Source organism: Mytilus trossulus, chromosome 11, assembly GCF_036588685.1.
Source record: "Mytilus trossulus isolate FHL-02 chromosome 11, PNRI_Mtr1.1.1.hap1, whole genome shotgun sequence".
Lineage (NCBI taxonomy): Eukaryota > Metazoa > Mollusca > Bivalvia > Mytilida > Mytilidae > Mytilus > Mytilus trossulus.
Genome location: NC_086383.1, coordinates 19,988,827 through 20,120,953, shown reverse-complemented (window position 1 = coordinate 20,120,953; position 132,127 = coordinate 19,988,827). Strand labels below are relative to the sequence as shown.

The 132,127-nt window shown below is 32.5% G+C and overlaps 4 protein-coding genes across 8 annotated transcripts; 1 reads left to right on the top strand and 3 right to left on the bottom strand.

Annotated features, from left to right (window-relative positions):
• Nucleotides 1-29,581: 29,581 nt before the first annotated feature.
• On the bottom strand, nt 29,582-36,333 carry LOC134689815 (leucine-rich repeat-containing protein 4C-like). Its single transcript, XM_063549781.1, has 5 exons — nt 36,161-36,333; nt 35,261-35,332; nt 34,662-34,733; nt 31,539-31,610; nt 29,582-29,657 (listed from the first exon to the last, which is right to left on the bottom strand). The coding sequence occupies exons 1-5, from the start codon at nt 36,331-36,333 to the stop codon at nt 29,582-29,584; spliced, it is 465 nt and encodes a 154-aa protein (XP_063405851.1).
• A 21,772-nt stretch (nt 36,334-58,105) lies between these two features.
• Nucleotides 58,106-74,411, bottom strand: LOC134690830 (dynein regulatory complex protein 1-like). Its single transcript, XM_063550933.1, has 19 exons — nt 74,202-74,411; nt 72,308-72,508; nt 71,615-71,666; nt 70,843-70,899; nt 70,347-70,421; nt 69,604-69,741; nt 68,723-68,932; nt 67,996-68,195; nt 66,609-66,683; nt 65,936-66,082; nt 64,338-64,435; nt 63,409-63,551; nt 62,811-62,900; nt 61,830-61,919; nt 61,073-61,117; nt 60,544-60,692; nt 59,863-60,015; nt 58,812-58,914; nt 58,106-58,290 (listed from the first exon to the last, which is right to left on the bottom strand). The coding sequence occupies exons 1-19, from the start codon at nt 74,315-74,317 to the stop codon at nt 58,225-58,227; spliced, it is 2,208 nt and encodes a 735-aa protein (XP_063407003.1). The 5' UTR covers nt 74,318-74,411; the 3' UTR covers nt 58,106-58,224.
• Nucleotides 74,412-74,523: 112 nt separating this feature from the next.
• Nucleotides 74,524-86,957, top strand: LOC134690831 (large ribosomal subunit protein uL5-like). Of its 3 annotated transcripts, none has more exons than XM_063550935.1 (6): nt 74,524-74,572; nt 75,933-76,080; nt 77,477-77,583; nt 81,300-81,447; nt 84,630-84,724; nt 86,873-86,957. In XM_063550935.1, exons 1-6 carry the CDS (start codon nt 74,567-74,569, stop codon nt 86,900-86,902), a joined length of 534 nt encoding a protein of 177 aa, XP_063407005.1. In that variant the 5' UTR covers nt 74,524-74,566; the 3' UTR covers nt 86,903-86,957. The 3 variants fall into 3 exon arrangements, with proteins under 3 accessions (XP_063407005.1, XP_063407004.1, XP_063407006.1); XM_063550934.1 differs by having other exon boundaries at nt 74,567-74,593; XM_063550936.1 differs by lacking the exon at nt 74,524-74,572 and adding an exon at nt 74,738-74,759.
• Nucleotides 86,958-94,281: 7,324 nt separating this feature from the next.
• On the bottom strand, nt 94,282-123,229 carry LOC134690829 (contactin-5-like). Of its 3 annotated transcripts, none has more exons than XM_063550931.1 (4): nt 122,692-123,229; nt 104,497-104,664; nt 98,079-98,288; nt 94,282-95,697 (listed from the first exon to the last, which is right to left on the bottom strand). In XM_063550931.1, exons 1-4 carry the CDS (start codon nt 122,810-122,812, stop codon nt 94,853-94,855), a joined length of 1,344 nt encoding a protein of 447 aa, XP_063407001.1. In that variant the 5' UTR covers nt 122,813-123,229; the 3' UTR covers nt 94,282-94,852. The 3 variants fall into 3 exon arrangements, with proteins under 3 accessions (XP_063407001.1, XP_063407000.1, XP_063407002.1); XM_063550930.1 differs by having other exon boundaries at nt 104,383-104,664; nt 122,692-123,221; XM_063550932.1 differs by lacking the exon at nt 94,282-95,697 and adding an exon at nt 97,360-97,476 and having other exon boundaries at nt 104,383-104,664; nt 122,692-123,210.
• Between the last annotated feature and the right edge of the window lie 8,898 nt (nt 123,230-132,127).

The window sequence follows — 132,127 nt, the reverse complement described above, 5'->3', positions numbered from 1 at the left end:
TCCATGGTCATTTAATAAACAACATTAAAATAAATTTGGAAAACAACTATACAATTTGTTTACATTTTTTGTTATCGTTTTAATGAATTACTAAAAGCCCTTGACCTTGACCTTACTGTTTGGTTGGTTTGGTAAATATTGTCATATACTGAATTTCACATATAACGCACCACTTTTACCAATCAACGTAACAATATACTAATATTTATAATTTCTCTTTTTTGTTTAAAAAATACAATTATACATATATTTATCATAGCCTTGAATTCAAAATGGGGTGTTGTCTTCCTGCTGACAGCGTTCCAGTGTACGAGCACTATACAGTCCTGCAACTACAGTAGGCTAGCACAAAGCAGTCAAAATTTACATACACCCATATACACAAATTTAGGCTTATTTCGGGTTATACAAAATATTTGGCATATAAATTCACATACACAATTTGGCATATCAAAATTATCGGCTCTTTACTTGGCTGCATTACAGTCATCAATATGACAGGAACTATATTTAAAGACAACCAAAATACGAGCGACCGAACAGATTATTTTTGTTTTAAATAAAAATATTTCTTTTTTTTTCTCTAAGATCCTTTTATCTTCTCTTCGTCTTGTATGATATAAGAATTAACACCTTAACTGCACGTTTGAAAATTTACAATGTCTATCCAAAAACAAGTGTGGCGTAAACGTCAATAAGCCGCAACCTAGCGATACCAATAATGAAAAGACATGTGCAAGTTCGACGTTAAAAAGAGATGTGAGTTTCCCTCAATGAGACAGTATCCCAGCGACAAAATATATATAAAAATGAACTATTCACTTGACTCAAGCTATCAAATATTTATGTTTTTCTCGATTTTTTTGGTATTTTCCGATTATAAAAATTACTGTTTGTATGCAATAAACACTGAAAATCTATAAATCCATCATTATTTTTTTCAGACGTGTTCAACAACGATCATTGGTTTTTTAAACAAGAATCTATTTACATGAATCGTTATTTCACTAGAGCAATGTTTTGCATCACAAACTTGTTTGCTATAATTTTTGCATTATGACCGTAAAAGCTGCCGCTGGTATTGAAGCAGTTTCAGAAACATTTAATGATTTCTTCGATACCTCTTTTAGAAGATACTTTTGATATCGGAATATGATGAAAATGCCGATCAACTTTGTTAAAAGAAAAAAGAAAACAGGACTTTAAAAAGAGGTTTAAAACCGATTTTTAAGGTCCTTGTGTCCATCACAGTTTATGTGGGGTGACCTTTTGTTTATTAGTCTATATAATAAACTTTTTACTGTCTAAGTAAACTCGTCTTGCAACTTTCGGTCGACACCATTAGATACAGAACTTTTATTTTCAAAATGAAAGGGTGTTTTAAATGTCAAAGAATTTCACAAATTCCGTGAATGTATCGTGCAGTCTCTATTTTAATGCATCATTCTGTAGTTAAGAAGACATTTCTTTGTGAAGCACAACTGTTTTACACTAACTGTTTCTGTAAAGTTCCTATGTGCAAAAGTGACCAAAAATTAGCCTTAGAGTTGAACTGAAACTGAAGTTTTCTTGTTTCAGCTCTGGATTTCCCAGTGAAGACATATTTGTTTGGCTTCACATCTTTGAGGTATACAGTTACTACATGAAGAAAAGGTTTAAATTCTCTAGAACTTCTTGACATATACTCGATTGTTATAATATTTGAACTGCCTGGACATTTAAATGGAGTCAGTAGACAAATTCGAAAATTCACATCTATAAACCTGCACTTTTTCTATTTCATTTGTTAAATAGACAGATTTGTCATCCATACAAATATGACACTTAAATCCACAATGCCTCTGAAGAAAATATAATGTTAAAAAAAGACGATAATCTTCCCTGTTAAAGAAATAGCATAACTAATGATTTTAAGCTATTGATGTTCCCCTAAAAAGACACAGTACTTATAGTTTACAGTCATCAAAAATGACAGGAACTATATTTATAGACAACCGAAATACGAGCGACCGAACAGGTCATTTTTGTTTTAAATAAAATTATTTTTTCTTTTTTTCTCTAAGGTCCTTTTATCCTCTCTTCATCTTGTATGATATATGAATTAACACCTTAACTACATGATTGAAAATGTACAACAGAAATTACAACAACAACCAATCATAAAACAAGTGTTGCGTAAACGTCAATAAGCCGCAACCTAGCAATACCAATAACCAAAAGGCATGTGCAAGTTTGACGTTAAAAAGAGATGTGAGTTTTCCTCAAGTAAAAGGTTGAAATTCTGTAGAACATCTTGACATATACTCGATTGTTAAAATATTTTAACTGCTTGGATAGTTAAATGGAGTCAATAGACACATTGGATAAGTCGCTTCTTTTAACCTTCAATTTTCTATTTCATTTGTTTAATATACAGATTGCTGCTTGCATCGGTTGACACTCTACCATATCAAAAATTTCTGGTGAGTAAATGAGTTTTTATTTATGTGAAAGTTAGAAGAAAAAGTTTTTTGGACGAACCGACATGCCTACATGCTGCATACCTGAGTGATAATTAAAATATGGTACAACTTTTAATAAATAGAGGGGCAGCTGTTGATACAGTTGTAAACTTTAATGTAAAAAAAAGACGCATGTGGAGCAGGATCTGCTTACCCTTCCGGAGCAGCTGAGATTACCCCTAGTTTTTGGTGGGGTTCGTGTTTTTTATTCTTTAGTTTTCTATGTTGTGTCATGTGTACTATTGTTTTTCTGTTTGTCTTTTTCATTTTTAGCCATGGCGTTGTCAGTTTGATTTAGATTTACGAGTTTGACTGTCCCCTTGGTATCTTTCGTCCCTCTTTTATTACCACTGGGTCGATGTCTCTGCTGGTGGACAATTTGTCCCAGAGGACATCATCCGCCCAGTGGCAAAACTACAATTGCATGAACTTACGAAGAACTAACAGGAAACTGGCTCGGACGTCGCCCAGTATAAAAAGGTCCGAGACAGACGTCACCATGGACACGGTGTCGTCTGATACGGCAGGTGTCCCCTCATCACCAGACATGACAAATATCCCAAACACGACTCATTCAGATCAACGTCCTAGTGACAATAGCAATATTACACATATACAGCCATGTTCAGTTCTCCTTAAAAACATTTTGGGTTTTGATGACACAGTACAACACTGTCGCATTTCAAAATGTGAGACCAAAGGCTGCAAAACTTGTGCTATTTTAATTACAGGTTCTGGATTCACGAGCAATTTGACCAAGAATTCATATTCTACCAGAAGTTACGATGATCTGAATTGTAAATCGATAAATGTCGTTTACGGATTAGAGTGCAACCTTTGCGGATTGGTATACGTCGGTGAAACGAAAGGAAGGCTAAACAAACGTATGTGCGGTCATAGATCAGACATTAACCTCAGTGCTAACGACATTCTATACCACCTTTTCAATCAGCCCGATCATTCCATCGTTTCTATGACAGTTCGCATTATCGAAAAGATATACCATAGCTCTAACAATCCTAATCTTTCAACGACTCTCCGTAGACAAAAAGAAGACTACTGGATTAGACAATTGGGAACTGCAACACCGTATGGCTGCAATGACAAAATTGATGGTATAGGTATTATATCTAGTCCTTCGTGTAACTCGGTGAATGTGATGAATATTTTTAACTCGACTCCTCGACGTAGACGTAGTCATGGTCATCGTCATTACACATCACCCTCTTTGATGTCTTTATAAATGACTTGCTGCCATTCATACAAAAAACGTTGGTTATTCATCACATTCGCACGAAACTTTATTCATTACACCTTTCTAAACTTCATTCTCTGTTCAATTTATGTTTAGAATCCACTGTAACAAACCCTCATTTAAACCAATACAAAATTCAAGCTATAATTTTGGATTTTGCAAGTCACAGACTTTTCACGCCAGTTCGCGTTGGAAAAGATGAACAAGAGAAAAGATCTTTTCTTAATCTTTCCTTTGCCAACAAAGGTCTCGATGGCATCAACCTAGGCAATATCCTTCATCATAAATTAGTTCAATCGAAAATACCTCCTTATTTCAAAGACCAGTCTGTACCAATAATTTCTTATACCTATACCAAACCTATTGTAACAAAAATTTTCAATAACAAACGCGTTTTGCAGGATCTCGATATTGACGACTTCAAGTCTAAACCTCCTGATTGCACTTGTGCTAGTTCCCAATTCACATATAATCCTGCTGGCCACGTTATTACCGGTGACCTTAACATTGTTAATAACACTTCTCTACGAAATGTGTTATCGAAAGGTCCGAAATATCGTGAGCCTAAATCCATCAATTGGAAATACAACTTTAAACTTTTGATGGATTCAGTCGAGGATTATGCCAGGCAATGAACTAAGCGCGAGAAGGAAGACGTAGACACTCTATCCGAATGGATTAAGGCAGTGAGGTCGTTAATACAAATCAGAATTAAAAAACTGAATGGGTCCATCAATGCCCATGCCACGTCAATCTTCAAAGACCCAAATGTTGCTAAACACCTATCCGACCTCCATGATAAATATGTTGTTGTCCCCGCAGATAAAGCCCAAAATAATATCGTTTTTGTCTGTAAAAGTCATTACATTAATTGCTTGATAAACGAATTAGGTATAGACAATTCACTTAAAAACTCAACATATACCCTCACGACACTTACCAAAGAGAAAATCCTGGATAATCATAGGTCTGTTCTTTGTTCCTTTGGTATTTCAACCAAAGATGAAGAACTGGATCTTCCATCACTGTATAGGATACATAAACTACCTAAGAGTCCTTACAAACAATGGTATATTGCTGGGTCTTCAAAGTGCTCCACAAAACCCCTTTCTAAATTATTAACATCTGTTTTATCAGCAATCAAAGACGGGCTTCAAAGTTATTATGAAACTGCCTATTTTAGAGGTGGCGTGAATCAGATGTGGATACTTAAAAATTCCAAAGATCTGTTAGAGTACATACAATCTAACTCTCTTTCATCTTGTAACAGTATTAAAACATTTGACTTTTCTACTCTCTACCCAAGTATTCCACATTCCAAACTAAAAGACAAATTAAAAGAGTTGGTATTACTTTGCTTTATAAAAAAGAATGGCCAACGTAGATACAAGTATCTTGTCTTAGGGAGGGATACATCCTACTTTGTAAAGAATCAGTCTGATTCAAACAAAAAATTCTCTGAAACCGATATTATCAAGATGCTTGATTTCTTGATTGACAACATATTTGTTACGTTCAGAGGACGTGTTTTTCAACAGACTGTCAGCATCCCAATGGGAACAAACTGTGCCCCTCTACTTGCTGACTTGTTTCTTTATTATTATGAGGCTGACTTCATACAGGAACTTCTTAGGAAGAAAGATAAGAAGTTAGCAATATCCTTTAATTCTACTTTCCGCTATATAGATGACGTTCTTTCACTAAACAATTCAAAATTTGGTGACTATGTGGAACGCATCTATCCCATCGAATTGGAGATATTTCAGATACAGTTAAGTCGGCATCATATCTTGACTTACATCTAGAAATTGACAATGAGGGTCAGTTGAAGACAAAACTTTACGACAAAAGAGATGATTTCAGCTTTCCAATTGTGAACTTTCCATTTATAAGTAGCAACATTCCAGCAGCACCTGCATACGGGGTATATATATCCCATTGATACGATATTCCCGTGCTTGCATTTCCTATCATGATTTTCTTGATAGAGGGTTACTGCTCACAAGGAAGCTATTAAACCGAGAGTTCCAAATGGTGAAGTTGAAATCATCCCTTCGTAAATTTTACGGACGCCATCACGAGTTGGTTGACCGTTATGGAATAACCATTTCACAAAAGATATCGGATATGTTCCTTACGTCGTTACTGCATTCCCTCCCTTTCATGAATTTGACCTACCGAATTAGACTATTTACTTGATTTGTAATCACATAAGCAACACGACGGGTGCCGCATGTGGAGCAGGATCTGCTTACCCTTCCGGAGCACCTGAGATCACCCCTAGTTTTTGGTGGGGTTCGTGTTGTTTATTCTTTAGTTTTCTATGTTGTGTCATGTGTACTATTGTTTTTCTGTTTGTATTTTTTTCATTTTTATCCATGGCGTTGTCAGTTTGTTTTAGATTTATGAGTTTGACTGTCCCCTTGGTATCTTTCGTCCCTCTTTTTTTAAATCAACTTTGTTTCGTAAAAAGTGTAGAGAGGGAAACTATAATCTTGTTGAAATACTTAATTAAAGAATCAAGTTTAAGGCAAAGCATAACAAACAAGATGTATGTGGAATTAACGGCAACAGTTCACTTTGAATGACGAGGTCTACCATGATAACAGAATGCCGACATGATTGATTTAACTGACAAATCTGTGCAGCATTGGTAGCAATGGATGCTCAAGTTCCTCCAGGTTAAATCCTAACGAGAACGAGGGCCATGATCCCAAAATACGTTGGGTCTTATTCGCATCACCTCCTTGTTTCAGGGGAGTAAAGATTAACAATTTAACAATTTCTAGATCATAAAACAGTAAAGCTCAAACTGGTACCAATTCAGAACCGGCCACTCAGGGTAGACATGAGATGGTCTCAACAGAACTTTCTGCGGTAATGCAGGAAAATAAAAAAACTAATATGATCCGACGTACAATACAGGAACGGATCATGACCCCTTAATCTTGCCAGACCCCGCCAAGCAACCTTTTACTGTGACAAAATATTTCATTACCATATAATGAACAATTATACTATTATTGGAGATATAAAATCTGAAAGTTCATAACAAAAATTTAAAGTTCTATATGTGTTCCAGGTGGATAGACTTAAATCAAACTGATTGTTCCAATCGCATTGCAGGTGGCTGATTGTCCTGGTAAAACTGTATAACACTCACTCGAATATTTAGAATACGATAGATCTTGAAAGTTTGTTCAGCAAGCAATTCCATCGGCTTAGTCTAGTCATCTTTATTTTGTCCAACAACGTATTAAGTATCAGGCTTCTCTCTGAACAGCCTGAAAAATGAATAAAACAGCAACAGACACAAGTAATTGTTGGTAGAGTGTGAGGGGAGATGGGTGGGTTTTGAAACTTCACTTATCCAGAGCGGCTAGTTCAACTGTGAGGCTGAAGTCACGTGATGTTTATGAGCCGGAAGCGAGATGCGGATCCGAATGATAAAATATGTCATTCAAGGAAGATAAATATATTATTCAAATCTCTTTCATTAAATTGGTTCATCTTATAAGTGATAAACTTTATTAATTAAAGAATCAAGTTTAAGGCAAAGCATAGCAAACAAGCAATTTATGTGGAATTAACGGCCACAGTTCACTTTGAATGACGAGGTCTGACATGATAACAGAATGCCGACATGATTGATTTAACTGACAAATCTGTGCACCATTGGTAGCAATGGATGCTCAAGTTCCTCCAGTTTAAATCCTAAAGAGAACGAGGGCCATGATCCTCAAATACGTCGGGTCTTATTCGCATCACCCCTGGTTTCTCTTGCGTATTTCGCCATGCTACGGGTAAGTGAGTTGCCTATAAACAGTCGTACTGAAGAAAGCGGACATGCATTGAAATGTGAAGATATCGCTTTTGATAAGAGTAAGGGTCAAACCGAATTACATGTAAAAATATGCAGCTCAAAAACCGATCAAGCATACATCAATAACCCTGATAATTCAAAGCCATGCAGATTTGAATTTCTGTCCAATTACGCTATTACAATCTTACTTGCAGGTTCGCTACTCCGGCGTAAATGGATATAAATGATAAAATATGTCATTTAAGGAAAATAAATATATTAATCAAATCTCTTTCATTAAATTGGTTTATCTTATAAGTGATAAACCTTATTCTTGGTAACGGGGTTGATAAAAATGCCTCAGATATGTATGGCACAACACCTCTAATATTGTGTACATTACAAAATAGTGAGGAAAATGCATTTGTTAATCACCTTATATATGGTAAAGTATGGGATACTGATTATTTTATGCTTAGGCAGTATTTTTATGACTTACACACTTTTTACGTTTATGATTGGGATAAATATAAACCAGCATATTTTGATTAAACATATCACTTTCTTGCCGAAAATCACTATATAGTGATTTAACAGCTTGTTAAAAAAAGGGCCGATATTGAAAAAGTTGACAAGCAAGGCAGAACACCACTTTCATTAGCTAAAGAGATAGGGGATATGAAATTAGCTAAAATATTGTCATATAATATACATAAAAAATAAAACCACAAAAAAATACTGAACTCCGTGGAAAAAGTGTGCTTTACCTATTAATGAAGAACCTTTACAGAACCAGTATTCTTGAAAAAGAAGGGGTGTTATTAAAAAAAAAGTGAACATTGAAAAAATTATATAAAAGCTTTTTGCACGATTCTTTGTTAAAAAAAAAATATGTTAAATTTTAAAATCTAACTATGCGTTCGGCCGTTACATTGAGTTTCCACTGATATATAATGATCACTAACATATTTTTTCTCATAAAAGGACGTCATTTTCGTGAATCAAGAATAAAGAAATATATAGAGGCTTGATTTCATATACACAAAACCAACATTAATTTACTTCCAGTCTAGTGTTTTAAGTGGCAGTGTAACATGCAAGTCAGAATCCTAAATTATAGTCTTTTCAAAAGAATGTTTCTTATCATTTAAGATGGTCTCCAAGTACATGTTTACGGTTGAAATATCATGTGTATGTTGTTGTATCTGGTGCATTAGAAGTCAGGGGTTCACAATGTTCGAATACCAACACTATTCGTACATTAATTTCTATTAAAATCCAATAAATCATCTTTATTATTTTTACTTTGGGTAAATAAGTGAAAAGATATGTTCTGTATTACTGAACAATACTATGCATTCGAAATAACATTCATAAACTTAACATTTGATTTGTTTTTATTGTACTTGTAAAAATCAATGAATTTGTGGAAGATATTTATCCATATAATTTTATCTTAAGGATTGCATATAGATAAAATGATCTACTTAATTTTGTAAAAATATCTGCATTCATTTTTCTACAATCCTTTTAAGAGTATGTTACTTTTTATTAAACTCGTTCGCAAAATTAAATAAGGAAACTCTTGTAAAAAAGAAATTAATGCTATTAGCATATTTGTATACTTATCATTTAAGATACCAGCCTAGCAATATAATACGTCAGATGCAATATTCGTCAGAGTTGTGTTCTTATTAAGAAAATGATTGAACGTAGGTTGTAGCAAAATATATATTTTGCTTAAGTTATACCTCATACTCAAAAAAAGAAAACATGATATATAAAAATGAGACTACAGTGTAATTTGCTTTTAGTGTTGTTTTATTCCTTTTGTATTTACCTTAACCTTTGATGTCAATTGATATTAAATATATAACATATAGTGTTTTAAGATTAGTAATAAACAAATAACAATCACCTCGCCATTGCACTTACCCCGAATATCGACAACAAATGTTCGATTACACACGCATATGTTAAGGGGTAAAATGTTTCTCCCTTCATAAAGTACTTTAAACTAGTTTTGAAACTTTAGCATTCTATTATAGCGAGACATCAATCTTCTTCATCTTCGTATTTTATTTGACCTTTTAATTTCGATCTTCATCAGTTAGTTTCTTGTAGAAAAAAAATGCGTACAAACTTTAATATATAGGTAGGATTGTCAATGAGAGAACAAGAGACCACAAGACACGGAAAATTCAACAAATGAAGGCCACTGTGATCCCCTCAACAATGTGAGAAGTCCATATCGCAGAGTCAGCTACAAATGGCCCCGAAATGACAAAAGTTAAATTATGCAAACGAAAAAACTAACGGCCTAATTAATGTACCAAAAATTCGAAACCTGTCTTCTTTTTTTTGTATTGTGTATTTTTGTATTTTTTCTTTAAATATTGTGCCTCCCTATAATTCAATAATTCTACACACATCATTAGATAATCATTTATAATTATAAATGTATTGATGATGTTTATCTGATATATTTTTTTAAATACAAGTACTCTTTACCTGCTAATGTCGGTTTTTGGTTAGTCGTACAAAGGTTTGAGACATCTGAATTTCCTTATTTCTTAAATTAGCTCAAACAGTATTAATTGCATTGGACATAAAATATAACTTTTATTTTTCATTTCGAATGAATGCTTCATATTTTTATTGCCTTGATACTGTCTAATGTGTAGTCATATTTTACTTACATAGTTAATTCTATAGTTGCTTCGAAGGGCTCTCTATGTGTACAAAATTGTATTCAATCTAACTCGGTGCTTATATTTTTAAGCTGTACATGATTTCGGATTAAATATTCAGTGTATATCTCACCGTATTTATTATTCTTATCTTAAAATAGATGTGAATAACTGCATTAAAATTTGGTCAAGAAGTTTCATTTGCGGAGATTATTGGAAAACACCCGAATCCTATTCATCGGCAAGCACCAGAAAAAAACAAAAGATATACCTCAATGCTATATGGTGTTCAGAAAGCATCTGTAAGGGCCCGATGCTAAGATGTAAAGCCAGAAGAGCTATTTTGTGTCATGCGGTATCTTAGGGGGACGAAAGACCACAGACAAAGTCAAACTGATAGATAGAAAATAAAGTGACAACACCCTGGCTAAAAAGAACAGACAAATCATAGTACACAACATACATCATAGAAAACTTAAGACTAGGCAACACGAACCAAACCAAAAACTGGAGGAGATTTCAGGTGCACGCAAAGGGTAAGCAGATCCTATTCTAAATATGGCACCCGTCGTGTTGCTCATATTATTACAAACCCGGTAAATAGTCTTATTTGGTAAGTCAATTCGTGAAAAGGGAAGGGGAGTGTAGTTACGACATAAGGGAAATATCCGATATCAATTGAGCAACGGTATGATTTCAACTTCACCATTTGAACTCTTGGTTAAATAGCTTACTTGTGAGCAGCAACCCTCTTTCAATGAAATCATGATGGGAAATAGGGCCCGGGAATATCATATCAATTTGGAAATATATACTCCGTATGAAGGCGCTGCTGGAATGTTGCTACATAGAAATAGAAAGTTCCCAATTGAGAAGCTGACATCTCTTTGTGTTGTAAAGTTTTGTTTTCTATCGAACCTCATCGTCAATTTCTAGATTTAAGTCAAGATATGAGGCAGACTGAACTGTATCTAATGTATCGTATATATCTAGTTTGATGGGATAGATGCGTTTAACATAGTCACCAAATTTTGAAAAATTTAGCGAGAGAACATCATCTTTATAGCAGAGATTACAGTAAAATAATATTGTTTACTTCTAAACTTTCATCCTACAAAGTTGCTGTATGAAATCAGTCTCATAATAATAAGGAGAAAAGTTCACAATAACATGAATAAGAAGAGCACAATCAATTCCAATTGGAATGTCGACAGTCTGTTGAAAAGCACGTCCTCAAAACGTAACAACTATTGTGTCCATCTAGCATCTTGATAATGTTAGTTTCAGGCTCAGTATCTGGACATGAAATTTTGTTTTAAATATTTCATTTCCTGGTTTACATCTATTTTAAAAAACGTTTTATTGGTCTCGTGTCCATTTAGAGTGTGTTAGTCATAGGCATGATCAAAGACAGGGTCATTCAAAATACTTAAACTCAGTATTTCTGCCTCTTATCACTTGAAAATAAAGAGTAAAGTCTAGTAGGGTCAGAGTCAGTATACATTAATGTTTCCGGCTGAGATATGACTTAATATTCGTATCGCATTTTCAAATTTCATCCTGAATATGCATTAAACTTGGCGTCGGACATTTTAAAAAGGCTATTCATCGTTCTGTCAAAATACTACATGCACAGTACACAGATGGATTTGATAATTCGTTTTAAGTCCCTTTGAGTCATATTGCTCTTTGCATCTTCAATACCTGTGACATAGTATTTTAGCGATATTGTTTAGAGTCGTGTCCGTACGTTAACTCACAAACCGTTCAACCAAAGCTTTTCACATTTTTAACATAGTAAACATCTGGACATGAAATTTTATTGCATTGATTAAGTTAGAAAATATAGTAAAAGTAGCTTCAGTTACCTCAGGTAAGGTTAGACTTTGGTAAATTTTGATAGAATTGAAAATGTTAAATGTGCCAAAGAGACAACAACCCAAACATATAACAGACAATAGCAGAAGGTCACAAACAGGTCTCCTATACAGCGCGAAATTCTCCCACAACCGAAAACTTCAGCTGGCCCCAAATAAATATATATACTAGTTCAGTGATATTGAACGTCATACTAAACTCCCAATTATACACAAGAAACGAAAGTTAAAGATAATACAAGACTAACAAAGGCCAGAGGCTCCTGACTTGGGACAAGCGCAGATATGTGACGGGGTTAAACATGTTGTTGAGATCTGAACCCTCCCCTTTACCTCTAGCCAATATTGAAAAGTAAAAGCATAACAATGTATTGCTATGTTTACGGTTCATGTTAGCTCTGCCCTTGTTTCAGTAGTTATACAGACTTGGCTTTGACATTTTTAGCTTTGAAATTTCTTAATAAAGGCGAAACCAGAAATAAATGATTTTATTTTCAAATCGTTTTGATATAATACTACCTTGCAGTTGTAGATATACATGCATTTAAAAAAAACCATAATGACTGCTTCAAAAAAGGGACAAAAGATACCAAAGAGACAGTCAAACTAATCAATCAAAAAAAAGAAGAAAAGACAAACAGAAAAATAATAGTACAAGACACAACAAAGAATACTAGAGACTAAGCAACATGCACCCCACTATAAACTGGGGTTAATCTCAGGTGCTCCAGAAGGGTTCTCAGATCCTGCTCCACATGTGACACCCGACATGTTGCTCATGTTATTACAAATCCAGTATATAGTCTGATTCTGTAAATCACATTCATCACGTCACTTTCTTTGTACTTCAAAGCATTCGAATCAATATTTTTATTGAAGAATGAAAATTCGGTTTAATTCGAGCGCCACTGCAGAGTTGTTTGTAAACGAATGTTCAAGATGTTAACAGTTTAAAGCACAATGATGACTTCTTGAAGAGAAATCATCGTTAAAGGGTCAAGATTATTCATAAATGAAAAAAAAAACACCTCATAGCTATTGGATGATTTACACCACTAACACAGCAATTGAGAATATGAGGAAGAGCATTCTCGGTACAAAAACAGCTTGGAAATAATACAAGGTACAATCAACAAGAAACAAAGCATGCACATGTAGAAATCATGGCGATTGTTTGTTAACAAAAATAATGAAATGATTATCAAATAGTGTTAAATCAAAATAAAAAAAAACCAACATAAAATAAAACACTCTGATTTTTAACTGTAGTCGAACATTCCATAAACTCATCATACATACATGTATCAGGATTAAATGTTGTCTTTACGCCAGAGTGCGTTTCGTCTACAATCAACAACAAACAAGGCATGCACATGTAGAAATCATGCCGATTGTTTGTTTACGAAAATAATGAAATGATTATCAAATGGTGTTAAATCAAAATTAAAAAAAAACAACATAAAATAAAACACTCCGATTTTTCAACTGTAGTCGAACATTCCATAAACTCATACATATCAGGATTAAATGTTGTCTTTACGCCAGAGTGCATTTCGTCTTCAAAAGACTCATCAGTGATTCTCGAATCCCAAAAAGTTAAAAAAAAAAAGCATAATACAGCTAAGGTAAACGATTCCTGAGATAGAGAACTTACTATTTAAAGAAATGAAACGTTTTCTAAATAGTTAATTTGAAAATAAGACCATATCAATGATAATTCATGTTAGCACAGAAGTCCAGACTACTTGGCGTGTGATACTCTCGGTGAATTAAACAAACAAGTCATGCACATTGGTTGTAAAAAAATCACATCAAAGATACCAGGATAAAATTTTGTATTTACGACAGATGCCCATTTTGTCTACAAAAGACTCATCAGTGAGCTCGAATCAATTTAACATCACTAGTAAATGGAAAGATGTGGTAATTTTGCCCATGAGACAACTGTCTACCAGGAACAAATGTCGCGGGAGTAAGTAACTATCAAGTGTATCGAATTCATTTCACCTGTGTTATGTTTGAAAATAAAATGTAACAGATATATCGTAGCAAGGTACATTCTTCCATTGACAATGATAAGCACAGATGTGGACAATATATGGTTGTCTGTCGTTGAGGTCGGTAGGCGAGCGGGTAGGTATCTAGTAAAGTTACGCTGTTTGATTGCTGTCTCTTTGTCCTTTTAAAGACACATTGAAGTTTTTATATTTGCAATACGTTGTCTCAGTTGGTTTGTATACACCAGAAACTTGTTGATTTCTGTATACCAGAAACGATAAAGCCTCATAAAAAAAAACCGCCAAGGATGTACGCATATTTTATTTCAATTTATGCAAAAGAATGAAAAAATCCAGAAGAGAAGTCTTCAAAAACCCTACATAGATAATTATTGACTAAGCAAAAAAAAAACCACCAAAACACGAATAGACCTCAGGTGTCCTAAAAGGATAACCTTCTCCTGTTCAACGTATCGCACACGTGGTCCGGTTCATGATATAACAAACCTGGTGATAAGTCTTACTTAGGTCTGTAGCATGTATTACATTCGAGGCAAACTATAAAAGGCCCTGACATGACACAACTTTTCTGAAATAGTGAAAGGAAGCAAAGGAAAAAAGATCACGTGAATTTTTTATCGTATTCTATCTATTTATCCTGAACAAATTTCTTGCAAGTTTAATAAAATTACCATGTAGACTTAACAACGTTATTCTCATCTTTAAAATGTGCTATAACCCCAAACTGAATGTGGCCGACGTCGACAGCGACAAAAAATCAGATCATCGTATGTCTTTCTTCCAAACCAAAATATTGCAGATTGGACGATCAAATTTCATTGAAAAAGTTATCAATCTTGTCTCCATTTCAGAAAAAAATGCCAATTTAAACTGTAACGGTACCATTTTTACAGAAATATCGCACTCGGGAAATTTTCGCTATACACAAATAAAAATATACTCAAACATAAAATATCTAGCTTTTGTATGCACTAAATCGTTTATGTCAGGTATAGGGATAAATTCAGTACAAAATCTCCAATTTCCTTTAATGTAAATCAATGTCTTGAATTCAATCTATACCCGATTTACATTATTTACCTTTAGAAATCAGAAGATTTATAATTTATACATAAATGTGGCAGTCGTTTACAATTACTGTTCTTATACAAAATGCCGTCCCATTTGATGATTGGTATTTAGCTGATACAACAGAGTCAATCCTTCTTTTTTTATCTATGAAAGCGAGAAAGGAAAAATAGCATTGATCATTTTCAATTCAACATTTGAGGAAAGCATGGTGCTAGCCTTGCAAAGTCTTACATAGCTTTGCATTTGAAATCAATAGCTTGCTATACAAATTTTTGAGTCATTTTTATTTCGTTTTTTAAAAACAAAACATGTTTCGCCTTTTCGGTAAATCTATTTAGAGTTTATCTACATACGTTTGCGATCACCAAATATATCATGTTACGTGAATCTGCATAATATATTAAAAACATGTTTGTTTTAAATCAATAGAAATATGTAAGCAACATATGCAATCAACACGGAAAAGTACATGTATGTAAAAAAGTACTTTCAGTTACAATAAATTAAACAAATCAACATGTCGAGTAACATTGATCAATCTTGTACAATTAGTCAGTTGAAAATTGTATTCGTGATTGTATTGTGTAATGAAAGAATAAAGTTTCAAACAAATACAACTAAACAGTTATCTAGAACATTGCAACATGTGAATTACCAACCGGTAAAATTATAGGTTACTTTATACCGTTATAAAAAATAAGTAAACATACTATGACGTAAAGCTTCTGATTACTGTTATGTAGAAGAAACGCGCGTCTGTCTTACCAAGTTATAAGTATACAATTTTTATATTTTCTTCACTAACATGTAAACAGTTACATAAATGTCAAAGTTAAACTGACAACTTTTACTTTATTAATCCAAAGATACAAATATTTAGGAAGTAAATCGGCTGTACCTGTAGAAAACTTATTACAAACGGTATTTCACATTCTTTATTTCAGGGTAATACTGTACTAAAGCGCGGAAACCACTGTGTGATCCGTGTAAGTTCACTCATCAAACCTTTAAACAAACTTTTAAATAAAGGTGATCTTGCCAATGTTGTTATTACATCTTTGACCATAACTAACATTGGCACTCTCACGATTAAAGGTTACCTTACCAATGTTGTAATTACATCTTTGACTATAACTAACATTAGCACTGTTACAATTTAGTTATCAGCAAATTAAAACATAACTAAGTTTTTATTTTTTTTTAAAGGGGGTGTAAAAAGACACACCCACGTTTACATGCTATATAATTGGCCTTTTATAGCTAACTATGCGATATGGGCTTTGCTCATTGTTAAAGGCCGTACGGTGACCTATAGCTCTTAATGTTTGTGTCATTTTGGTCTTTTGTGGATAGTTGTCTCATTGGCAATCATACCAAATCTTCTTTTTTTATATTGGAGGAAGTAAATTGGCTGTATTTGATTCACTGCTAGTACAAAAATAACTTTTAAAGTTTCAAAACATTTTTTACTTTGAAAATAAAAGACTAAATAAAATTCAAAACAAATTTTAATGGTTTCACATACGTACGTTTATTACATTCAATAATAAAAATAACTAGATATCATTGAGATGTAAGCCATCTCTGTGGGCCCTGCTGTCAATAACGTGGGGTAAATAAGTGTGTAAATGAGTGTAAATACTCATGTGTGATTTCAATCTAAGATTTTTAGTTAAAACTGATAATTATTCTCATCTTACTTTCATAGTATAATAGTGATATGACTGCATGATGTGAACTAATTGTTGACTTCTCTAAAAGAGGGACGAAAGACACCAAAGGGACAGTCAAACTCGTAAATCTAAAACAAACTGACAACGCCATGGCTAAAAATGAAAAAGAAAAACAGAAAAACAATAGTACACATGACACAACATAGAAAACTAAAGAATAAACAATAAGGTGACTTCTGGATATATGGATTGATGTCTGAACAATATGTTTAAAGGTGCTGCCCAATTGATATTTGTCACATATTTTTAGAATTATGCCTTCAATATATTATGACCCACCAAGTATAAAGTATGAAATATTAACGGTTCTCGAGAGGTAGAGCGGACACAATTTGTTAAGAACAACGAACGGATGGACAGACAGACAGACTGACCTTAGACCTAGGATGCATACATTATGACACATTCTCTGGTGTTGGTTTATATATATGTTAAGTTGAAAATGTTTGTCAGGTATAAAGTATGACATAATAACAGCTGTCCTCTCAAAATATAGTGTGGATCAAATTTGTTAGCGATGGACAGACCAACAGACAGACAGACCTTTGACCTAAGAAGTGGTACATACATCATGACACACCCTCTGGTGTTGGTTAAAATGGATGTCAAGTATAATATTTGAAATCATAATGGTTCTCAAGAAATAGAGCAGACACAATCTTCACCACAGGACACAGGATTGTCAACTGAAACCAAAGTTTTTTTGACAATGACCTTTGACCTAAGAAGTTGTACATACATCATGACACGCCCTCTGGTGGTGGTTAAAATGGATGTCAAGTATAAACTTTGAAATCATAACGGTTATCTAGATATGGAGCGGACACAATCCCACAGGTTACGGGGTTGTCAACTCTAAACCAAAGTTTTTGACCTTGACCTTTGACCTAGGAAGTTGTACATACATCATGACACGCCCGCTGGTGGTTGTTAAAATGGATGTCAAGTATAAACTTTGAAATCATAATGGTTATCTAGATATGGAGCGGACACGATCTTCACCACAGGACACGGGGTTGTCAACTAAAACCAAAGTTTTTGACCTTGACCTTTGACCTAGAAAGTTGTACATACAACATGACACACCCTCTGGTGTTGGTTGATAATCATATTAAGTATTAAGTATGAAATCATAATGGTTCTCTAGATATGGAGCGGACACGAAAGTGTTACGGACGGACGGACGGACAGACGGACAGACGGACGGACGGACGGACAGACTGATCACTATAGGGCGACCCGACTTTTAGTCGGCGCCCTAATAAAAGGATTCTACTTAACTAATAACCTATTCGTAAATAAAATAATAATCAAAAACAATTAAAAATATTACTTAAAAAATTGTAAGTACTAAATTTCTAAAATGTATAAGACAACTACAACACAACAGATGTATTGGTAAAAATATATGTAATTTTTATTATTAAATGTAAAAATCTACCAAATATGTCGAAAAATGTCCCTTTTCAGATGGTTTTTGTTAAAAATAAAATTGGCCGCATCCATGTTCATCGTCAACCTTTATATATGTTATGCATTATCATCAAATACAATTTACATTCCAATATTAAGAATAAACATGAATGCGGCCATTTTCGTTTCACACGAAAACCGTCATAATTTAACTAAAATGTTACAATTGTGAAGATTTCGGTAATTTAGCATGACTTAATGGTGCTAGTACCAGAGATATGTGCAAGTATTGTCAAAAACAGCCCATAATTATGTAGCAGAATCATTCTACTGTCCAATGAAAAACTAAAAGTTTACATTTTAATAATTTTGTAAAACTGCTATATGTTGGGGCCAAAAGGGTTCTTATTGGATTTACTCCTTTCAAATAGGACGCACTTTTCATATCCAACAGTCCTTGTAAACGACTGGCACAATTTGAATATTTCAACCTGAAGAATTCATTTAATGGTATAAAGTACGGAATTTTATAATAAAGCTTAATTTTTCAAATACATTTTACATAAACCACTGTTTTGCAACTTAATAGATAAATGCAATAGTGATATTTGAATGTACTAGGGGTAAATTCCGTTTATAAATGTACGAAATCAGAAAGCGCACATATTTAGGGCTTTCTGTATAAAAGGAAGTCTGAACTCTTCTGGTAGATTGTTATACATATTTTTGAAAGGTTGATAAAAACAAGAGTTATAAAAAATGAATATTGAATGCACTTAAAAAAAAGATAAAAAGTAATGGGTTTCAGTAAAAGAATAAAGTGTTTTTATGTTTTAGTATATTTTCCTTCGTGCATAACCAATAGTGAAACGTTTCAGAGTGCGATATTACTGTCAAAATACGGCTAAGCATACAAAGTTAACGTCAACAAGACAAATGTTTTAACGAATCATCGAAAATTGACTTAATACATTGTACTGTTGCAAAACTATTCATGATTTTTAAGCTTGAGACTATTGGCTTTTGCTTATAATTACACCTTATATAAGAATGCCAGCTTTTGATTGGCTGATAGCCAGTGCATTTTTTGCATATTCTATAATTGTTTCCTCATTTCAAACGAATCTGACTGTTTTTCACCACTGCCGGTGAATATGCCTCAAATACCATGGTATTTGCCATTTTGGATATTCCTTTTTTACCCTCGCGAGCATCTTCCCGCCATTTTTTTTCGGATATGACGTTACATAAAGACAGCACGAACGCGTATAAGTACATGTATAGTTCCTGCGGTATATTTTATGATAGTACTTGTCCTCAAATAAATATTTCCTTTACCTAGTACAGAGAGTTTAAATTAAAATTTATTCGGTGTAATTAAACAGATATATCATGTTATGGAGGGGTATTTGTCCAGCTAGCGGCTCGGAAAATTTAAGTTCCCCGACTTATATTTTTGGCAAATACCCCTTTATAACATGATATATCTGTTCAATATTATTTAAAAAAGGTTTGCTTGGAGTTGCATATTAGTTTTTAGTGTCCAGAAAAAATATCTGCCAAGCTTGCACATAGGCAAATATTACATTGGTCACGATAGAATCGCACAGAGTGCCTTCTGGATTGAGTATAAAAAATAAATGATAATGAACAAAAAAAGGGGACAGTAATAATTTGATGTTAAAGGGGCACTAGCTGTCAAATTCATGGTCACCGATTTGACTCAAATTCTCATATTTGATTTTAACAATGTAAAACATTTATCCAAACTACCAAAAGTCCAAAAGAAACAGTTTATAGCGATTGGGGTTGATAATATGAAGGTTCGTTTCGTGTGAATTTTAGTACAGACGCCATCTAATTAACTATCGATTTGACCTCAGATGACCATTTAAGCGATGTAAACATAATTAAAGATATGAATAGATTAAACCAACACGTGCAATTGGAATTTTATAGGTCTGTTTGATTTTATTTTATACATTCAACATATATGTTTCACATTGTTTTCAACCGTATAAGAATGATTTCATATGGATTGAATAAGTGATCAAATGGTTTACCGTGGTTTCACTTTAATTGTTGACATTCTTTTTCTTTAAAAATAACCAGTACACGTACAATGCATGCGTTGTCAATCTCTAGCTAGAGGTTAAACTGAAGTTCACATGATTACGGATTTAATGAGGTCGACTGGTTCACTGGCAAGTGAATTAGTAAATATCAATGTTTCTTTGCTTAATTTGCCAAAATTGAACTATTTTGGCTGCTGAAAGCAAACTATTATTTTACTATTTCACTTTCATTATTGATTTAACAAAAAAAAATCTTACTTTATAATTTTATATATCTCGTAGCTAGTACCCCTTTAAGATAGAGAAGATAAAATTAAAAAAACAAAACACTACATGATAAATTAAGGAAACTGTCTGCATCTGTTAAGAATAAACAGATAGTATTATGACAAAAATGTACGATTTCATTTTTTCATTACTGCACTGTTTCAGAATTTTTTTGTAATATCAGGACCTTTTATAGTTTGCTTCGAATAAAACATATACAATAGAGCTAGATGATAGTTAGCAAAGTTACCAGGATTATGATTTGCATTTCGGTCTTGATATGAATATAAACAATGATGTCATTTTTATAAATTTCCGCTTTACAAAACTTTAGATTTTTCGAAAAACCAAGGATTTTTTTTATCCCAGGCATATGTTACATTAGCCGTATTTGGTACAACGTTTTGGAATTTTGAGTCCTCAATGCTTTTCAACTTTGTATGTGTTTGACTTTATAAATATGTTGATACGAGCGTCACTGATGAGTCTTATGTAGACGAAACGCGCGTCTTGCGTACTAAACTATAACCCAGTAACCAACACTTCGTTTAAACGTTCAGTTACTAATAATCAGGAGGTAAAAATTTGATCTGTACTTCAATTCTATCAACCCAAATGAGGCCTTTTCTGTTCTTTTAGTCAAATCTGGGTAAACCAGACCCTATATAAACCGGCTTCCGTCCATTCTGACTGGCAATTAAAGTTCATTTTTTTCATTTCGAAGTCATTTTAAGAGCCGGACACTGTGTATTCCAAATTGCGGTATCATTATGACGTGCCATTGCTCTTAGCAACAATCATTTAAAAAAAAACAAGTTTTACATTGCAAAACAGTAATCAGTTATATGACTCGAAATAAAATATGTATACATCATTGGCGTTGTGTAATGAGGAATCATCGTTTTTGGTGTACACAATCCAACATAAACACTTTCGACGTATGGCAAATATAAAAACTACAATGTGTCGATACAAGGACAAGGAGACAGCAACCAAACAACAAAAATTTCAAAGATACCTTCATGTTTGAATGCCAACTACAACGACAGACAACCATATATTGCATACATCTGTATGTATCATTGTCAATGGAAGAATTATCTACAATATATCTGTTAAATTTCTTAAATACACTTGATAGTAACTTACTCCCACGACATTTGTCCTCTGGTAGACAGTTGTCTCATAGGCAAGAATACCACATCTTTCCATTTACTAGTGATGTTAAATTGATTCGAGCTCTCTGATGCATCTTTTGTAGACGTCATGGCTTATATGATGAGTTTATTTACAACTACTGGGTCGATGTCAATGCTGGTGTAGTTTTAATTCCCCGAGGGTATCACCAGCCAAGTAGCCCGCACTTCTATGCTAACATGAATTATCATTGATAGTGTTTTATTTTTAAGTTAACGTTTTACAAAACTTTTGAATTTTTCAAATAGTAAGATTTTCTACCTCAGGATTCGTCTACCTTAGTTGTATTTGAGAAAAACATTTAGAAATTTTTGTCGTCAGTTACCTTCAACTTCGTACCTTATTTGGCCTTTTTGACTTTTTGGGTTTCGAGCGTCACTGATGAGTCTTTTGAAGACGAACGCGTATCTGGCGTAAATACAACATTTAATCCTTGTATATATGATAAGTTTTTTGAATGTTGGACAACAGTTAAAAATCGGAGTGTTTTATATTACATGTATTATGTTGTGCTTTTTTTCTCATGTAACACCATTTGATACTCATTTCATTATTTTTATTAACAAACTATCTCCTTGATTTCTACATGTAATTGCCTTGTTTGATGTTGATTGTACTTTGTATTATGTTCAAGTTGTTTTTGCACCGAAAATGTTCTTCTTCCTATTCTAATACACTGTGTCAGGGGTGTCAATCATCCTATATCTGTTAAAGTTTTGTCATTTAGGGAAAAAAGCCTGTCCAATACTGATGATTTCTCCTTAAGGAATTACACCACTAATTCATGGTCCCATTGCTTTCTATGTTAAATTCCCCCGTTTCAAGAAGGAACACCTCTTTTGTTCTAAGTTCATTGCATTTCAAAGCAACACTTTATGGTGTCTTCTACTGAAAAAATCAACATACCTTACATGGCATATAAGAAAGAACTAGTTCCCGCAACTTCGGATGTACCAAAACAGGTACTTCAAATCTGACAAACAGACAAAATGAACCCTCTTTTTAAAATTTGATGCAGTTTTTTTAATATTCATAATTAAAAGTCTAAAAGATTTCTACAATGATCACCAGTCCTTCAGTTTTCATTTCATACCAAAAATACCTAAATATTCTACATATTTTGGAAGTTACACTCATGCGTAGGAACTATTTTGTGTTAAATATGTACTACTTTCTGGTATGTGCTTTCTGGCCGGGCCTTAATTAGTGGTGTTAAACCTTAAGAGTCATTATTATATTATGCTTTAAACTGTTGACATCTTGTACTTTTGTTTACAAACAATTCGTCGCTCGCGTTGTAATAAAACCAAATTATCATTCTTCATTAATGATATTAATTCGACAGCTTTGAAGTACAAAGAATCTGACATGATGAATGTGACCTACAGAATCCGACTATTTAACGGGTTTGTAATAACATGAGCAACACGACGGGTGCCACATTTGAAGCAGGATTCGATAACCATTTCAGGATCACCTGATATCACCTCAAGTTTATGGTCGGGTTCCTGTTACGTAGTATCTAGTATTCTATGTTGTGTCTTGTGTACTATCATTTGTCTGTTTGTCTTTTTTATTTTAACTATGAACGTCAGTTTATTTTCGATCTATAAATTTGACTGTCTCTTTGGTATATTTTGACCCTCTTTTGAAGCAGTCATTATGTTTTTCATACATGCATTTATATCTACAACTGCAAGGCAGAATTATATAAAAATGATTTGAAAATTAAAACAAAACAATTATGGGTTCGCCTTGATTTGGAAATTTCAAAGCTAAAAAGTCAAAGCCAAGTCTGTATAAATACTGACACAAGGGAAGAGCTTACATGAACCGTAAACATAGCAAAATTTATCAAAGGTTAACATTACCTGAGTTAACTGAAACCTTTATTTCACTAAATTTTCAAATTTAATCAATGGTAATCAAAGACCTCTATTAGCCATGTCAATACGGAAGCACGGACTACTGTGCATTCTATATCCCGATGGGGGAAACTTCCGACAAAAGCCGTATTAAACCAGTGTTGGCAAAAACAAATGGCATTTTTATTAATAATTGCGTTCAAAGCTCGTATCATGATTGACCTTCTGAAGGGACACTCAAAAGTCAAAGATCTATTGGTGTGTGAATGAAAAAATAAAACGTTATTATGATACCCACATTTATTGACAGATAAAACCCATATAACAGTTGAAGTATAATATTCCAAAATACATTCATTCATACAGATTGCTTAAAGTTTTAATTAGGGAAATTATAAATTAGTAGTATTTGGCATCCAAATTATCCTTCCCTATGATGAAGACCTACTGAGATACATTGTTAAAACAATGTTTGATAAAGAAAGAAAAGATAACTCATAGGAAATGATTGGCCATGACAGACAAAAAAAAGATTTTTTTTGTTAAATTCCTCTTAAATTATTCGAGAAATAATTCCATTGGCTTGCATCATCCTGAGTTACAACACAAACATATTGTACATGTTAGATGTTGTTTTTGTATCTTCTGCTATTCAGTCTTCTTCCATGATATCTTCTGCTATTCAGTCTTCTTCCGTGATATCTTCTGCTATTCAGTCTCCTTCCATGATATCTTTTCCATTTCCTTGATTCTATACGATAAAAAGAAAAAAAAATATCATTCAAACATTTTTAACTATTAATTTTCAAAAATAGAACAAAATATGCTTTGGGTAATAACCAGACATTTTATATCCATAGTTTCAATATACTAATAAAGTAATGAACCTTTCAAAACCTTTCTTCTATCCTTCCTGTTAAACAAGGGTGTTCATACATTTGAGGTGATCAATCAATTACTAATATGCTAATTACACGAGATAATATGGTTCACCTTATAGCTTAGAAAGTAAAATCATGAAAATACTGAACTGTGAGGAAACCTGAAAACTGAAAGTCCTAATCGAATGGCAAAATTAAAAGCTAAAACACATCAAACAGAACTGTTACTGTATTTTACCATAACAACTAACTATCTAAATCAAGCTGCCAAAGAGATCTGAGATTAAAAACATGAATGCAACACTTACTTAAGGACAAAAAATCAAGCTGCCAAAGAGATCGGAGATTAATAACATGGATGCAACACTCACTTTAGGACAAGAAATCAAGCTGCCAAAGAGAGCGGAGATTAATAACATGGATGCAACACTTACTTTAGGACAACAAATCAAGCTGCCAAAGAGATCGGAGATTAATAACATGGATGCAACAACACTTACTTAAGGACAACAGATGTAAATCAATTCTAAAATCTTACCAACCTTGATGAAAAAGGAACGCAAGACACCAGAAACTCACAAAATGAAAACAAACCGACAAGACCATGGCCAAAAACGAAAAAGACAAACAGAAGATCAATGGCAATACGACACAACATAGAAAACTAAAGAATAAGCAACACAAACCCTACCAAAAAACAGGGGTGATCTCAAGCTAAGCTATCACAGATACTGTACAAGAACCAATACAACCTTGTCCATTGTTAGAAGCTGGTGGGCCGTCACAACATTTCTGTCTATATGTTATACCATTACCACATGTGACAGAATATGTTTACTAACCTGGACATATTTCTAAGGTGCAGATCACGTAGACTGTACAAGAACCAATACAACCTTGTCCATTGGTAGAGGCTGGTGGGCTGTCACAACTTCTTTTTCTATATCTTATTCCATTACCACATGTGACAGAGCATGGTCCAGTCGACCAGGAACCCCACTGACCATCAACTTTAAATAGATGAAACTTTATTTCAATTTTTTTTCAAATCGTATCTACATATTCGATATTTGACAGCATTGTTGTTTCAATACTTTTATATTCTTAGTATTACACAATGTCGATTAATGAGAAAAAAGGTAAATACGATTTAATGTTGAACAAACTTTTTTACACAGATGTGGGTTTTATTTTGAAACCCGTACAAGCAATTACCTGGGCAATCTATTACACTGCAATCCGATGTATCTACACTCGACCCATTACAAGTTTGGCCACCCAAAGAAGGAACTGGACTGTCACAAGATCGATTTCTGGATTGAATACCGTTTCCACATGTGACGGAACAAGTTTGGTCCGACCAGGAGCCCCATCCGCCGTCGACTATAAAAATATATATATATTATCAAAGTATCTCTTAATTTTATTATGAATTACAAATGTATGTTTCTTTAAAATCTTTTAGTTGATTTTGTTCACATTTTACAGGGAACTTATCTTACAAAAAAATGTCTTTAATGTCTTAAATGGTATGTTTTTAATGTCTATGCTTGTAATCTATGAACACTTTGTAACTCGCATGAATCCTCCCATGAATCCACAGTGTTATGCTTGTTATGGTTTTACATAATGATATCACCTATATAATAAATTTCAACATATAATATATGTTGTAGTAGCATAGAGATTTAGGTGATATACCACCTTTAAATTGTGATATAACCAATTAATTTGATTCATGAATTTGTAAAACAGACATGGATTTCATTTTGAAACCCGTACACACAAATACCTGGACAATCTCTTGAGCTGCAATCCGATGTTTCTACACTCGACCCATTACATGTTTCGCCACCCGCAGAAGGAACTGGACTGTCACAAGATCGGTTTCTGGATTGAATACCGTTTCCACATGTTACGGAACATGTTGGGTTCGACCATGAACCCCATCCGCCATCAACTTCCAAAAATAAATAATTTCTTAATTTTATAATGAATAACAAATAAATGTTTCTTTACAATGTTTTAGTTGATTATTTCCACATTTTACAGGGAACTTATCTTACAAAGAAATGTCCTAAATGTCTTGAATGGTTTGTTTTTAATGTCTATGCTTGTTATCTATAAATACTTCGTAACTCACATGAATCAACAGTGTTATGTTTGGTATGGAAAAACAAACCTAAGTTTCATTTTAAACCCCGTACAAACAATTACCTGGACAATCTATTAAGCTGCAATCCGATGTATCTTCACTCGACCCATTACAAGTTTGGCCACCCAAAGAAGGAACTGGACTGTCACAAGATCGATTTCTGGATTGAATACCGTTTCCACATGTAACAGAACATATTGGATTCGACCAGGAGCCCCATCCGCCGTCAACTTTAAAAAAAACAAGTTTCTTCTAATCGATCTCTTGATGTTATCATAAATATAAAGAATATAATGCTTTACAATTGATACGGTGAATATCTTTATGTTTCACACTGAACAATCTGTTAAAAAATTATGTCATAAATATCATGTCTTAATTGGCAGTGCTTGTAATTTATGAATTGTTTTTAACTCACATGACGATTATATTTTATGATGGTATTCTATACCTGAACTATTGTATAAGATAAAAAAAAAAATGATAGCGCTACATGTGGAGCAGGATCTGCTTACCCTTCCGGAGAACCTGAGATCACCCCTAGTTTTTGGTGGGGCTCGTTTTGTTTATTCTTTAGTTTTCTTTGTTGTGTCACATGTTTTATCGTTTGTCTTATTGTCCTTTTCATTTTTAGCCATGGCCTTGTCAGTTTATTTTCAATTTATGAGTTTGACTTGTCCCTCTTTTTTTAAACCACTAAGTATCTTTTTTACCGTTATAGACACTTTTATCTACAACATTATGAAAAAAATGTAACCAATTTTTCGTTGTATGATACTGCATTCACCGCACTAGACAATTAGCCAATTCAGAATCTTATGCACCCTGGGTAATATTTTTAAACCTGTACACCAAAACGCCGTGATTGGTTAAAAATGTCATAAACAATGGAAATTCGACCACTGACGTTACGTTATTTTCATTTTTGGGGTACGAACAATGAAATTACCCATGATTCCATAGATTGTGAAAAGGCGAATTTTAGACGAAGTTTTGCGTTTGATTTCTGTACTTTCATATATAACGTATGAATATCATATATTTCGTTATATCGAAAATCTTGATATTTAAGAATTCAATGATATTTTTTTTTTATTAATTCATACGAAATCAAAGCAAGGGACCATCATATCTTTAGCAGTAAGCATTTTTGCGATGTAGAATAAGAGAATCCCTGCTTTTCATTAGTATAAACATGAAGAAATACAAATAACAATTCAATTTTAATGAAAAATTAGCTCCTTTTTTATTGTTTTATTTCATCATGCAAGTTTTTACATTTCTTCTAGGTTCTTTCTTGGTTTACTCTTTCAAATAAGCTATAACATACTAACCTGGGCACTTTGATAAATCAATTTCATCTAAATCAGTACTTGTTTGAAAATCAGTGCAATCGCCTTCAAAGCGCCTAAGCTTGGTTTGATTAGACGACCAGTCAATCAAATCAGCCATCTTACAGCATACCAATGGGTTATAATTAAGATATCTTGAACATAAAAAAAATACCATTTATTCAAATATTCGATAAGTATATTTTTGTTCTTCACCTTAACATATACTTCCTTTTGAATGATTTTTTTTTAAAATGCAACGTCTTATTGCTAAAGAAATGAAACACTTCTTCATAATCGTTTGTTGTTTACCTGTTAATTTAAAATTTTGTTAGTTCAATCGTTCTATTGAATAAATATATTGTTCTCTGTAAAGTTTATTCACTGAGACCTTTACATTTCTCCTAGGAGAAATCCATCAATCATAGATTAATTAATTCGAAGAGAATAATTATTCTCTAAGTAAATGATAATACATGTATCAACTCACAGAAACTGTATGTGATGTTGTATTTATACAATATCAATCATATATTTTCAATCTCTTCGATATTCACACTGATTTAAACATAAAACATTTGATTTTTGACAAAAATTTAGCATCGTCCTATTTATATTTTTTTTGTGTGTGTTTCACAAATAAAAACTGTAAAACGACAATGTTTAAATTAAGGCCTCCCTAAAAATATTCAATGAGTAGACAAACACACACAAAAGAACGCAAATTTATCTGTATTGTAGGTTATTGTTTTTTTTCTGGTAAGTAAATCAATGAGTGATGAAAAAACCTATCAATCAGAACCATACATATTGTATTTTTCAATGGGACAGTACATTGTTCAAAAATTTAAATTGGCTCAGTTAATGCTACTCAAAGTGGGGACGTGTTTTATTTCCTTCGCTAACCAACAAAATATAACAAGAATGTGTCCACAGTACACGGATGCCTCATCCGCACTATCATTTTCAATGTTCAGTGAACCCTGAAAATGTTGGAAAATCTCTTATTTGGCATGGAAATTAGAAAGTTCACATCATAGACAACAAGTATACTAATTTCAAAGTTGATTTGACTTCAATTTCATCAAAATCTACCTCGACCAAAAACTTTAACATAAAGCGGGACGAACGGACGAACGGACGGACGGACACACAGACCAGAAAACATAATGCCAATAAATGGAGCATAAAAACCTGCTTGATAGGAGAAAGATAGAATTATTTACCAGTTAGGGTTGAATGAAAAGAAACTAAAATTGATTTGAAATACTAAAAGATCATTGTAATTCATTTAAAAGATACATATATTTTGACAAATATGTTGACTACTAAAAGTAAAATGCTTTCAACGAAGAATGATAATTTGCGTTCCAATTATGCAATAATGCATAATGAGTTCTAAGAATATATGAAATACAAAAAATAGCGTTTTAAGATATACCAATAGTACTCACAATTCTTCTATATCTGTTAATTCTGCAAATATACTAGCTGATACCGTTGTCAATTCGTTGTATTCTAAATTTCTGAAATACAAAATATTGCCAGCATCAAAAAACGAAATAAGAAAAAACAACAAAGGAGAATAATATAACATCCAATGCCATTTTAATCAGATGCCGTTTTCAGATAGTCGGTGACATACATCAGGGCGAACAAGTCAATAGATATTTTTAATTCCTCTGTCTCCATATAACTTTCTAGTACACTTTATAATCATATTCGCTGTTTTTATCTAAACACAAAATGGAAGTAATTAGATTAATTTAATAGTTCTGAGCGGCACACATCTATTGTCAAATTAAACTTAGTTGAACACAGTATGGGTATTGATGTTGGCAAGCTTTTCATGCAAGGACTGTATATATGTCGGTGCTGACTATATGCCTTTTGGCTATAGTAGCAACAATTAACATGTGGATAAAGACAGCTTAAAAGTTATGTACTTTAGATTTACAACATGGGTTTATGCAAATCACACAGCCAAAAGGTCTCTATTGAAAACAGCAACTAAAATGTTCCATTATAGAACAAAACTGATACAGCAGGTTTTTGTTGTAAGGTAAGATTGGAATAAAAGCCCGGCATATAGGCTCCATATGAGGATTTTTTTTAAACATTGCAAATAGCAGTACAAGGAATATATAAAAAAAGAAGATGTGGTATGATTGCCAATGAGACAAATGACCAAAATGAAACAGACATTAACAACTATAGGTCACCGTACGGCCTTCAACAATGAGCAATGCTCATACCGCATAGTCAGCTATAAAAGGCCCCGATAAGACAATAGTTATTCATGCCCCATTTTGTGTATCGTTGACAACTTCTGTCATGGTGGTGTACTCTCCTATCTTAGATACTTGGAGATAACGTCTATACCTTTAGATTTGAAAGCAGCAACAAGGGTGAATTATCATTACCATTAAAGCGGGAGGTTTGGCATGCCACAAAACCAAGTTCATCCCACCATTTTTTTCTTAAAATGCCCTGTACCAAGTCAAGAAAATGGCCATTGTTATATTATAGTTCAGTTTTTTGTGTGTTACATTCAATATTGTGATTCTGTTGTGTTGTAGTTATCTTAAACTTGATACGTTTCCCTCAGTTTTAGTTTGCAACCTGGATTTATGAGTTTCGAACAGCGGTATACTACTGTTGCCTTTATGTAAGATACAGTGATACAGAAAAAACGAAATAATAAATGCATTTCACAATGACGCGCCCGTGTTTTTATCTAACACAAAACACATTTACCACAACAAAGTACAAATCGGTGTTATGTTATAATGACCTCCTTTGAATGGGCTCGTGGGTCTAAATCTTTTTTTTTTTATTCAAGATAGGATTTTTCTATATTTTTCTATAAATGAACTTTATCTGATACTTAATAGAAAAATGAAATAAAAAAATGGGGTCTCAGTTCATTTATGTTCACCATCTGCCTTCGAAAGAAGCAAACATGTTTGTTACTGCCCTTTTTTCTGTTGAACTAATACGAGAAATAGCGGTAATATCGAAACAAAAAAAGAACTAAATTACAGAAATCGCTTAAATTTTAAAATTATTTAGTTTATGTACAGCTTATTCGAAAACAACAATAAAAATATAGTTTACCGATGAGTTAAAAAAGATATATCAATTTCAATGCCAAAAAAACTGGCATTTTTGCACCAAAGGAAGATAATTTATAGCTTTTTCAATGATATCTACATTTAAAAGTCACCTAGGGCCAACAGGAATTGATTTTTGGGAATAATTTGTGTACCATATGATAAAGTAACAACTACTAAAGGTAATAAATAAAAATTGTAATGAAAAATTAATGTTTATTTTTTTTCTGAAAATCTTATACCTGCGAGCTTCCTTTAATAAGTGAATGGTTTAAGTTAAAATGAAATACTTACAATTCTACCAATGATCCAAGACTTTTAAATATATCGGGTTCTATGCTGGTTAGTTTATTATCGTATATATATCTGAAAAGTATTAGAAGATCAATTCATCTACATAAAAAAAAATAAAAAAGCATGCGATGACTTGTAGTGGGTTCTAGTTCTCAGGAGAGCTTGGTTGCTTCATTTTTCTCATTATGAACTTTATTTGTAATTTCTGTCATATAACTCCTAGTGTATTCATTGATAAATATATATACTTAACTTATATACCTATATGGAGTCATTTTCTTTTTAGAACTATCGGTCTATTGCTTGACGGAACAACCCGGACATACCAAGTTTCAATGAAAAATGGATCAAGTCATAATATAATATACCGTACAATTTCCTTTGCCATTAAAAGTTTCAAGCAGAAACAATCATTTCTTTTGTTTATTAGACTCCAATGCTAAAAACGTCGTTAATGCAGAATTTAATTTTCGGATTTTCTTTTAAATTTATCACTACAATAAAGAGACAATAAGTGAGATTATTTTATAACACGAAACTTTTCAAAACCCTTTTAAAACAAGCCAAATGTTATCACATTAATGTTAAGGATTATAAAAATAATCAATCAAGACAATAAGGTTGAATCAAATCGTATTGGCAATCGAAATCTGACCACTATGACTTTCTGATATCCGTATTCCGTGTTACATGTTCATTGTGATTTGAGCTTAACTTTCTTTGTGTCAGTTCTGGATTTTTTCTCCCCTTCTATACATTCATTTTCTTTAACACTATCAAATTAAAAAATATTTACATTTTCTATACTTGAACAGACACGTAATTAAATGGGGCGTTTGGGGTCTCTCATGAAGAAGAAAAAAAACTGCATTACATGAAACAGGAGAAATAAAATTAATCCCCTGTTATAAAATTAATATGAGCTATACCTAAGGTAGCAATACACAGTTTGGAAAAAAACTTAAAATTTACATTCATAATTTTTGAAGACCCTCTTTCCCCTCCTGTATAACAAAGAAGGCTTTATATGTGTTTTATGCAAAAATATAGCAAAAAAGGGGGAGAACATGTACAGTGATACCTTTCCTATGGATTCAGGAAAGGTATCACTGTACATGCTGTAATTGATTGACATTTACCTTTAGACCAAATTTTGGAGACTTTTGTGACATGTTCTCCCCCTTTTTTGCTATATTTTGTATCTAAGAATTGCAGATTGTTGCCATGGTTAAACCAAAAGGGATTATATTTCACCCTTATGACCATTAGAAATCAAATCTATGGAGGATTCTCTTTCTAAAAGTATATACATGCATAAAACACATATAAAGCCTTCTTTATCATACAGGAAGGGAAAGAGGGTCTTCAAAAATTGGTAAAAAAAAATCATATGCATTTCTGCTCGTTTTTACATAAAATTGAATTGAAAAGATCGAACGCAAAATCTTTGTTTATAATTTATGGACCTATGGACGGTACGGATAGGAAAACACGGACTGTCAATCATATAAATGGCCTATAAAACATGTTAAAAATAATCTAAATGTTCATATAAATCCACTAAGAAGGCTATAGTATTCTTCAATTATCTAAAAATCAATTTTATTGTAACAAAAACTTTCATATTAAAAAAATTCACAGGGTCCATAATGCGAAACTAAACTTCTAACTGTGTATTGCTACCTAAGCTAGATTAGACAAAACCGTTCGGAATTTCGGGTCATCAACACTCTTCAACATCGTATTTGTTAGTCTTTATTGATACTTTATTTGTATTATTCGGGCGTTGTGTTTTTTCCTCGAAACGCACGTCTTGCGTACACAATTTAATATATGATGGTAGGGGAAGGGGTATGTGTAATAAAAAATGCCAGCATGTCATTCGAAATGGTTAAATATTGGAAATAAAGGTTATCCGAATATCACATCTTATTTGGTACTTTTGAACATTACACGAGGACAACCGATTCTAAAGGAGAAAGGTGACAGATCTGATTATAATCATATTGTAATATGTTTGCAACAATTTGAATGAAATATGTTCAAAAACAAGAACCCGTTCAGTGTGATAGTATTCTATTATATGCCATTATGATATATTTCTATTATGAATTAGAAAACACGTTGAACCACGTACGTCAAATTATTTAATCGCGTTGTGGAATGAACGATTTGTGGATTCTTATAAATTCTATATAACTTTTGGACTATTTTAAATAACGGTCTATTTCTGAAATTACTTCTTACATTTTTAAAACCCTTTATGCCAATATTGCTTATGTGAAATTTTTAAATTGTTTGTTTATACATTGAACGACAAGTATATGTGACGTATAACATTTTATGACGTCAGACACGCGAATCAATGAATGTGTTTGTAGATAGATGTTTGTGTGTTTTCTGTTAAATTGTTAATTTTAAAATCATTTCACGATGATAACTGATGTACCCATATTTTGACTATTTGATTTATTATGCCTGTTTAGTTCACGCATCATTGTAAATATAACGGAATTTGATAAGACTGTCATAAATTGGGAGGTTTAGCGCTATAAAAAGGTTTAATCCACCATTTTCTACATTTGAACATGCCTGTTCCAAGTCAGGAATGTGACTTTATGTGTTTTGTCATTTGATTTTGCCTTGTGATTATGGACTTCCCGATCGGATTTTCCTCTAAGTTCAGTATTTTTGTGGTTTAACTTTTTTCATGTACGTACAATCTTAACTATTTAGAATGTTAGATTCCTCCCTTAAATCTATGTTGTCAATCAGAAAAGTTCGCATTTTGATTATTTTTACTTCGATGTTTGCATGTTGGGATAAAAAGTAAAATTACAAAAATACTGAACTCCGAGGAAAATAAAATCGGAAAGTTTTTAATTACATGGCAAAATCACACGACAAAACACATCAAAAACATAGGGACAATTGTCGTATTCCTGACTAGGTACAGGCTTTTTCAAATGTAGAAAATGGTGGTTTTTAACCTGGTTTTATAGCGATAAACCTCTAACTTTGTACGACAGTCTCATCAAACTCCGTTACATTTACGCCATGCGTGAACAAATAGACATACTAAATAACATAGTCAAAATATAGGTACATCAGTAAAATACTCACAAAACTTTCAAAGACCTCAGACTAGAGAACGCACCATCTTCTATACTCGAAATTTCGTTGTATTCCATCCATCTGCAAGAATATTTTAATATCATTTCATACAGTTATAACATCAAACATGATGTAAATGTCTTTTGTTTTTTAATCTTTGTTTATTTCTTGGTTTTGATTTTTATTGTCTTATAGTTTCATGTTGCGTCAAACAAGAGAAGTAGTAAACTTACGTTCCAATGTAATGATGGCAAACAAGTACAAAATATAATTTACAATTTTAAATCAATCCAACTTAAAATAATACTACAGTAGTTTGTATCAAATAATCTTTTAAAAAAAACTAGATTGTTTTGGGTATCATAATTTATTTGTGGTTATACGTAAATAGTTTACTGATTTTTCAAATCTACGTTAAAGAGCATAATGTATTTATTGAGATATGTAAACGTCACACAAAATTACAGATGGTATGTAGAAAAGGTACAAAACAGCACCAATATTAAAACAGGAAACCGAAATAAGTATATATCGTTAATCCCATGTATTATAAATTCGTGTTCACATTCGAAAAATCAAAATGCGATTTCGTGTACCATTGTACTTACAAGTACTCAAGCGATGTTAATCCAGATAATGATGTGGCATCTATCGACTGAATTTTATTTTGATTTAGCCCTCTGGAAAAAAAGAAGTACAATTTTAAGAGTAGCCTGTTTAATCATTAAAAAGCGATTATTTTGAAATTGTTAACTACCAAGGTAACAAATATATACTGTAAATTCAGAAATTATTGTGAAGTTTTTATTTATGCGAATAATGCGACTTCTTAAGTATCGCAATAATAAGAATTCGCATTCTGATGTCAAAAATATATATCTGTTTTTTTATCTCAGTCAGATTTTTTTCGCGCGCACGTTTTATTCCGGTTTTTTTTTCTTTCGATGCTGGTGATCAAATACTTTTTTTCAATATTTAACACTAAAATGTATGGGGTAAATTTTGATTCAGAATCATTTATTTTTATCATCTGTATGACCAGATTTTTTGTATCCTATTGGGGATCGGAATATTTTCATCCCCCGTTTTGAAGTCAAATGGTCGTTCCTTACTGCTAGAATATGTGTCCGAAAGGTTGTCATTCGGTTCTACGTAATGAACATTCGAATGACATTATAGTTTACAAGTGTGAACAAATCTTATGTACAGGTTATTAAACTAGGTGTATAAATGTGAACAAATTTTAATGTGAAACCAGTGTCCATTACATTAAACTAATTGCTAACATGTTTACTGTACACGGCGTTTGGTGTGTACACAGCATTAGGCAATCGTTGATCAGACCATGAAAATAATATCGAGAAGAATAACAACGATTAGTTACATGGAGAGCTCTGTATTGCAGCATAAGATTTAACCAATTATTGTCTCGGCGAAAAAATCCCTTTGATTTATATCATTAAATGACGATTAAAATTGAAATGTGTAATTACACGTCAAATACTTACAAGCGTGTTGTATCTGTAGGAATACTACTTGGAATTTGTACTAAATTATTGGATCTACAGGCAACTACAGTTCCACTACAATCGCACATTGATAATGATGGTACGGTACATGGCACAGCAAAAGCTTCTTTCAAAAGGCTGAGGGTCAAAACTACTATTGATTCTAACAACATAGTTCCAATGTTCAAGTCGGTGCTCACTTGAATGTTACTTTATGAGAAGAAAAAAAACTTTATGAGACATGTGAAAATAGAGTTTTCTCAAATTTTCTAGAGAAATGTCAAAAATAACGAGACATAGCTGGCAATAGTTATTAGTACGATTAAATATTGCGATGAATAATTCCTTAAATACTTGAAGACCTATATGACCAAACGGGACCTTTAGAAATATCAAAATCATCCTCACTTCAATTTTGCATGCGAGGATATGAACCATAGTTTCTTAATAATTTCTTAATTTATCAACATGTAAATTCAGAAAAGTTTGTTATAAATCATGACGATGATGAAGCACTGAATACTGTTCTGGTAAATGAGAGACGAACGATAAACTAACAACACCATGGCTATAATAGAAAAAGACAAACAGACAAACAATAGTACTTATGACTTAACATAGAGAACTAAAGACAGGGCAATACGAACCCCACCAAAAACTGGGGGTGATCCTAGGTACTCCGGAAGGGTAAGTAGATCCTGACCTACGTGTGGCACCCGTCGTGTTGCTAGTGTTAGTACACACCCGGTAATTAATCTAATTCGGTAGGTCACAATCGGGGAGAATGGGACGGGATTGTTGTTACAAAATTTGAACATATCCTTTATCATCTGTGAAACGGATATTTCATAACGCTCAACCAACTCGTGATGGCGTCCGTAAAATTTACCAAGGGATGATTTCAACTTCACCACTTGGGACTCTTTGTTCCATAGCTTTCTTGTGAACAGCAACTCTTTATCAAGGAAATCATAAAAGTAAAATAGAAGCCCTACAATATCGTATCATCGCTCTTGCACTAGCAGTTCATCAACAGCGGTATCTATCCAGTGTTACACTATAAACATACTACGTGAGTTCGAAGCATACTTTTTTGGATTTATAATAATTTGAAATGCTCAAATCGGAAAGTATACTATCTGCATTATATCACTTAACTATATATAAAAAAAGAAGATGTGGTATGATTGTCATGTCGGTCTTCAACAATGAGCAAAGCCCATACCGCATAGTCAGCTATAACAGGCCCCGAAATGACAATGTTAAACAATTCAAACGAGAAAAACTAACGGCCTTATTTATATAAAAAAAGGAAAGAAAAACAAATATGTAACACATAAACAAACGACAACAACTGAATTACAGGCTCCTGACTAGGAACAGTCACATACATACATAATGGGGCGGGGTTAAACATGCTAGTCTTTGTTTTAACAAAGCATGACAGATGTGAAACAAATAGAAATGACTGATGAATGTGATAAAATTGAGAAAGGAAATGGTGAATGTGTCAAAGCGACAACAACCCAACCATAGAGTAGACAACAGCCGAAGGCCACCAATGGTTCTTCGATGTAGCGCGAATTCCTTTAGCTGGCCCCTAACAAATAAGTATACCTGTACAGTGATAATGGACGTCATACTTAACTCCGAATTATACACAAGAAACTAAAATTAAAAATCATACAAGACTAACAAAGGACAGAGGCTCCTGACTCGGGACAAGCGCAAATGTGAACTTATCACATCAAAACCCTATGTTCGGACAAAGCACAAATCAGTTATTGTAAAAGAGGAACAAAGGATACAAGAGGGAGACTCAAACACATAGATAGAAAATAAACTGACACCACCATAGCTAAAAATAAAACAAACAGACAAAAAATAATACAGAAGAAACAACATCGAAAACTAAAGTCTAAGCAACACGAACCCCACTACCACAAACTTGGTGTGATCTCAGGTGCTCCAGAAGGGTGGAGTAAGTTGGGCATAAGCTAGTCATCATGCTTTTGAAAAATGTATCCACTATAGATAAAAATGCAATAAAATAAACGAATATTCTAATATTTAATAAAGTCTTGTATTTGAACTAAAATTGTGGACATATAGATGATGCTAACACAGGTATGAAGCATTGCAGAATAATTTGAAGAAAGAAATATATCTTTTGTTACTTATAGCCATTGCTTTGATTTGTTGTGGACTGGGTCAATCTCATCGCATACCCTGTCGACGAAGCCAATCTCGGTTTCTTTTGGAGTTCATTGTTTACAATTGATTTGAAGCTTGTATATGAAAGATGTCACATAATTCCCCAAAATTTGCCTAAAAGCAAAATCTCAATCGCTTGAAGTAATACCTTTTCTGAAGCTGTGTACATATATCATTCAGCAAATCCAATGAAAATCATATGTCTTTCATCTTATTTTTTTGTAAAATTGCGTCAAAAACTTCATGTGTTTGTAAACATTACATTAATTTCTGGACCGATGGCCGGTCTAGCTATAAAAATACGGATTGTCAAACAGAAAACAGCACATAAAACACGTAAAAAATATTTTTTATGCTCTTATAAACCATCTTTGAAAGCTAAACTAGCACTCATCTGTCTAAAAATGAATTTTATTACACAATAACTTTCCTATTTGAAAACTTCACAGGGCCCAAAATGCGAAACTAAACTCCTAACTGTGTATTGCTACCTTAATAGTGAATATTTTTTTCAAATTCTCCCTTGAAACTTATTTTCTGAGTTCTTATAGCTAAGACGAGTAAAATGGCCTTTTATTTTTGAAAATTGGTTTAGTAATTAATATTTTATGAAGGTTAGCAGTTGACACTGAAACGCGTCAAAAACTGATTTTTAAGAAAGGTGCCAAGTCAAAGTGTAAAATCTTGTCTCTACCTCAATTTTAAGCCAAAACTTAAAAAATGTACCTCTTTTGTTTTGTTTTTTTTAATGTTGAATATCTTAATAAGATCTCTGATGATGCAACATTGTATGAAATTTAGCAATTTCAAGCCTAAAAATGTTAATCTTTATGCTTATTGCAAACCAAAGACTTGATTAAAAAACTTGTTGATAGGGAATCAATTTCTTACATCTGATTGAACTATACATTTAATATATGCCAAAATGTAATATGAAATCTTGATAAAAACAATAATTTGATATATTCGCAAGAAAAAAAACAACGCGTTTAATACTTAGGCTCCTACATGCAGCCCAATCCATCAGAAGCCAGAGTTAGGCCGATAGAGTACAAATATAAGCATTGTGTCAAAATGTCTACTTTTGGTTGCTAAGGACTGTAAACAATAGAATTGACATATATTGTCATTCTTAAACACTTGATTTACTCAGAAGTTGATTTAGAATTTAAATATCAATAGATTTGTGGCATGAAAAGTCTTAAATTATACAATTCTGAGCTTGGTAAGTATGCCATAAGGTAGCAATAAACAGTTAGGAAAAAGTACTAAAATTTGCCCTTATGAATTTTACCATCCCCTTTTCATTGCTTTCTTGTAATATCAAGCTTACTGTTTGTGTCATATATGGGCATATGTATGTAATCAGAATTTTCCATACATTTTATATCTAGTATATAAAATGGTAAAATATAATTTCTTTTTGGTGTATCCATGGCTACAATCTGCCTTTATGTGTTATTAAATATTGCAAAAAGGGGGGAAAGATGTCACATATTTCCCCAAAATTTGGCTAAAAGCAAACTTTCAATCGCTTGAAGTAATACCTTTTCTAAAGCTGTGTACATATATCATTCAGCAAATCCAATAAAAATCATATGTCTTTCATCTTTTGTTTTGTAATATTGCGTAAAAAAAATCGAGCAAGTGGTTGTAAATAAACTCATCATAGATACCAGAATTGAAATTTTATATTTAATAAAACAATGCCGAGAGGCGGGCATGTGAAAGCTATCTTGGAACTCATAAATAAAAAAATCAACCTGACAACGCCATGGCAATGAAAAAAACCGAATAACGACAAACAGACAAACAACAGTCTACCAATAGTCTAGCAGATAGGTGCAATATATGAAGGAATTGTGCACTTCGTGTTAAAAGCACCAAATTTGGCTGAAATATACTTTAATATATACTCTTCAATTTTAGATATGGAGGCAAGGTGGAAAAATTATCTCAATTTTAGATATGGAGGCAAGGTGGAAAAATTATCCACTTCCGGTAAAATCCAATATGGCGGATGCATGTTCTAGATTTCGATTTTTTCACTTTCTTTCAGAAAATTAAGTTTAACCTACAAGAACCTGTTGTTAAATTCAATAAGAATCAAATAAGATGGTTTTCAGTGTTATTGTATAGTGTTGTATGCATTATGTGGTCAAGTTTAGACCACTTCCGGTCCAAATTTTGTGTGAAAATTCAAGAAAAAAGTAGATTTTTAATGTAATACAATTGGGAAGAAGGATGTTATAGATTAATTCATGTACTGTTTTGGTTCAGTACCAAGTAGACCAAGTGGTCTCTTTCTACTCATTTCACTCCCCAGTCTCATCAATCCCTTTATTATTGTCAAAACTGAAACATGTTGGTTTTTTTCCTACTTGGAGTTTTATCCACCACCAGAGTAAGTTTACCTTTTTATTTATGTGCTTATTTTTATATCGCTGTTTAAATTGTTTAATTATACATTTCATGCACCTTCATATTTGATAGTTGGTGTTCATTTACACCAGACATGATTAATTGTTGCAGCTGTGTGTAAACCGTATGTTTTTGTATTTTTTATGTATGGATTTCCCCCTTTGAAGTCTATTCATTATTTGTCATTCCCACTTGTTAGGATTAATGTGTGTATTTCATTGATGTAGACAAGGGTCACGCTCAATTTTTCTAGAAATACGGTACCGCACAGTCTCAACGTGCGTACAATGTATATCGTGCGTGTTATGATAATTTAAATACATAGGATGAATAATGTTGTTTCATTATTATTTTAGAACGAAGATAAACCTATAGCAGTTAATTAATCAACAGTCAAAGATGACATCTAAAAGATTTAAACTTATTGATACAACAGATGATCAAAGACCGGGAACATCTTCCTCGAATGTTGAAGAAGTTGACTGGACTAAATGTATTATTTGTCAAAATATAACAGACGAATTGCTGCAATGTCCCACATCAGCAAAGCGTATTAATATTGGTGCTGGATACGTGACTTTGGCAGAAAATCTCGTGAAATTCAAAGATCTACAAAGTCTACCTTCTTCAATAAATCTGAGTGCATTAGATGATGGTAGTGGTCTTCAAAATACGATGTACAAAAACAATGCTAAATGGCATAAGACCTGCTATTTAAAGTATAATTCAACAGAACTGAAAAGAGCACAAAAAAGACACCAAGTGGATACGGATGATATGTCAGAAAACACAACTAGTCGTAGCAAGAAATGCACCCGTACCAGCTTGCCATGCAAAATAGAAATGAAAGAATATGTATGTTTATTTTGTGGTTCGAATGAACCAGATGAAAAAATCCATGAAGTAACAACAAGCAATGTTGATATCCGTGTTCGACAATGTGCACTCAAGCTTCAGGACACAGCTTTATTAGCAAAACTCAGTGCTGGAGACCTTGTTGCACAAGAAGCGAAATACCATGTTCGATGCATAGCTAATCTTTATCGTAAAGCATCCAGAGTGTCTAGTGAAGACGAGTCTGAAAAAGGAAGAGACACTAGAATAAGCCATGGAATAGCATTGGCTGAATTAATCAGTTACATTGAAGATTCTACAACGGAGGAAGAATTAGCACCAGTATTTAAGATGTCAGATCTTACAAAGGTTTATTCTGGGCGAATAAGAAATCTAGGTGTTGACATTGAAGGCAGAGTTCACAGTACACGATTAAAAAATAGACTGCTTGCATATTTCCCAGATATTCAAGAATTCAAACAAGGGAGAGAGAGTTTACTTGCCTTTAAAGATGATGTAGGACCCGCTCTTCAGAAAGCATGTGATGATGACTTTGATACCAACTACATGCAGATATATAAAGCAGTAAAAATAATTCGAAGTGACATGTTTAAGGTAACAGCTGGGTTTGACGGTACTTTTCCAGCGAACTGTCAGGAGAATTCAGTCCCAAGATCTCTCTTAGCTCTTGTTAGTATGTTGCTGTATGGACCAGATATAACAACCGACTCGTATTCCCAGGAGACACTATCAATTGCTCAAATGCTAATTTTCAACAGCTACAAACGGATCCGTTACTCTCCAACGACCCGTCATCATGCATCTAGAGAAACACCATTACATATGTACCTAGGGATAATGGTTCACTGTCAGACAAGAAAACGAGGAATAGTGGATAAACTTTTCCATTTAGGATTGTCGGTGTCATATGATAGAGTGCTCTCAGTTTCCGCTAATATTACTAATGTGCTTTGCAAACAATATCAAGAAGATGGGTTTGTGTGTCCACCGTCACTGAAGAAAGGTTTATTCACAACCGCTGCCGTAGATAACATTGACCACAATCCGAGTGCCATTACAGCCAAAGATTCATTTCACGGTACTGGGATATCATTATTTCAGCATGTGACAAGTGAAGAGCAAGGTGAACAAAGAATGAAATTGCATCTACAACACACACAGAGTACAAAAGTGACTGAAACGTTACCAGAATCGTTTGCAAGTGTAAGGCCTGCTGTCTTGAAGACCAAAATTCCTGAGATACCGCTGAAGGAAGGACCATACACTGGATGTACTCAAGATATACAAGATGCTGTTCGGGAGGAATATAGGTAAGTAATATATAATGATAAGAAGAACACCTAATAATGTAATAAATAAACGCATAATAGATACCAGGACCGAATTTAGTATATACGCCAGTCGCGCGCTTCGTCTGCAAAAGACTCATCAGTGAAGCTTGAATCCAAAAAAGTTAACAAGGCCAAATAAAGTACGAAGTTGAGGAGCATTAAGGACCAAAACTCCTAATTTAGATTTGAAATTGATTTACCAATTATACCAAGATAGATACTCTTTACAATTGTTATCAACAATATATATACAAATTTATAGTTATATGTATAACCTAATTTTAATGTTTATTAAGGTTCCAATTCATTCCATTGCAGATGGCTGGAAAGGGTAGCAGATACACAAGAAGATCAAGTTGATGAGATGTCAGTTGTGTCTTGGGGAGCCTTCCACGCTAAACAGGAACCAATGAAGGATATTGAACCTTCAATAAGCGCTCTATTACCACTATTTGAAGAAGAAGCGAAATCAGTAGCTATGATAAAACACTCCTTTGATGTTGTCAATACAATTGTTCAAGTATTGAATCCAGGACAAACACCAGTGATAGCTTTTGACCAGCCTCTATACGCACTTGCTAAACAAATCCAATGGAATTGGCCAGAACAGTATGGTGAAGATCGTTTTTTAATCATGTTTGGTGGACTTCATATAGAGATGGCCTTATTTAAAACAATCGGCGATTGGCTTGAGTGTTCTGGGTGGACAAGTGTAATTACGCAAGCACAAGTTGCTTCTTCTGGTAAAGCAGATGCGTTTCTTAAAGCAAGCCATGTTACCAGAACACGACGTGCACATCAAGTGACAGCTTGTAGTTTGTTTATTCTTCTGAAGGCTGCTTACAATGAATATCTTGAAAAGGAAAACCTAGATGAACCAAGAGGTTTTGAGGAATGGTGTATTCAAATGTCGTTTGATAAACCACATTTTCATTACTGGTATTTAACCATGAAACTAGAACTGGACGCATTAATTTTCATAAGAGCAATCAGAGAGGGAAATTTCAAGCTGTACATAGATACTTTGAGTAAAATAATTCCTTGGTTTTTTGCGCTTGACCATATTCATTATTCCAGATGGTTACCAGTTCATGTGCGTGACATGGCTACTCTTGTGCACACGATTCCGGACACTTACACAGCATTTTCTGAAGGAAAGTTTGTAGTTCATAAGTCAAAAAAAATGTTTTCAGCAATAGCTATTGACCATGCGCATGAACAAAACAATGCTGTTGTTAAGTCAGATGGAGGCGCAGTTGGATTAACAGAAAACCCATCAGCCCTCCGAAGATGGATGATTGCTGGACCAGAAATGGCAAGACTTGCTAAAGAATTTGAGAGCTGCATAGACCGATTTGTTGATGAAGAAGACATAAATCACCATGAGCAAAAGCAAAGTTTTCAAAAGTCGTGTATACACGATGTAACCTCTTTGGTGGAAGTAATAGAAGAGTTAGGAAATCCATTTATCGAAGACAGCAACGATCTGCTTGTTTTAGATACTAAAGATATAGCTCCCTCAGCAGTTATTGACACTATTCGTCGAATAGAAAAGGTTGGACAAGATCAGTATGAAAAGTTTATAGAAGATCGATTTATCAACAGATCAGTGTCTGTCTTTGAACCTATTAAGAAAAAAGGACTGCCATTATTTCGAACTCCTCCAGAAAAAACGCTTTCAACCACGAAAGGGAAAATTGCTGTTTTGAAAAGTGATGTTTCGTTGTTTTCAAGGCTATATATATCATGTCAAACAAGAGGAGGAAACTTAGACCAGTTCTTCGAACATGAAAATCACATCCATCCACCAGCATTGAGTCTGAACGGAAACATTCGTCAGGGAATCAAAGCAGACCTGCTTACGAAGTGTTTGGAACCACTGACAACATCTACTGGAGATGTACCCAATGTAGAGACTATAGTGATTGATGGTGCAGCTGTTGTAAATATGTTACAACCAGGAGCCTCTCGAACTTTTGATGATTATTCAGGGACAATATTTTGTCCATACATTAGGAAACAGCTTGATAGTGTACAGAGAGTTGATGTGGTATGGGATACCTATATAGATAACAGTTTAAAGAATGCTACGAGAAGCAAGCGAGGAACAGGAATAAGGAGACGTGTTCAAGGGCAAACATGCGTACCAAGAAACTGGCAGAGCTTCTTACGTGTTGATAAAAACAAAACAGAGCTCTTTCATTTTCTGTCACATAAACTGATGGATGAGAACATTTTTGGAAAGACAATAATTGCTACAGATGGACAGCATGTTTTATGTAATCCACCCCGTGGTGACAGGTTAGGCCTTGCACCTTGCAATCAGGAAGAAGCTGATACCAGAATCATGGTGCATATTGCAGATGCGATTAAAGAAGGACATACTAGAGTGATGATTCGGACAGTGGATACCGATGTAGTAGTAATTGTTGTGTCTTGCTTTCATGCGATAAATGCAGCTGAAATATGGGTTGCCTTTGGAACTGGAATACACTTCAGATACATTTCTATTCATGAGCTAACTAACACTTTAGGACTAGAAAAAGCATATGCATTGCCTGTCTTTCATGCCTTCACTGGATGCGATACCGTCTCATCGTTCGCGGGTAAAGGGAAAAAAACAGCATGGGATACATGGATGGCATTTAATGATGTCACAAGATCATTCATAGTAATGAGAGACCAACCAAGGAATGTGAATGTTGAAACCACTATAATGCCATTAATTGAACGGTTTGTAATACTGATGTATGATCGAACAAATATATCAGAGAAGGTGAATGAGGCACGTAAACATCTTTTCGCTCAAAAAGGCAGGTCCATTGAAGGTATTCCACCAACGCAATCAGCTCTTTTTCAGCACACCAAACGTTCCATTTACCAAGGTGGGATTGTTTGGGGTGAATGTCTCAAATTGGAACCACAATTGCCTAGCCCAAATGCATTTGGTTGGATAAAAGACAAAAGCGATCAATGGCAACCATTTTGGAGCGATATGTCAGAGGCATCTTCGTCATGTCAAGAGTTAATTCACTGTGGATGCAAACGGGGATGTCGTGGTCGATGCAAATGTGGACAGTCTGCCCTCCCATGCACTGCCTTGTGTGCATGTGGTGGCGAATGTGAATGACAAGTCTCTCAATATGTGAAATTGACAACAATCCCATAGTGTTATTAGATCATAAAGTATGTTTTATTGGACAACATTGGTTATTTTCATTAAAACATATGTATTTTGCCCCTGTATTTTTGTGATATTTTGTATCGGAAGTGAAAAAATCTGAGTGTAATATCCCTAGATCTTCACCAATATCTTACTATATGTTAATCCATGAATACACAGTAATATTACCGTTTATCTAGCAAGTTTTAACTATGAGTTGTGAGAAATAAATAACCATATCCAGTTATTAAATGCTTGTCCGCCATTTTGATGATAAAACCGGAAGTTGGAAAAATTAAGCTTGCCTCCATAGCTAAATTTGTTAAGAATGGTCCAAATGAGGTTCCTGCCAAATTTCATGCTTTTAACACAAAGTGCACAATTATTCACCTATCCGCTGGACTACAAACCCAAAATAGAATTATAAAAATTGAGGAACACGTACATCATAACAAAAAAAGGTGATGTCTGGTTTTCTGTAAGATAACTTCATTGCAAAATTATTTTCGACTTAACTGCTTTGCATAATTTGTGTAATCAAGCTAAACAGCTTATCATTAATGCAACTGATGAAACTAAATGTTGAAAACCAATTCAAAGGAAATGCCTGTTTAATAATATTTCAATTAAATAATACCAGCTAATTCAACATGTCGTTACTTGTTAGCACTAACATACAAGAGAAGGCTCTTCAGTTTTTAAAACTGGTTTGCCTTAACAACTTTTTTAGACATTCATAGACCTCTTTGTAAATATATTTCATCTGTATTCAACTGTCACAATTTTGATGTTACGGTGAGTCAAAATAATCGGAAGAACTTAAAGGATTGAAAGTTGATCGTATCCTTTGTAATACTAAGAAATATCTATTGACGTTAGTAATAATCAATTTAAGAAAAGTGTTGACAATAAAGGGCATGATTTAAACATAAGCACATGGTGCATTTGAGAAACCAATATAATGTTCACGTTCATAGTCTGATGTTCAAATATTGGCTGGGATGAATGCAATCTATCTCTTTGCATTTCATAGATGATTTTTTTTTTTTGCTGTAATAACAAAATTATCTGACAAGCAAGTGCAAACATTTCAAGAACAATATAAAACACCTTTGACGCACGAAAGAAGCAAACTTTTCATTACAGACAAGGCACAACTATTCGGCATGTTCAGAGTTACAGAAATGAAAATAATAACAAAACAGTTATTATGTGACCTGACAAATAAGAATTTACCAAGCAATTACAAATTGAGTTCTTATAGAATTTATCATAAAAAAAGCATTGTCTTTACTTACCTTCAAATCGGTTCCCAACGATTTGATCTGGTTCACATAGATGCAGATGCTTGTAATGCTATACTTGTATACATATATACCCTAACAATAATGTGGGTTTTTTTGTCAAATATGCGTATGAGGAAGAAGGAAGCTCATGGCAATTTAATTTCATTGGTTTGCTAAGAAACTTTTTTTTCAATCAAGGATGAACGTTTAACAAACAACAAGATAAAAACAATTCGAAATACTTTGGCAACAGATGGTAAATTTCAATAATCAAGAGAAAAATGGTGTATGTACTATTGTAAGTTAATAAATGATAGAAATAATTAATTATTCGCAAAACTGGGATTGCTGCTATCCCATTTATTTTAATTGTGCAGTTATATCAACTCTTTTGATATGTTAGGCTTTACCCTTCTATGTCTCATGTACAATTTAAAGGACAACGGTTATGCTCAACCCATAAAAAAGTCAGTAGTATTTTTTCAAGGGGAAGCACTGCATGTGCATTGAGATCATTATCACAAATTGGTTGAACGATACAATATTTTGTGTCACGATTCCTGGTGACCAATGTTCAAGGTCTTATATAATAAGATGATATACAAGAACAGCAGTTTGTCGATGTTCATTTCTCAGAAAATAAATACAGAAGACACAAATAAAGTAAAACAAACAAATCACTCCTATAAGAAGTCCCGTGGCAGTTGACTTAAATAGACAATGGGTAGAGCTCAACAATCTGAACTTTTCTGCTACTGTCAGATTATCTCTATCTATAACAGTTTTAAAAATACATTTGTAATAGACAATACTTGCATTTTACCCTTCTCTATTCTTAGCAAAACAGAGAAACTCATTAAGTCCAATGAGATAGTACTTACAAATTTCTAGAATAGAAAATGTGTTCTTTTCGAGTCATTGTAAAACTAAATATGCCGGATGAGTTCTATTTTGTTTATGAGTCTTTTGTAGACGATACACGTGTCTGGGGGTACAACATTTTACACCTGGTATGTATGATTAGTCTTTCTGCTATGTTTGTTCAGCTTTTAAATATTCGTTAGCTTTTTAAAGCTGCAATACTATGTGTATGTTTCAGGAATTACTGTAATGTAATATTTTGTGTATTTATGAAGAAACAAACCTTAACAATTCGGCGCACATTGAATAACCCGCGTGTCGAGTTATGTAAAAGTGTGGATCACATTGTTGAGGTTATTTTGAACGGATAGAAAAAATGTTACAGCCCTTCCATATAATTTAACTCCAAATTGTATTTATAAAGAGTAAATTTCAACAACAAAAAGCATTGGTGACGTCATTGTCGCAAGACAAAATTGTGTCTGTGAGCTGATAGACAAAACACTTTCACTCAAAAACAGAATAAAATCACAAAAAAAAATTACCTCCGAGGAAAATTACAAAAAATTCGGAACGTGCTAAGCAAATGGCAAAATCAAACGATAAAATACATCAAACGATAAAACAACTGTCATATGCCTAATATGGTAAAGGCCTTTTCAAATGTAGAAATTGTTGGATTGAACCTAGTTTTATAGCGCTTCACCTCTTACTTGTATGACAGTCGCATCAAATTCCATTTTATTTACAACGATGCGTTAACAAAACATACATAACAGGTAAAATTGTAAAAATAGTGGCACAGCAGTCATCACTGTGTCACAATCTCAATTAGAACAAATACAAACAAATATTCAACAAAGAAGTACCAAAATCATCTATCAAATGTAACAACCACATGCATTGCTTACGTATATACGTATTTTAAAAAAGAGTTCTTACATTAAAATAATAAATCTTTACACACTATTGGAGGCCGTACTGTAATCTCCATTCTGGTTCATTGCAACAATACAACCAACCTTATTGTTATACTCAAAATCAAAATATGATTTGTTTAAGGCAAGTTGTTCCTAACCATTTCATCAGGGTCGGAATTGGGTTTACAGTAATGAGAATAAGCATAATAAGTGCAGAATAAAATGCTTATCAAAACAGGACAAATAGGCAATAATATGAGAATAATGGGATGCTGAATATAAAGAACAGAGAATAATGTCAAGGCTAAATATAAAGAACAGAGAATAATGAGATGCTTAATATGAAGAACATATCCAGAGAATAATGGGATGCTAAATATAAAGAACAGATCTAGAGAACAATGAGATGCTAAATATAAAGAGCAGAGAAAAATGGGATGCTAAATATAAAGAAGAGAAAAATGGGATGCTAAATATAAAAAACAGAGAATAAAGAGATGCTTAATATGAAGAACATATCCAGAGACTAATGGGATGCTAAATATATAAAAGAACATGCAGAGAATAATGGGATGCTTAATATAAAGAACAGAGAATAATGGGATGCTAAATATAAAGAACAGAGAATAATTGGATGCTAAATATAAAGAACAGAGAATAATGAGATGCTGAATATAAAGAACAGAGAATAATAGTTGCTAAATATAAAAAAAACAGAGAATAAAGGGATGATAAATATAAAGAACAGCTAATAATGGGATGCTAAATATAAAGAACATGCAGAGAATAGTGGGATGCTAAATATAAAGAGCAGAGAATAATGGGATGTTAAATATAAAGAACAGAGAATAATGAGATGCTAAATATAAAGAACAGAGAATAATGAGATGCTAAATATAAAGAACAGAGAATAATAGGATGCTTAATATAAAGTACAGAGAATAATGGGATGCTAAATATAAAGAACAGAGAATAATGAGATGCTAAATATAAAGAACAGAGAATAATGAGATGCTAAATATAAATAACAGAGAATAATGGGATGCTAAATATAAAGAACAGCTAATAATGGGATGCTAAATAAAAAGAACAGAGAATAAAGGTGTGCTACATATAAAGAACAGAGAATAATGAGATGATAAATATAAAGAACAGAGAATAATGAGATGCTAAATAATAAGAACAGAGAACAATGAGATGCTAAATATAAAGAACAAAGGATAATGAGATGATAAATATAAAGAACAGATCTAGAAAATATGGGATGCTAAATATAAAGAACAGAGAATAATGGGATGCTAAATATAAAAAAACAGAGAATAATGAGATGCTAAATATAAAGAACAGAGAATAATGGGATGCTTAATATAAAGAACAGATAATAATGAGATGCTAAATATAAAGAACAGATCTAGAGAATAATGGGATGCTTAATATAAAGAACAGAGAATAATGAGATGCTAAATATAAAGAACAGAGAATAATGAGATGATTAATATAAAGAACAGATCTAGAGAACAATGAGATGCTAAATATAAAGAACAGAGAATAATGGGATGCTAAATATAAAGAACAGGTAATAAAGGGATGACAAATATAAAGAACAGCTAACAGAGTTTGGGTAATTGTAATTGTAATCGTTAATCAGTTGTAATTGATTACAATTTGTCAAGTAATCAGTGTAATCATTAATCAGCCTCAAATCTGATTACATGTAATTTAATTTAATCAATTACTTTTCAAAATAGCCTGTAATCCTGATTACATTTTGATTACATTCTGATTACAATGAAAAAAATCTAAAACTGTGTTTATGTCAATAAATTAACTTTTTACTATTCATATTTAATAAATATTTTACATGTTAAATTGTTTTTGTTTACTTTAAGCATGCTAATTGATTTGCATACTTCAGCAAATAAATAAAATGTTACAGTATTGAAAATTCATCATTAACCAAAGCAGAGACATATAATACAATTGTATGTCTCAAGCCTTTGAATAAAGATATTGTACATGTATTCACAATTTACAGATGCATATATACATTTGATAATAACTGTGACATTCAAGTAATACTTTTCATTATAAACCCTAAATTATATTCTTTTGTTAAAATTGTGATTTTTGTCAACTTTGAATTGACAGGTAGGAGACTAATTAAGGTTTTATTGCAATTACCAATTGAGCATAGCTGTAGGGCAATACATATCTGATAAAGGATAAAATTTATCTAATTAGCACACACTAAATAAAAGTTGGACAAACATGTTGTTTAAAATAAACAAATTTTGGTATGGATTTGGACATGCAAAATGCAATGATATTAGTAGTAGTAATTTAGTACTTATAATTTGTTTACAATATGATGTAACAATTTCATTAAAAAAATCGCATACTTTTTAATTGTTAACTTTACTTCATTCATATTTTAACTTCCATAAATTGCACCTTGTAATACATATAAAGCATGGAAGAGATCAGAAGACAAGTTATAGCAAATTATTTATAAAACTTTATTCATTAAACTTTTCAGAGATCAATGGCCATAAAGTGTGATTGGTCATAACCAATGGAACAATGTGCATGTACATGTATATAAACATTGAACTTTTGTGGTTTATTAAACTGATGAAAATTGAAGTAACCATTTTATAATAATAAAAAAAAAACCTTTTTCAAAAATGCTATATACTCTTATAAATTGCAATTCGGATGAAGAGTTGTCTCATTGGCACTTACACCACATCTTCCTATATCTATATACTAGCTATATTTATAAACATTTATTCATTGACATCAAAAATGTTATTTTCTTATTCATTGTAATCAGATGTAATCATGATTACTTTGCCGATGTAATCATTAATTTAATCAGATACTTTCAGAAATGATGTAATCATTAATTTAATTTAATCGTACAATTGACAAAGTAATTGTAATTTAATCAATTACATTGAAAGTAATCAGACCCATCTCTGACAGCTAATAATGGGATGCTAAATATAAAGAACAGAGAATAATGAGATGCTAAATATAAAGAACAGATCTAGAGAATAATAGGATGCTAAATATAAAGAACAGAGATTAATGAGATGCTAAATATAAAGAACAGAGAATAATGAGATGCTAAATATAAAGAACAGAGAACAATGAGATGCTAAATATAAAGAACAAAGAAAAATGAGATGATAAATATAAAGAACAGATCTAGAGAATAATGACATGTTAAATATAAGAACAGATCTAGAGAATAATGGGATGCTAAATATAAAGAATAAATCTAGAGAATAATGAGATACTAAATATAAAGAACAGAGAATAATGAGATGCTAAATATAAAGAACAGAGAATAATGAGATGATAAATATAAAGAACAGAGAATAAAGGGATGATAAATATAAAGAACAGAGAATAATGAGATGCAAAATATAAAGAACAGATAATAATGGGATGCTAAATATAAAGAACAGAGAATAATGAGATGCTAAATATAAAGAACAGAGAATAAAGGGATGATAAATATAAAGAACAGAGAATAAAGGGATGATAAATATAAAGAACAGAGAATAATGAGATGCTAAATATAAAGAACAGATAATAATGGGATGCTAAATATTAAGAGAAGAGAATAACAGGCATGCGCATTTTCATTTTATAGAAAAAAGGGAAAAAAGGCTTTGACAATTAGAGATGACATATTTGAATGGTCCCAATAACGATCCTATTTCATTGGATTTATTATTCGTCGCGTCCTGATTTGACTTTTCAACAATATGTACACTTATCGGAAATATTTCATCGAATATATATGAAGAGCGAGGTTCAGAAGTCTATATGGTCAATAATAATAAGTCGATATTTTGTTTCCATTATAATAAAGTTATCAGGCGTAAAGAGTAGTCTGTATGGTCAATAATGATATATCGATATTTGGTTACCATCATGAAGCTACCAGGCGTAAAGATTAGTCTGTATGGTCAATAATGATATATCGATATTTGGTTTCCATCATGAAGCTACCAGGCGTAAAGAGTAGTCTGTATGGTCAGTAGTAATATATCGATATTTGGTTTCCATCATGAAGCTACCAGGCGTAACGAGTAGTCTGTATGGTCAGTAGTAATATATCGAAATTTTGTTTCCATCATGAAGCAACCAGGCGTAAAGAGTAGTCTGTATGGTTGATAATTTTATTGTTGTCATATTTGCGTACGAGGAAGAAGGAAGCTCTTGTCAATTTATTTTCATTGGTTTGCTAAAAAACTTTTTTTTCAATCTTAGAAGAAGGTTTTTAGACAATCTAACACGTTAAAAAAACAACAAGATACAAAAAATAGATATACTTTGGCAACAGATGGCAAAACCCAATAATCAAGATAAAAACGTTTTATGTACTATTGTAAGTTAATAAATGATAGAAATAATCTATCATTCGCAAAACAGGGATTGCTGCTATCAAAGTTAATCATTGACAATTGGATTTAAAATTGATATATATGTGTTACATTTTAATGTTGTGTTTCTGTTGTGTTGTAGTTCTCCGCTAATATTTGATGCGTTTTCCTCAGTTTTAGTCTGTAACCAGCATTGGGTTTTTTCTAAATCGATTTATGGAATTTCGAACAGCGGTATACTTATGTTGCCTTTATAAATGAATGAAATTTATATTTATTTTTAGGTTCGTACAGGAAAATATATTTTAATAGTTATCAAAAGTACCAGGATTATAATTTAAAAATTAGTACGCCAGACGCGCGTTTCGTCTACATAAGACTCATCAGTGACGCTCAAGTCGAAATATTTTTCAAGCAAACAAGTACAAAGTTGGAGAGCATTGAGGATCCCAAATTCCAAAAAAATTGTGCCAAATACGGGTGAGGTAATCTATGCCTGGAAAAAGAAAATCCTAAGTTTTTCGAAAAATTCTGTTTGTAAACAGGAAATTCATTAAAATGACCACATGATTGATATCCATGTCAACACCGAAAAATTGACTATTGGGCTGGTGATACCCTCGGGTACGAAACGTCCACCAGCAGTGGCATCGACCCAGTGGTTTAAATAGTAATCAAAAGTACCCGGATTATAATTTAGTACGCCAGACGCGCGTTTCGTCTACATAAGACTCATCATGAAATTTTTGATATTGTGATATGATAATTTGAGATTTATTAATTAAGTGTACGAACCTGTCTTTCATGTGTTTTTAAGGGGAACTGGGAGGTGACTGATACTACGGAACATCCGGAGTGTAAAATAGAACGAAAAAAGAATAACATGTTTAAAACAAGAAAAATAGTAAATAAGTGACTGTTAAGACAGCTCAAATAGTAGCATTTATGGTGATGCCAATGGATACTAAACAAATCTAAATACCATGCTAAAATGCAATTGCTATTTTATTGAACGTTTGTCCATCCATATTTATTTCCGAAGGTCTATGTATTTATCAGATAATTATCATACACTTTAGACAAATAAACTCATCAGAGATACCAGGATAAAAATTTCTTATTAACGCCAGGAAGCACGTTTCGTCTACAAAAGACTAATCAGTGACGTTCGAATCAAAAAATGTTTAAAAGGCCAAATAGAGAACGAAGTTGAAGAGCATTGATGACCAAAAATTCCTAAACATTTTGCAAAATACAGCTAAGGTAATCTATTCCCGAGGTAAAAAAGCCTTAGTTTTTCAAAAATTCAAAGTTTTGTTAACAGTTGATTTATAATTATGAACATTTCAAATAAAAGAATTCGTCCTTTGTGAAATCATGCTAGAATGCCATAGTGTATACTTCATTTCTGCATCCGCAACTTATCAACATCCTGTCTATCAAGTACTAGAGATGAATTATCATGATTAATGCATAAGTCACAGGTTCAATAACCGTTTTACAGATGATGTCGCAAATCCCATCAGGGATCATCATGATTAATGCATAAGTCACAGGTTCAATAACCGTTTCACAGATGATATCGAAAATCCCATCAGGGATCATCATGATTAATGCATAAGTCACAGGTTCAATTACCGTTTCACAGATGATATCGGAAATCCCAGAATAACATTCCACGATGGAGGTAATTATTTAATCTGTATATGTTTATGTTGAGCGAGTCCAGTCGACGGGTTTCTAATCCAGATACACTTAGCGCTAAGTATGTCGGAACATGAATGTTTGTTCATCTTGGAGAAGAGGAGGTCTTTTATATATAAAACTGTCACAAATCAAAAAAAAAATCAAAAAAAAAATCTATAATTACTTTTATTAAATTGATACAGGTAAGTGCTTGGGGTTATTATATTACCTTAATCTTAAGTCTTTTCTATCATATCCAACGCTTGACTCAAAATGTCGTCTGTCTTATGACCCATCATATAGACCCTGCATACTTGTATACGGAGCATGCTCTATTCTTTTGTAATAAGACCAAAACAACCAACCTTGCTTGACCTTCTTATTCATATTAAAATATGAATTCAACTGGAACATGTGGAATATGCAGAAATTTGTAAAATCTAACACACTTGTCAAAAGTTTAACGAAGATGGCCAAAGTAAGGTTACTAGGTGGGTTTTATGTAAAATAAAAATCTTATTAATCATGGTTTAATTTTGTTAATTAATATTCTTTCCGTTATTTTTCATTTATTATTCAATTTTTAAATATATATCGGGTGAAAGTTAGTTATACAACTCGGGAAATGGCTCAATTTTCACCTAAAATTTACTCTGAGTATAGACAAACCTGTGCATCTTGAAATTTTTTAGGCATAGCTTGCCCTAGAAAAACATGATAAATAAAATTCAAATTCATTGTATGATTTAGAAAATTCAAAAATTGACTGGATTTTGCAGTGCACTTTTTTTCTTCCCTGCAGGAGATGATAAAATTAACAAACAGTAGAGTTTCAATTGATATGTTCCATCCAAACTTAGTTTATTTTGGCACCTTCCAGAGGAATGAAAATTTGTATGCAAAATCCTGTTGTTTTTATTTTTCTAAAACATGAAACATATTAGAAATTAATGTATCTAGGGCATGCTATGCCTTAAAACCTTTCAAGATTCACAGGTTTGTCTGTCCTCAAAGAGTAAATTGTGAGGTGAAAATGCAGCCATTATAGCCAAAGGGTCCACATGGACCTTAAAACTAGCTTACAAGGAACCGTACCTCAAAAAGACATATCACCCCTTTAAGGGAACATTATATTAAGTCTCCAAACGGACCAGTCATTGATCATATTTCAAAATGCTGCCTGCTTAGCAGAGAAACAATCAATACCTTTTTAATCAACAGCCTTCCCAACTCAATTAGGACCTCTATCAACATGTGGTCTGAGAACTTTCTCTATTGTTACAGTAATTCATCAATACTGAGGTTGTGAGTTATAATCCATACCCTGGCAGGTGAAATCAACATTGGTCTTTACACAGCTACTTTTTCATAGGTACTATTTCTGTACTAAAAAAATGCAGTGCTAGAAATTTACTTTTAATATTTAGTACTATTTCTTTACTTTTTAAAAATTATTGTAATATTTAGGTACTTGTATTTTACAGTACTTGATTTTTACTAAATCTTTTGGTACAGAAATAATACAATATTCCTTGTTTGAAAATCATAACTTTAAGAGAGTTGGAATAGAAAAACTTTCAAAACGCTGAAAATATAACGGTACTAACCAAAAATTTATAGTACCTAAATTTAAAATAAAGTACAGTAAAAAACAAGTTCCTAAATATTACAATAATTTTAGAGTAACAAAATAGTACTGAATGTTAAAAGTAGATTTCCAGTACTACAAATTTTTAGTACAGAAATAGTACCTATGCAAAAGTAGCTGTGTATAGTCCAGGAATAGCAATTTTCCTGCCTGCGAAACAGATGTTCCCTTGGGGCTTCCGACAACCTTCAACAATCAAAACTTTGCTGCCATGATATTGCAAAAAATATTCTTCTTTCATGCATAAGTTTTAATTATTGCTTTTGGCTTTTCACTGGCTTTCAGAAACTGTGAGTCCTCTCAAACAAAACTGTCTTGTTAATTTGACATGTTCATAGAATTTGTAATATATTTCTGTTATGTAATGTTTATTCATTAGGTGTTATTGTCGTCTTTCTATTTTTAACATATACCACCTTTGAAAGGTGTTTGGTTTGACTATAAATTCTCACTTCTGTTCTTATACTATGTAGAACAAATTTATTTATTCTGATATTATTTTACATTTAACCCCCATTTGTTATTAATTTTGTATTTACATTGGGTCATAGATAAAATGTATTCATTCACTGTTTGTTAATATGTCATTTGATTGAGTGAAGCCATTTCAATTGATATTTTATAGTGTGTCTTTCTATGTTTTGATGTTACACTATTGCTTCAGGTTATGGTGAAGGTTGGAGCCTATTAAAAAATGTTTAAACCTGCTGCATTTGTTTGCACCTGTCCTAAGTTTATAGGAACCTGATGTTCAGTGGTTGTCATTTGTTGATTTGGTTTATAAATTGTGATTTAGATGGCGAGTTGTCTCATCTTCTAATATCTATTAATTACCAACAATCTTTCTTCAATGTGACACACTACCAATACACCCCTAAATTGGTGACAGGTTAGCATAATGAAATAAAATACACAAATGTATTTTATACTAAGTAGTTACTACTGTAATCACTAGCCAGTCAACACTGAGCTTGTAAATTTGAACCCCTCTAATGGGGGTGCACTAGCCTTTATTCTTAATTGACTAGGATTGTCAGTTTTCCTATCGAAGGTCCATGGTTTTCTCCAGTTCTCCAGCTTACCCCATCAATAAAATCTGGCCGCCAAGAAATAGCCTAAATGTGGTGCTTAAAAGTGGTGTTAAAACACCAAAAATCAAAAAATCAAATGTATTTTATATATTTAAAATTTCAATAAAATGCTTCCATACAGAAGATAAATGTTATTTACACCATATCACAGCCACTTTTCAAATCCTATAATTGTTCAACGATTGGAATGTCTATCTCATTGGATTCATTTCTAACTGTAACACTCTTGTTGGTGGAATCTCCAATTCTGCATTCACCTGCAAATATAAGATTTAAATAATAATTCTAATGCATTGTTTTTGTATCAATGGTTCTGATTGGATGAAAACACAGAATCTCCAATTCTGCATTCACCTGGAAATGTAAGATTTAAATAATAATTCTAACGCATTGTTTTTGTTACAATGGTTTTGATTGGATGACAAACACAGAATCTCCAACTCATGATCAGCAATCAACTGCAAATATAAAATTCAAATGATTATTGTAATGCATTTATTTTGTATCAATTGTTTTGATTGGATGAAAAACACAGAATCTGCTTGCAAATATAAGATTCAAATATTTTTTCTAATTTATTTATTTTGTATCAATGGTTTTGATTGGATGACAAACAGCATACAGTTCTTCTTCTACTTGTATGTAACGAAGGGAACCCAACACCTTGAATCCTGTTGTGTACGATAAACCAATTCACCATGTAAGATTGAAAGGGATATTCTTGAGCTTCACAGCTGCAGGGACTTGCTTAGTTTTGGCTAATTTTTATCATATTTACCTTAGAATTAACATATTGATGTAACAACATCCTGAGTTCTGCATTCTGTTGTTTCAAAGCCTCCGTCTCGTTTATCAAGCTTGATCTGGATGTCAGTGTTTCACTGTAAAAATGAATAACAAGTAAAATTAAAACTAATTTGGTGTACCTGTTTTAGGTATGTTGTACATTAAGTTTTTTTCTTTGATTCTTATTTCTAATAAATGTTGATTGAAACCAGTAAATGTAGTGCTGTCACCTCACAATAACGAGATCTTCCCTGGGTTATACTAGGAACATTATATTCAGGTGATTTTCAATAAATGTAATTCAAGTCTATGATAAAAAAAAAAATCTTCATGAAAATGTTTTGACCATGAATGCAAAACAAAATAACCAATGCCTCATTTGTAACAACACAAAAAAACAATAAGAATTAAAAACACAATGTTAATTGTAAATGAATACCAAACAGGTCACTTTTAACTTCTTTACAAGTTTGAACCTCTTGTCATTGTTAAATATCTACCAGCAACCCTTAAGATGAATAACAAAAATAAAATCACTGATTTGTTCTCTCATATAAATAAATGAAAAATATTTGCAAGGTATATATCAATGAGATGGTAAAAATACAGCAACACAAACAAAATCTTACAAAAGACATATTTATGCTTGTATATATCTAAATTTGATTCCATATTCCAGATTCCATACTTCCATTTGAAGTCCATAACAAGATTATTGTTTCAATTACAGTATGTGGACATATTAAGTCAATCATTTCTCCTATGTATTTAAAAAAATCAATTAATTTTCAAACAATATTTTGACCTTATTTCTAATCTGATTTTCATCAAATTTTTACTCAAAATATCAGAAATATTTGCAGTTTCTAACAAAAAATTTAAATTTAAAAAATCAAGTGTTCATGATTTTATTGCAACCTTAAGTTTGGATGTCACAATATAACTGTATATACATTGTGTCTACTGATAACCATACAACCACTTCTGTTTCCCAATCTTTTCCAAATTAAGTTATAATCATTGTTAGTTGTGGAATAACAAACCTATATTTCTCTAGACCTTCTATCAATGCATCCCATAGTCTTTCTTTTGGTGTATCTATCAGTTTAGCATATTTGGACCAATATTCTGAGTCTTGTGAACTGTCTCTTTCTTCTAAAGCTTGGATCTTGAAATGAGATTGTTTTCCTTTCTCTCTACAAATACAAATTCATTCACTTGAATTAAATTCCATTTCAAATGTACAGTAAGTCCAAGTCTCAAAGCTTCTTTTGTTCACTGTGAAAGTAATATTATACCAAATTAGTCTCATTAACAATAGCAATCAATGTGTAAATCCAGGAAATACAAGAATGTGTCCCTTGTACACAGTAGCCGTATCAGCACTATCTTTTTCTATGTTCAGTGTACCTTGGAAATGGGATAAAAACTCAAATTTGGCATTAAAATTAGAAAGATCATATCATAGGGAAAACATTTGTACTAAGTTTCAAGTTGTTCAGACTTCAACTTTATCAAAAACTACCTGGAACAAAAACTTTAACCTGAAGCAGGACAGACGGATCAACAAATAAAAGAACAGACCCACAGACCAGGAACCATAATGCCCATAAATGGGGCATAAAAATAGTACTTGACCATCAAAACTCAAGTATTTGTTGAAAGTCATATAAAAAGAATAACTGTTATAAATTAACACACAGAATAAGCATTTATGAACTTACTTTGGAGGTTGTTTATTTTCCTCTACAAATGCTCTCAGACCTTTAAGCACCTCGTTAGGATGTATCAGTTCTATAGATTCACTATTTGTGGATACATTATCACCTTCTTTGCCGGTCAGTTTACGAATCTCTTCATCAATGTCTTCCATCTGTAAATGTAATCAGGACATTTCAATAACTGATTACACATTAAATTAAACGCCAACTGTTTCAGTTTGCAAAATAAAGACTGGTTCTAAACTGGACAAACTACATTAATTTAAGAATGTTCCAGCAGCTTTAGATTCAATTGTCAGTTAACTATAAAAGTAAACCTGGTAATGTCACTTTATGTTGTTTCCCTGTAGTAACTTAAATACTATGAACTGTTGAACCAATGCTTTTTGAATTATGGCATGTAAGCTGTGATCAAACTGTTAAAAGGTCATGATCAGAATGCTATGGAATTAAACATATTTAATATATTGAATAAATTAAATTATGAAGTACATGAAAATTAAACAAACAAAAATTATACAATGATAATTACCTCCCCTGTCATATCGGTTTGGGTATCAAATTCATCAGTCTCTTTCTGAAAAAAAAATAATAATAGTAATCATCAATTTTATTAAAGTTTGTGGTGAATCACTCACAAACTGAATAAAGATAAGAATTTGTCAAAGATTTAGGCATTTTCTGAAACATTATATTGTCTATCAAAGATTTTCTAAAATATAAAAATGGCTGTTTGCCTAAAACAAACATGTATGATACTCAAAGTGTACACAAATTTAAATAATCATCTATAAGCAATTTTTACATTTCTCTTACATTTTCATTAAAAATAATAGTTCAAAATGCCAATTTATAGCTAAGATTTGGAAGCGCAAGCCTTCCCATGATCTTAAGTCGGTGGTTATGAAACAGGTATTTTTTACAATTTTGAACAATTTCAAATATTTTCCTGCATTACTATCTTCCTGCCTTTTTCCCTAAAAGTTCTTCATCTATATTGTGATCAAAATGAACCATTAACTCTCCTATTTAAACAAGTTTTTTTTCAATATTTCATTATTCCTCTGTCATAATAAATAAATAATGCCTTTAGTTTTCTTGTTTGAATTGTTTTACATTGTCATTTTAGGACGTTTTATAGCTGACTATGCAGTATGGGCTTTGCTCATTGTTGAAGGCCTTACGGTGACCTATAGTTGTTAATAATTTCTGTGTAATTTGGTCTCTTGTGGAGAGGTGTCTCATTGGAACCATACCACATCTTCTTTATATTAGTACAAAGTAATTACCTCTTCTGTCTGTTGTGGTTTTCCACCCTTCACATGCATGAAGTAACTGGACAATAAATGTATGTCTTCTTCTGTTTCTATTCCTAAAGCCTGTAAAAAGTTAATATATTCGTAAAAAAATAAAATAATAATAGAACTACAATGTACCTAATATATCTTAAAAATTACTGTATAATTAATACTTTATGTACATGTATATGCTGGCAATAGACTCTTAAAGTGGATTCAATATAAAATCTAATCTCTATTCTTCAAGCACATCAAACGAATGGAACTGTTATATTCCTGACTTGGAACAGGCTGTTCCTAACTTCCTCATGCAGAAAATGGTAGAATAAACCTGGTTTTATTACTAGCTTACCCTCTCACTTGTATGATAGAAGCATACAATTCATAAAATAAATCACAGTCATTTTTAATGTTTGGATTGTTTTACATCTTGACATGCTTTCTATACAGTGTGGGTTTTGTTCATTGTTGTAGGCCTAATAATAAAAAGTGTTTAGATAAGCATGTTTTCTTAGTAAATCCTTTTTAACAATATTAGCTAACCATCTCTGTGAAGATAATTCTAATAACTTAAGGGTGTACTTAGGACTTATTGTCCGATGTTCAGACTTCTTGGTTTTTTTCCTATGATATAGGGTAAAATATTTCCCCCCTTAACACCTATTTCTCCTTTCAATTATGACTTCAATAGCTGATAAAAGGTTTATTACCAAATTTCGAGGAAATTCTCAATTTTTTTTTATTTGAGACCCAAATAATAGCAATGCTAATTTAAGGTAAAAGTCTGAGTCCCTATCATTTTTTAAAACTCAATTATCCCAGAAAGGAGCTTCATAACACATTAATCTTTTAAACTTATTCTGTTCAAAACTCTAAGATTCTTCTGACTAAGAGTATCAATTTGAAATTCTTGATTTTATAAATTTCACAAAAGTACATCCTTAAAGACACAATTCAAGTAAAACTACTTACGGTAAATATAGCATCTAGTTTCATCAGTGATCGTTCATCTTTTTCTAGAGGTGTTAATAATTTGTTTAATTTCTGTTCAACTAGATATCCCTGTAAAACAGAACAGATGATTAAAAAGTGATTAGATACAAGACAGACAATCAACTGAGAAGGCTACAACAAATATATCATGCAAAATATGAAGACAATTAAAAGGTTAAATTTCAGATGAATACACTTGTTTTGTACTGTATCATATCAATATGGAATCTAGTCAAATGGTACAATATGCTTACTACCCAAAACAATACATGAAACCATACGCAGATAAACCATTCTTAAGCAAAGCCATTGGGCTTGTCAGTCTGAGTATTACAAAAACTGGCACTTATTACAAATAAATTTTTATTTATAGGTTGTTGTTGGTCTTCTTATTTGTTGTGGATCTATGTACAATTCACGTTTTGTGGTGTTCCGAGAACTTCCAACATTTTTGGACAACTGTCATGCTTTTAAAAAAGTAAGACCGAAATATAATTGAATTATCTTTTATCTTTGTTACAACTCTATTAAATTACCCTGAAAAAAAAATTACACAATAACTTATCAACAATCTTACTGATTCATCACAAAGCAGTTCCAGTATTGATTTAATGACATTGGCATTGATTTTGGACAACAGGGTACTTTTGACTGGTTTCCTGTCTGCTGGTATACTATCAGCATCATCCTCTTCTTTTGGTTCTTCAACCTGACTTCCAGCTGAAATAAAAAAAAATATCACTGTTACTATGTATTATGAGGTAAAACTAATGGATAGTAGGTTTATTTACTAGCAGTAATGAGCTGTGCATGTCCACTAACCCAATCTACCAAATTGACTATATTTAAATTAAGATAATTTTCTATTAATGAAATTTAAGTTATTTTCTTTACTTCGATGTGGGAGGTCAATATGCTAGAATTCCGTCAAATATCAACTAAGGTGTTGAAATGTGGTTCTCATGTCTTTTTGATAAAAAATATTATAAGGACCTACGAGCTACAGTTCTACAGCTAAAATCAACCAAATACAATTTGTTATACTGACTACTTGACTTTAAAAAACAAGAATGTGTCCACAGTACACCAATGCCCCACTGGCAGTATAATTTTCCATGTTCAGTGGACCATGAAATAGGAGTCTTAACTTTAATTTAGCATTTAAGTTAGAACTATATCATTGCAAACATGTGTAATAAGTTTAAAGTTGATTGGACTTCAACTTCATCAAAAACTATCTCGACCAAAGTTTTTAACCTGAAGCGGAACAGACGAACTGATGGACTAAAAAGCAAAAGGACAAATAGAAGCACAGACCAGAAAACATAATGCCCATAAATGGGGCATGAAAATAATGATAAGGACATTCATAGATAGCCTTTTTATTGGCTTTCAATAAATATCATAGTTCTAAGTTTCTTTCAATTTCACTCTTTTTTTTTTTCTTTTTTTTTTTTTGGGGGGGGGAGAGGGTTGCATACTTTCTATAGATTCCTAAATTCCTACCTGTTTGTGACATGATTTCCTGAACAAGCTGGTGAGCTGACATACCACCCTTCTTACTCTCATCAATGTTGAGGGGTCCTACATTGTCTAAGAATGCTCTAAAATAGGGAAAAAAATTACATCAGACAGTTGTCGATTATGAAAATCAAACAAATATATAGTATAGAAAATTTTATTTACATCCATTAGTTAATACATGTACTACAGTTTTTGTTGATATTGTTATTTCGCTACCATCACTGACAAGACATGTAGGGCTCTAGATGGTCTATCGTGGACAAGAACTTTAGTGGATAGTTGTCTCATTGGCAATCATACCACATCTTCTTATTTTTATATAGACATGGCATTTTCTTTTCTATCATTATAAGAATTGCAGATAAAACACCATCAAATTAGGTTCAGCTTTTGCAAACAAATCAATAGTAAAAAAAACTGCCAAGCTTTAATTTTATCAAGCAAGATTGGGAGGCATATCTAAAACACTTTAAATGTCAAAACCATCCTGCCTCATTTTTCATGTGTCTGTCCCAGTGATTCGATGGTTTTCATTAGTTGCTATTTATAATATTTGTTCTTTGCTTGGTCATTGATTATGTTGATCAGCATGTTTGCTTTACTCATGCTTAGGCCAAATAAAAATATGTGTGTGGTTCCAGTTACATACTTTTGAAAAATAGGGTAGGTAGGTCAGCAAATTTTTTTTTTTTTTTTCTAAATTTAATTTTGGATTGTCAAAATCTGGAAAAAAATCGTGTGTTTACTGAAATTGTTTCCAGTATTACACACGTCAATACCGGATGTCAGCGTTTGGTTGCAAAATAAAGACAGTCATTTACGTTTTGACAACAAATTGTTATGAATTCTTGCATTTTATCAATAACAAAAACTTCTGATGGAAATTCAGATGACAGAAATCTACGAATTTTATATTATTTTAATTAACAATCCTCAAAATTTTATCGTTTGAAATTCATTTTTTAGAAATGAAAAAAAAAGTTCAGGGTTGGGGGGTTTAAACTAGGGTCAGTCGGGTTACTGGAACCACACATGTATTTTTATTTGGCCTTATATATCTACATCATTTAGACTCTGGTGGATAGTTTTCTCATTGTCAATCATACCACATCTCCTTATTTTTATATTGAAATGAAAGCAACTTAAGGTGGTACCTAACACTACAGGGAGATAACTCTGTAAAATAAGCTAAATCTTTAAATAATGTTATTTTGGTAAGGGAATATTAAGCTTCTCAATGATCAAAATTAGTGTTTGTCAAACTGCTATATAACCAGTGTAATTTTTCTGATAAAATGGTTGGTTAAAATTTTTTGAAATTTTTATATTTTTGTAAAAGGGTCAAAGTAAATACTTTGTCAAAATTTTATGAATTTAAATGTGCCAAATTAATTTTAGTGAAAGTGTTGGGTACCACCTTAACCACACAAAAAAACATAAGTCTACTAATACAATATACAGACAAAGTGTGACTGACAATATTAGTTGTGTAATTATTTGTGTATACATTAAAAAACGTCTATTGCTGCTGTTTTTCAATTTTACGCAGAGCTATTTTTTACATCCTTTACTTGACTTACACATCAGGAGTTTGGTATTTGAGTCCTAATTGATGCTCGAATACAATTCTGTCAGCCTCCAACACGCCATGGGCTAACTCTTTACACTCCTCCTCGTTCATACACCATACATCGTGAAACTTCTTGGCATCAGCTTGCATGAAGTGTCTGGAAAATAAAACATATCAATGGTTTGAAATAAGGCACTTAATTAAAAAAAATCATTAACCAAGAAATAAAGTCTATATCTTGAAAATGACAATGGAGTGGTTAAAGTGTTATTACATGAAGTTATAAAACAGTTTTAAAATAAATTATAGGAAAATTTATAAAGCTTGTTTTTACACCACCATTCATAATTTATATTTTAATTTATACCAAAAATAACTTTACTTCCAATATCAAAATAAGAAGATGTGGTATGATTGCCAAGAGACAACTATATTACCAAAAAATAAAGTACCTCACATGGCCCGAGCACTGAACTTAAATCTTAATTGAGCAGCTATGACTGCCATATTTTTCCTATAAAATCAAATCGATGACACTCAGACTCCCTCCACCATTAAGAAACTGACCTCCATGAAATATCACATAAGTACTAAAAGTTGTGTCAAACACCAATCAACCAATCATAAATTCAATATGTGGTCATCAACCCTCTTTTTAAATTTGATATGTGACTAGTTTTTACCTTGACTTTCTTTGTAAATCTCTAAATTGTTCTGTAATTCTTTTATAATCATCGCTCAGTTGTGTATTTTCATCTCTGTAAATAGAAGAAATTATTCATGATAACATGTCAAAAACAAAGAAATATGACAGTTGGTCCGATATACATTCACTACCTAAACTAAATCTGCTCTCATGAATGATCAGTATAGATTATCGGGTTTTCTACACATTGATATTTAACGATATCTCTATGTAGAAAGCCCGATTATCTGTTTATCGTTCTGTTTATGGTATTTTTTCCTCTCCCTAAGACAGTTTTACGCTTGATGAAAGCAAGCTTGATAACGTCTCCTCTTGCATTGTGAAGTCACTGATAATGCCTGGTCTCGTTTTGAAGTCTTGATAGGAGAATTATTGAGCGACAGAGCAGGGTGATATAGGCATAGGGAAGGACAATAAAATAAATCTATTCTGACCTTCTCCTATCTTGCCAAAACTTGAATAAAAGGATTACCATGAAAAGATTCATAACACTATGTAAATTTCTAATTCAAAAAGAATAAAGAGGCATTAAAACTTCTCAAATGGTATAAAGATTACAAGAAACTATAAGGCAACTATTTTAAATCTTTTGACGAGTCACACCTCACATTGGACAATTTTTTTTTTTTATTGGTATTAACTATACATTTTAATTTGAATAATTTCTATGCATAGTCTGCAACTGTTTGAAAATTTAGGTGATATAAGAACTCTTCAAAACAGACAAAAATATATCTTTTATTTTGTTATTTGAATGTTCCAAAACCAATCAAGTCTTATACATGTACATGTGTATGTGCACTTTTATTAAGGGGATTCAATCAGACACATCTCAAATGCTACATTAGGCCACACTTAAAAATATTTTGGTTTGCCCAAACCCTACCAACCATTGAGACAGTGGGTAGGTAGGTAGGCATTCTCTTTCTTTTTTTGGCAAAGAGAAATTTAAGTATCAAATATCTACTAGTCTCCATGAGTAGGCAGCTATTTTCTGGGTAGATCGGGTTAGGGAAAACAAACCTATTTTTTTATGGTCTTAAATGTATGCAATATAATGCTGAGTTCACACGTAATTCAAATTAGATTCACATTAAATAATTGAAATTAGTTTAATTTGCATTCGAAGCGTTTTACGTCCTAACGTCAATTCTAATTCGAATTGCAATGCGCATCAAATTCCCTTTACTTTCCAAACGACGTTAGCTTTTAATTCGTATTAACAAAAATGTATTTCTAATGCGAATTGACTAATTCGAATTTGTTAATTTGAATCAATTCGAATTAAAAGAGAAGAGTGTGTGAACGTGATAAGCGAATTCGATTTGAATTATATGTCCATGTGAATGAGGCATTAAACTTACTTGTACTGTTTTTCCTGTTTTGCTAGTTTTATCTTCAGTCCACTCAACACATCAGAGAGTCTTGTGATCTTTCTTTTTTGTTGTGATCTTGTTATATTATTTTCATCTTCACGTTTCCTTAAGACTTGGTAATTATACTCTAGTTTTTCCTGATTGAGTTGGTATGTGGCTTTCATCTGTTGTAGCTGTTGTTCAAGTATCTGGAAAAATAAATTGGTTACAGTATTCCAGCAAAGAAAATAGGGAAAATAATCCCAAATCTATATTTGTGAATAATTTAATTTTGGATGTAACGCGTCATCTGATTGCCTGACGTTATTTTGTAATGAGCCCATAGACATGATTTAGTCATGTGACTGTGGGGTCATCAACGTTTTTTCATGGTTTTATATGGTTTAAAATGGAATTTAGAATTAATTATAAGAAATTACTCTAATATTTTTTCTGTCTATTCGAAATAACATAAAAAATGTGGTGCACACTGTTAAATAACATGATTAATATTAAAAAAAAAATCCACAATTTCAAATGAAAAACAGGTTAAATTTTTAATGTTTTTTTTAAACAATTCAGTATTGAAGTAAACAGCCAATCACCAACATAATAAGTTTTAATAGAATAAAATAGACAAAAAGTAGTCAAGACATTTTACTGTACCAATAAACATTATCTGTTAGTTCAATATTATGTGTAGTTGTGAATTTTAAAGTTGGAAGATTGTATATACCTGAATATTTGTTTCCAGGCTGATTTTTATATCATTATATTCCTCTGAATCTTTGATTCTGGTTTCATGAATTGAGTTTTCAAAATCCTCGACACGTTTTTCACGCCCCTTCATGTATTCTATTTCTTTCTGTCTCCTTCCTTCCATCTTATCTTCCCACTTTTTCTTTTGAAGTTCTAACAATTCATTTCTTTCAGCTGTGAAGGCATTCTAAAATATACAAAAAATTCTGTACTTGTTTATGTCAGTTAGATACAGAAAAATGGAGAATGTATAAAAGTTTTGGTCTTGATCATAAAAAAGATTCTGTTCAGATTTCATAAAATTCTATAAAGGATTAATATTGATGTCTAAAAATAGTTAAAACAAAGGCTGAACCATTATATTGTGGAAGTTGACGATACTCAAGACAGAATGTAGGAAGCCGCTTCTGCCGCAAACAGTTTTCTTTGACAAAAATGTGTTTTAGATTTATAGTACATTCAGAAAATAAAAACTGAAATTATCTCCCCTTTGAGTTAAAATTATCAGGGGAAAAATTCTTAAAATATTTTATCATTTGATGGATATTTTTATATGTAATGTACACAAAATTACAGTATTAAAAGTAGCAACCCATTTCTATCAACTATGCTTTGAAAATGATATAACTAAACAAAATGAAATGAATCACCCATAAAAAAAATCTATTTCAATCATGCGATTTAAAAAAATAATGAATTGTATATAATAATAATTAAAAGAACAGAACCAACATTTTCTATTTACAGTGTAATCAAAATTACTGAAATACACTACATAAAATAATTGCTTCTGAAAAATAGTCAGACATAAATAGTTTATCTACAAAACCGTCTTCAAACAATGGGAGACAACTCTACCTCAATTTCTCTCAACTCTTCTTTATAAGCCTTAGTCAGTGAGGCTATCTGTTCATCCATTCTGGCTGTCATCAGTTCTATATCTTCTGCTTGTTTCTTCAAATCTTTCACATGAGAATCATCTTTTTCTTTAAGAACCTGAAAATTCAAGAGTGTGTTTGAAAAGAAATACAGAAATTGCTAAAACTTTTTATTTTGAAAGTGTTTATGTATATTCAAAATTAGTTAGTTTTGAAAAAAAGATACCAATGATCTTATAACATATTGGGTCTAAAAAAAAACACAGCTAAATAGAAAAATTAAGAAAAGACAATTAATGTCGTAAGTCAGGAACAGGACGATCAGTGGTTTAAAATTGCTGATGAGATTTTACAAGTGTTTCTTGTTTTTTTTATAAATAGATTACACTCTTTGTTTTCCTGTTTCAATTGTTCTACACTAGTCATTTGGGGCTCTCCATAGCTTGCTTTTTGGTTTGAGCCAAGGCTCTGTGTTGAAGGAAATACTTTGATCTATAATGGTTTAATTTCTACAAATTGTGACTTGGATAGAGAGTTGTATCATTGGCACTCATACCTTTTCTTATTATTTCTAAAAAGTCAACGATAAACTATAGGAAAAACTACAGCCTGAGCAACACAAATTCCAGAAAAAACTGCGGGAGTTCTTAGATGCTTCAAGGTACTAGTGGAACCCTTTGGGTTGAATTTGATTTACAGCTGATACCCCTTGTTCTACATTACCTTCTGATAGTCGTTGATGATTTTATTTTTGTCTGATACCAATTGGTCACAGGAATCTTTTTGCTGCTTTAATTCCTGAAAAAATAAACAGCACATAAATTGTATATCTACCAACTCTCAAGCAAATATATCACAATAAAATTTTCACAACTTAAGCCAAGGTTAACAATTCCAAACAATTTTCTTACCAAGACTTTGTTTTCATGTTCCAGTATTTTTCAATTATACTTTAAAATTATTGTTGTTTACATTCTCTTCTTTTTTTTTAACTCAGAATCTTATATCATTTCATTATGACCGGTGTAAAAGTTGGATATAGCCTTGTCCTCCACATGTATAAGTTATAACTGTTTGTTTAAAGGATGTTTATATGATGTGATAAATTTTGATCAAAACGTCTATCATTCCACATATCCTTTTTTTTATATTTACATACAAAAAAGGAGCAATGTGCCACAAAATAGTTATAAATGAAAGTTTATTGTTATAGACTTACAGCTCTCAGTGATTGTGGAATTTCTTTTTGTAGTGCTGATTCCCACTTCTTTGTAATCTGAAAAAACAAAGCAGACCATAATTCAATTTAATGCCCCTTAAATTATTGACATTGTGCAATTAATCAGAAATCCACAAAGTTATATACCATACACTTTAAAGTGGCAGCTTTTTGAAAGAATTTAAAACCCGGTACAGGTACATAAAAGGTTAAGCTAGTGCATACACATTTAGTTTTCCTGAGGGTGTTTTTCTTACAATATATCTATTTATAAACATATGCATATTTGGTATATTATCTGACTCGCTCTATCTCTGCATGTATATGTAATTAGGTATTGTCTCATGGCAAATTGTCTCATGCACATATATATATATACTGAAATATCTCTATAAAAGCAGACTACTACAATTTAATGGTTATAAAAAACTGAAATGTATGTGGAAAGTTTTACTCAATTTCTAAAACATACTATAACTGTTAATTTTTGTGTCATTTTGGTCTCGAGTGGAGAGTTAATTTCTGTGTCATATTGGTCTGGAGTGGAGAGTTGTCTCATTGGCATTCATACCTTATCTTCTTATCTTTATAGAACCCTCACTATTTAATATATATATATCTAAATACATAACTGATAATGTTTTAAGTACTCTAAGAGAACAGTTTACCAAAACATTGATGAATTTTTATTTCACAATTATTTTTAAATTGTGCAATGACAGTGTTTTAATCTAAAAAATACTCAGAACTTTGCAGTTAATAAAAACCTTACATTTTCAAACTTTTCAGCCATCGTCTTCCCTTCATGCTTAAGTTTACCATTTCTGAAATTAAAATCTTTCATTATATTTGACACAATACATACAATAGAAAATAAATTAAACATAAAAATCTGTAAATGTTTTCCTTCCTCTGGCATGTTGTCTGGTTACAAATCCTATTAATAGAAAATGTCACTTATTTTCATGTAACAGTATTTTTTTTATATACTGTGGATTCATTTATTTTCGTGGATATCAATTTTTATGGATTGCTGAAAACTTGCATATTTGTGGATATTTGATTTCATGGTTTTATCAATCATTGTATACAAAGCTTATTCAAAATATGCTATTGGTTGGACATTTGAATTCGTGGTTCACCAGTACCCACGAATTCCATGAAAATTGGTATCCAACGAATATTAATGAATCCACAGTGTTAATGTATAGATATTTAATTATTTAAAAAGATAATAACTTACATGGAATTACTGGGATATCAATATTTTAAATAATAGGAGCATGTAGATGAAATCATGTAAATCTGCACTAATCTTTAATTTTCATAAGTAATTTCATTTATTCTAGAAAACCTTTAATTAATATCTTCTTTATATTTATGGAGAAAATAAACAAATTTGGAAACATGAAGTAACTTTTGATGATTATACAAAATGTGATTTATCATTTTTGATTGTTTTTACCTGTCCTGTTTTTTAACCTCCTCATCTGTTCTCCTGGCTGCCTCCCTTGCATCACAACCAACACGTATATTGGTGACCAGTTCAACACCATCTTCAATTAACTTAGTTAAACGAAGTCGACTCGCTTCTATTTGTTTTCTGCTCTTACTGAGTTCCTCTTTAGCTTCTTTTGCATCGTCTAAATCTTCTCCTCTTTCAGCCCTAAAATATAAAGCTGGATTAAATTTTGCATTAAGTCTCAAAATAATCAAATTTGCCCATGCTTATTAGTTTTTTGTTCTCAACTTGTATGACCTAAGAACAAAAACAATGGGAACTTGTCATACATGTCATAACTGGGTTGAGCCAAACATCAATCCCTGACTAAGCCAAAAAGACGCAATCATTATAAAATTATGCACTATTCCAAATCAAACAGAGCTCTAGACTGTTTAGTCGTTTTAAAATATTTGGAAATTTTGTTTCTGTTTTGAAATTCATGAGAAAAATCCTTTATTAAACAGAAGAGTTTTTTTACATATACTGATTCAAATTCAGTTTAAACTTATTCTTTTAATGTGCATTTAAATTTAATTTCTATTTTTCTATCATGTTTTCTCTTACAGGGACTGTACAGTTTTCTCATAGTGTACATCTAATGTGCAATATTTATTACATATTTTTACAGCAACTTTTGTGATGTCCAGTAATGGCAGACAAATTACTATCTTGATCTTGATAGGTTTACGGTGATACATGTACATCCAAGGATATTAATACACTGTGCATATGTCAAGTAATTTACTTAAGTGGGACCCCCTTTACAATTTCACTTAATGTTTTAGCTAGTTCTTCTGCTTTCTGAATTTTGAAGAAGATATCTGGCGGTACGTGTAGTAGGTTCCAGTCTTTGATGGTATTTGGAATGAAACTGTATTTCTGTTTTCGTTTTCAGTCTGAGGAAATGTTGTTTTGTGTATGGCAGTCTTTTAGTGATGTAATTGCAGTTCGTATCAGTCTTTTATATGCCTGGAGTTTAACTTCAAGTGGACATGTGGATAGATTTCTTTTAAGTAAATCTTAAATGTCCTTTAAGATTTATTGGCTTTTTTTGCATATCTCCTATGTGCTTTCCCCAGTGTAATCATTTGTGATGTTTACTCGTAGATGTTTTATAGATGTTGTAAATTGGAGTTCAATATTTTTTAGAGTATATTTAAAACGTCAGATGTAATTTTCTTCTTGCCGTTCAATGTCATCAGATCATGTTGCATTTAAAGGGATTACGCTTTCACGCTTACTGTCTTGTCAGTTAGCAATTCTCGTTTTTATTGTAATTTTTGGTGTCCCATGGCCACTAGATTTAATTTCGTGTTCAGGACACATAATTTGAATTTCACGTGTCACGCTTACAAAAAAATCGACAATCACACGTTGTGCTTAGACCCCAATGAGACCCACATTCAACTGGTTAAAATCTCAAACCCCAATTCGTTACCAATATAAGGTGTATTCTCTTCACTGAATTCCATATTTTAATAAATTATTAATTGAAGACTGAATTCACAAAATCGACAATTACCGATAATTTCCATGTATATATTTCAAGTTTCATTCTCATCACAGTTTGTAATAAAACCAGATGCAGGTACTATAAGCCTATGAATAGGTCTACACATCCTTGCATGCAAAGTGGCGCAGACACTACCAAAAAAATTGCCAACATGCTTTAAGATTGTTGCCACTGTTGAAAAGCAAACAGGAGGTCACAGCACCTGCTGTATATTAAGAAATGGTTGTGTAAAAGCTTTAAATGATATAATTTGTGTTTATGCCTAAACTTATTAAAACTAATGAGTTTTGAGAATTTTAATTTCCTAAATTATGTTGACATGTGTTGAATACTTATAATAACCTCTTTGCAGCTTCTATTCTACGTGTGATTCGCAATCTTCGGGCTGCAACTCTCTCCTCCGGATTCTCAGAATCAACAGTTGGCCCTTCATTATCTGAATCCCCATTTGAACTCATGATTTCGGCACAATTTTTAAGATCTTTATTTTAGTTGTTATTGTTGCTATGAAGGTTCCGGCCATTGATCACGTGTTGTTGTACTTCCGGTATTAATTTATCTATATTTTAATTTATTTTATAATAAAGTTATATTTTTCTATTTGAAATTAACTCAAAAGTCTTTAATTTACATTGTTTAAAATTATAAATTAATTCTATGAATCGAAAGGGTAAACAGGTCAACTTCCTTTTCCTGTTGTTTTCATCATGGCGGTTAGTCTACGAATTTTACATGTGATGAAATCTTCCGTCATCCTGATTATTTGATCAATAATAAAAGCTAAACACACCTTTAAGTCTCTTAACAAGATATCATTGCTTGATTATAGTTAATTGTCCCATTTATATTTTTTAAAATAAGGTGTATAAATCCAAAACAGTCGACGTGGGTTAAACTATGGTAAAAATATATGTTTTATGTAGTGCCACATGGTAAGGAGGAATAGCAGACTGTTTAAAATGACACTCTCCTATTGAAATGCATTCATTTTTTGCATGAATATGTTGAACGCTACACGTATCAAACTGTGAACACAGCGAATGTGATAACCCCCTTGGTTTGTTCAAAGTACTCAGCATCAGCCATCACTACTAAAAGTCTTGATTTACAGGGAACATCGTTAAAACATTAGAGTAAACAATAATTTGTGCATATCAGAGTTGTCAGAATGTTGTTGACACCAACTACTTAATAAGAACAGAGAAATAGAAATATGAACACTTTTGTCTTCTGTCCCACGGTTCAGTAATAAAAAAGGGTAGTAATATAAAATGATTGCCAATGAGACAACTATCCATAAAGGACCAAATGTATGTAGGTACTGGTAAATGCCTCTGATATCCGAAGAACCCCTCGAAAGCAAAGTGACAGACATTATAGGTCAATGTACGGCCTTCAACAATGAGCAAAGTCATACCGCATAGTCAGCTATAAAAGACCCAGAGAAGACTATGTAAAACAGTTCAATTGAGAAAACTAACTGCCTTATTTATTTTAAAAAAATAGTAATGACCTTTACCGCCAGGCTTCAAACTGTTTATTTGCCTCTGCAAACATCAAATTGGGTACCGATTTTCTGTGATTCGTCAACATAATGGTGAAAAGTCAGTTGTCTTAAATTACATCGTTAATGTTACATTTTAGTATTTTTTGAAAAATTTAGTATGTATCCTTTAAATTGGCCTATTTTATATCGTCTTTAATAAGAGACAACACATTATCGCTGTGCACCAAAAATTATTAACATCATACCGTTATACATCATAACTCCTGATACTACCCTAAAAATACTGGAATTTGCTGTGCAATTATTTGAGTCCATGCAGAAGGTAGTAAAAATTAACAAAACACAACACTTAACTTGTAAGATCATATTTTAAAATTGAAGAAATTAGAATAGCTTTGAAATTTAAGATACTAAGTTGCATTCATTATTTTCTAATCGCACAGATATTTCTATGTATAGTTGTTGTAGTGTAAACATTTAGTCCCAAAAGGTCAATATACATATTTTTAAGTGCATGGAAATGTTCTGCTAAAATTTATGTTTCTATGTATATGATATCTTTTCAGGATAAAGACAAAAAGAAGAATGTTATGCGAGATCTTAGGATCGTTAAGCTCTGCATTAATATTTGTGTTGGTGAGTCTGGTGATCGACTTACCCGTGCCGCCAAGGTGCTTGAACAGCTAACTGGTCAGACCCCAGTGCTCTCTAAAGGTATTGTAGGATTTCTTCACAGTTAAATCAATTGTAAATAATTCTTAAATGCTTAATAATAACAAACACACTTTAAATGTTCATAGTCCTATTTATAAATACCTCATTCAGATCTGTTAGTGTCTCAAAGCTGCCTTATGTTCAACCAGATTCATTATCCAAAAAAAATCTGCGCTACTAGGTTTTACTCTTGGAATCTTGTTCCTTTGTAAGATTTTGTAACCAGTACAGTGGACAACAACAAAAATACATATATGAACTGAACAATTATACAATTAGCTGCACCATTCAATATAGCTAGTTCTCTTTATACATTTTAAAACTATTATCTGGTTTTATTTCACACTGAATATGCCTATTTATGGCAGAAGGATCCAAAGATAATCTGCAGACCCCTTGTCAGAGTTCGCGAAAAACTTCGTTTGACCCGTCGGACATTGGACCGACAAAGCAAAATTATTTGTCAGTCCTACAAAATTTTTGCCAGTCCTAAAAAAATCTGTCAATGTGATCCTAATATAAAATAATAACATATTTTATCCAAAAATATCTTTATTATTATTTTTAGTTTTATTTTTCACAGCCACGGACAAATTAATAATGAAGGACACGTTCTGTTCTTCTGATTGTTCTTATAGTCATCTTAACTATCAATTTCATCAACTGAATCATTTTCTCAGTATTTGTTATCTCCATCTAAGATTTCAATCGCCGATTGTTTGCCAAGAACAAATTTAGCAGGCCACGTGTAGATCGGCATTAAGTTTTCCATAGGTTTCAGCTTGTCTATAATAACAGGAATCCAGTACCGGAAATAACCTGCAGGTACATCTGAAGACCGATGTAAACACGTATTAGAATTAGTTGCGATACAACTAATTACCGATAAAAAGGGAACTACAACGGCCGTTTTTACATCGGTCATCAGGACCGGCACTAGGTTTCAAAATACTGGTCCGAGCCTCATTTTGGCGGTCTGGACCGACAGGACCGACCATTTTCGCGAACTCTGCCTTGTCTGTTTTTTTTTGTTTTTTGGCCTCTTTTTGTTTGCTGTTGACACATAATTCTCCTGTAAGTGCATCTTTAAAGTACTTCCAAAACTTTTAAATCCTTCTTTACACATAAATCATGCACATTGGCACGGGTTACAGGATAGTTCCTGTTGCCTGACTAACTTTGTGCAACATCAAAACCATAATTGCAACTCTTGTCTATTCAATATAGTAGATTGGATACTAAATTTATTTGGACATCATACTTTGTAAAAATATTTGAACCTGTCATGAAATTTGTATATATTTGTTTTAAAAGTAAGTGTCTTGTTGCTATAATGGGTACTTGATATGAACATTGAATACTCTCTTTTATATTAAATATTCTGTTTTTCTTTCAGCACGTTATACCGTTAGGTCCTTCGGTATCAGAAGAAATGAAACTATTGCCTGTCACTGTACTGTACGAGGCGCTAAGGCAGAAGAGATCTTAGAAAAAGGTTTGAAGGTACATGTGTTTACTTAGACAGTTTTTGATTGTTCCAAATTTTATGTTGGGCTAGCAGTCTGCGCAAAAAACTTTTTCATCTACTAGTCTGTAAACAAAATGTCAAAACTTGTTCCTATATGACTATACAAAATTTTTAAAATTTTCACTAGTCCAAATCAATATTTACTAGTCTGGGGTATCAGAATAGTGGCTTGCGGTGCAGACTGGCCGCTAGTTGAGATTTGAAGTGACATTAATATGCACATTGGCACGGGTTACAGTATAGTTCCTGTTGCCTGACTAACTTTGTGCAACATTAAAACTATATTTGCAACTCCTGTCTATTTAATATAGTAGATTGGATACTAACTAAATGGGACATGATGTATTATAAAAGTATTAAATACTGATAGACAATAATTCTGCTACAGCTTCAAAACTTCTTGGTGATGAACAACTCTTATAGCAGGGCTCGACATTACCGTTTGTCCGATTGTCCGGGACAAGTGGAAATAGGTGTCGGGCAAGTAGATTCATCATACTACTTGTCCGATGGGACAAGTGAAAAAATCGATGTCCGATGTTAATAGATCAAATTCAAGACTTATACATTCCTAAAAATATGAATGATTGTTTTATTGATCATACAAAATGAAATAAATATATGCATTGATTGAACCAGAGACATATAAACTTGTATTTTATGTCTCTGATTGAACGTATTTGAACATGCTGGCAGCCATTGACCAGGGGAAAATAAGTAAGGGGAAGGAAACCAAATGTAAATGTTTCTTCTTAGTATAACCCTCTTGAATTAGGAGCACCTCCATATGCATGATATGGAGTGTTACCTTAACTTTAAAATTTTAAATTAAAGTTTGTATTATTTGATTTTGCTTTTAGGCATAACATTAGATTAAAAAAGGTATTATTTAATAAGATCTATAGGTTAAAATAATAAGTTAAGATGGAAAAATTAGATAAAATCTAAAAAGGCAGATTGTTTACTAAAATGTTTTGTGTACTTCATGATCATATATCAATGTATGTAAAAATCAAGACAAATTGTAAAATCTTGTTTGGCACCATCAATAAATTAAAAAGGTTTATTTGCAAACAAGGTGCCAGGTATATTTAAACCATACCACCACTTCAGAATGAATATAGGTCCATGAATAGGAGAACCTAGTGGTATGGGAAGAGATATGATTTAATGAACGACACATGATAGTGACAATGTGTTAAAGAGCTCAGTCTTGCAAATGAGCCTTCAATCTGAAATAATAAAATGAATTTTGATGTAGTATTCATATTACATAACAAAATGCTCCCTTTATTGATCTTTATTAGGTACAATCAAAGGGCAAGTGTTATTATTGCATATAACACATGCATAATCAATATGGAGAATTTTCAATTATAAATTCGGACAAGTGAGTTATGAGTTCGGACAAGTTGATTTTCTTGCAACTTGTCCGAAGGGACAAGTAAGAAAAAATGATAATGTAGAGAAATCAAATTTTATAACAAAAGCTTTTAACTTTCCATCTACATGTATCCACAGTTTTATTCAAAATATTCAACAACATATCTAACTCTTCACACTAAACCACAAGTCTTATGGCCATGGATTGTAAAGTTGCTGTCAGGCTTTTTCAAGTTTCTTCTCTACAAATGCTTGCAAGCCAAATAAATCCAACTTCAATTTTGAGCTTCAGGTTTGTGGACTATAAAAGTTTATTGGGAAGGCTGTATAATTCATGTCTAGCAATTACACAATATTGACCATTGCCCTAAAAAATGTTTATCATGACACGACCAATTTGTTTGATTTCTTATTTCAAGGTTTTTTAATGAAGAGGAAAATCTGCACACTGGCACGGGTTATAGAAAAGTTTCTATCGCCTGACTAACTTTGTGCTATATAAAAAACCTGTTAACACTCGATTCTTATCTTATTAAGTAGATTTGGATACTAAATTAACTGAAACATTTGTTTCAAGAAGCGTCTATTAAAATTTTGGAATGTTGGACATGTCTGGATAATATTTTTAATCAGCAAAATCTTGAATTCTCCTGGTTTCTGTTCTTGCCATATTATAAATCACGATCTTTGTCAATGAAAGATTTTTGTACCGTTAAGTCTTCATCTCAATTTAATTTTCTACCTGTATTTAAAAATGATTTGTATATGGATACTGATAACTAAAGACTGTAAAAGATAAGTTCTTACACAGCTACTTTTGCATAGATACTATTTCTGTACTAAAAAATGCTGTACTGGAAATTTACTATTAATATTTAGTACTATTTCTTTACTTTAAAACTATTATAATATTTAGGTACTTGTATTTTACAGTACTTGATTTGTACTAAATATTTGGTTCAGAAATAATACAATATTCCATGTTTGAAAATCACATAACTTTAAGAGATTTGGAATAGAAAAACTTTCAAAATGCTGATAATGTAACGGTAGTAACCAAAAATCTGTAGTACCTAAATTTCAAGTACAAATAAAGTATTGTAAAATACAAGTACCTAAATATTATAATAATTTTAAAGTAACACAATAGTACTGAATATCAAAAGAAGATTTTCAGTACTACAAATTTTTAGTACAGAAATAGTACCTATGCAAAAGTAGCTGTGTATAGGGGATCAGCTTCGTAAGTCGTTTGGTCTAAATGAATAGTGGACTAGAATTAAACTAGAAAGTAAAAACAACAAAAAAAGTATAAGTAGCAGTTATATTTTAAAATAACAAATACCTTTATGACTATGCAGTGTTCACCAGACGACTTTCCTCTACCACTGCCACTGGAATCAGTATGGAAATAATTTGATTTGAAAGGGTGATAAGAAAATGGGAAAATCAATATGGACAATATTTCGTATTAACCGAAATCAACTCGCTCACAAACTTTTTTGAACTTTCATAGATGTCCTGAACCTGATTCAAAAAAAGCACACTGGCACGGGTTACAGAACAGTTTCTGTCGCCTGACTTACTTTATGCAATATTAAAACCATGTTTGCAACTCGGATCTATTTAAATAATAGATTTGGATACTAAATTAATGGAACATATTTTTATTATAATTTGAACTAACATTTTTTCCTTATTTTTGCAAGAAGTTTTTTTTAACAAGATTTTTATCTAAAAGTCCTATCACCAAATTAGCAGGCAAAAACATGGTTCTCAGTTATTTAAATGCTTCGACAGCGGCATGAGGTACTTTTATTTGAATCACCTCATGTTAACAAATAGTCAATTTTAATGTTAATCCATATACCTGGTTGTCCCTCAGATCTTGCCTTGTTTATATTTTCTTGAAATACTCTAGTTAACACAGTTTTGATATATAAACTTGTCATTTGTGAGTTAAACCAAATTGACACTTTTGTCATGCTTGTGTTACTTGAATAAACTAGTGAAGTATTTAAAAAAAAAAAAAAGCTTTTTGAAGCATAATGCACACTGGCACGGGTTATAGAATAGTTTCTGTCGCCTGACTTACTTTGTGCTATATAAAAACCCTGTTTACACTCGATTCTTATCTTATAAAGTAGATTTGAATACAAAATTTACTGGAACATATATTGGAAAAAACACTTGACAAAATTTTTTTTACTTTATTTTTCCAACATAAAAAATTAATATTATTTTTTTTTTTTTTTTTTTTTCATTCATCATACATGAACTAACACTGGAAATCATCTTTTTATTGCAGGTTAGAGAATACGAGTTGAGGAAAAATAACTTTTCCCAAACTGGCAACTTTGGTTTTGGTATTCAGGAACACATTGATTTAGGAATTAAGTATGATCCTGGAATTGGTATCTATGGTATGGATTTCTACATCGTGCTAGGAAGAGCAGGTATAAATAAACATAAAAAGACGAATTATATAAAGTTAAGCTTGCAAAACATGGGATATCCAAATTTCCGTAAATTTTTACTAGATTTTCTGCCATTAGGAATTGTCTCCACCTGATTGTTTTCACGTAAGCTTCTTTTGAGCTGAACTTAAAACTTGATTTGAAATTGTATCACTCAATATAAATTATCAGAATGCGAGTTTTTATAATTGTAATAATTGCCCTTTTGTATTAACATGTCAACCTGAATTAATTTACTCGCCAACTCATAACAACTTTCACATGTCTCAAAGTTAACTTTAATATTTTTATAACCTTTCCTTTTTAAAATCATTAGCACACTGGCACGGGTTACAGAATAGTTTCTGTCGCCTGACTAACTTTGTGCAATATTAAAACCATGTTTGCAACTTAGATCTATATGATGTTATAGATTTGGATACTAAATTAATGGGAACACATATAATAAATCGTAATTACACATTAAACTAGATTTTTATACAACCGCAAATTTTGAAAAAAATTTCGTCGTATATTGCTATCACGTTGTCGTCGTCTTCCGAATACTTTAAGTTTTCGCACTCTAACTTTAGTAAAAGTGAATAGAAATCTATGAAATTTTAACACAAGGTTTATGACCACAAAATGAAGGGTGGTATTGATTTTGGGAGTTTTGGTCCCAACATTTTAGGAATTAGGGGCCAAAAAGAGCCCAAATAAGCATTTTCTTGGTTTTCGCGCTTTAACTTAAGTTTAAGTTAATAGAAATCTATGAAATTTTGACACAAGGTTTATGAGCACAAAAGAAAGGTTGGGATTAATTTTGGGAGTTTTGGTTTTAACAGTTTAGGAATTAGGGGCCAAAAAAGGGCCCAAATAAACATTATTCTTGGTTTTCGCACCATAACTTTATTATAAGTAAATAGAAATCTATGAAATTTAAACACAAGGTTTATGACCATTAAAGGAAGGTTGGTATTGATTTTGGGAGTTTTGGTCCTAACAGTTTAGGAAAAAGGGGCCCAAAGGGTCCAAAATTAAACTTTGTTTGATTTCATCAAGAATTGAGTAATTGGGGTTCTTTGATATGCTGAATCTAACTGTGTATGTAGATTCTTAATTTTTGGTCCCATTTTCAAATTGGTCTACATTAAGGTCCAAAGGGTCCTAAATTAAACTTAGTTTGATTTTGACAAAAAATTAATCAGTTGGGTTCTTTGATATGCTGAATCTAAAAATGAATTTAGATTCTTGATTATTGGCCCAAATTTCAAGTTGGTCCAAATTGGGGTCCAAAATTAAACTTTGTTTGATTTCATTAAAAATTGAATAAATGGGGTTCTTTGATATGCCAAATCTAACTGTGTATGTAGATTCTTCATTTTTTGGTCCTGTTTTCAAATTGGTCTACATTAAAGTCCAAAGGGTCCAAAATTAAACTTACTTTGATTTTTACAAAAATTGAAATCTTGGGGTTCTCCATATGCTGAATCCAAACATGTACTTAGATTTTTGATTATGGGCCCAGTTTTCAAGTTGGTCCGAATCAGGATCTAAAATATTATATTAAGTATTGTGCAATAGCAAGTCTTTTCAATTGCACAGTTTTGCACAATGGCAAGAAATATCTAATTGCACAGTATTGTGAAATAGCAATATTTGTTTTAATTAGAGTTATCTTTCTTTGTCCAGAATAGTAAGCAAGAAATATCTAATTGCACAATATTGTGAAATAGCAATATTTGTTTTTAATTGGAGTTATCTTTCTTTGTCCAGAATCAACTCAAATCTTTGTTATATACAATGTATATTCACTTTTTACTACCAACTGATAAATTAAAATAATCTTTACCATTCAGTGATAACAAGCAGTTTTTTTACATCTTAATATTTTATGATGTATTTAAATGAGTAGTTATTGTTACAAACTCCATTAGAAATTTAATTGAGATTAATTTGGAATAAGGGAAAGGGGGATGTGATTAAAAAAATTGGGTTCAATTTTCTCATTTGAAATAAAATTTCATAAATAAAATGAAAATTTCTTCAAACATTTTTTAGAGAGGATTAATATTCAACAGCATAGTGAATTGCCCTTTAGAGAAAACAAAAATTTTAAGTTCATTAGAACACATTCATTCTGTGTCAGAAACCTATGCTGTGTCAACTATTTAATCACAATCCAAATTTAGAGCTGAATCCAGCTTGAATGTTGTGTCCATACTTGCCCCAACCGTTCAGGGTTCAACCTCTGCGGTCGTATAAAGCTACGCCCTGCGGAGCATCTGGTTACATGTTTTAGTGCAATCACACCAAAGTCACAATGCAAGTTTTTATTATTGCAATACCCATTTGCATTACCATGATTACAAAAAAAATAGCAATAATTTGAGATTTTACAGTAATATATTAAACTGAATATCATTCTGATTGCCAGTGATATTGTTGACTTTTTTCATAGCTACCTCTACCCTTTTTATTGGGAAAATATGCGCCATTTTTCATCAAATTGGGAAATTTAAAATAAACCAAAAATTTGACTGAAACTTCAATTTACAGACCCCCTTTCAAGAGTCTACCCTTGCTTTGGAATAAGACCCCTTTTTGTCAGTGATTATTCACAAAAAGACCCTCAAATCTGCACATATAGTCATTTCAGGCATGAAAATTGTGTAAATGAGTGTTTTTCAGGGTTTTTTTATGCACAATTACTACTAAGACTGCCCTGTTTGGGAAAAAAGTTGTCTTTTTGGGAATAATTTTAAGCCATTTTTTTTTCAAATTGGGATTTTTCTCCAGGGGAAAAAGCCTTTATTCTCCACTAATTTAAGACAAACAATATCACTGATTGCTTAAGTAAGGAATAAAACATCAAGGAAGAGAACATTCAATAATAATTGTTAAGAATCTGCTCTAAACCAATTGTTAGTAGGCACATCAATTTAACATTGTACATTGTGTGAATAAAAAAGATGTGGTTTGATTGCCAATGAGACAACTCTCCACACCAGACCAAATGACACAAATATCAACAACTTCGGTCACCGTATGGCCTACTACAATTAGCAATGCATAGTCTGCTATAAAAGACCCCGGAGCGCCAAATGTAAAACAAGAAGACTAACGGCCTAATTTATGTCAAAAAAAATAAAGTCTGCTAACAATAATTACTCCTATTTTAGGTTTCAACATCTCACAGAGACGTAGAAGGAAGAGCAAGATTGGACCAAACCATAAAGTTTATAGAGAAGAATCAATGAAATGGTTCCAACAAAAGGTAAAAGTTCATTTACGACCTACTGCGGATTCATGGATTGAGGAAAACTTGCATTTTCATGGGTATTTGATATTGTGGTTTTCCAAAACTCGGCATATAATCATACAGCAAAATTGCTATTTATTGAACAGTTAAATTTGTGATTTCTCTGTCCTGACTATTTTCTACAAAAAGTGGTATCAACAAATAATAATGAATCCACAGTATATATATACAACTTTATCCATATATGCTTCACAGCTAACAAAACAAAAGTTCTGGACATGATTTGTTACACAACTTTAAACCTTTCATTTTAAAGACATATGTGGTACCAAAAAAACACTGGTAACGATTACTAGACCAATCTAATTTTGAAACCCCGTTTACAAATTGTTAAAAAGGGATGGCTTTCAAAAGATAAAGATTCTGATACTATTTACTATCTTCAACACACAATTAAAAAAAAAAATATATGCCCACAAAATACTAGCGACCTAGTATAAACTAAATCTTCAAATCTAGCAAAGAAAGAAACATTATACTCAATTATACTCAATTTGAAAATATATCCCTATCTTTTAGTAAAGTTAAAGTCAGCTTTCCGAACTATTGACATATTTGATTTGTTCTGTATTCATACAGTTCGCAAAAAATGAGAAGACTACTGCCCAAACTCTATTCTTGCAAGATTTTAGATGTTTTTCTGCACACTGGCACGGGTTACAGAACAGTTTCTGTCGCCTGACTTACTTTGTGCTATATCAATACCATGCTTGCAACTCTGAACTATCTAATTTGGTAGTTTTGGATACTAATGAATATGGGACAGCCTATAAAAAGTTATTATAAAAATTGTTATTGAAACTAAAATAATTAGTATAGTAGGATTTCTACTAGTCAGTAAGTGTATAATTGACCTTGACATAACATTAGGCCAAAACAAATTGTATGTCTGTTTCTGCTGTCAAGGCAAATAAATCAGGGTCAGTAGGTAGGGATTTTTTTTGATTTTTTTTTTTGTTCTGTTTGGTTAGGATCCTGTACCCCAAAATGATTTCATCTCTTTAAAGAAGCTTTTATTGAATAATCCTCCCAGTACTGACATTATTAAAACCTTAATTGTAGCACATTTGTGCTGGGAGCAGCCATTTTAATTGTTTGGGCATAGTAAGATACGGATCTGAATCAGACTAGAAATGAATTTTTCCAGACTGGAAATGATTATTTTCCGATATTGAACAAAAAGATCTAGGGACGGAAACAGGAAACAGACATAAATTTTTTTTGGGCCTTATGTATCTAACATGTCTAATGATTTATCTAGAAAAATCAACAAGTGTTACTAGGAATGTGAACAGCAAACTTCTAAGCCAATAGAATTAAACATAACTGTTGTAAAAACTATTGCAGCTCGGAGCAAACCTGATGGTCTCCCTAAGCTAGTTGCTTTTAATACTGAAAATTTAAAAATTATTGCATGTATTTATTATTGCCATTTTGTCATTTTAGAAGAAAATTCCTGTTTAATTCATATTCAATAAATCATCAAAGAATGAAACAATATACTCAATGGGATGATATACCCTGATCTATAAATCAGCTTTCCTATCTATTGAATTACTTTACTTTTTGATATATTCTGTTTTCATATAGTAATTAAAAAAAATAGTTGCCTAAGCTCTAGTCTTAAGTAATGTGAGATTATGATGTTCTGCACACTGGCACGGGTTACAGAACAGTTTCTGTCGCCTGACTTACTTTGTGCTATATCAATACCATGCTTGCAACTCTGAACTATCTAATTTGGTAGTTTTGGATACTAATGAATATGGGACAGCCTATAAAATTAAAAAAAAAAATTATTTTAAAACCTTCTAAAAAATCTCAATGGTAGGATTTCAAGCAATTAGAAAGTGTCATATTTGCATTACGCGTTACATTATTTATCTTAAAAAAATCAGCAAAATTTTAACTAGAAATGTTTAACAGAAAACTTCTACACAAATTGAATCAAAAATAACTGAAGCATACACTTCTATAGCTTTGCATTTTAAGTTAACCAAACCTGATTGTCTCCCTTAGCTAGTTGCTTTTCATATGTATTTTTTTAATTGCATTTGATTTTCACAAACTTGAAAATTTATGTTTTGTTTTTTTTATTTTCAGTATGATGGAATTATTCTGCCTGGAAAATAAAGGACTAGAAATTAAGAAAAATAAAACCTGGCTGTGATCAGGATATTTTTTGTCAGTGCATTGCCTCCTGATTATGCTATTGTGAATGAAAAAAAATAATTGTCAGAAATGCAGCCTGGAAGATAAGTCTTGACAGGTGCTTTTGTCAACAAATGGAGTATTTTTATATGTTCTGGTCTCTGCGTTTGTCTGTCCAGCAAAGTTTTTGGTCGAGGTAGTTCTTGATTTGATAAATCCAATCAACTTGAAACATATTCCTTGTGTTCTGATCTTTCTGATTTTAATAGTTTTTACCCCATTTTTATGGTCCACTGAACGTAGAAAATGGTAATGCTGATGGGACATCCGTGTATAAGGGACACATTCTTGTTTGTATAGTAGAGGAGGAATAGCTGCATTTTCTCAGGACTTCATCTCTTTTTGTCCATGTCTCCTACAATGTGGGCAAGTTTTACCCTGGTCTTTTTTTACATCCAGAATTTAATTCTGTTCTCTAACTAATAAAATTGAGAATGGAAATGGGGAATGTGTCAGAGACAACAGCAGAAGGTCACCAATAAGTCTTCAATGCAGTGAGAAACTCCCTCTACCTAAGGAGTCCTCCAGATGGCCCCATCAAATATCTATACTAATTCAGTGATAATGGATGTCTTCATACTAAACTTAAGTATACACACGAGAAACTAAAATTGAAAATCATACAAGACTGCCAAAGGCTCCTGACTTGGGACAGACACACAAAAATGCAGAGGGATTAATTATGGGGTTTTTTTTTAGATCTCAGCCCTTGTTTGTCTCTACCAAATGTTGTGAAACTTGTACACACCGCTTTTTACCACCAATCATAGGCCACAAGCAATGTACCTTTTTAAATCTTCATTATTTAAAACGACTGCAAAGTTTTTAATGCTATTATGTTGTTGTCTGAAGATACATTTAGTTTCTAGACTATAACTTCAGTTTAAAATGCAATTTCGAATTCAGTTTCAAGCTTGAATATTGTGTCCAAACTTGCCCTAGTTGTTCAGGGTCTACCTCTGCAGTTGAGGCTGTGATTAACTAAGCATTTTATTTCACATTTAAAAAAAGATAACCCATGCCAAATCTTTGTATGTTGAATGTACAGTACAAGTCTCGCATATCCAACTTTTAGTAAAATCCCTTTTGTGTAGGTCATAAAATTAGTCAAAACCTATCCATACTGGTATAGCCAAGTCTAGCGCTGTTACCTATTACAACTGGTTTCTCATTTATTCCCTCCACTGGATACCATAGATTCATTCATTTTCTGTATGAAGGAAAACTTGCTTGTCCTTGGTTTTGCAGAATAAAATTGAGAAAGGTAATGGGAAATGTGTATTAAAAGGAGACAACAACCTGACCATAGAACAGACAACAGCAGAAGGTCACCAACAGGTCTTCAATGCAGCAAGAAATTCCAGCACCCAGAGGCGTCCTTCAGCTGGCCCCTAAACACATATATATAAGTTCAGTGATAATTAACAGCAAACTAAACTCCAAATTATACACACGAAACTAAAATTAAAAATAATATAAGACTAACAAAGGCCTGAGGCTCCTGACTTGGGACAGGTGCAAAAATGTTAAACATGTTTACGAGATATCTAGCCAATGTAAAATAGGAAACGCATAACAATACGCACATTACAATTCAGTTTTAAGAGAAATCCTATGTCAAGATGTAACGAAGGAAAATAAACAAAATGAAGGTTACATACAAATCTATAGGAAAGGAGTAGGTCCAGTAAGACCCCTTTTTGGCCCCAAAATATAGCAGTTTTACAAAAAAAAATTAAAATGTAACATTATAGTTATTTATTGGACAGTAAAATGCTTCTGCTACATAAATATGGGCTGTTTTTGACAATACAATACACATATATTGGGTAGTAGCACCATTAAGTCATGCTAAATTACTGAAATCATCACAATTCCAGCATTTTAGTTAAATTGTAGACGGTTTTCGTGTAAAAACTAAATTATAATGCAAATCAGTTTATTATTGGCATACTGCTACAATTCTTGCCTTGCATGTGACTTCTGTTGCATAATGCAAAATATAGGAATTACAATTCTGTGGTTCCATGAGGCTGGGATTAAGTTTTTGGTTAATTGCTCACAATATGTAGGAATTAGAAGCCAAAAAGAAGCGCGTTTCAATCATGACAATAACTTGTTTAAGTGTATGGTTCTCAGAAATTGTACTACAAGGTTCAATACGAAAGAAAGCAGGTACTTTAAAGGAAATTTTTCAGTTTTTGGTTATTATCTTGAATAGTATTAATGATAAAGATGAGCTGTAAACAACAAAAAATTTCAGGGAAATTTAGATCTCAAAAATTAAATTTTGTTTGATTTCATAAAAAAATTAATTCTTAAGGTTCCACTTGAGTCAAAATATAAGACACTTCATAAACATCTAAACTTTGCCTGTATTTTTCAACCTATAATGAATAAAGTCATAAACTATGAAAACATATGTTCATTTAAACATACTTTACATATACACACTGTGTAAATTGTAAATAAACTTGAAATTGTTATGTTGTGGCCAAACCGGTTCTTGGGGTGAACACTAAATTTTCAAAAAAATCTGCAGGCCTGCAAGACGACTTAATTTGCTTAAAATTGGTATGGATGAATACTGTAACATGTAATGCAGGGCAAGCTCATGCTGATTTGTCACATACATATGTTTTAATGGCATATTTGTCCAATTTCTGTATTGTACCTTCCATATTCGTTCACATAGATACATGAAATTAACTGAAACTCAAAAATCAATACATTTTACAAAAAATCAACAATGGCTTGCCCTGCATTACATGTTATAGTATTCGTCCATACCAATTTTAAGCAAATTAAGTCGTCTTGCAGGCCTGCAGATTTTTTTGAAAATTTAGTGTTCACCCCAAGAACCGGTTTGGCCACAACATAACAATTTCAAGTTTATTTACAATTTACACAGTGTGTATATGTAAAGTATGTTTTAATGAACATATGTTTTCATAGTTTATGACTTTATTCATTATAGGTTGAAAAATACAGGCAAAGTTTAGATGTTTATGAAGTGTCTTATATTTTGACTTAAGTGGAACCTTAAGGTTGTTTGATGTGCTGAATCTAAACCCTCCATTAAAAGAGTGCACACACTGAAATGTCTCGCCTTTTTTACTGATCATTGATATTATGTTGAAAGTCCTAAATATAAATAAAGCTTTATTACAACTCACATAAACCAAGTAAACTAAAAATTGACCTTTGAACCATGAAAATGAGGTCAAGGTCAGATGAACCATGCCAGGCAGACATGTACAGCTAACAATTCTTCCAAACAACAAATATAGTTGACCTATTGCTTATAGTTTAAGAAAAACAGACTAAAACACAAAAACTTAACACAGAGCAATGAACCATGAAATAGAGGTCAAGGTCAAATAAAACCTGCACGACTGACCTATAGATCATAAAATATTTCCATACACCAAATAAAGTTGACATATTGCATATAGTATTAGAAAAAAAGACCAAAACTCGAAAACTTTGACCATTCAACCATGAAAATGAGGTCAAGGTCAGATGACGCCTACCAACTAGACGTGTACACCTTACAATCATTTCATACACCAAATATAGTAGACCTATTGCATACAGAATAAGAAAAGCAGACCAAAACACAAAAACTTAACTATAACCACTGAACCATGAAAATGAGGTCAAGGTCAGATGACACCTGCCAGTTGGACATGTACACCTTACAATGCTTCCATACACCGAATATACTAGACCTACTGCTTATAGTATCTGAGATATGGACTTTACCACCAAAACTTAACCTTGTTCACTGATCCATGAAATGAGGTCGAGGTCAAGTGAAAACTGTCTGATGGGAATGAGGACCTTGCAAGGTACGCACATATCAAATATAGTTATCCTATTACTTATAAGAGAGAATTTATATTACAAAAAATCTTAACATTTTTTTCAAGTTATCACTGAACCATGACAATAGGGTCAAGGACATTGAGGCATCCACGCATCCAGGTCTTCTACCTTCTAAAATATAAAGCTTTTAAGAAGTGAGCTAACACCGCTGCCGCCGCCTGATCACTCTCCCTATGTCGAGCTTTCTGCGACAAAAGTCGCAGGCTCGACAAAAACTACGATGAAATTGGACACTTAAATTCTAAAACGAAAGATACATGCCAAAAACACGGTGAGCGATTCAGGCTCTCGAGAGCCTCTTGTTTAAATAAGTCTATTTACTGTGACTTGGCTGTTAGTATTGCTCTCCACCCAATACAATTAATTCAAAATTCTGACCAAATTGAAGATGCAAGGTGAAAAAATAAAGCATTTTTGATTATCTTGAATAATCATACACAACTTTGATTCTACTTCAATGCTATTATGAAAGAAAACACCTGTGCTATGAGTGCATGATACGCCCGTCGTTTTTATAAAGGGGGCATACACACATTTTTCTAGTTTTCAGACAGTAAGTGTTTTGATCTTTCTGAAATTGTACCACAAAGTTCCATACAAAAAAGGAAGGTTTGTGTTGATTTTGGGGGTTATTGCCCTGACTGTAACAACTACTATTTCTAATACTTTGTATAAAAGAGGGACAGTCAAACTCATAAATCGAAAATAAACCGACAACGCCATGGCTAAAAATGAAAAAGACCAACAAAAGTACACATGACACAACATAGAAAAAAACTAAAAAAAAGCAACACGAACCCAACAAAAAAACCTGAGGTGATTTCATTGCTTATTTCAATGGGGTTTTATTCTTGAATTATATGTGGATTTGTGGCCCTGTTTATAAATTGGTCAACATTGAAGTCCAAAGGGTCCAAAATTAAACTTTATTTGATAACATTAAACATTGAATTGTTGGGGGTTCTTTGATATGCCGAATTTAATCGTGTATTTAGATTTTCAAATTTTGGTCCCGTTTTCCAATTGATCTACATTAAGGTCCTAATGGTCCATAATTAAACTTTGTTTGATAACATCAAAAAATGAATTATTGGGGTTCTTTGATATGCCAAATCTAACCGTGTATTTAGATTTTGGATATTGGGGCCAGGACTGTAATAGGTTAATGTCCATGCAATCTAAAAAAAAAAAAAAAAGTTTTTAGGCCACATTCATTCTGTGTAATAACCTATTCGTTGTCAAATTTTAAATCACAATCCAAAGCTGTATCAAGCTTGAATGTTGTGTCCATACTTGCCCCATCTGTTCAGGGTTCGGTCTCTGCGGTCGTAATAAGCTGTACCCTGCGGAGCATTTCATTTAAGAATAAAGTTCGATAAAAATCCCATAGCTCAAAAATGCTTTAAATATGAGAATTTGAGTCAAATCGGTGATCATGAATTTGACAGTTAGTGCCCCTTTAAAGTATTGTTCTTTTAATGTCAAAATTTGCACACAAAATTACCAATTTTACGGCGGGTCATACCTCTAGTTAACAGTTTATTTGTACCTGTTGGGGGTATGATTTTTTTCTTTTTTATTTTGTTCTTTGCCGAACTTAGTCTCGTCTTCATTCCATATTGTGGAGTCCAGTTTGTCAATGAGTAGAATCTAATAGCTTTACATCTTATTTCCTAGTGCATGCATGTAGAACAAAACTTGAGTTGGCGTGTCTGCTTTGCTTGTATATTGTTCAATTATATAATTGTGATAACGTCCAATTCAATTTAAATACTAGTATACAGGTTAACCTATGTCTATTCATACTGTTTGAAGATGCCAATCTTTATTACAAAGCTTGAATAAACATTTATACAAACAAAGCAAGCAAACCATTGTTTTACTCTACACGCATTATTAAATAAGCTGTAAATACTTATCTACAGTTTCTTGTGATGATACATCAACTCGAGATTTCTGTAGGAAATTCAAATTGGATGTACTTAAAGATGATTTGTCTCATTGGCAAGCATTTTTTGCGCAATCTCGCTACAAGTAAACATTGCATAAACAAAACGTTTTAACCCCATTGTAAAATGCTCGACAAAAAGCCTCATCATTTTGACTCGCAGCTGATATTTTACATGGTTCCAATACGCACACAACCTGATAATTGGTACATATGAGGGAATAATTGCATGGCTGACCCGTGTTAAGAATGAACAATGTATCTTGCACTTAAAAGACACCCTTGTTAATTTCGAGAAAGAGCAGGCTATTATCCGTAACCGCTTCAAGGCAGCACTCGCATCAGAAAAGTGGAAAGGGATTGATATAAGTCAGGGGCGGATACAGCCATTTGAAAAAAAGGGGGTCCCAACCCAGGACAAAAGGGGTTCCAACTATATGTCCCCATTCAAATGCATTGATCGGCCACATAAAGGAGGGGTTCCAACTATATTTCCCCATTCAAATGCATTGATCGGCCCCCCAAAAAAGGGGGGTTCCAACCCCCGGACCCCCCCTTTGGATCCGCCAATGTAAGTTGTAATAACTTGTTTTCCTCTACAATATATACAAATATGTTTGAAACTTTAAATCAATTGTTAAGTATGAAGGAGGGACTGGATGGGGTTCACAGAAAACAGAATAATAGGCAAAATGTGCCGAATACTAGTAAATGAGGAAACAATAAAGAGGGGAGAAAAATGACCTAAAGAATACAGACATGAAGGACCCCTCAAAACCCTCATGCGCATGTCTGTCGTCTGATTTTGACATTATTTTCATAGTTCATTGGTTCAGTGTTGAGATTTTTGTAGTGAGGTCTGTTTCTTAAATACTGTAAACACTATGTCAGCTATGTTTGGTTATGGTATGATTTTAATGTGTACAGGTCTGTCTGGCAGATTTCATTTGACCTCGACATTTTCTTCATGGTTCATTGAACAATGTTAACTTATTTGTGATTTAGTCTATTTAAAGATACCACAAGCAATAGGACCACTTTATTTGGTTTCAAAGTTTGTTCAAAGTCAGAAACCTTAACCAAGCTGTCTTATATGATCTTATATATAATGATTTGTTTTGAATTGGGGGCTGATTTCATATTGTTCAAGTGCATATCCAATTTATTTATAATTTTATTAGACTCTAGACAAACAATAATTTGGTATATTTTTGAACACCTTTCTATTGTTGAAGACTGTAATGTTGCCCTTTAGTGACTTCAAGTCATTTGGGTAGTTTTGTCGCTTGGTTACTGTAATGTTGCCCTTTAGTGACTTCAAGTCATTTGGGTAGTTTTGTCGCTTGGTTACTGTATCATTGCTACTTTCCCTAGATCTCCATCATTCATACGTACATGTAATCTAGACTAAGCTTAGCCTATAAAACTCTTCTATTGTGTAGGCATTAAACAAGTAATAATTGAAAACGCATTTGGATAATTTATTTTTATCATTCAACCTGATGAACACCTATTAGTTATAGTTTTGCTATGAAAATAATGCTGTCACATGTATAAAAATATCTCTACACGAAATATTACACACAAAACTGTAAACACCTCATTTTTTTTTAAAACTTTCAACATTTTTTTTTATCACGATTACGGTGTGCTTCAACAGAAATGTTCCTAACCCCAATATGTTTAAAAGGCAATTACATATCGACCTTTGACTTACTTTGCTGCACAGCGTTTTAAAATACAATTGAAAGTACAATACCTGTTCGACAAACTTTCTTTACGAAAACACTGGATGAGTTTTCAAATTAAATGATGAATATTCTATCGAGTCTCGCGACAATAAACAATAGAAACTCCCACGTATACAATGAGTTTATCTACTTACTAGTATAACGATTATAAATCCATTTCAATGGTATTTTTATACTTGTTGTAGTTTTGGTTTGAGAGATGCCTTTGTGTAGCACGTATAGCATACGAAAAACAAATACCTTCAAATTGTAACTCTTACCTTTACATAACGAATTTGTGTAAAATTACGAGTAGTTACAAAGGTATTTCACCAACATATAAATTAGCTGTCCAGCAAAAATTAAAATTACAAAGTTCAAAGGAGCAACATCTGCGCATAATCCTGCAAATGTTATACCGGAAATAAGTAAACAAAACAACATTAAATTTAAAGTGTACACATGTTCACTATTATTTGTTGAATTGTTGATTAACACATTTTTCGTTACTGATAAAGGCCTCTGAGGTGATGATGCTTGTTTCGACATTAGTGGACGTTTTTGAGACGACGATACAGACGACGACATTGTGTCACGTGCTGACGAGCATGCGCTTTTGGACTTATTTGAAATGCTCTTGGAATGATTTTGATTACCGTTAATCGGCTCAGTTTTCTCTGCTTCTCGTCCTTTTGTACTTCCTTTTGATAAATCTGAGTTCGTCTGTTTATTATTTTTTGAAATCTCTGTAAGTTCGACAGAGGATTTTAACTTTGGCGCATGACCATTATCAGGAAAACCTAATTCTGAGTTGGTACCTATGTTCCTTTGATTATCGTTCGAGTGTTGATCGCTGGACTTGCAGACGACCAATAACCGATGATTTGCATTTTCATCTTTGACTAATCCTTCACACAATTTAATAGAACTGTTCAAATTTTTATCTGCTTTCATGTTTGTCAAATTTTTATTTTCGAAAACTAGATTCGGAATTGGGGAATTTTTAAGGTCATTTCCGAAAACATTTTCCTTGTCAGAATCCATTTCAATGCCGCAATTGTAAATATCGTTGTCTGAATTTTCTACCAATCCTGGTAAAAATACGTCTTCATCGTCGATGTAGTCCATGTTGTCGTAAATATTGCTGGTATCTATAAATAAAATGGTACAATGATCAAGCTACAAGTTATAAACCATGAACAATGAAAATCTTGATAAAAAGAACGGTTTAATACTAGTCAGTATACATGTACAACAATTTAAAATTTAAAAGGTACCATAGATTCATAGATTTTTGATAGAACGTCAAGTGCACACCAACAGAAACTTGAACGTTCGTTACATGGCGTTTAAAAATCCCACTGAAACTTGAGTTATATTGTAAATTGTGACTTTATTTCGAAGTGAGATGTGTTCAGTTTCGATGAAAATTGTTTGTTGGTACACGGAATTGAATACCTGTTATTTTTCTTTTATGTTTGTCTTTTTTATATACCCAAGGGTACCACATACAATGTAACTGCTATTCAATAAAAACAAATGTATTTGGTATACATCAAATCTGTATGAACTGATGAAAGATATTATATGTTCTCAATCTAAACAGGTATTGAACAATTCTTACAAAAGCACAGACAAGTATTTTAAGGCGAAGTGCACATATATGAACTATAAATTATATTGACAAGACCAAAAACGGTCTCCTTAAAGTTAGGCGAGTCATCTCCCTTACTCGAGAATATTGGACAAGCAAACGAAAAAAATATTTCCTGTGGTTTATCAAAATTGTCCATATCATACCATTTTTTTGCTAATTTAAATAGTTCGTATCTAAATATTAAAAAGGTTGTCTCTGTACCTACCATTGTACTTTGGTTTATGAGAATAAAGATATATATATTAAACCCCTACAACCTCCTTCCACCCCTCCCCCCCCTCTGCCTCAATTTTTTTTTCGAACACTTCGCCTTAAAGCTGTCAAACTTAAACACCATGCAAACTTGGCAATAAAAGGTAAGCCCTTATCAATAAACATAGCAGTCGAAACATTAACAAAAAGAGCGCAAATATCTTGTACTCAGAATAAAATCCTGTGAGACACCTGATTGGATGATACAATGTTGGAATTATTTTAAATTCAAAGCTTATCCATGGTTTAAAAATCAGAAAATAAAAGACTTATTAAACCAAGTGTAGAAAATATATTTATTCGATGATTCTATTTAGCAGCCGTTAATTAAATGCCTTTCCCATTAAGTCAATGTAAGTGAAAAAATAAACTTTTTTAAATCTGCATTTTAGGTCAAATTTTGCCGCATTATCATATACCTTTTTTGGCTGCAATAAATCTCTAATGTTTATAGTAATAAGAACCGCAACCCATCTTTTTCTACTTTTTTCTTTCTCTTAAAATATGGAACACCACTAGTACACTATGAAAAATGTATTACAAATAATTGCTCTCCTGTAACTAAACATAAGCAGTGAAACAGGTCTTGGTAATCTCCCCTTGCATGTAGAAACTTTAACTATGTAGAACTGGCTGAGCCAAATAGCTCCTGACCAGCAAGTTCGAAAAAGACCGTCAGACGTCCAAGCATCTTCGGACCATATAGCTTAGAAATAATCTACCGTATAAATGTATATCTTTATGTTTAAAAAAGCTAACTATTTAGATATGTCTTAATTAGCAATTAAAACTATTTAGGAAAAGTTGGACATCTTAGTGTATTAACTTAGCAAACAAATAGCAAAACAACAGCTAGGTTTCACTGAGCAAAGAAAATCATATCGAGGCAAGCCGCAAAAGCTGCGATTTAAAACTGATAGGTTAGAGTTCAACATTCACAAGTAGCATTTAACAAAACCAGGCTCAGTCCTTACGAAAGAGAATAGGTGAATTCAATCTTCATAGAATGTCTACTGTGAGTCTAAAAGTGGAAGTTCAGAAAAGTGCATAACGTTAATTGTTTGTGTTAGAATTTAGGAAAGTAAGAAAAAGAAGAAATCTTCATGCCAGATTTTGATTTAAGATCAAAGGTAGTAAATTATACAATATACTGGGAGTTAACCCAGTAAAAATCAGCAGAACGTATGAATCCTTAGGAAATATAAAGCCTCTCAATGATAAAAATTAATTTTCTAATAAAGTATGTAGCTCAATTTTTTTTTAAATTTCAAACTTAACAATTCCGTCAAAGTTTTGTAAAAATCAAACAATTCAAAATATTTTTAGTCAAGGTGTTTGGTACCACCTACAGATAGAGGCACACAATCAAACTGAAAATTTTAAAAAAATCACTACTTAAAAAAAATCTATTAAATTAGCTGGCTTCAAGTCGGGGTTTAAAAATAAATCTGCAGTTTCTATAGAATTTACATTAACAATTAAATGGAATCTGACCGATGCAAAACAGCCCACAACATTGGCCATAAAACATTTTGCTAGGTATATACTATAAACTACGTTGGGAAAACTAAAAATTAACACAATTATTTCTTAATTTGTATTTTCATATCATTTAATTCATACCCGATGCTAGGAAAGCCCAGTTGCCAAGAAAATCTGGCCATGATTGTGCCTTGATGGTGACCCCATCATATAAATATGTGAGTGGTGACTTTGGTTGTTTTCTAATTTCCTCTGCCTCTCTTTCCTCCTCGTCTATCCTCTCTGGGATAGGGTTAAAGGTTGATTTGAAAGTGACCCGCTCTTGTGACCTCTTAGGTGAGTTAGGTTTTGCTGTAATATAAATTCATACGTAAGTTTTATTTTTGTTTTTATGTACAGTTGATTCGTCTCCATAATTTTAAGAGACATTTATAATTGAAATGCAAATCTTGTGCTTTAAATTAAAATGGGTACTTTTGAAATTATTTATTATTACTTTTGAGTTTGAATGTTCTTTGATAATTGAAATTCTATATTTGGATAGATTTCATTAAAAAATGATTATTTTGAGTATAGCGTAACCTTTCCTAATAGTTAGTACAACTGTAGTTCATGGTTAGTATATTGTATTTTCACTTGAGTAGATAGGTTAACACAAAAGTACATTGTTAATAGTCACCATGCAGCATGTACAAAGATTTTCATAATGTTTTTTCTTTGTAAAAGTCAAATTGAATAAAACATATATTACAAGTCAATCATGAAATGATGACGCCTGCTTAGAGAATGTTAATATTCTATCAAAATATACAAGCAATCATCGTAGCTTCAGTTTTATTGTTAAGAGCTCTGCATGTCGAGGGCTTCTTTCTGACCTATATACAAAAAAGGGGGGAGGGGGTCCAATCACATGTTCCCATTCAAATACATTTATCGTCCCCCTCTGGATCCGCGCCTGCTATCATTCACCAATATTCTTTAAGAAACAAATTAAGGATTATGTGCCCTTGTGTTGCTTCAATGCTAAACAAATGGAATTGTATAGAAAATCAACAGCCTTTCCCGTTGTACTCTCATATTCAGCAATTCGGTACTTGATAGATATAGGATTATTGCATGCAGTGCAAGCAATGATTTCTTTATTGGTTAAAAGTTAAAATGAATATAAATATGGACCAATTCATTTGTTTATGTAATTTATACGTGTTTCTCGTTTCTCGATTTTAATTTAGATTAGACCGTTGGTTTTCCCGATTGAATGGTAATTTTGGAGCTCTTTATAGCTTGTTGTTCGGTGTGAGCCAAGACTCCGTGTTGAAGGCGCACATTGACTTATAATGGTTTACTTATTTTAAATTGTTATTTATTGTTCCTATAGCAATTCAATTACACTTTCTAGGGTACGCTCGACTTAAGGTTCATGTGGACCATATATGGATAATGTGGACCCTGTGGCTAAAATGGATGCATTTTCATCTCAAAATTTACTCCGAGTACAGACAAACATTTTAGCCAAAGGGTCCACATGAACCTTAAGTGACTAAGCACGAGGTGTTTTGGAATTGAAAGATTGTTTAGGACCTTTTGTAAACAATATACGCTAGCTGATTATTAAAAAACAAGAGAGTAAACTATGTTTCAAATTTTATTACAAAAATCTCTGTATTAAACGGTGTGTGGATTTTCTACAAAATTCTTGATTTTATTTTCACTAAATTCTTTTTTTATTAAATGCAATGAAATTTTGAATAATTATGCTTTGCACGAAGTTTCCCCTAGGTATATGTATACAATGGCCCATCTCTATTGTTCATTATCTTTGCTGTTTTGACACTATTGCAGTTTGAAAAGTAAGGGGCCGATTTTGGCCTCAAATTTCAGGTTCATCTGACGAAAGATTTTTAACACTTTTTAAACACTTAAGTGTCTATTTCACTTGAATCAATAAGTTTATGTGTAAGATTTTAACTGATTAAGTCATAACGATCCGATTCAAGCTCAAATATGAACCAGATGCTCCGCAGGGCGTAGCTTTATACGACCGCAGAGGTTGAACCCTGAACGGTTGGGGCAAGTATGGACACAACATTCAAGCTGGATTCCGCTCTAAATTTGGATTGTGATTAAATAGTTGACACAGCATAGGTTTCTGACACAGAATGAATGTATTCAAATGAACTTAAAATTTTTGTTTTCTCTTAGAGCAATTCACTATGCTGTTGAATATTAATACTCTCAAAAAAATGTTTGAAGAAATTTTCTTTTTATTTATGAAATTTCAAATGAGAAAAATTTAACCCAATTTTTTATTCACATCCCCCTTTCCCTTATTCCAAAACTAATTTCAATTAAAATATTCTAATGGAGTTTGCAACAATTACTACTCATTTAAATACATGATGTAAAAAAACTGCTTGTTATCACTGAATGGTAAAGATTATTTAAATTTATCAGTTGGTAGTAAAAAGTGAATATACATTGTATATTGTATATAACAAAGATTTAAGTTGATTCTGGACAAAGAAAGATAACTCCAATTATAAAAAATTCTTGCAGATATTTCTTGCTTACTATACTGGACAAAGAAAGATAACTAACAATTAAAAAAAAATTTGCTATTTCACAATATTGTGAAATTAGATATTTCTTGCCATTGCACAATACTGTGCAATTGAAAAGACTTGCTATTGCACAATACTTAATATAATAATTTTAGATCCTGATTTGGACCAATTTGAAAACTGGGCCCATAATCAAAAATATAAGTACATGTTTAGATTCAGCATATCAAAGAGGCCCAAGAATTTAATTTTTGTTAAAATCAAACTTAGTTTAATTTTGGACCCTTTGCACTTTAATTTAGACCAATTTTAAAACTGGACCAAAAATTAAGAATCTACATACACAGTTAGATTTGGCATATCAAAGAACCCCAATTATTTAATTTTTGATGAAATCAAACAATGTTTAATTTTGGACCCCGATTTGGGCCAACTTGAAAACTGGGCCAATAATCAAAAATCTAAGTACATTTTTAGATTCAGCATATCAAAGAACCCCAAGGTTTCAATTTTTGTTAAAATCAAACTAAGTTTAATTTTGGACCCTTTGGACCTTAATGTAGACCAATTTGAAAACGGGACCAAAAATTAAGAATCTACATACACAGTTAGATTTGGCATATTAAAGAACCCCAATTATTCAATTTTGATGAAATCAAACAAAGTTTAATTTTGGACCCTTTGGGCCCCTTTTTCCTTAACTGTTGGGACCAAAACTTCCAAAATCAATACCAACCTTCCTTTTATAGTCATAAACCTTGTGTTTAAATTTCATAGATTTCTATTTACTTATACTAACGCTATGGTGCGAAAACCAAGAAAAATGCTTATTTGGGTCCCTTTTTGGCCCCTAATTCCTAAACTGTTGGGACCGAAACTCCCAAAATCAATACCAACCTTCCTTTTGTGGTCATAAACATTGTGTTTAAATTTCATTGATTTCTATTTACTTTAACTAAAGTTATTGTGCGAAAACCAAGAATAATGCTTATTTGGGCTCTTTTTGGCCCCTAATTCCTAAAATGTTGGGACCAAAACTCCCAAAATCAATACCAGCCTTCCTTTTATGGTCATAAACCTTGTGTTAAAATTTCATAGATTTCTATTCACTTTCACTAAAGTTAGAGTGCGAAAACTAAAAGTATTCGGACGACGACGACGACGACAACGACGACGACGCAGACGACGACGCCAACGTGATAGCAATATACGACGAAAATTTTTTCAAAATTTGCGGTCGTATAAAAATCTATCAAATATGCCGAAAATTGTCACTTTTCAGTTGGTTTTTGTCAAAAATGAACCTGGCCGCATTCGTGTTCATTCTCAACCTTTATATATGTTATGTATTATAATAAAATACAACTTACATTTCAATATTAAGGATGAACACGGATGCGGCCACTTTTGTTTTTTCACGAAAACCGTCTAAAATTTAACTAAAATGCTAGAACTGTGAAGATTTCAGTAATTTAGCATGACTTTATGGTGCTAGTACCCGATATATGTGCATTGTATTGTCAAAAAACAGCCCATATTTATGTAGCAGAAGCATTCTACTGTCCAATAAATAACTAAAAGTTTACATTTTAATAATTTGGTAAAACTGCTATATTTTTGGGCCAAAAAGGGGTCTTACTGGACCTACTCCTTTCTTTATTGTCTTACTCAAAGTTGTATATGTAGGAAAATGATTTAACCACCTTGAATATACTCTTGAAAAAAACCTTATATAAAATTCCAAGGTCTTTCTCTCTGACACATGGCTGATGCACGCGTCTTACTAAAATCGATGAAGTCACATTAGCAATAGGCTATTTCAATACCATACCGATCTAACATCCTTGTTATAGAGCCAGTATAGAACAATTCACACTTATTAACATATGTAATTCTATCTTACCAGCATGTGATTTTACTTATCTGTCTAAATCAGAACATCAATCAATCGATCTTATGTTTATCAGCTTACAGTCTTGAACACTTTATTGTTTACTTAAAAACCAATCACAGAAAACCGCAATCAAAATGTAGAGAGAGAAAATAGAGATTTTGTACAGACAACCGCAATGAAAATGTAGAGAGAGGAAAACAGATTTTTTTTTTTTTTCGAATATGAATACTGATTGATGGAAAATCAAAAGAAATCAAATTATAAGCGACTACAATGACCTATACTTGTTAACTTTAACTGATAAGTTATTTGATCTTTGGTGGAGAGTTGTCTCATTGACAATCATACCAAGTCTTCTTATTTAATAGTTTAACAAATTCAAAAGGGAAAGTCACTAACCAAATGGAAAAATCGAACACGCCAAACGAACGGACAACAACCGCCATACTCCTGAATTGGTATACAGGCATTTTCTTATGTAGACAATGGTGGATTGAACCTGATTTTATAGCCAGCAAAACCTCTCACTTGCATGATAGTCAAATTCAATTTTATTGACAACGATGCGTGAACAAAACAAACAGACACAATAGGTAAACTTGTCAAAATGGGGGTTCAGCAGTCACCATTGTGTTATCATCTTTTAAAATCACTATAAAACAAACAAATATAACATAGAAACACAAAAGGCATACATCAAATTTCACGACCTCATTTTGCTTTTCTCATCAGGTCTCAGAAACGGGGTCCCCGACACATATTTCATTCACCCTAGTTGTAAGTTAGTACTACACAAACATTGCTAACCAGTTTCGCTTTTATAGACTTGAAAAAGTGACGACTTACTAAACGAGACAAATTTACAAATACCTTTGTCCTTATTTGTGTCAAATTCTTCCGGGGTCACTGCGATCATCTTGCGGTAGGTATAAGCAGGTATGGCAGCCAGTACACAACCATTTGCATATATTTTGAATAGTCGAATATGTATATACCCTTTAAAATATTTGTTGACAAACATGGACTTATAAAAATCTTTTTTTTCTGACATTATCACCTCCCGGTTCGTTCTAAGATTACAACATTGTTTACGCCGATTGTCAAGCAAGACTGAAATGCGAAATTCCGAATAGAACAAATTAACTTTTTTCAGTTGCAAAAGTCATGATAGTTATATATCACTGAGCAAGGAATACCGAAATATATATTATCAAGTAACAATTATTTGCGGGATAAAGGTATTGACATTTTGACATATTCTGCTTATTTTGGGGCGCCGTGATTGGAAAATAAAATATTTGTGTGTTTGTTTTGTTTGCTATCTTTCTTCGTGAATACAAACTATGATGTATTATAGAGACTGATAAAGAACATCTAAAATAACATTTAAATTCGTTACTAGTATATTATCTCATAGCCGATTTCATTGAGTGTGAAGCAAAAGGTAATATCTTAGGTTAGCTTGCTTGTTAGCTGAACCGTCAAGTCATTGTTAGGTCAGGTTATATACCCTTTTAAGAGTAGACTATTCCAGCAGATAACCAATCTATCTGTCTGTTGGACTAGGCTACTTCGAAAGGAGGGTACTATACCTGACCTTATAATGACTTCACGGTTCAGCTCACAAGCAAGCTAACCAAAGATATTACCTTTGGTTACACACTCATTGGAATCGGCTGTAAATGAAAACAATAAGTACGAGTTCGTTCACCTTAAAGTACAACATAAACATTGATATCTATTGCAAAAATTCTGAATCTAGCAAGTGCAATATTTGTTATGCGCAGAAGCGTTTATTTATTTGCAAAAAAGGCAGAAAAGATAAGAGACAAGTGGTACAGTGGATGAAAAGAAAAATGTTTCGATTAATAAAATAAAAAAGCCAATTATTAAATAATAAAACACAACTCGCAAATAAAAAAAACCACACCAGCAAACAACACATCTACACACCAACAAACAACACATCTACATGTACAACGAGGGATACCTTTGATCGAGATATATATTGAAGACGAGGCTGAACCTTCGGCATTTTCCGCTTTACATCGGTAACTACCTTCTTCGGATTTTTTAATCTTCTGTATCTCTATAGATGCCTCACCTAATTCTCCATATTGGAATGTAATTCTTGGATTATCTGGTAATATTTCTAAATCTTTAGTCCAGTTTAACGTAGGTTTAGGAAAGCCAACTGCTTTACATTCAAACTTTACTGTTGATCCTTCCTCGACTGTTTCCTCTTTTGGTAATTTTTTGACAAATTCAGGAGCTGTAATGAAAAACAACAGGAAATGAGTTAGGATTGACCACAGTTAATTTATCGTTATAAAACTTTATGAATTGGACTACAGTTTAATGAAAACTTGAGACAAACAGGTGTTATACACTGTTGTAACTATAATATATACATATTTGTTAATAACCTTTGAACTTTGTAAAAGAGGGACGAAAATCCAGAGGGACAGTCAAACTCATAGATTAACCAGATGCTCCACAGGGCGCAGCTTTAAACGACCGCAGTGGTCGAACCTTGAACGGTTGGGGCTAGTATGGACACACCATTCAAACTGGATACAGCTCTGAATTTGGATTGTGATTAAGTAGTTGACACAACATCGGATTCTGACACAGAGTGAATGTGGTCTAATAAACCCAAAATGTTTTTTTTTTGCTTTTGAGCAATTCAGTATGATGCTGAATATTAATCCTTTGATATTTGAAGAAATTTTCTTTTTCATTTCTGAAATGTGAAATAAGAAAATTGAACCCTACCAATTTTTTTTCACCTCCCCCTTTCCCTTATTCCAAAAATGATCTCAATTCAAATTTTTTATGGAGTTTTCAACAATAAGTTCTCATTTAAATACATCATAAAATATAAAATGTCATAGTAATGATTTTAGTTGATTTAACTACTATTCTGGACAAAGAAAGATAACTCCAATTCAACATTTTATATTGGCAAATTTCCAATGAAGTTTAAAGGGAAACTTCGCAAAAAAATCAAAAATTGATATTATGTTCTTTCTGTATAAAAATGCTCAAATTCATAGATATTAAAGTTTTATTCCGCTAGATAAGCGATCACCATCGATTTTAAATTTAGAGTATCAATTCTCCGAGATCCGCCATCTTGTCTTCTTTCCCGATGAATAAAAACGATATGTCTAAAAACCACAAAGAAACAAAACTACAGTAACCGATGTAGTCGTAATTGCGTGTCGATATCTTGTCAATCGTACGGTTGTTTAATCCGACTAACTAACTTGATACGGAAAATATTCTTACTTTTTTAAAAATACCATGGTCTGTTGTTTTTAAACTGTTGATATTGGAATTAGGTGAAAAGTCAAAGTTGAAATCATAATTAAGTGTTCCGTGAAAATTGTTTTCGAAAATCTAATTTGTTCATAATTCTTTAAAGTAATAAACTTTTTTCAAATATATTTTGATCTTCCCTCATCTGATCACCAGCATGGCTAAAGGTATTACCTCCAAAGGTATTGTGAGGGGTGTGAGGTGACACGTCCAGGTATTCAAGCGATTTCCTGTCGGGCTTGCAAGTTCATGCATCGTTTCACTTCTGCAGATATTGATCAGTGTACACGGCTGATAACTTATAACTTATAACTTTCCATTTTGAACTATCAGATGTATAATATACAGCTCTGTCTTACTTGTCATTACTTAACTCATACGCTTGTTTATAAATAACATTTCTGGTGTAAAGAATATAATTCATAAAAATATAAATAATACCCAAAAAATAAGATTTGATGAAATTAAAATCTATTTAAATATTTTTTCCAAGGGTGAATTTGGGAAAATGTAATATATAGTCATTGTCAATAGGGAAGGACAGATTGGAACAGACCAGAAATATTGATTTAAAAAAATGTACGCACTTGCCGACGATTCGTTTATACGACTGGATAGAAAGTTACGGAACAATAGCGCAATTTAAAATATATACGTGTATATACACATACGTATATATACATTGAACATAAGAAAAAAACATATATTTTGAATAAATAGGGGTTAAAGTGTTGTAAATAGACTAGTCCACGTATGCCAACAGTATGTAATCATCGAATGTCGATAGACTACAGTTATATACCAAAAGAAGAAGAGAACCAATTTGATTTAAATACAGGTCGATGTATAACTTTTGCTTTGGTTCATTGAAGCTGTGGACCTAGGAAAATCACAGATTTATATTTCAATAAGATTGTTCTCAAACAAAGGAAGGAATTCGTCATCACAATTGTTATATATGCCACTGGACGAACACTAATTATCCCCAGGGGATGTGAATATTTTGCTGGGAAACTTTTGAGTATCAAAGTTTCAAATTAATTCCGGGATTTATTTTCTTTCTTGGTATTCAATAACAGAAAAAAGAATAAATTACTTGTTCGCTAAATAGGGGTATTCTTGTCAGATAAAAGAATTTTAGTTATATTTAAAAAATAGGGAAATATGACATTAAATTGGTTCTGTCTTTTTTTAAACATCGTTAAAACGATGTGTGTCTAAGGTGAACGCCACAAGAACCCTGTAATACTAGTACGAGAGTATAGCATGTAAACATTCCTTCTCAATAATATGGTTGTATTGGAAATCTTTTCATACAGATTGACAACTCATTGTCCGATATGCATGTAATATTTGCCACATGACGCCCATAGTTCTTTCTACCATCATCACCTTATTCTTTGATATTGCTGTAAACATCGATGGTTCACACCCAACAAAATGGGAGTAATGAACCTTCAGAGCTTCTCCGTGTTATACACTTGTGAAATATATAGACGAAATTTCTGTATTGAAATGAATCTACATCTCACAAACAGGATTTTCAAATAACGATTTTGAGTAATCACCTTACAAACCAATATAAACGTATGGCAAGATATAACCATGAAGGAATTTAGTTTTTGTCAGACGCAAGAACTCATCACTATATCATAAACGTATACGTATATATATGCATACAGTTTCAAATATCAAGAACAAGCGGTCGATGTCGATAGTCTGTTTTCTAACTGTTCAGAGTTAGACATGTCACTTGTTCATTCTTGGAAGCCTTCATATTCCCCGTCTAACGATGGGAACTCTTTCTGATTGTGTTGACTATAAATGCTTGTATGGTAATTCTGTCGTTTATCTGTACAAGCGGTTGCATTTCCTCTCCTTTCCCAACAAACAAACGAACGAAACGCCACTAGTCTGATTTCTCTGAAGCTCATCCTCAATGGCTCTAATACGTCAGGAAACTTACATGTATACTAATAATGATTGTTTCATTTACACGAACTTTTCTATTTACCTTTATTTTACCATGAACAACGATGTATGAACGAACTATTATAAATTCGTCAATATCTGTTTTGCATGACTAAAATATAACTTTTATTACAACTACTGTATTACTTATTTGGATTATTCAACATTGCACAAATATTATCATAGAATTTTAAAAAAAAAACCTCAAAAATTCTCAAAAGAAATAATGCCTTAGCTTAGATAATTGGTATTCTTTTCACAAAAAGTTCGTGTAAATGATTGTCAAATGAATTTAATTATGTAAGAATAAAATGTTAAAAAGAAACTAAAAAAAAATTATGCATGTTGTATGTTGTATTTTTTTGTCAATTAAAAACTTTAAAATTGCAATAGTTTTATTAGCATTTAAACACAGCCAGATTTGAATACAAGTTAAGAAATTCCGGTAAAGTCAATGATATCAAACAGATGTACAATGGTATATCAAATTGGGTAATATTGCATTTAGTTTTTATTAAAGATTAAAACTACTATTTTTTGCCTCATATTTGAATCTTTACGCCAATTGCCGCTAAGAAAGTAATCAAAAATTGTTTCCTTTTATTTTTATACACTTTTGGAATTACGAATCAGAATTTTATTTTCAATTAATTTACACAATTTAATTATTGTATCTTTATTCTCATCGTGTATTAAATCTTAGTGTATTAACATCATGGCAGCATATACTCTTTCTAATCCTTTCTGTTTATCCTTTCCAAATAACAACATTTATACCTGTGTACGCTTGAACTCACACCTGCGGCTAAATAGCTACAAGGTAAACGAATTGACCTCAAGCCGAGAAATATACAGTGACCTTTACAAAATAATATACACACTCTGCTCACACATTAGTTGCATTGAAATGATTATCAAAACAATAAAGGTAAATAGAATTGAAATATTTTCAGTTCAATATCAGTAAAAATGTTCAATAAATATTTTATGAAAAAAATCTCAACAATAATTAATTAAATTTATTCAAAAACATTTACTAGAGATAATTTTATAGGAGTTTAATTCAATCAATACAAAACGGTATATATATGCATATTCACTTTCGTTCATTCTTATATTGTGGTTAATAACTTCGACCATTCGTCAGCTGTGCGCTTTTAATTACGTAAATTGTCGATAAGCTATAAGAGTTAAACAGATTTTATTTTTTCCCAGTATTCAATAAATCGGGCTAATACGTCACGACCCACTCGAGAATTCAACCAAAAAAGTTACAAATACTTGATTTTCTCCGTTATTAGAAGGAATATAAATTTAAAACTTTGCAAATGTGTTTTTTATGTTAAGATGAACATGATTAGATGATAAGTAAAAAATCGCGGAATTTCCCTTTAAACTAAAGTTTTTGGCAAATTTCTAATGGAATTTATTAATAATAAAGTTTTTGGCAAATTTCCAATATACATAATTTAAAAGCAGTTTAGGTGAGATATTAAAATGAGTTTCAATTACCAATCTTACACGGCTTTTAAATTATGTTTTGTACTTAAGTAATTGTCCATTAACCTGGCAACCCTTTCCCCCCTTTTTTGCACCTTATTCCTTAACGGTTTGAGCCATAACTCCCAAAGAAAATTCTTACCATCCATTTGTGGTATTCCAATATCCAAAATCTAAATACATGGTTAGATTCATCATATCAAAGAACCCTAAGAATTCAATTTTTTGATGAAATCAAATAAAGTTTAATTTTGGACCCGTTAGACATAAATGAGAACCAATTTGATAACTGGTCCTAAATATTAAAAATCTAAATACATGGTTAGATTCAGCATATTGAAGAACCCCATACATTGAATTTTTGTTGAAATCAAACAAAGTTTAATTTTGGACCCTATTTGGACCAATTTGAAAATAAAAAAAACTAAGTACATGTTTAGATTCAGCATATCAAAGAACCCCATGAATTCTATTTTTGTTAAAATCAAACTTAAGTTTAATTTTGGACCCTTGGACCTTAATATAGACCAATTTGAAAAAGGGACCCAAAATTAAGAATCTAAATACACGGTTAGATTCGGTATATCAAAGAACCCCAACAGTTCAATGAAATCAAACAAAGTTTAATTTTGGCCCCGTTTGGCCCCTTATTCGTTAGGACCAAAATTCAATCTCAACCTTCCTTTTATGGTCATAATCCTTGTGATTAAATATTATTGATTTCTATTTACTTATACTAAAATTATTGTGCGAAAACGAAGAATAATGCTTATTTGAGCCCTTTTTGTGCCCTTAATTCCTAAACTGTTCGGACCAAAACTCCCAAAATCAATCCCAACCTTCCTTTTGTGGTCATAAACCTTGTGTCAAAATTTCATAGATTTCTATTTACTCAAACTAAAGTTATAGTGCGAAAACAAAGAAAATGCTTATTTAGGCCCTTTTAGCCCCTAATTTCTAAACTGTTGGGACCAAAACTTCCAAAATCAATCCCAACAGTCCTTTTATAGTCATTAACCTTGTGCTTATATTTCAAAATTTATATTGCGAAAACCAAAAGTCTTCGGACGACGACGACGCCAAAGTGATACCAATATACGACCAAAAAAATTTCAATTTTTGCGGTCGTATAAAAATAAACTGCCAACGTCATGGCTTAAAATAAAAAGACAAATAGACATATTATAGTACAGAAAACACAACATAGAAAACTAAAGACTAAGCAACACGAACCCCACCAAGAACTTGGGGTGATCTAAGGTGCTCCGGAAGGGTAAGCAGATCCTGCTCCAAATGTGGCTATGTAAAACGGACTATTTCTGAAACGAATGAATCAATATCGTGGCACCCATCGTGTTGCTTATGTTATTACAAATCCGGTTAATAGTCTAATTCGTTAGGTAACATGTGTGAACAGGGAAGGGTATTGTGTAGTTACGGACAATCCGATAACATCTGTGAAACGGTTATTCCATATTAATATAGCGGTCAACCAACTCGTGATGGCGTCAGTAAAATTTACGAAGGAATGATTTCAAATTTATCATTTAGAACTCCTGGTTTAATAGCTTCCTTGCGAGCAGCAATCCTCTATCAAGGAAATCATGATAGGAAATGCAAGCCCAGGAATATCGTTTCATTTGCCCGGGAGATATATAGTCCGTATACAGTCGCTGCTGGAATATTGCTACATAGAAATGGAAAGTTCACAATTGGGAAGCTGAAATCATCACTTTTGTCGTAAAGTTTTTTTTTCAACCGACCCTCATTGTCAATTTCTAGATGTAAGTCAAGATATGAGGCATGCTTAACTGTATCTGAAGTATCTTTTATCTCTAGTTCGATGGGATAGATTCGTTCATCATAGTCACCAAATTTTGTATTATTTAGTGAGAGAACATCATCTATATAGCGGAACGTAAAGTTAAGGGATATTGCTAATTTCTTATCTTTCTTCCTAAGAAGTTCCTGTTTGAAGTCAGCCTCATAATGATAAAGAAACAAGTCGGCAAGAAGAGGGGGACATGCAATTGGTTCCCATATGAATTTCTTTCGCCTGCAGTCTGTTTAAAAACACGTTCTCCAAACGAAACACATATATGTTGTCAATCAAGAAATCAAGCATCTTGATAGAGTCAGTTTCAGAGAATTTTAGTTTGAATCAGAGTGATTCTTTAAATAGTAGGATTTATCCCTCCCCAAGACAAAATACTTGTATCTACGTTCGCCATTCTATAAAAAAAATAATACCGACTCTTTCAATTTGTCTTTTGGTTTGGAATGGGGAATACTTGCGTAAAGTGTAGAAAAGTCAAATGTTTTGATACTATTGCAAGATGTAATAATTATACTATTGTAATATATTAGGGAGGTCAGTTTACGGAAGAAGTGGCCATGCAAAACACTTTGATTATGTGTCGCTGTGTTTTTTAGATTTTTTTTTTTATCTGGTATAGAAATAAAGATGATTGTTTTGTAAGGATAATTTATTTTAGATTTTTTTTCTCTTAATCAAGTACAGCGAACAGAATAAAAAACTGTATACGATATTATAAAATAATTGATTTTTTTCTAAAATCTGAGATCATGGTTAAATTCATGGCTTTTTCACAAATTCAAAACCACGGGTTAGAAGAGATTACAAGACAAACTTATCTGTGATCATTTTCATGCAACATGAAATTATGGTATTAAGGCTGAAATCTTCTCAGAAAAAAGCCTTTATTAACAAAACGTTGTATATATAGTGTGTTTTTTCATCTGATAACACACAAATGTAATTCGCTTGTACACATTTTGTGTAGGGGTGCGAGATTTTCCTATACGGTACATCGCGTCCTCATGGGATAACTATTACTTATTGATCACAGTGTATTGATCACTCACTCTCTCTTGGTCGCTTATCCACCGTCTGCGTCACTGATTGAAAAGGGTTAAATACAGGTTTTCATTGGCGGTTCCAGATGGGGGGGTGGTCCGGGGTTTTTATGGCCGATCAATGCATTTGAATGGGGACATACAGTTGGAACCCCTCCCTTTTTCCTGGGTTGGGAACCCCCTTTTTAAATGGCTGGATCCGCCCCTGGGTTTTTAATCTTACGGAAATGTATATAAGGAATCATTGCAAGAATTGAATAACACCACAATCTACACATAAATTTAGTATATCAGAAACTCGCTCAGAAAGCAACAACAAACAACACAAGAAAAAAAATAATATGAACAGCCATTCTCGGTTATGACTGGTTTATAATTTTTGTAATGCATTTTGTACCTGTATCTTTCTTTGTACAAACACACAAACAAAAGTTGTTTGAAAGCAATAACTCCTTATTCAGTTATAATGGCGTTATTGTAGTTCTTGTATAGTTATTCAATTTGCTATACAGTTTCTTCCTTAAACAATAATTGACAAACCTATCAAAATAATGATATTATACAATTACTGTCTTTTGGTGAGGTAAATGTGTGGCGAAATGAATATCAGTTTTTCAAAAGTCAATAAAACCACATATTTACCGAAACAAAAGACAGTAAATGTTTAATTCCATATTCCGAGAGAAATTAATGTAATGGAAAATATTAACCAAAACCAATTGTACATCAAACGTTTTTTACCAAAATTATACACGTAAAAGCACGCGACGTTTTGCGCGGTGAATATCCTTTTTCCGCAGGTGAATATGCATATTTATTCAAAATCCCATTCATATAGAAAAACCTACTAATATTTTATCAATATGGAATAAATGAAATTATTCCATAATTTCGGGATAATTGGCATATGAACAGGAAAATTTGTCACATTCGTCTTTTAATGAGTCATCTGATCAGGTCCACCCAACTCAAGTTTGGTTGAAATTGAGTAGTTTCAGAGAAGCAGATCTTTGAAAAAGTAAACAGCACGGTTTACAGCCGATTTCAATAAGTATACAGCTAACTGCAATATCTTTGGTTAGCTTGCTTGCTAGCTGAACCGTGAATTCATTGTTAGGTTAGGAAACTAACCTCCTCTAAGAGTAGACTAGTCCGACAGATAACCAATCAATCTGTCTGTAGGACTAGGCTTCTTTGAAAGGAGGGTATTATACCTTACCTATTTCACGGTTCAGCTACTAAGAAAGCGAACCACATATATACCCTTCAGCTACATACTCATTGAAATCGGCTGTAAGGTTATGAGTCATCTGATCCAATTGTTTCATTCGTATAGTATTTTTGTAAACTCGATGTTTAATGTCTGATCATCTAGTGTTGACAGTTTCTACGTTTCTGTTCAAGTTTTTTAGATAATAGGCTTAAATACAAAAAAAACGTCAAAAATCATCATTTGAAAGACAATCACTCCTTAAAGAGTCATCTGACAATGTTGTTGAATCAGGAAGTATAGGTAGTCATTGACATTTTGATTATTTTCCCCGTCTAATTTCCCCTATTAAACTCTCAATCTAATTAAAATATAGAACTCGGATTTCGTTCTAATACTTCATACGAGGTTATTAATATATAGTATTAAAAAATCCGAGTTCTGTATTTTAATTAGATCGTCTCTATTTTTATAGCTTTAAGACGATTGATGCATATTACCTTCATGGGTTTTTTGTAGCCATGGCGGTCATGTTTCTTGACGTACAAGAAACACACAATTTGTACATATGATATCATAAGGTTCATTTACCCTAAGTTTGTAATTGGTATTGTATTTTTATGAGAGGAGAGTTTCGGACGAAGGGTGACGACAGAGGCCAAGTGATAACAATAACTTACATGACCTTGTATCATTCGTCTCCACTCGGCCGATTCCGTGGATTCTACCGAGGAATGCCGAATGGGCCTTGTATCATTCGTCTCCACTCGGCCGATTCCGTGGATTCTACCGAGGATTGCCGAATGGGCCTTGTATCATTCGTCTCAACTCGGCCGATTCCGTGGATTCTACCGAGGATTGCCGAATGGGCCGTGTATTACGACTCGGGTGAGCTAAAAGTAGTACAACGCCGAATGCTTGTTTTTAATTTGCATGTACGGAAGTTATTAAACCTTATCTAAGGTAAACATAGTGTAATTTAGAAGATGAAGAAGAAAAAAAAAAAAAAACATAACTCTCTTTGATATAGAAAAAAAATAGTGTAGCCAAGGTTGTGGTTAATACTTAAACCAGACAGCCATTCTCTAGGGTACTGACATTTTGGCAAACCTGTTAAAGCAACATTGTTTATATCGCTAATTACCGTCAGTTAGTTTTATAAAACATACGTTACTATGACAACGCATACAGCGCATAGTTTGGAATGTATGAAGGTGAAAATAGAATAACAGGTTGTTTGACAACCTAATTTATTTCTCACTCCTCCTTGAAGAAGCAATTACATGTTACATCGTAGAGGAAATTATCTGTTTCATGGAATAATAAACTATTTAGATTTTATTGAAGAAGTTGGCTCCTATTTAACGATTTTAAGTATTATATAATAATCTATTTGTTGCTTCTGCCATTGTTTACGCGTTGCCAGCTAGTTAATTAGAAGTTGTCATTTTCTTCTTGGAGATAGACATAGATGGCCAACATGACATCTCGCGTGTTAATGTCATATTAGGACCATACCATGTATACGTACGTCCGATTGCATAGAGGGGACATACAAATTTGTGGTGGGTCACTGTTCTGTTCAGTGACGGATTCAGGGGGGTACGGGGGTTGGAACCTCCTTCTTTTTAAGACGAGCAATGCATTTGAAAAGGGACATATTGTTGGAACCTACATCCCTTTTCTCCTAGGTTTGGACCCCCTTTAGAAATGGCTGGATCCTGTTTGGACCATCAACTGTGTCGTGGGTTTCATGATGAAAGGAAACATGTTTAACGATACTTTTGAGAGTCTGGTCGGGGTTAACATGAGGTAGGTGCAAAATAAAGGACACAAATAACAAAAAATACAGAAAACTAGGCAAAAAAAATAATTAAAGATTACATAATTAAAGAATAGAAAATAATACCGGGCAAAGAATATAGAGAAGGACCCCCAGCAATAACCGCACTCGTGCCAATATAAAGAAACATTTCATACCGACCCCTTATTGTCAATGGATTTGATTCATCCATTAATTTAGTATTGATCTGAAAATGATTGTCACTGCATGAACGTTGTTAGGCGTGGTGAAGAAAAATCATTATACATGTTATAGATCGAGTTAAACAATCACAGCGTATTTAGCAAAAGTAATAAAAAAAATATTTGTTATTGACGCACTTCTGATTTATAAAAGTGTTGTTTTTATTTTCATATTCCTTTTAAATATCTTAACAGGAAATGCAACACCAGGAGACGAATGACAGAATATCAATAGTATTATACAATGCCATCAATGCAACTAAAACGTGTTTGCATCTTAACGTAAAAATCAAATCTACATTTGATCTGTTTGTATGTTTTGGTCAGTGAAGCTTGTCAATAACAGAAACCACAGCGAGTAACCTCTGATCCCGAACGTAACCTTGACATAAATATATACAAAAGTACGGCGAGGTATGGCGCGTGTTGCATAGAAATTGAAGATCATTGACTGCCAGTATGGAATAGCTTTGATTATGTTTTGGTGATATTTTCTGTATCAGGTTTCCTCTCATTAGAAACCAATTATTTAGTATTGATAAAGTTGTTGTTACGAACTTTTTGTATGCCAATCAATGTTTCGGTTGTCTTATGTTATCAACTAGGGAGATAAGCTTGTCAGAACTAATATGTATACATTTTGGTAAATAAGACGGAATATATTCCGTTTCTTCTGGGAATAAACAGAGTGTTTTCTGTTTGACTTCGTAATCAAGAACTTCGATCTCACATTGACAAAATGCAATTAAAGTACAGGTCTTCATTATGGAAATCAACAAGGCTATCCTTCGAGAAATGTACAACGCAATCAGAACGTAAATTAGATGTTTACGGTGACCAACCATTTTTATTCAACATGTTCAAATGGGACAAATAAATTGCTATAGGCATGATAGCAAAATACTCCCAATTCTGAATTTTTTATTTATTTTTTTATTTTATATTTTAATATTTTATTGGAAAGAGCACAATAGATGCGTGATCCAAATACAGACAATTATAATATTAAAACAACATATAAATGAAATAAAGATTCATGTAACAAGTCATGAGCCAATTCTATGTATACAAATACATTATAGACTGATATTGATACCATAGACTTATATTTCAGTATTATTATAGATTTTCGTATATTTACTTAAAACACACAATACAAGATATTTATATATATATATATATGTATATGCACAAACTACTGTAAAAGATTATTATCTGATGAAACGGTATGGTGGTCTCTCAAATCAAGAGCTTCTTCAATATACATACAAATAGATTTTAATTCCTTTTCAGACATAGGATTTAACATTTTGGTAAAATTTTCATCCAAATTATTTGAATTAATATTAATTCTATGCATTCCAATTAACAAGGCTTGACAATATTTCTAAATATTTCGCAAAAAAAGAAAGAATACATTTAATGTTTTCTAGTATTTTAAGAGTTTTTGAAGAAAGGAGCACGTTTTTCTACTGATGTTTCCATAAAAAAAACAGAAATGGCTAAGTCCAATTTTGGTATGGGAAATTCAGAAAAGAACAACTTGATGCATTGTGCAAGTTAAATTCAGAGCTTTGCTGTTAAGGGACACAAAGATACATAACATACTTAAAACTATATATATATATCACCATCTTTGAGAATTTAGAGTTGTGCCAGGTTGCATCGTAAATAATTATTTTTCTTTTGGCATATCTTTGTAGTCTTTGCGCCGTGTTTGAAAATTTTAAAATTGTTCCAGCGTTCGCTTAAATTGTATAAATCAAAGATTTTGATAGAGACTTAATTTGAATTGACATGATTCATTTGTCATCGTGCAATTACCGAGGTAGGATATTGACTGTTATCCGAAATATCTAACATATTGTTCGTTTTATTGTATTTTTGGTGATGCTGTACCCTTTTAGACTTGTTATATATAGATAGTATTTAAATTTCAAAACAGTTTCCCTCTTTTCCCATAAAATAAAAAAAAAACCTTTTGTCATGATTAACCAGTAACTTGAAAATCTAAATTGAAAATATAACAGAAGTAACCGCAAAATAAAAAACACACGACTGCCATTGTCGCAATAATTAATAAAAACTGCTGATTACAAACAAACAAACAAGCAACAAACAAATAATTTATTAGAGTCTCACCTCTTTAAAACATTTGATATACAACACAACATAATATTAACAATTTATAAAAGAGCCACTCTAAAAAGAGTTATGAGAGACTGTACAAGTACTTAAAAACTGAACTCCAAGAAAAATGACAAAATCAACAGCACAAATATATCGACCGATTTGAAAACAGCTGTCACATTCTTGACTTCGTTGGTACATTATTTACTTCAGTCAAGTCTGCAGTGATCTGTTTTATATCATTTTTGAATCATAATTCATAAAGTAAATTACAGGCAGAAAACTGATGATTTGTTTTATTGTGATTGATTTACTCAGTAACATAGACACGCCCTTGTTATTGTCTATTAAGCCTGACACGATATTGATTCATTCGTTTCATAAATAGTTCGTCTTACTTAGCCACATTTGAAGCAGGATATGCTGTCCCTTCCGGAGCACATGAGATCACCCCAGTTTTTGGTTCGGTTCGTGTTGCATAGTCTTTAGATTTCTATGTTGTGTCTTTTGTACTATTATTTGTCTGTTTGTCTTTTTTTTTAGCCATGGCGTTGTCAGTTTATTTTCAATATGTCCCTCTGGTATCTTTCGTTCCTATTTCACAAGAACTTGGTGAAAACAGAGTGCTATCTATACAGATTACGATTTTGACAGTATTCGAAAGTAATCAACCCATTGCAATATTAATCAAGAACTTAAGCTGACTATATATGCTGTATGCGTTTGTTGATTGTTGAAGGCCGTACGTTGACCTATTAGATGTTAATTTCTGTGACATTTGGTCTCATGTGAAGCGTTGTCTCATTGGCAATCATACCAAATCTTCTTTTTTTAATTTATGTAGAAGACGATTGGTGGGAGCTCGATCTTTACTTCCTGTAGCTCTTGAGCTACATACTGTAAACCAACTAATTTTCGAGTAGAAAAATAACTCGAATATGTTTAACTTGGATCTTTCCTTATCAAACTACATCAAGTAAATCAGAAAATCGCGAAATTAAATAGCCGCGAAATGATATAGAAGGGTAAAACTCGGAATAAAGTATCCGCGAAAATAAGTTTGTTTACGAGGTCCAGAACACAGAATTATGGACAAATGGGCATATATATATAAATATACTTATCATAGATAGGAAGATGTGGTGTCAGTGCCAATGAGACAACTCTCCATCCAAATAACAATTTAAAAAAAGGTAAACCATTATAGGTCAATGTACGGCCTTCAACACGGAGCTTTGGCTCACACCGAACAACAAACTATAAAGGGCCCCAAATTACTCGTTTTATCAGCATATATATAAAGGATTTGTTGTTATTTGCTTTACCTCAACTTGGCTCAAGTGTTTTTAATAGTTCTTGTATGATCTGCCTGAGAGCAAAAAAAAATATGATATGCTTTTTTCGCGAAAATTAGTCAAAGGGGTGGCACGCGGAAAATAGGTCTGTAACTGGGGGGTGAGAATAGTTCCAGTCGGGACAGGACTGTTTGCCTGGTATAACGTTTAAAAAAAATTGTAATTGAATTGAACGTCCCGATTCCGTTTGGCTATTGTTGTGCCCTGCCATAATTGGTGGTTCAATTGTTTTATATTCCATAAACCCTTCATGATATCATTTGGTATTTGAACTAGACATATATAAACATCGATCACGTATCGAGTCTTATCAAGACGATTAAAAATCTATATCGCTGTCAATATCATACCCCTACATCGTCCATCTGTCACTATTATCGTAAGGGAGGAACCATTAATTTTACCTTCTAAAAGGGGGAATTATGTTGTTGGTTTTTTTTTGTCTGAGTCAGATTTTTGTTTTTTAGTTTTTCGACGCTATCACTCAAATCATATTTTTCACCAAAATTTAAAACTACAAGGTATGGTGAAATCTGGATTCAGAATATATTTTAATCAAATTGGGGATCAGAATGTTTTTCAGACATTATCCCCTCCCTCCTTCCCAAACCCAACCCAACCCCTTGAAGTGTAATATGGTTGTTAATTAAAACAATTGTATAATTGTGTTAATTCAAATAATGGATCCTTCTCATGGAAGGCTGACCTTAGATAATTTAGAATGATCTGTTTATACATGTTTGTTAAATATACTTCTCTCCGACGTGTTTTATTTTCGTGGCATTCTAAACTTTGAGTCTTAACGTAACAGATGAGGCGAAATAATTAAAGAATCGAAATCATATCAAAATATCCAGTGTGCGAAAAATTCGTTTTACGGTTCACTACTGTAAACCATATAAATTATATTATCCATGCCTGAAAATACGTTATTCTGATCATCCGTATAGTATAATACTGTTACTTTAATTATTCACCTCTTATTTTATTAATTTTGTATTTCCACTGTATCATAGATCAAATTTATTCGTTCCGCGTTTGTTAACTTGTGTTAATATGTCTTTTGGTTGAATGAAGTCATTTCAATTGATATTTTATACTGTGTCTTTCTATGTTGTGGTGTTACACTATTGTTTGGGATAAGGGTGAAGGTTGGTACCTATTAAAACGGTTAAACCCACTGTGTTCACCTGTCCTAAGTCAGGAATCTGTTGTTCAGTAGTTGCCGTTTGTTGATGTGTTTCATACGTGTTTCTCGTTTCTCGGGGTTTTTTTAGACAGTGGCCGGACAAATAGTCAAAATTATCTATTCAGCCGGCAAGCCGGACAAATAGCATTTTTACGAATTTTCGCTATTTGTCCGACCAAAAATGTAATGATGAAGATATAACATCGTGATTTGAAGGAGATAAAGAAAGCATGCGTAGATTTAAAATATATTGTCTAACATTTGTACAAAATTCTCAATGTGTTTATATATTTTGAACATCCGTTTCTTAAATATGGAAGCATGATGAAGTGACGGCTTTTACTGCTGATAATAATAAATCGATATGACGTGTGTTATTTAATTAAAAACATATGCAAAATATTCTTCATAAAGAGATCAAGAAATGTCAGTTCTTTAGTAATCCGAATCTTCACGTGGATTCGATCAGAATCAAATGATTGATTGACATGAAAGAAATTTATAAGGCCACACCAAATTAAATTCCCTGTTTCATCCTGCTTAGAGCTTAAACTTTTATGCTGAAAGAAGGTTTAATAAAAGCTATCCGGCCCATGGAATTTCCAAAATAAAGGAAAACCTACTGATTTTTGTTAAAATATGGATTTTATAATATAAATGTGTGGTCTTTTTTTCTTTTTCATGTCACTGTTGCGCTATCATATGCTGCAATTTACATATTAAAGAAAACTGTTTTGCTAACATTACTGGGCATGATTACAGTATGAGTCAAGGCGGTACCCCCTAAATTATTATCCACTTTTCCGTATTGTGTAGGGTTACTTATAAAATAATGTCGGATAAAGATTCAATGTCTCCCGCAACGTTTTGCGCTGGTGGCCAATAAAAGTTACTCATCATTCTCAAAATGAAAATAGAGAAAACAATATCACTGGCCTAGCATTGTCTTGAACACAGCAGTTTACAAAACAACTACTAAGTAATTTGTTTAAGTTGGCCTATCCAATAGATATGCGAACAGTATAGAATTTTACGTAATCATTACCAATTACCTTGAAATAATAGTAATTTGTATGTTGTAAGACTACATTCTCGCGAAATAATTTTATCTAGCTATTGGTACCACTTTGAAACCTGCTATAAAAAAATTACTGTAGTCGGGGAAAACATGTCCGACAGGGTATCATTAATATAGAAAAGAAAATAATGGGATGAAGTTATAAAATATATATAAAAAAAGTATGCATGACGAGCTTTGCTTTTCATTCTGTTTCTCAATCTCGTACATAATAATTCAAAATTTTCCAACTATGAAAAATTACGATATTTATCTCGAAAAGGGCCGTTCATTATTGTTTTGTGTCATTTTTTACTATTCTTCACTAATATCATGTCCAATGTTCAATTTTTTTTTATATATCTTTTAACACCCCATCATCATTATTAATATTCTGTATTTTCTTTTGGTCCAAAGTTCCCTGTTTTATCCTATTATTGTCTATTCTGTAAATTCCATTGCTAGTATTGTTGTTGATGATATATGGGAGGTCTTTGAATGTCATGTTAACGTCACTATTTACAGAAGCAGACGATATTAAGCCTATTGGAATGATTTGCTGCAGTAAGACTTTAAAACTCAACCCCCTCTTTTCTCAACCATATACATGTACATGTATGATGCAAAAAAGACTGCTTATATACCAACAGCTAATGTTGTACATGATTATAATAAGGCCGTACTTTAACCTATAATGGTTTAATTTTTAAATTGTTATTTGGATGGAGAGTTGTCTCATTGGCACTCACACCACATCTTCCTATATCTATGATTATGTTTATGTCATTTGGAAAATTATTTGGCATTTATATTGTTTATTCATCAATTGTGTTAGTCTATAATTCTTTGTGGTTTATTTGTAATTGTTATGACACCTGCCTAATATTGAAGACTGCATGTTTATTTTGGTATATCGTGTCGGTAGGTTGCCGTCTCATTGACGTATACTTAACATCTATCACTTATATTCTAGCACAGACAAAAGTACAAATAACATGCCAATTCTGAGTGAAAAGGTGTGTGTCTTGTATACATGCCGGCAAATGCTTCGATCATGAAACATACATGTACAGAAATAGATAGATAGATTGAAGTTATATTTACCAATATGGCCTCCATCAAAGATCATCTAAGAGTCAATTATTTACGTAAAGTTAATATCTTTATATAAGTAGGTATATATGCATAACACTTGATAAAAAATGACTTAAAACTACATTATCAAGACGATATGTTTATTTATTTTTCGCCGACACTGTTTTAAGAAATTAGAAGGTTTCTGGATTGATAAATGCAAATTCCTCACAAATTATTTATCATGTTTTAAAACAGACATATGCCTTAATTGCATTAAATGTATACAAAGCAGATGATGAAATGGATGTGGGCCTTTTCTAATGGAGCTACATAGCGATTTAAGCAAAGACTTTTGAAATGTTCTTCCCCAAACACTACCTAGTTTTAACCCCCCTTTTTTTCTACAAAATTGTAGATCCGCATCTGTTTCATACTTTAAACTCCCATTGATTGCAAGCTTGACCAATTCAGATTATAGTTCTTTAAATAGACATGATATAGGTCTAATGTTTTGAACTCAAACATGTTAAAGTGCAGACTCACAATTTTCACACAAATATACTATTTAAGCTGGTTCATTCACTCACCTCGATATAAGCATCGCTTCCTCGTAAAGGTCAAAGGTCCTCGTCTTTCTACCCTTGCTAAAATACTCTCAAGGTCAACGTCATCAAAACGACTATCTTTTGGTTCTTCAACGTCTGCCATGTCAACAAAAATTACACACACAAAATAAAGCTCTGGAAACAATAATTACATCCCATTCAGAACACTATATTATAAAATTACTAAATTCCAATAAAAAATCCTAAGAGGTCACGAAAAACAGCGGGTCAAACTCAACTTCACACTCGAAATGATTCCGAAAAAAATCACTTTCGTATGTCCTTCTTATTACCAATAATTAGATCTCATAAATCGCAAACCTTGAAATAATTAACGTATATATTAGCACAGTATGTATACACGCGTTGGCACTGCAACAGGTTTAATATGCCTATAACCTTTATCTACGGCTGTTCAGTAATGCACTGTAGAGATCAGATTACCACGGAATTACTTTTTCTGTAGAACGGTATATAAACATATTGATAAAACATCGGCGATGTTTATCTGTAAAATAACCATCAGTATAATATTTTGTATACGTGTGTAGTTTATTAGATTACAAATATATTCTGTATTTTGTTTCATACGTGTGTAGTTTATTAGATTACAAATATATTCTGTATTTTGTTTCATACGTGTGTAGTTTATTAGATTACAAATATATTCTGTATTTTGTTTCATACGTGTGTAGTTTATTAGATTACAAATATATTCTGTATTTTGTTTCATACGTGTGTAGTTTATTAGATTACAAATATATTCTGTATTTTGTTTCATACGTGTGTAGTTTATTAGATTACAAATATATTCTGTATTTTGTTTCATACGTGTGTAGTTTATTAGATTACAAATATATTCTGTATTTTGTTTCATACGTGTGTAGTTTATTAGATTACAAATATATTCTGTATTTTGTTTCATACGTGTGTAGTTTATTAGATTACAAATATATTCTGTATTTTGTTTCATACGTGTGTAGTTTATTAGATTACAAATATATTCTGTATTTTGTTTCATACGTGTGTAGTTTATTAGATTACAAATATATTCTGTATTTTGTTTCATACGTGTGTAGTTTATTAGATTACAAATATATTCTGTATTTTGTTTCATACGTGTGTAGTTTATTAGATTACACATATATTCTGTATTTTGTTTCATACGTGTGTAGTTTATTAGATTACAAATATATTCTGTATTTTGTTTCATACGTGTGTAGTTTATTAGATTACAAATATATTCTGTATTTTGTTTCATACGTGTGTATTTTATTAGATTACAAATATATTCTGTATTTTGTTTCATACGTATGTGTTTTATAAGATAACAACTAAATGTATTAATCAAGCGAGACATTAACATCTATTACATTTAGTTTTCCGTGTTATACTAACTAACATATTATAGTTTATTAGGTTGTTCTTTGTATGTTATTACAATATAAAAATCCACACAGAATATAAACAGGACAGTAAGGACCAAACTGAAATCATTAGATACATTTTTTTTGGATAAAAAATAGAAATTTATTAAGAAATCAGCCATTCATCATTTGCTTGTTGTGAGTGTGTGTGTATTGGAAAAGGGTGATACATTAGTTTTTTTACTACTCTTGACACTTTTTTTTTTTAACTTGATAAAAAAAAACATTTGTATATTTTAAATTATACACGAACAAAAGATTCGAATAATGTTGCTTCAAAGCTATTTATCTTTTACTACTTTTTTTATAAATATGTAGAATCATAACATTTTTTTTATTAGTTTTTACTTAGTATTGGACTCTTATGAGCGTAAACCTTATAAAGCTTATATCGACAAATCGCTAAAGTATCACGATTTCAAGTTATTAGTGCGTTCTGTCTATCAATTTCGTCTGTAGCGCACTAACTGATGTACTTTCTGTGTACTGTATGGGTCAGTTTGTTGTTATTGGTTTATAAAGATATGTCTTATATTCTATCTCAGACAGTATGTATTTTCTTTATTGAGGGCTGTACAGTCAAGTAATATAAAAAGGAAGATGTGTTATGATTGCCAATGAGACAACTATCCACATGAGACCAATTGACACAGAAATTAACAACTATAGGTCACCGTACGGGCTCCAACAACGATTAAGGCCATATGTATATACAACTCTCATCATCACCTCAATAAAAATGAGATAGATTTACTATTTACTATTTTGACGAAATTGTCTGAAAAGCACACTTACCCGTTAATAGGAGAATACCTATGTACTGCATGGAAGCAAACATTTCCAGTACTTACGGTGGAGAAAAAAACTAATTTACTTGCTTTATTTTTTTCAACAAGCATTTCTCCCTAGTTAGTGGGGGTCGCAAGAATTTAAGCGAAAACATCTAACATTACTAGAAGAAATTTTAGCGCTGACAATCTAGCCCACGTTTATGCCAGAATAATCAGTTCACTTTTTATCTAAGAGCTCCATAAAATAAACTCATTTAAAGAAAAAAATACCAAGATCAAATTGTTATAAATAAAATTGTTCACAAGGAAATACACCAATGAAAGAAAAGAGCAATATTTGATGGAATCCGTTATCTGTAAATCAAAGTACAAAAAGGTCAAGAAATCCAGACCAGTTAAAATGATTGCAATTCCTACCATCCATATTGACGATGGGATACGAGTTATCGTTCCTACCATCCGTATTGACGATGAGATACGAGTTATCGAGACATCAGTAGAATATAAATTCCCAGCTTGAAAGGATTTGTAACATTTCAGTTCAGAAACAGATAGTTAAGATAAGATCATCGGTTTTATTGAGCTTTAAGTGCTGCATTGTAATAAATATGATTTTTCAATGTCTTACCGTTTTGACATAAAAAAAAAACCCATTCAATTATAATTCAAATGTGTAAAACATAGTTGTTACGTATGTTCGCCTATAAATACACAGTTAAGAATTTCATTAATTCAAATCATGTCTACGGCCGTGTTGAAGGGATTGTCGCTTTTTAAACGAATTACTGATATATACCAGGGTTGAAGAACATCAGTTGTTCGACCATTTAGTCAAATGCGTTTTGTTAAAAAAGTGTTTTTTTCGCTCTTTTGGGAAATTTTGTTTGTGCTGTATATGACCCCTCTTAAACTAAATTTGCCAAAAGATCTGTAACCATACCATCTTCTCAGTTCGAATCCCGGTGAGGGAAGAACAAAAAATTGCGAACGCAAATTTACAGACCTAACATTTTGTTTGGTTGATGTTAAGACGAGTTATATATACCTGGGCTTCAAGGATGTCATGTGGTCTAGCGGGACGGCTACAGTGCAGGCGATTCGGTGTCACGATATCTCAGTAGCATGGATTCGAAAACCCGCGAGTGAAGAACAAAAATTTGCGAAAGCAAATTTACAGATCTAACATTGTTGGGTTGATGTTTAGACCAGTTGTATACCAACCCAACAATGTGAAATCTGTAAATTTGCTTTCGCAAATTTTTTGTTCTTCCCTCGCCGTGATTCGAACCCATGCTACTGAGATATCGTGACATCAAATCGCCTGCACTGTAGCCGTCCCGCTAGACCACACGGCACCTGGGCTTAGCTGATCTATAAAAACAACATCTCCATGCCTTATATATCATGTACTGTAGTATGACGCTAGATTAAAACTGACGTGGAAAGGTAACACCTGGCAACCGAAGCTTCATTTTATGAAGCCCAGGTAAGAAAACTGATAAGATTTCGTGTTATACTCCAAAACTGTGCACTTGGTACCAGAACATTTCGAGGTCATTCGCACTCCGTCGCCCCGTTTGCCAGATAGTCATAAGAAAGCAACTGGTGAAAACCGTACAGTGATCAACCTATAGTCATCTAATCTACTCCATTTGGTCTTTGTTTAGATTTGTTTAATTGACAATCATACCGCATCCTCTTATTTTTATTTGTATACGTGACAATTTTGTTTAGCATCGATGGATATAACATGTACTTTAGTTCATTTTTCTTTCAGTAAAACGTGCTATATCGATTCGCTAAATTATCATCAGTCGAAATGCTATGGTTATGATATATATTTACAGTTATTGGAATCCACTATATATGGCGATGTGATGTTCGAGGAGGTAACATCTCTGATCAACTGAAATGGGGGAGGGAGGAGATCCAACAATCGGCTTTATTATTTAAAATTTGATTTATCTCTAATTTTCCTGTATTACCGATAAGTCCTTTAAATTTATTTGTTCTCTCCCGCTGTATTTGAAGACGCATTGGTGGACTTCGGCAGTTTCTGCACTTCCCTCGTTAATTTTTTCTCTAAAATTTAGGCAAAATATTTACTTCATTCTTTAATTGAAAAAAAATAAAAAAAACTTGAACCAATCACTTTTCACGGAAAAATTTCACTGGATACGGAGCATTTTGACTAATTTTGATCATTGAAAAGCTTTATATTTCATAAACAATAGGACGTGCATGATTAAAACGTTTAGCTGATAGTTATCTCCCTGTAGTGTTAGGTACCAGTCCACCTTAACAAAGTTATTGCTTAGCATTCATGCCAGTCGATAGCTATTAGGTTTTAGCGCTTATACACGTCGTATGCACGCAATCGTGAAAATATTTTCAAAACAACAGTTGCGTTATGATTGGTTTTCTGCAGATGATGTTGCTCATATATTCTATCATTTCAAATTTTATAACACAGAACGAATTGAGAAATAAGGGTAAACTATAAACGGAATACCAGAATTCGGATTGACTAAATTTTAGCATAGTATGGGTATTGAGACCTGATCTATGCATTTTATTGCTATACATAAGATACCGTCGGATACACGTGCATATGTTCCAAGTTGATTTTTATTCATAGCATTGCCTATATGCATGATGCTTGTATCCAAGTTTGAATAAACACATTTTGCACATATAACACCACAAACTATCATTAGAGGTCAACCTGTCCATTCTGCACGTTTGATTGATTGTTGGTCAGGTCAACCTGTCCATTCTGCACGTATGATTGATTGTTGGTCCGTGCCATGCTTAACGCAACTCCCCTCACACAGAGGATTAACATAGCAACATGGTGTTGCTGGAGGAGGAAGCTGGAGCACATGGAGGGAACCTTGACCTTCGACAGGAACAAAATATGCAGTGTTATGTACCATCTTGAGAAATAGGACATAGGACATTCTGTCGAAATCAACAATCTATTGGAAGTAACACTGTAATTTGTCTTTCTTTAATAAAACACGTGCATTAGGCATGTCGGTTTAGATAGTTACAGGTTATTTTGTTTTTTATTGAAAATGAAATTTTATGATATTTTGTGTCGAAGATTTAGATCTTAAAAGAATCAAATAGTGTTGTGTACATTATACAAAAGATGTTAAGTTTGTGAAACGTATCAAAAAGGTCTCTAATAACAAAGTACAGCACTGAATGCCACCTGAGTTCTCTATTTAATGGATAAAACAATCTTTAATTAATATGATTTAGATTCTATAATGCCAGATATTCTCAGCAATTTTCTATTTTACCCTGTTAGTGTATGAAATTTAGCGAAATTATCGATACCTCTGTAATAAACTGGCTATGAGTAATTTCTATAACATATATTAACAATTTTAAAAATCAAACAAAATTATGTTAGTATACTTAAATTTAATTCAATGTACTAAATATATCGTGTGGGGAACAAACGTGAATACATATCCCTTCTTTTCCACCCCAAATTACACTGAAAAAATTGAGGTTGCCTAATTTAATGAAAACGTTTTATTTTATTTATAACCAACATTAACTTTCCCGTTCGAATGGTAACTTTAGGTTTTTTTTTAGATCTCAATAAGAAATGTCAGACTTAAACTCCCTTTTGAAATGTATTTCGATAGCAATTTGACCATCAATAGTGAACTGAAATTATAATTAAAATTAGCAAAAAATTGTAATTTGTCTCTCAAGTAATTATAATTTTCAGAATGGCAAATTCGTCCTTCACAGTGTTAATAATTATAATTGTTTAAGCCTTAGTGGTATTGTGATGCCTAAAGCACTTCCTTAGTAACGTGGATCCTATTTGGCACCACAAATAGCAGATATCAACAAAAGCTTGGCTGTGACAAAAAGACGTCTGCAGTGCTTAAAACTTTATTGATCGAACAAACAACATAAAAACTAGTATACACTCCCGAACCCAATATAACCGTTATACTTTTCCCCTTTCTTCATAAAAAGACTGTTCTAAATAAGAATATCTCTAATTTTTGCACAATGTTTATTGTCCATCTTTGAAACGTAACGGTTGGTATATTTCGCGTCCGTATCTGATTCTAGGTGTGTGCTCTTCTTTCGTCATCTGATGATTCCCATGTGAGTCTGGAGCCTGTGTCCTCGACTCACTAGAATCTTAACAGTTATCTTAGTTGAAATCTTTATATTTAAGGCATCATTAAGAGACTTTGTCGTCTTGCTTACGTTTACATTTGTCTAACTTCCACTTAAGACTGGACTCAGTGTCCCCGAATCAAGGGACATAATCTCCTTTTGTTCTGTTTCGGTATCTGGTATTGTTGAATCCTTGATTGTATTTTCGGTTATGTTGACTCCTGAATCCAAACGCTGTATAGTCTGATTAAATGAAATGATGGTTTGATCTTTTAATCCTTTCCTTAAATAAAGGCAACAGAAGAATACCGCTGTTCAAAACTCATAAATCCATGGACAAAAATCAAAATCGGGGTAACAAACTAAAACCGAGGGAAACGCATAAAATATAAGAGGAGAACAACGACATAACACTAAAATGAAACACACACAGAAATGGAACGAAGCATCAGACAAAATCCATCGAGAATAAAAATTATAACATGAAAACCAAATACATAAATTTGGAAATGGGATAGTCAAGTACCGTGACACGTTTTATCGTAATGTGAATTTACACTAAAAAAAAAAGAGGAAACTAACGACACAACGTTAAAATGTAACACACACACAGAAACGAACTATAATATAACAATGGCCATATTCCTGAAGGGGTACAGGTCATTTTTAAAAGAAAAAATGGTGGGTTGAACCTGGTTTTGTAGCATGCCAAACCTCGCACTTTTATGGCCATGTAGAATATAACATCAAAATGACAACACAACACCACAGGACTACACTATAAATAAATTGGAGAACACTATTGACAAAGAATCACACGAACAACAGCTAACAAAAGGCAACAAGTTAAAGTAGAATTCTAATACGCCAGAAGTGCATTTTGACCACACAAGACCTACTAGTGACGCCCAGATACGAAAGTTTGAAATCCGAATCAAGTACAAAGTTGAACAGCATCTAGGATCAAAAGATAAAAAAGTTGTTCCAAAAACGGCAAGGGTTTCTGTTAGTTACCAGAACATCCCTGTATTAAGAATAATTTATACTTTTGCAAACAGTTAATTTTATAAAAAGACTATACAAAAGATGACCATGATAAAACTGAAGTATTAACTAATTACAGGAAACAACTGAAATACATTACATAACCAAACATTTGCATCACTAGTAGGCACATCCGAATAAGTTTAAACCTCAACGCCAAGTGACGTCATATTTGAAACTGTAAAAAATGATGAAAAATGGCGTCATTTGAATTTATAAAACAGATCATCAAAAAAGGAAAAATGATGTCACATTAGAATGAATAAGATAGAATTAGGATTGGTTTAAGATTATATTAGAACTAAATACTGATATTGCATTTAAAAACAATGCACTTTTCAATACTTATTAATAGCAAACTAGGGTAGCAATTAACTATATTATAAAGCTATGTCCGGTTTGTTTTGAATCTAACTTCAAACATAAAATATCGTACTGATTACGTTGAACAAAATCAAATCTAATAAACGAAGGCGGTGATTAATTTTCTTCACCATAACACATAAATATAATAGAAAGTCGTAAACACATTTGACAAAATCCGATGAGAATCACATATTTAACATTAAACATTTAAACTGAATACATGAGTTTGGGATAGACAAGTACCGTACCACGTCTTATAGTAATGCGAATTCACACTCAGTAAAACAGTCACAATCGGTAATAAGTCACGTTTGGTAATTAAAAGATTAGACGACATAATGACAAACCACAATCTACCATGTGGTAAAAATGTCCTTAGCTAGTTTGGTCAAAGACACATCGTATGGATCCCCCAATTCGTGATGGTGTCCATAAAATTTACGGAGTGTCAATTTTAATCTGTCCTCCTCATAACTTTGTTGGAGCAGTTTCTGCGTAAGGAGCACACTCCTGTATATGAAGTCCATATAGTGTGAACAAGCACTGTCAGATTCAATGTCGGTAAACGCTTCATATTCATCAAAAATTACGGCAACCATTTCCTTTGATTGCCTATCGATCTCATTCACAGTCCCTACTGAGACTGGATCCTGTGTCCTAGGCCCAAGTCGGCAAGTGGCACATTTGAATCATTCAAGCTTACCTCATCAATGTCTGATACTTTATCTGTAATAATTTCGTGTAGGAAGGTTTCTATTTTGGGGATATTAAGCACACCCGCTTCAATGTTTTTCATTTTTCTTCGCTTGCAAGTTATCTAAAGAGGTAATCTAGCATGGTACAACACAGTGGTAGTCTTTTAATTACCGATTTCATATCAAATTTATCTAAACGATTGCTAACCACATAAGTTTCTTTTCATTGAGCTTGGAGCTTTGGGCTTTTTCCTATTTTCTTTGCCATATCCATAGCGTAGACAAGATCTGTAAAGAAGAAGACAATCTATCAACATAGTCTTCATAGTCACCATTTGATTTCTCTTTTATTCCAAAAATAAGTTTTTGCAAAACAGCCTTAATGTTTACCTCACGGCCCAACATAAGTCTGTTAGGTGTCAATCCAGTGCTTGTGTGAGGAGTACTTTGATATGCACCTGTTTGATAAATACATATGTTTACGTATCTCAATTATCTTTACTTTGAATGACAAAACATCTCATCATGTGTAACAATATCCTGTTAAATCTTTCAACTAATCCATTTGAACTAGGGTGATAAGGCGCTGTTCTTGTTTTTGCCTATCCAAGTAGTTGTCCTAGTCGTCGCATTAAGCCACAATTGAAATTTTTACCTTGATCTGTGTGGACTTCTAACGGTTTCCAAAGAGAAAAAAATCGCTAACCTCTGTTTCTGCAACGGTTTCAGCTGTTTGGTCTGCTCCCGGATATGTTCTGTCCACTTGTGAACTGGCCACAAGAACCAACACATATTTACTTCCTCGACGGGAATTTGGGAATGGTCCGATAATATCTAGCTGTATACGGTCCATTGGTACTCCAGTCTGATAAGTTTACATTGGTGCATGGCTAGCTTTTGTGGCTTCATCACACTGCTGACAGAAAGATATATAAGAAGC

Excerpts from the sequence above, each read along its gene's own strand:
- LOC134689815 (XM_063549781.1), bottom strand. The coding sequence starts at position 36,333 with ATGTTGTTAGAATCAATAGTAGTTTTGACCCTCAGCCTTTTGAAAGAA. Across the intron at positions 35,333-36,160 it reads CCTACAGATACAACACGCTT|AGGGCTAAATCAAAATAAAA; the intron begins GTAAGTATTTGA and ends CTTTTTTTCCAG. Across the intron at positions 29,658-31,538 it reads CTTGGATCATTGGTAGAATT|AAATTTAGAATACAACGAAT; the intron begins GTAAGTATTTCA and ends TTTGTATTTCAG.
- LOC134690831 (XM_063550934.1), top strand. The coding sequence starts at position 74,567 with ATGGCGGTTAGTCTACGAATTTTACAT. Across the intron at positions 81,448-84,629 it reads CATCGTGCTAGGAAGAGCAG|GTTTCAACATCTCACAGAGA; the intron begins GTATAAATAAAC and ends CTCCTATTTTAG. Across the intron at positions 84,725-86,872 it reads TGAAATGGTTCCAACAAAAG|TATGATGGAATTATTCTGCC; the intron begins GTAAAAGTTCAT and ends TTTTATTTTCAG.
- LOC134690829 (XM_063550930.1), bottom strand. The coding sequence starts at position 122,812 with ATGGCAGACGTTGAAGAACCAAAAGATAGTCGTTTTGATGACGTTGAC. Across the intron at positions 98,289-104,382 it reads AATATATATCTCGATCAAAG|CAAAACCTAACTCACCTAAG; the intron begins GTATCCCTCGTT and ends TTTATATTACAG. Across the intron at positions 95,698-98,078 it reads CTGGGCTTTCCTAGCATCGG|ATACCAGCAATATTTACGAC; the intron begins GTATGAATTAAA and ends TTTTATTTATAG.
- LOC134690830 (XM_063550933.1), bottom strand. The coding sequence starts at position 74,317 with ATGAGTTCAAATGGGGATTCAGATAATGAAGGGCCAACTGTTGATTCT. Across the intron at positions 69,742-70,346 it reads TCATCAACGACTATCAGAAG|GTTCTTAAAGAAAAAGATGA; the intron begins GTAATGTAGAAC and ends TTGAATTTTCAG. Across the intron at positions 61,920-62,810 it reads AACTAGATGCTATATTTACC|GCTTTAGGAATAGAAACAGA; the intron begins GTAAGTAGTTTT and ends AACTTTTTACAG.